Raw genomic sequence first — 137,398 nt, 5'->3', positions numbered from 1 at the left:
TATCAGTGACTGTCTTTGTTGGACGTTTTGACATGCGTATGATGCAGGTAGCATTCTTTATTTCCTTATCTGCTGTTTATCATTATGCCCTTATAATTTACGGCTTGAGGTGCTTAAAATACAGTACATAGTATTATATGAAACACAATTGTTTTTCATCATCCATCTAAGCTAAATTTAGAAGTGTTTGGATCTGCTAGTGCTTGGGTCCTTTTAAGGAACTTTTCATCGGTGACCCCAAATCTTCTGTCAAACTTCAATTATCTTAAAAGAAATGTTTTCCATCTTGTTTCCAGTGACCTTGTATTTAGAATCTTACAAACATCAGGAACAAGATTCCATATCTAGAAAGGCCAACGGTGGATGAGTGTTCTTTCAAATCAACCAGTAGATGGATTTCAAATAGATTTTCATATATTTTACAGGGCAAAAGATTTGTGTACCTTGTGTTTGCTTGTCTCCAGATTTAGAGTTAAAGTTTACCTATGTTTTATTCTGTGAAGAGGTGGCCGAATCACACCTCAGATATTCTTGGGGTTAAGTTTATGTATGGTGACTATTTATGTGAAAAGACCTTTGTCTCTCCAATTGATGACCATTTGTCCTCATATTTGTATGAAGTCTTATGTTGTATTCATCCTTAGCTTGCTCAATAGAATATTATTTTGAGCAAGTCTTGCTATTCATCAATAGGCAGCAATGAGCAAGGTTGATGATGGAGATGGACAAGGTGATCTTTTATATGATCATTTTACTGAAAAGGATGATTTTTGGTTTGACTTTGTGGCTGATACTGGTGATGGTGGGAACTCATCTTATGCCATTGCTCGGCTGCTTGCTCAGCCTTCCATTCGTCTCAAGGAAGGTGATTCTGTGCTTAACCTACTACGTGGAGACTTGCTACTTATTGGAGGTGATCTTGCGTAAGTTCACGTTTTTGTTTTCTTTTCGGTGGCATTGGTCATATGATTTAATTTGTTATCACTGTTGAACTTCCTGGCCACAAGTCATAAAATACATAGCTATAGAGAAGAATTCAGGCAGTGAGTAACCTGCGTCTCCATCAGTTTATAAATAAGGATGGACATGTAATGGCTGTGGGTGAATAATGTGGACTCTGATAATGGCTATCGGGTTTTTTCATTCTCTATGTACTACTCTGAGTCTTCACTCTTCAGTCTTTGAATGTTTGTCCTGGACTGTTTATATGAAAGGTTCATAACTAAAAGGTGATACAATACTTATGTTGGGTCATATAAATATTATATCACCTTTTATAAATTCCAGGAAAATGTTTGTTATGCTTAGCTGCTTTTATATTTATTTTCTTGCAATAACTTCCCTTTCTTCTGTTATAGGTATCCTAATCCATCAGCATTCACATATGAAAGGCGTCTTTTTGTTCCTTTTGAGTATGCTCTCCAACCCCCTTCATGGTATAAACCAGAGCAGATAGCTGTAAACAAGCCTGAGGTACCTAATGGGGCTGCATTAAAGCAGTACAATGGACCTCAGTGTTTTGTTATTCCTGGAAACCATGGTTAGTTTCAGCTCTCAGCTCCAGCCCTACTAAATTGTATATTTGTCTTCAAGTAGTTTATGTAATAAATTATATTTCCCTTTTATGTAGTTGCTGCTATTATTTATTGAACGTTGTGTATTTTTGCTCGTAATATCTTACTCTACCTTGTGAAAAATACTAAAATTTTGTTCATATCGTTAAGCTATTAATGTGCACTAACATTCCTTTGCTGCTTCACAGATTGGTTCGATGGACTTCAAACCTTTATGAGGTATATATGTCATAAAAGTTGGTTAGGTGGGTGGTTCATGCCTCAGAAGAAGAGTTATTTTGCTTTGCAACTTCCTAAAGGATGGTGGATTTTTGGGCTTGATTTAGCACTCCATGGTGATATTGATGTTTATCAATTCAAATTCTTTTCAGAACTGGTGAAGGAAAAGGTATATTCTTAATTTAGATTTATTGGTAGAATACTTGGTAAAAGCACTCGTGTGCAAAGTTTGGCTTTCAGAACTGGAGTTTTATATTGTGATCTGCTGTCTACTTGTATAAGATGATTGAAGTGTCAAAAATTTTATTTTATTGAAATGATTAAAAATGTCAGCATTTTCAACACTTGATTCAGTTGGTTATCTGGTAATCTGGTTATTAAGTATTGATGTAAAATAAAAGAGAACGAGTATGAATTGACTTGTTATCACATTTACCATCAAGAAAGAGTTCCTAATGGGGCTTATCAAACTTTGTTTTGGCGTTATTTTCACTGATTTCATATTGAATTAATCGTTCTTTCTATGATCATCACATCTAGTCTCTTTATTCTAGTTTACCTTGTTGCTTTTGAATCCCTGATCAATGTTATGGTTAAACCTGTGATTAGCAGATTTTTACATGCGTCTCCTCTATATTTATGTGACTGACCTCTAATCTGCTTTACGCCTCATTTTTGGTATTGCCAATTGATTGAGCTTAAACCTCATGTGACCACGTTTAACCAAGGTTCAAGAGGATGACTCCGTGGTCATCATAACACATGAACCTAATTGGATTCTTGATTGGTATTGGAATGCCGTTTCTGGAAGGAATGTTTCACACCTGATTCGTGACTTTCTAAGAGGAAGATGTAAACTTCGAATGGCTGGGGATTTGCATCATTATATGCGTCATTCTCATGTAAAAGCAGATGGGCCAGTTCTTGTTCATCATCTCCTCATAAACGGTTGTGGAGGAGCATTTCTGCACCCCACCCATGTGTTCATTCATGGAGTTTCCTATGAATGCAAGGCAGCATATCCATCCTTTGAAGATTCAAGCAGGGTATGTGGATAATAGTTGCTTATTTCGAAATTCATTGTGGATCTTCTTTTTGACACATAATAGTACGTGTTTATGATTTTGATGCAGATTGCACTAGGAAATATCCTTAAATTTCGAAAGAAGAACTGGCAATTTGATTTTATTGGTGGCATTATATATTTTGTGCTGGTGTTTTCAATGTTTCCGCAAGTGAGTTTCTCCAATCTGTTATTTCCAGATTTGTTCTACTTTCTTTCCAAATTTTAATTGCACCTGTTAAGCCATTTCTGTCTTTCTCTGAGTTTCACATATTACTTATTTGACAAGGTGAGTTAAGTAACGTGTGACTATTCTGTTGTACTTGTTTTCTAGTGTAAGCTGAATCACATCCTGCAAGATGATTCATTCTCTGATCAATTGAGGAGTTTCTTTGGCACAGCATGGAATGGATTTATATACATGTTGGAGCATTCTTACGTGTCGCTAGCAGGAGCCATACTACTGCTAATCACAGCATACTCTTTTGTTCCATCCAAGCTGTCACGGAAGAAACGAACAGTAGTTGGACTTCTTCATGTTTCTGCTCACCTCACAGCGGCAATGATTCTCATGCTGCTTCTGGAACTAGGTATCGAGACATGTATCCAGCATAAACTACTGGCGACTTCAGGTTAGCTTTCAGGTTCTCTTGTTGGATGACTTGCATTGGTGGAACCTTGCATACTGCCTAAATCTTATGATAACATATTGATGTATATATCCCCAAAATATGCCAAATGCTCAGTAACTTGGCTTGGTGTGTGTGTGTGTGTGAAAATTTTTGTGTAAACCAGGTTATCACACTTTATATCAGTGGTATAGATCAGTGGAAAGTGAGCACTTTCCAGATCCTACTGGTCTTCGTGCTCGAATTGAACAATGGACATTTGGACTTTATCCAGCATGCATCAAGTATTTAATGTCGGCATTTGATATTCCCGAGGTAAAAATGTTCTGTCTACCAGAAGTTTCATCCTTCCTGTCATTCTGGGCAATTTTAATTAAAGGAGAATATTTGGTTAGGTCATGGCTGTTACGAGGAACAATATTTGCAAGAATGGAATGGAATCTCTCTCTCGGGGGGGTGCAGTGATATATTATGCATCCGTCTTCCTTTATTTTTGGGTCTTTTCAACTCCTGTTGTTTCCCTTGTGTTTGGAAGCTACCTATACATTTGCATCAACTGGCTTCACATACACTTTGACGAGGCCTTCTCGTCTCTTCGAATAGCTAATTACAAGGCATTCACACGATTTCACATTAAATCTGATGGTGATCTTGAAGTTTTCACTCTGGCTGTCGATAAGGTAAGAATCATTATTCACCAAATTACTGATTAGCGTAAGCCATAAGGTGAGATATTGAGTTGCTTCCTTTGGGTGAGAGATACCGAGCGGCAATGGAGTGTTCTACATTTTGAGATGAAACTCCATTATTTTGAAAATGTGCAATAATATGAAGAAAAAAAGCTTGGTCTGCACTCTTTACTTGATATTTTCTTAATGTTTTACTCCATTTTTCAAAGATTTGGTTGTTCATAGGAAAAAATGACAATGTAGCCAACCTCATCTATTTGGACAAGGCTTGTTATTTCGGCCCGAGGAAGCAAAAAAGTAAATGGAAAATCATGGGTAAAATAACATTTGATACAATTAGCTGGGTTCCAGAACTAACCGGAACTTATCAGAATCATCAGTGCTCAGCAGAAATCAATGTTTCGTTATAATTTTTTAATGTTCGGTTGGATTTGAGTTGCTGAGTTATCCTGGGTCTATATCGCAGCACTAACGCATTAGGCATGCAGGTCCCGAAGGAGTGGAAGCTTGACCCTGACTGGGAGGGAGAGCAGAAAAATCCTCAACAGATGAGCCATTTGAGAAGGTTTCCCAGCAAGTGGAGGGCGGCTATAGCCCACCAAGATCCAATACATACTGTTAAAATTGTCGACCGTTTTGTTATTGAACGAACAGATAAGACTGATGCCACATCGGCCAACAGGCCAGTTCAATGATTTCTCGTACCTGTAACATTATTTAGGAAGTAATTAAGGGGGAAAAAATAGTTACTGCAACGTGACATAAGCTAAAGACCCTAGTGCAAGAAAGTGTTTGAAGGGAAAGACTACCAACCTTCAATCATCAGGAATATTTGTCTTCATAAACCGTTGGAGGATAGAGATCATCGAAATTTTACTAGCATGATTCTTCAAATCACAAGCAGGGATGCAGCAACATGGACGCCCCCTCAACATGATTTCCTTAGGATTGATGTGGACGCTTCCGTCACCAATCTTCAACATGGTGCATGCGGTGGAATTCGGAACTAGGAAGGTTTATGGGTAGTACTAGGTTTCAAACAGAGCCTAGGCTGTGTTTCTCCTACTGAAGCCGAACTACTTGCCATTCTCACGGGGATCCAAACGTGTAAGATGAAAAATATCTGGTCTTTAGAGATGGTAATCACGGGCACCCTCTTGGGAATATTATCCAAGAAATTTTACTAGCTATAGCTGAGATCTGGACCTTTGAACTTCTTCACTCGCATAGAGAAGTATTAATATGTGCTGATCTTCTGGTCAAGAATGCTCGCAACGCGGACAGGACGCCCATGTATTTTGATTGTTATTCCTGTTTGTGCGGCCCAATATGCACGTGACATGAGCTAAGACTTCTGTTAGTCCTTTAATTGTATCAACCTTTGCTTGTCTCTACCAATTCCCAAAAAAAAAAAAAGACCCTAGTGCCATTTTGTTGGTAACTCGGCTGCCTCCATAAAAGCAAATTTAATTTCGACCGCTGTAGAATGATTAAACCGGATGGCTGAGGTTGCGCAGTCTATCGGGCGGGATAGGATCGATTTTTAAAATTGTTTAAACCCTAAAAAAAAAAAAGACATTTGTGAAATGGGCTGGATTTAGGCTTTTATTCGGGCTTGACCTGAGTCTTGTTCAAGGTGTGTCGTGGATTACGTCTAATCTTGACTCAACCTTAATTAACATTTAATCCCAATTGATAGTATGGAGGTAGATTCGAGATGTTATAGGCCACTGTGTTGGGCACTGAACCCAGTGAAGAATGCAACACCGTGAATCTTCACTTCTTTGATTTGTGCTCGATGGCCGAAAAAAAGATTTGCCCTTGTTAAATGCACTTGAGCCTCGCACAAGCATATTATTGTTTGTTTTATTTTACTGTCAATTGTTTTCAATAAAAAATAAGCCCACGAATGGTTAAAATAAGGCAAATTTTGAAGCCATCAATCTTAATCATGAGGGGATGCGATTCTAACCACCTCTTCATGATTGAGGGTAACAAATTAGAATTGACAGGTTAGCATTTTGCATAGATATAGGAAAGATTTAGGTACAGTTGACTTAGATCCTCTCACTTGGTGGAAGATATTTTTTGCATTCTTGATCACCATCCACTAGGTCTCCCTGAGGTAGATTTTAATAAAGGATTTTGATTCTCGTATATTTTGGTAGGGTGCTCCTTTTATGAAATAAAACCATTTACTAAAAAAAGGGCAGAACTATTCATGGTTTTTTGTCTTATTCTCTTGATTAATTTTGAAATAGCAATGAGTGTTTCTTTAAAACAACCGCACAACCAAAAATGTCATATGTGTAGAAGATGAGAGGGATCATCCCTACGGAATATGACTTATAATAGGAAGCAATGGATGGACAAAGTTTTACACATATTGGGAGAAATCTAAGAAATGAAAATAATAGATCAACTTGAAAACTGAGATACTGGATAAATAATTAGTCTTATAACTAGTGGCAAAGTATTGCCTATTTATAAAGTACATCAAATGATGAATCACAATGGTCTAGGTTTTTTTTTTTTAAGATAAAATTTGCTCTATTAGTGTGACTAGAGAAAACTCTGGTAAGACGTTTCTTCCAATTTTTTTTTACTTGGTTCCAATTTTCAATTTGTTTAGATAATCGAGTAACATGTATCTTCACCCAATAGCTTTGTAGATCCCTATATGAAACTCCCCAAAATTCGTGAACATCCTTTAGTTTTTGTGGCAGAAAATGGGAAGCTTGGCATTAACAAGTGACATATATAGTAAAATTTAAGCTGTGAATTTGGTAACACGTCTCATATAGTATAGTTGTGGCCAAACTCTTCATAGTAGAGAACAATGTGACGTGTGCTCTTAAAGTATTCAATGGCTTTTGCAACTATTTTCTTTGTTTCAGCTCTAGTATCAGTAGAGAGATATTGATTCAAGATTTGTACTTGACAAGAATTTTAGCCTACACTCACACTTATCCATGTTAAGGGCCATCGAATAATAGATTCACATGACAGATATTATATACATACACATTACATCCAGCCCTAAATATAAGAATTAGTTTCTAGTATAAATTACACTACAAACGAGCTCTTACATTTAGGACCAGAGACAGTGCATATATATATATATATATATAAAGAGACCTCCTTTTGGGAGTGCACATGAGATTTATGGGTTCCATTCAGTGGCTTTGTGTCTTTGTCGTAAATATTGGCTAGCATAGACACCATTCTTGGCAGCAAATTCCTTCTAAACAGAAATATCAAGGAAACTCTTCTTGTGTTGAAGTATTCCTCTATCTCTTCGTGATAGTCCATCAAACCCTGCAATACATTTTAAAGCCTCATAAGAATATGTACAGAATACAAATTCATATTTAGCAACGCAAAACTAAAGAATGAATTGGCATGCACCTGATTAAGCATCCACTTGAAGCCAGCAGCAGCAGAGCACTCGTTCTTGGAAGCACTGGTGAACCAATCAAGATTATACACTTTATCCATTGTGTTCAAAATGGAAGTGATGCTTTGCCTTCCTTTGCCTGTTGAGAACACTTCTCCATTGGAGCTCATATTAATGTGACCATTTAGCAATGTCTCAAACCATCCGCTCCCAGATCTTTGCATCGAAATAATGGTGAAGAACCGAACGGGATTGCAAGCACACTCCTCTCTGCGCATTCATCATTAATAATGCCGAAATCTGAATTAAGTAAACTGACGCCATATTGATTCTCTCTGAGAATATACCTGCTAAATAATGTGTCGGGTTGCGGATAATGCAAGCATGGGACTTCCGATGCTCGGATTCCAGAAGGGCTACATGAGTGTTTAGCCTCTTCGATTTCAAGTAAGATGCTATTTGTACCAATAGTTATCTGCCCCACACAAATGTAGCAAATGTATCCTGCACAAAATGAAGTGATCACTAGAATTACTAACCTTAACGTTAATGGATATTTCTTCATCGATTTTACGTCCCCTCAATCCTGTCATTACACAGAGTTATGAGGTGTGTCATATATATAAGACAAGAAAGAACTAAGGTTACGTTTGGTAGGAAGTACTAAAAATGAGGGATTGGAATTGATATTACAATTGAAAAAATCTATTAGGAGAGTATTTAGTATAAGAAATTGTTTGATATATGGGATTAATCAAAGCCATATATGTGGGATTGGGGAATACCATAGGGGAAGTGGTATTCCCCAATCCCACCTTTATGGGTTTGCTTAATCCCATATAACAAATAATTACTCATACTAAGTACTATTTTAATAATTTTTTTCAGTTGCAATTATAATTTCAGTCCCTCATTTTCAATGCTTCATACCAAACGAGACCTAAGAGTTAAGGAATCTGATCTAGCACAATGCAGAGTGAGCTTGACAATGATAGCTGAGAAACTATGTGAAAACAGAGATTACCGGACCATATATTGGTTTCCATTTACGATATTCATAAAATGAGTAGGGATCCAAGGCAAAGGAAAAATTGTGTTGAAGGGTATTTGTTTTCTTTTAGCATTGAGAAATATATGGCGAAGGAAAAGGTCAGAGTTTTGGCTTCCTCTTGAAAAATTCACATGGGTTCTGTATGCAGCACTAGAAATGTATTTATTCATCAGAGGATTATGAAACATCAATTGCAATGAGCACTGACATTTTTCCATTTATTTTTTTTAATTTTCTCACTTGATTAATTAAGTAACTAAGGAAATCCAAACGCTATTCGGCAAACTCGTGTCTCGAGAACCCTAGAATACGTTAGCCAATATGCTCAAACAATTTCTCCCTTGGAAATGTGCTCACTTCAACTGGTCACTCCAACTATTTCGAGCTGCATTCCCTGCTTAAGTAGCTTCTATAGTACGGCAGACAAGTGCAACGATGAAGTCATCGAGTCCGTTTAGGAACCATTTGGATTTTGGACATTTAGGCTCTGTTTGGTTGGAGGGTTGTTGGGAGAAGGGGAGGAGAGGAGGGAGGAGGGGATGAGATAAGTGTGTTTGGTTGAAAAAAATAAAAAGGAGGGGAGGAAAGAAATTTGTCTTTTAGTGCTCTCTTCCTTTCTTTCTACTCCCATCCAAATTTGGGGTTTTTTGAAGGAGAGAGAAATATTATATCTAATATTGACTAAATTACTCATACTAGCTTTTTAATATTTCAAACTTACCCCTCTTATTAGAAACCCTTTTCTCTCTTCAGCCAGTATTATTATACTATAAGGGAGGTTACCGACTTACCGTTGTATGATTGTTTTCTATTAATTCCAAGTTCCAACTTGTGTTGATATAATAGTGTAGCATGGCTTATATTTTGCATAAATAGAAAACGAATAGGAAAAAAAAAACACTCAAATTGAGAATAATTTTAATCAATTTTTGAGAGTGGAACTAATAAAAATATAATGTATTGAGCAATTGAATTATTTTTCATATACACCAATTGATATACATATCACAACGTGTGTGTGTTATAATTATATATTATGGCGTGTGTGTATTATAATCTCAGATGGGCGGTAAACATGCATATATATTAATACATACATATCATAACGTGTGTATATTATAATTATATAATATATATCATATATATTAATACACATGCGTGTGTATTATAATTATAAAATTAATGAAATAGAATACTAAGCTTTTTATCATATTTCCTAATTTTTTTCAGTTTTATCATAATTTTTTTGATCACATGTAAGTGAGGTAATTGGTTTTTTTGAAATTGATAAATTAAGAAATAATAATTTTGATATAAATATTGTAATAAAAGAATAAAGTAGTCTAAATATATAGATAAGGACATATTTGTCAATTTATAATTACTTCCCCTCCCTTCCTCTTATGAACCAAACAAGAAATCTCCCCTCCCCTCCAACCAAACAAAACCCATGACCTCCTTTCCCCTCTTTTTCTCTTCTTTTAATTAATCTCCCTTCTCCTTCCTTACACTGAACCAAACAAAGCCTTAATGTTAGCCTCTTTGCCTCTCCCATTTCTTTCATAACTTACCAAGGCCACTTTCAGACATTAGCTTGTGAGAAGGGCCTTTCATGAGTGCATGGATTTTTTTTTTCATTTAAAAATAATTATTGAACCCGATTTTCTATGTTGACTTCGATTTTTTTTTAATGACTGATTTTGCACCCGCTTATTCACTTGAAGACATAATTGTATTTATCTACTAAACAAAGAGTACCAGCAACTTGATTTAATGTAACCCTCAAATAGGGTGTTAAATCCCTTTCGTAGTTTTTTCAAGTCATTTATTTATATTTGTCCGGTAACATTTGCTCCGAACGAGTTCTGAACTAGAATTTTGGTTTGCAACAAATCTGAAACATCTTGCCGAGGCTACGAATTCAAAATAACTTCATAGATAAAATCAACTCGGCAGATAGTGAAAATCAAATGGGTTAGCGCATAAATAGATGCGGAGAAGTGAGAACGCATGAGATATGAATATGCATATTCTTCGCCAGAGAGGGAAAAAAAAAGAAAAAGAATACACATATTCGCGTAACACTTGTTTCCTGTTATGTACAAATGACGCTAATCAGTATTTACAACCCCCGAGAGGCAAACTCACCGTTCACCTGCAACGATGGAAGAAAGATGGGGTAAGGAACGGAAAATGACGAGTTAGGCAAAGTCATACATACATTATTGTCTCAATCCAGCAGAATGGCCTCAACTATAAGCCGTTAATTTCCGTATGAACTCTAATGTCTCCCTATAAGAAGGGTCTGAGCGGCTCAATGGTTTGCAAGAATTTATATGATCAGTAGACTCCAATACCTGTTTCAAAAATTCAAGATAGACGAAGGAAAGAAACCATTTAACAACCATACCAAAACAGTAATTGAGACAAATTGAGACATTTATGGCAGCTAAATAACACAAATTCATGAAAATATAGGCGACGCAAAAGAAAATCCAGTTGCAGAATAACTTGCTTCAGTCATGGAACACATATCAACTTTGCCCACACCATTTTGGAAGTTTTCTAATCCTTTATGTCATTCTTTTTTTTTTTTGGCCCTTTATTACATAAGAAGGGGTTTGAACTTTGGTCACTATCCACATTCCACTAACACATAAATTACCCCCAGGTGGTCATTCTTTATGCCACTCTTATCCTATAGCTTTAACATCTTACAGCAATTACATCACAAGTGTTAAGGACCAAATTTAATATTATTTTCTCTGTGCCACAGATAGACAGCTAAGCAACCATGGACAACCCCCTTGGAAACCAATTTGCAAGGGGGAAAAACCAGGCCACTTGTCCCACAAGAATTACTTGTGCCTATTCAATGTGGGACTCCATCATAGGGCTGCCCCTGAAGAGCACAAACTCTCACGGTGACTATCAGGTTGTGTCCCTTGCAGGCAGTCCTTTAGATAGAGGTTCATCCATCTTTTATACCAATTGATAGAGATATAAATAACATTTGGAACCCACCGCTAAAAATCAACTTGTAAAGGACAAGAATCATGTCATTTAAGTACTACACTAATTACTAGTGGCTATTCGTCTAAATGACTCTCTCAATCTTTCAAGCAGGTTAAGATGAAAAAATACACAAAATTAACTAAACTATCAATGTCATACAAATAAGGTTTATAAACTCAAGCCTCACTACCGTGAGGGAATGCCATTAATTCATGCATTCTATTTAGACATAGTATTTATTTATTTATTCCCATTTTTTCTTTATATTGTCAACTGTAAAGTGAGAATATACTCACTACAAGTTCGCCAAATCCAGGATATGCAGATTCTATTGATACAATTTCCATTCTTAAGGCCCAACCACCATAACCTTCAACTATTGGAGTTACTGTGGTCTGCAAAACAATAATCACTGACTAAATAATCACAGATAAATGGCGAAGACATTGATTGAACATAACAGCTGATCACCTCACAAAAGCTGAGAACATCAAGCATCCCCTTTTTATGAAGGTAACGAATATAATCATTTAGCTCTATTAATTTTGAAGATCCACTTCTCAGCTCCCCTATCTATGAAGCATTATGAAACAATCCGTAAAACAGTATTCCATATACAGCAATTAATTAGATGAAAAAAAGAAATCAAATAGCTAAATTCATCATTTTTAGTACAATGAGAGCTATACTAACCGTTGGAGCAGGGCGAAGCACAAGGCCCATCCTCCAAGGCATATCTGCAAGTTTGCTACCAAAATGTGGGCAGCTATAAAAGACCTAAATCCAAAATAATAATAATAATAATAATAATAATAATAATAATAATAATGAACCACACTGAGATCTTCTAAAAAAATTGAGAACAAAACATTTTATAATTCAGAAGTTAAAACATACTATCCCTATAGTATTTTTTACAAGGTTATCAAAACCTTCTTCCTTCGCTTTATAAAGAATCTGCTTCACAACCAGGCCCCCCATACTGCAAATAATGGAAAACCATTGATTATTAAACCATGAAGCATGCAGGCAAAAAACAGATGGCTAGGCCTAGGTGCTTAAAACCATCAGTAAAATCATTGGATAACAATTTGTATAAAAAAAAAATAGTTAGAATAATTTTTTTTTCCACAAGGAACCTAAGGCGGAAGTCTATAACGTATATTAGCAAGAGCTATAAGCAACAGTATAAACCCAAATAGCATTAAACAGTCTTGATGATAAACAGTTCTCCTTGGATGAATATCGCATAAAATATGCAAGCGCGCAATATTAATTCTAGTTCCAGCAACCATGCTAACCTGTGAGTCACGAAAACAATAGGCCGATTCCCAATTCCTGCGGCAAGAAGCTTCTCCAACAGCATAGAGCTTACTTCCTGCAAATTTTGGTAAACAGATGCGTGAACTTAGATGCGAACTCTATAATGAGCCCCATCTATTGCACGGAGTCTACTGTGAGCTGCATGGTTCAATGTTTATGAATAGTGCGGCTTCCTATAAATTTTATTAAATATATTGATAGCAATCAAAGCAGCAAGAAAAGTGAAGGTTTAAGAGCAGCCGATGCAGGGTAAATACAGGAAGCCAGCCTACCATATATGTACTGTATGTGATAGTAAGGTTTGGTTTTGACTTTGAGAGATAGGCAGTTGAGACAATGCACAGAAGGGTTTGGCCAAAGTGAATATTCCAAGAGGCAAAGGCTTTTATGGGTAAAACTGAAAAAAGGATGAGCATTTCAAGGACTGTGAAAGGCAGCACAACTGTGATTATTCAATAACAAATAACCACAATTTTTGCCAGAAAAAAAGAATTAATACGACACAGCTTTCAGCTTCAGCTTCCAAAGAGTCTACAATTTATCCAACTAGCCTATGGCTGTGGCATCAAAGGCATACGGTGCCAAAAGATGACAGAATTAGGATCAAGCATTAACTATAGTTTTTGGTAACAAAGGCAAGCATGTAATGAACTCAACAAGTCCTCACAATAAGATTTCATTTTAAGCAACAGGTTATGTAAGTAGTAACACTGACTGCATCACTTCCTACAATCTCAAGTTATTATTTAATTAACATCATACACAGACAAAGAGACCATTGCTGTGATTGCAAGTCGGAAACTTTTTACAGTGCCTATCAAGGCTAATAGAAACTGAAAACCCTAAGATGAGATTGTACATAGCCAAATATAGATATATGCATGACGAAGAAAATCTAACCTGAAGTGGGAGGCTAGCTCCAGACCACTGTGTGAGATTAGTCTGCATAGATAATTTATTCGAATGTCAAGCAGTAATGGTGATCCTACCACAAGAAATTCTCTACAAAAACTAAGAGAGTAATAGGGAATTAACATCTAAGATATAAGGAAAAAATTTGATGCTTTTACTAAAGCAAACCTTGTACTTTAGGGTAAACATGCGAGCTCGAGGAAAATCATTGGAAAGCCATTCACCAGGCCAGAAGGTTCCAAGCTTTCCTGCCTCCTGATCAATCTTCTCCACCAAGGTAGACTGTGTTGAGGATTTGTCCTCAGCTATGCGCCAACTTTTGAAAGGCCCACCACGAAGGCCATGGACAAAAATAACATCTATTGAAGGCAACTTTGTAGCTGCGCTGCTTTTGGATGAATTAGTAGGATTAGTGAAGCTACCATCATTTGGTTGTTTGGTTCCATCCTCATTATCAGAAGTAGCCACAGATATCTCCTTTGAGACTGTGTATTCTTGATCTATTTCTCTGGGGCATTCCCAGACAGAAAGATGAGGATTTATTAAGAATATCATGTCACCAAAACGGGGGCAAGAGTTCTTATTAGTTAGTAAACCAGTGTCAGATGAGGTTCTACTTCCAGTTTTCTCATCATGCTGGTAATTGCAAAATACATTTAGGAGTGCTGCCCTGGCATAACTTTGCATCTTGAGGTCCTGACAACCAGGAAGCCTACGATTAGCACAATCATCAAGCCATTTACACCAAATTCCATCAGCTATTATGATCTTCTGGACTTTGGGAAGGTTTGAGAGGATGGTCAACAGCCGAGCTGCATGCCTGCGGATACGAGCTGTAGGTGGAACCCGAACACTAGATGAGTCATTTATATCTGATATAGATGGTTCATCAGTATTATTTAAATTCCGCTCATGCCCCTCATGAGCTCTAGATGCATTATATGCTTCATTAGCAGCTAGCTTCTCATAATCATCGCTTAATAAAAAGCGCCTTAGCAAACACAAAATACCCAAATCAACAATCATGTCTTGATGTTGAAAGTCTTCAGCACACACCTCAGTTAAAGCTTTAATTCCTTTTAGGGTCGCCAAGGCAGAATTTGCAGCATCTAATTTTGGCAGACTATCTTTATTTAATTTTTTAAATAGTCCCAAGAATGGATCCAAAGAAAGAAAATCTGCCAGTGGGAATGTTTCCAAAGAATCAGAAGCAGCTGGTTCCATTTGTTTAGCCACTAGATTAACAACGGCACTAGCTAACTGATTTGCTACTTGTGCAGCAGAAGCAGCATTTGAGTTATAGATCAAAGTCTGCAAAATTTGGTTACCTCCAACTTGTCAACATAGGAAGAAAGGGTATTTAATCGCTGACTAGAAGTTTCAGCAATAAAACCAGATAACTATATGAACTGAGAACAGTAATTTTGAGCTCTTCACTAACAAGATGAAAGAGGAAGAAAAAGATGGTGCGTACCTTGACATTATCACTTTTCGGACTAGTGCCTTTATTATGTGATTTCTTGATAGAACTTTGGACTTCAGTTAGCAACAATGCTAACCATCCTTGAGAAACTGGTACAGTCAATGGTCCATAATCTTCAAGGATCCCAGAGAGAATCTTTATAGCTGAAGATCGCATTGCATCAGAAGAAAATTTTCCAAAAACCCATGGAAGAAGAATTCCTGACCACTTTTGACCCTCTTGAAGGGAAAAATGCAGTTCTTCTGTGCAGAGAAGTTCTAATGCCTTTGCTATTGCTTCTTGCACCTTTGTGTGCTTTGTTGTCTGCTTGGCAATTCCTCTCAGTGTGTTAAGACCTTTTTCCATCACTATATTCCTGGCCCCACGACTCCTCTCAACAGATAACAGAAAGGCAGACAAAGAAACCTGAGCCAGTGAAATGTCTTCATGCTCACATGCCTCGGATATAGTAGAAAGAAGCCTGGAACTCAAATCAGAAACAAAATCATTCAAAGGCATTTTGCGATCCTCCAATAGTGATTGTGCCACCAAACTTGCATGCCATCTCACAGATCTCTCAGGGACCATTAAAGCGGACATGATAGCATATCCATCTTTATCCAGTTCTTGAATATGAGATCTATTTGCCTGTGATGCCATTGCCCAATTTGCCAATGCCCACGTGGCAAAAGGAACAGCAACATGTTCCCATTGCAAATCATCCCAGAGACCAGGGACAACGGAAGAGGGCATTTTTGCATGTCCAAGAAAATCATCATTCTTATTTTGTAACACAAGAGTTTCAGGAGCATGATTCTTTACTGGCTCTGGCTGACTATAATCAGAGCTATCCAGCTCTGTTAGCCAGCTGGTTCTTGAAAGCCCTAAAACTGTAGTACCTTCGTGTATTTTTATTCCAACAACTCTCCTCCCTATTCCGCCATCTTCATCACCTTCACTTCCGCTTGGCTCATCCAAGTGCAAACAACCTTCCTCAACTACCTGTAAGGCAGCTAGAATATCTCTGGTATCGGCATTTCCTGGCAAAGGAGGCTTAAAAGATATCTCTTCTACATTGTCACAACTGGAAGTAACGATATCCATAATGGCAGTCACAAGCATGCTCCTCCCTTTTAAAGAATCAGACATATCAAAAGAACTCCGCCTTGAAAGCTGCTGCCACATAAAATTGCATCATGTCGCCAACATTAAAACCAGAATAGAAAGTATCAACGATATGCCGTTTGCATTAATCTAATAAATCTACAGTAGCCAGAGCATAAATAATGTAATACAATGAACAAGGGTTGCGCGTCTAAGAAAAACTAATATCCTTACCCTCAGCGAGGGACATTACAATAAGTACATGACAGTTACAAGACCATATCCTAGCGCCCTGTGCAATGCGCATAACAACTCAATAAGCTCAAAACACTTCGTGCTAAAATTAACGGATTGCTCACTTAGCCAATGCCGGTAATAAACCACGTCTTTAATCTGAATGATTGACACGTAGATTTCAATCCAAAAATATAACGAAGATAGAGAAGTACCTTCTTCAATCGCCGAGGATGACAAGAAAAAATAAACTTTAAAAGATTTGGAATGGCGTGAGGCCGCCCAAGTACAATAGCAGATACATTGGGATCGGCAATCAAGTAAGCAAGCGCTCTCGCCGATTCTGCCTGAGTGCCACCGCCATCCTTGGCAACGGCCACCGATTCCAGCAACCAGTCCACCACGGCGCCGCCACCAGCTCCGACGATCGCAGCCCTGCGACTAGAATTTGCGGCGGCAATGTCAGCAAGCAATGCGGCGACACGAATCTCGAAACCAGAACGAACCTCATGATTGGCGGAAGACAACACTGAGGTCAATGACTGCCAGAGGACGGAAGCAGCCACGCTCGTGCGTTTGATGTGACGGAAAATCTGGTTGAAAGAGTCACTGGACTTGTGCACGGCGCGTTCCACACCAGCAAGGAGAGGACTGGAGGGTTTATCGTCGGATTTCCGTTGATTATGGTAATCAGAAGAAAGATAGGCGATGGAGGCAAGTAAAGAGGAAACCAAAGTAGTAGAAATAGCAATCACGGAACCGCGGGAGAATGATGAAGTTGGAGGAGGAGAGAGAGCGGCAGGGACATGGTCGCGTGAAACTGGCGGGGAGACAATTGGGAGATTTGCAGCATTGTCAGATGGTTTGCTGGATCTTTTGGAAAAAGAAGACGACGAAGCAGAAATGTGGCGATGATGATGATGAAAGCTAAGATAGCATCGGATTCTAAAATCGAAACGGTGCATTATTCCGCCTTAGCAAATTATTATTGTAATTAACCCGCATTTCCTTGTGCTCATGTTACTAGTCATCTGAAGGACAGAGATAATGTAAAAATCGAAAAGATGATGAAAACAAGAGGGAGTGGGAGGAAGGGACCAGATAATGTTTCAGAACTAACGGGCGACGATGGCGGGAGCGGCTGTGGCCATGCTGAGGATCTATCTATATAAGGAGTCTTGCCGCGAGAATATGCTAAGAACATTACTCTCTTTCACAGCAGTTTCATGCACAAGACTTGCCGTTAGGCTCACGCGGAGTTTTTTTTTTTTCCCTTGGGGGCACAGAAGGCTCACACAGCAATTTTTTTTTTTAATTACCCATCCAGTATATAGGAGTTTTGTTCCGACTATCTATCTAAGGGATGGAAGGGCAGAGGCCTTTGGTGTCCCCTCCAGTCAAGAATTAGGACCTCACAATCAATAGTCAGTATGCTTTTATCTCATGCCTTTCTTCATTCATGCTTCGATATTCTGGTGTCCTAGGCATAGAGAAACCACACCAATCCATCCCGGATTGCTAATCCGTTGTACGAATTTTTCGTACCGAGGGTTCGAATCCCTCTCTTTCCGTTTCCTGCATCACGCACCTGGTTGTGGTGGGTGAATATCTCAACGGAGATTTTTGCATAAATTGAGGCTCGAATTTGAGACCTCACTTCAACGGTACGAAGCCGCTTATCTTGGACCAAACCCCGTTGGTCACACAGCATTTTTAATCACCAAATAAAAATAATGGCTGCTTATAATGGGCTTCTTCTTGGGCCTGAGTGGATTGAATTGATCTATAAGTCAAGCTCCCGTGTCGGCAAGCGACGAATTCAATGGGCTAATATTAGTGTGCAGTCTAAGCACGCGCTCAATATTCAATTCAAAATGAGGCCCAAATAACCTGTGATCCATGACCCCTTCAATTCACCCGCGTTCCAACAAGCATGACCACTTGCTTTCGGAGTTATCACCTGGCGATGCTTCCACGATTTAAAGCAATCCCCACTTTTGGATGTATCAAACTGAATCAAATTAAATTCAGTTTATTAGATTCGGTTTTGCAATTTTTTGGTTCAGTTTGGTTTTGAACTTGAAAAAATCAAACTAGGCTGATCGAGAAATGGCTTGGTTAGTAGATTTTAACCTGTACTTGAATTATTTGAAGCTCGGCTGTGCTAAATGTGTCGGCAAGTTTGGTCGGCGCAAGAGGGTTTAGGCCTGCTCCATGCCTTTTTTGTTTTTGCTTGGGAGTCTTAATTTGACCCCAACAGCGAGTGCACTGTTGGTCACCAAAAAAAGGAGGTGTATTATTAAGTTGGGAAATTTCTCCACTGACCTGTTTTTATGAGTTCCTCTTCCCACTTCGATACGATGGAAGAGCCTTCCTACTAAAGTAAAAATAAACTTATCAAGGAGAAAATGGTCCAATGTTCGGCTTCCAAGACCAAACGGGCAAAAAAAATGATCTCCCATGCATCCTCACTTCCACTTTCATTATGCTAAGCGGCCCTTGGAAGTTTTGTGGGTAAAAATGGGAGGGGGGAAACAGATATGGTTAAAAACTATAACCTTCAGTAATTCAGGCTCTTAATATCGCTGCCGCATTTCTTGGTTGTGATACTGACATTTGATTGACGGACGCTATTCGTCTAGAAACAGTTCCATAACTAATAATACAAATTTTAAGCATTTTTTTTGCCCGCTGATCTACTCATTTTATTCTGACTTATTCAAAGAGATTTTTTTTTCTTTTTTTGCCGATTTTTCCAGAGACAAGAACAAGTGATTAATTATTTAATATGTACTCCAGGTGCATAATTGTCTTACCGACCCACTTTATAAAACAGTGAGTTTATTTCGGGGTTCTTCACAGTTAATCACGTTACCTACCTCTTCCATCCCAGTATGTTAAACGAGCTGATAGATACACACAACAAGTTGACTGTAGTTAAATCAAACATTGTCATGATTCTGACATCCCAACATGCATAAATAACATTTAGCATATTATAATTATCTTCAAGGCCACGTGAATCGTGAGTTCAATTAAAATAAATTTGGAGTTTGCACACTTCAACGTTTCGCATACGATCGAAGATGTAAACTCGTCGAAGCCGGTGGGGACTTGCGTGTTACACATAATTACTTCATATGATATTTTAGTATATTATACATTGTTCCTAACCTGTCAGTAGCATTATTTCTTCTGGTGAAAGATCAACAGCATAATCTTCATAACAATTGCTCGAATTTAATTAGACCTCAAGTGCGTGCCATTATCAAGTGAGGATGAATTATAATCCAAACAAATTCTTTCTTTTTGCTAATTACTGGGCACTCAACCGCCTCTCTATTTTTAAGATTTTTTTTTCCTATTTATTCAACTGTTACTTGACTGTTAAATTATGTTTTGAATTAATTGAAATACTTCTTTAACAAAAATATTGTTCGAGAACCGCAGAATGTAATGTTATGTAACGTTTTCCGTCGAAGATTATATCCAAAAGGCCCTAAATTATTTTCCAGCAATCACGGATGATTGAAGCAGACACTGCCGATCCTTGTTCTCGGGCGCTTCCCTGAGAATCAGGTTTTCAATATTCTTTTAGTTTTGTTCTCTCTCTCCACCCAAGTCGAATGTAGTCTTGGTCTTTTTCTAAGAGACCTTAGGCCTAAATAAATTGGGAGAAATTCAATGATTAAACACGAACACGAAATACAAAAAAATGGCAGTATTTAATTGGGCAACTGCATCTTAAGTTTACAAAACTAAGAATATATGTTTTCCTGGAGGGATAAATTAGTTAAATGTGCGCAGTTTATGTTAAGACTACTGTGATTTTCAGCCAACAAATATTATATTTGTGATCTTTAAGAAATGAGTATTCTAATGTATATGGTTAATATGTTGGACTAAAATATATATTTTTAAAATAGAAGCTAATGGAGTCAGAGTATTTTAATCTAGAAAAAAATCCAAATTTTTTTCGTATAGCAATACAAAGTAGAAACAACAAAAAAAACAAGGAAAATCAGCAATTTAATTTGATGTTTAGTGGTCATTATTTTAATTCAATGTGATAATGCATTTGAAAAGCTATCAACGTGTTAAAGCTGGTAATAAAGGAAAAAAAATTTATTCAACGTGTTAAAGCTGGTAATAAAAAAATTGTTGTGCTATGTTTTCTCCACTCTTACCCGCTGTTGACTAATGAATTGGCTTATAATCATTTGCATGGAAGACAAAAATGGACGGTAGAAAATGCGAGGCATGCAGAAAGAGTTAAACACAGTATCGATCGCCGCCTCGTGGAGATAATCTATCTATTTTCAATTCAAAATTTCATGAGCACGAAAAAGAAAAAAATCAACAAGGTAGTAATTAAACGAAACACGAAAGTGTGCGTTGTGCATAGTTTTCCTACTGGAGGCTTATAAATAGTGGTAGGAGCTGGTCGATCAAAGCCATAGAAACTCTGCTTTCTCCTTACATCAGAGCGTTTTTAAGTGGTCACTTAGTTCTTTTTTCCTGTCCCCTTCGTAGCCTCTCGAGCTTGATGGAAGCTACCAACGCCGACGTGCCTCCAGGCACCGGAAACTTAGTCACCGTGCTTAGCATTGATGGCGGTGGCATTAGGGGAATTATTCCCGGAATTATTCTGGCTTTCCTTGAATCAGAGCTCCAGGCATGTCCCATATTACTCAAATTTGTACTGAATTCACACCATGGCTTTCAATTTCTGTACATGCACAAACTACACGAGTTCATTCTATCATGTATAAATTAAAATAAGACGCGGATATATATATATTGTGTTGATGCAGAAGCTGGACGGTGAGGATGCGAGATTGGCGGATTATTTTGATGTAATAGCAGGAACCAGCACTGGCGGCTTATTGACTGCAATGGTGACTGCCCCCAACGAAAAGAATCGACCATTATATGCCGCCAAAGAGATCAAGGACTTCTACCTTGAGCATGGCCCAAAAATCTTCCCGCAGCAAACGTCAGTATTAATTACTATGTTTAATTTGAGTATTGATAATTTGTGACTGCATTCAGCGACGTAATATCCTGGCTAGTTCATATATGATGACAATAATTAATGCTACCGTCAAATTTCCAGTCACTTGCTCTCCGATGTGGTGAAGCTCGGCAAAATCCTGTCTGGACCAAAGTATGACGGCAAGTATCTACACGGCCTTCTTAGGGAGAAACTGAAAGCCACAAAATTGCACCAGACCCTGACAAATGTGGTCATCCCCACATTTGACATAAAGATCGTTCAACCCACCATCTTTTCCAGCTTCAAGGTTCGACCTTTTATCTCTCTTGGGCCCCACGCATACGTTGTAATATCCATATATATATATATATGCACACACACACACATATTTCTGCAATTCTTAAAGTAATTGTTTGTCTTGTATTTGTGGAATAATAGCTGAAGAGAAGGCCAGAATTAGATGCCTTGATGTCAGACATATGCATCGGGACATCTGCGGCGCCCACTTATCTTCCAGCTCACTATTTTGAGACCAAGGACGATAAAGACAAAGTGCTCAGGGAGTTTAACCTTATTGACGGGGGCGTTGCTGCAAATAACCCTGTAGGTGGTACTTAAAATATTGTTTTCAAACTCGAAGATAATGGACGTTAGGGGATTAAAAACAGTGAAAAATTAACATATAAGCTCGATCTTGATGGATAACTAAATAAGTCTTTGAGCTAATTAAGGATTGCTTGCAGACTCTCGTAGCGATGGCAGAAGTGACAAACAGAATAAGCGCAGAGGAGAGGAAAGAGTTTGGGGTAGCAGCGATGCAGTATGACAGGTTTCTGGTAATATCGTTAGGAACAGGGAATCACAAACAGGAATATCGATACTCTGCTGAAGCGGCAGCTGACTGGGGCATCCTCAGCTGGCTGTCCAGCAACGGATCCAACCCCTTGATCGACTGTTTTGGCCAAGCTAGTGCTGACATGGTTGACTTCCACCTTGGCTCTCTTTTCCGAGCTCTCTACTCCGAGAAAAACTATCTCCGCATCCAGGTTCTTAAATAATGATATGAATTGATAACATAATATTGACAAATAACTGTTTGGCCAAAAAAAAATTATTGACAAATAACTGATGATTGCTCACTAAGCTAGCTCTTTATTTTTTTGTGTCAAACGAAACTTACAGGATGACACTTTAACCGGCGACTTGTCTTCGGTAGATGTGACCACCGACGAGAATTTGAAAGGTCTCGTCAAAGTTGGTGAAGATTTATTGAACAAACGAGTTTCTAGGGTTAACTTGCAAACGGGAGATTTCGAGGTTGCTGGCCATGAGACTAATGCCGAGGCCCTCAAAAGGTAACGACGTAACGTATATACAATGCCCAAAAAAAAAATTATACATTTATCTTCATTTCACATTTAATGGCTATTATTCTAGAAAACTAATACTACATATCTTTCATTATTAATTAATGTAAGGTAAGTTTTATTATTTATAATCAATAAAAAAATACTTTTATCATAAAACATATATTTTAAACTATTAAAGATGTGAAATGGACAACTAATCATATCCGATTGAACTTGTTGTAGGTTTGCGAAACAACTATCTGAAGAGAGGTGGCTCCGCAAGTCAAGAGCGGAGGGACAAGCCTAGAGATCCAAGAAGCTATCAGCAGCGGATTCGTTTCTATCTGTGTCTTGTGATGCTTGTGTTAAATAAATGCCTGTGTGGCACCAATTCCCTCAACGATGCAGCAGGCGTAAAATGTTTCCAAGTTAAAATAAATTCAGCTGATCGTGAGATCGCTGTGTATCATTAGAAGATTTGTATTGTGCCCATTGACATTATTTTTTTCCCAACCAAGTTGACAACTTGACATTGGTAATTACTCCCTCACTTAGGTTATATTACCTTCGATCTTTAATATAAGAACTAATTAACTAATTTGAGTAAATTAAAAAAATTAATTAAATTAATTATTTGTAATAAATAGGTGTTTTTCCTATAAAATATCCTTATTAATCAAATATCATTTGATAAAATATTTAATATGTGCAATTAATACAAGAACTACCATGGATTTAGGATAAATATACGAAACAAAATAAATTGGAGTATTATATTTAGGATCAAATTGAAAGTCAAACAAGATCTCATATTAAAGATCGGTGGTAGTATATTTCAGGATTATATTAGTTTTTGAGTTAGGTATTTTTGGTTAAATTAGTCTACCTTTTCCTGAAATGCCCTTAGTTTTCTTTAAATAAACACTACTGCCTCCTAATTTCATATTCTTCAAATCTGAAATAAACAAGGGGCGAAACGGTAACTAAAAATTGGAATGCATTCAAACTTAGAAAACACAACTGGAGGGAATGCAAAGTTGTTTTTATGATGTAGATCAGATGTTGTTTCAAGTTACTCCATCTGTTTCAATCTGTAAGACGATTTTTAAGCAAATTGCAAATATCGAGTAACTTCATTCAATAGAGTTAGAAGTCTTAATGTTTTTTTTTCCCAAAAAAAAGAAAGTATAAATTTTCAAATAATAATGCCCTTCATTTCACATTAACCTCTAATTAACTCACTTAATTAATAATAAAGGGTGTTTTTGGAACGAGGTCCCTAATTACTTTCTCCAAAACATATTATGTTACGGAATATGAGACCAATAAAAAAACTGTTTTATAAATCGAAATGGAGAGAGTAACTGCCAGTGTCTTCGTCATGATGTAATGAATCCTGAGAAACAATCAGGCTCACGTATGCTGGATCCCAATCAAAAACTGACTACGACTAATTCCCTGAAGCTAGACTGATTCTCTTTCTTTACAGCAAGTGAAGTGAGTCATAGGTATGGGTCACGAACGAGATAAGACTAGTTCTCCTTCTTTTTCGCTTTTAGGGCTATTTGCGTGGCTGTAGCAGCATCGGTTAATAGGCCTTTCTTTTACGAGTATGTGTCTGCGCCTTTAGTAGGGCTTAGTGTTGGTGGTTATTTGTTGTATTACTGAGTGTGGGCTTATACGTCTTAGTATCCTTTGCCCTGCTAGCCCTTCTGTATGGGCATTGTAATAAAATTACTAATTTTTTTATTACATGTTTAAAAATTATACAAAAAGATAAATTAAATATCAAGAATGATGGGATGAGATAAGAAATTTTTTTTTTTAACAAGATTCGTGAAGTCTAATCTTTGAAATGAAATATGTACATATATATTTGGTAAGCTCTGAATATTTTTATTACATGATGGTGACTTAATTATAGTGAATATAATTGTAAGATCATTTAATCAAGCTTTGACGTTAACAATGAACCAAAACAGGAAAAACAAAATGGCGTAACTTATTTCCAAGACACACGTAAACCAAAATAAAACTAAAACAAACAAAACAGCTATATATAAATCCTTTTTTATGACTTGCGGGTAGCTCCAGCGCTTCTCTGTGGATCACTCTATATTAAAACCGCCAGGCAGAGACTTAAACTAATTTACTGAACTACACCTAATCAGTTAATTAATCTAGCCCTGAGTGAAAGAGTTGATTGCCTTTCGAAGGAAGGCTCTTCAAATGAAAAAAAAAAAAGCCAATTTAAATTTAGTCAAATGTAATTGCCTCCATTATTTTAGACATTGAAACATTTCAATTAATGACATCAACTTCATCTAGACGTGCGTTATTAGTTTTGATTAAAGTTTTGTTATATTTATTGTGGGTTCTTATCCCAAAGATCATTGACTCAAATATTCAATGTGAGAATGTGTCAAAGTATTTGTTTACCTGTGGGTTCTTATCTGCGCTCCTCTTTTTATATGCGCATGTGGTTTTGAAGCAGGCGCGCATGGGAGAGTTTATTTTCTAATAATAATGTATTTAAGGGCTCAATAATATAATCCTTGCATTAATTAATTGATTGCTCATATAGTCCAAAAAAACAACTAGTGAATAACTCCAAGTTGCGAACATAAATTTCATGGCACCATTATATAAAGTGTGCAAGCATTATATATGCATATGATAATCACAACAGAACGTGGAGGTAAGGAACATGGTTATATATAAAAACAACTGTAATGTTTACGGTTTTTCCTGACTTCAATAAAACATGTAGACATAATATTTCATTAATAAATATAATGAAAGAAGCTCATGCATGAATGAGTAGAATGTAACTCACAACTTCACACTTAAAGAAGTTTCAAGCGAAGAATGAGGAACTGTTCTTTAAAAAGGCAAAATGACATGCGATGAATTTTTATGTATAATTCACTTAAACTTTCTTTCGTTTATTGGAGAAAAATAAGGAAAGGATGATGACAAGTTTAGGGGCTGGGAGCAGCAACCTGGCCGAAAATTGCATCGTGATTATTATTAGTTATATCATCCTATCAACGTCAATATCAAAGAAAGTCATGATTCGTGAAGAGTATTAAAAAAAAAAAAGATTATTAGTTCCTGTCAAGAAAACATAGAAAAAACAAGAAGATTATTAAGGGAAAAAAAGAGTGTACCCCCGTTTTTTTTAATGTTAATAGAATTATCCGTTGGCAAAAAGAAAAAAAAGAATATTAATAGAATTGGCTTTGTTCGTGCCGAAAAAAGGTCATCAGAGGTAGAGGGGCGGAGCCTAATGGAAGGCACGCATTGTCTTCGCTTGAAATCAGATCTCATCGTCTTTCCTCCTTTGAATATATGGTCTCGTCAGTGCTTTTGGACCACTCACACTTTCGCCTAAAAGCTTTCTGCTTTGAACCTTTCCCATTCGTCTCCATTTCGGTACGCTCATGCACAAGTTGGCCTGTAAAGTTTTGGTGGCATTGATCAAAATCCTCTATCTCAGATGTAGAATTTATTTTTTATGGTGAGAAAATGCAAAATTTATTTTCAATGGAAGGTCATTTAATTGATAAGAATTTCCTGTTATTATAAGGACTTTGTTGATAGGTATTAGATGATAACTATAAATAAAGACTGAATATATTGAAAGGAACTTTTGTTTTTGAGCTTTTGTATGTAAGTTCGAGTTTTCATATCTTAGCAACCTTCAGGGAATCAGCCAACTACCCGAAGAAAAAAATTGCATTTTCTCTGGGAATTACAGAAGGTTAAGCACGTTCAATATAATTACAGAAGCAACTTAATTTATAACATCACCCCTCTCCCTAGCTACTACTTCATAACATGAGTAGTTTAATCATTGCAAATGCATATATGGACCGATACGTTAATAATCCCTCAAATAATCTCAGCTATCGTCCAAAATTGACGAGCTGGATTAATTTAGCTGGCAGATTCATCGATATTCTGGCTTTGTATTGCTCAATGTGCAAATGGCTGGCAGTGGCCGATGCAAGTCTTCTCGTGATATTGCCAGTATGATAATTGGGATTTATTCGGCTAGTACTTGACAGATGATGTCATGTGATTACCTAACTACACACCCACCTAATTGCAAACTAACCGAGGATGGCAGAAGCCAGAAATTAGTCACAGGTCCAATCTCAAATTAAACCACCTCCGTCTCACCATTTTTCTTTTACTCATTTATGGTAAAGTAGTATCCAGCATCTACCACTCTAATATTACCTCTTGTCCTTAATATAAGACCTCATTTAATTTTTATTTTGGTACTAAGTATAAAACCTCAATCTACTTTGTCTCTCATATATATATTTTCAAGATAATCTTTCTAATAATGGTAGTTCTAGTTAATAAACTTGATTAGTAAGGACATTTTAAAAAAGACAATACCTATTTATTACAAATAACTAACTTAACTTATTTTCTTAATCTATTCATATTAGTCAACTAGCTCTTATATTTAGGACCGGAGGTAGTATTATTTATGATGCATATGGCATTTTGATGTTATTCTTGTGATACATCTAGCACCCCCTGATATTATTATCCAATTACATTTAACACTATAATCTTACTTATAATTTAGGGTGTTGGATACACTATAAATAAAATTAAGATAGTTAAAGCATCAAAAACAAAATATCATGGTGTTATATACATCATAAATAAGATTACGTTACTTTTTTTGTTGGAGAATAAGATTATGTTGCTAAATGTAATTAATAGATAATATCATGATGTCAAATATTATTTTACCATTCATTTATTATTCATCAAGATTCATCTCAATGGAGGGGATGAGGGAAAAGTCAAAGCATTCCAATAAAGTTGCGCACATACTACCTCTATTCCTTAATATAAGAATTAAATTGACATTTAATTTGATATTAAATATAGATCTCAATCTATTTTGTCTCTTATATTTATCTATTTTTTCTCAATGGAGTTCTCATAATAGTTGTATATATTAAATTTTTCATCAAATAATAATTTTAGCTAATACACATGATTAATAAATGTATTTTACAAAAAAAAAATCTATTTATTATAAATAACTAGCTTAATTAATTTTTTTTAATATAATACTTGCCTCGCGTAACCAGTTCATCAAAGCATGGCAGTACCTGCTGTTCATAATGTAAGACAACGGTTTCGATGAATCACACAGTATTTTGACGAAAGTGGATAAAATTAGTTAATAATCGTTTTTAAAAAATAAATTATCAAAACATTATAAATTTATACTTAAGCTATTAACCTTTGTCACAATACTCTATCCATTTTCAAACAATGGTTACTTTAGAGTTAAGAACTTAATTAGCGTCGTAGACTATAAGAAAACTAATCATAGATCTAAATCTAAATTTAAAAAATGCAATAATATTTTACAAAAACATCCCTAATTATTATGTTTTATGTTTTACCTTCGGTCTTAATGTTACTTTCTTTATCCCTCTCTTTCATTATGGAGAGATAAAATTATCAGGTGAATAATTCATGATTAATTTAAAATGATTATCACTTGGAGCCAAAATCTAAAAAGGAGTCTCCTATTGAAATCTAATTAAAATACTAAAATTCAAAACTAGGCCTTCATTTTGAGCAAACTCATAATCAGGCCAAGAGGACAAAGTAAAAATTTATGAATGTTGTTAAAAGTTTAAAATGTCCCTCTATAATTAAAATATGAGCTGTTGTTTTTTTTTCTCCCTTAAAATTTTTTTTCCTGAAATATGAAATAATAAATGATAATATCATCCTCAATCCACATTAATAATTACTCCAGCATCCTAAAAAGTATGTAAAAAGTTTGACGGGTCAAATAGTCCTTATATCCCTCTTTCAACAGTTTTTCACTCTTAAAATATACGTATTTAGCCAAAAAAAATTGTATGTGTCTATATATTATTAAGCATATGGAGGATGGATCAATATTAAAACTGAGCGGAAATTAAACCAACCCAATTAAATCTAACAGTGATCCTATATTGTTATATTGATGAAGGTGCTGGAGTAATTATTAATATGAATTGAGGATTGTTTTGTGATTTCCTGTCATCTATTAAAAATTTAATAATTTTTAAATTTTAAGAAAATCTGATAAAAAAATTCTGGAAAAAGAATTTGTGAGGAAGAAAATATAAAGATAACAACTCACATTATAACCTGAGGGATATTCTCGACATTTAACAACACTTATAATTCCAATGGCGAAATCGTGAATCTACCTCCTCTCACCATACATGCATATATTCAAGCAATTGTTAAATAAGATACTCTTTCAGTTTTTGATATAGGACCTAATTCTTGAGTTGGTTTTGGTCCTAAATATAAAACTCATTTCTCATATTTATCAATTTTCTCTAAATTACCCCTATGGATACTCCCTCAACCATAATTAAGTAGAAGAAGGAGAGGGGTATTAAGAAAGATGATTATGATATTTTAAGAAAAGTGTGTCACTTTTCTTATAATTAATTAATTTATCTAACTTTTTTAATCCAATCAAATTAGTTAAATGAGTCTTATATTAAGAATTGGAGGAGTATTATTTTATGCGTAATAATTATTACGTATCATGATTAAAAAAGCCTTTTATGAAATAGAATAACTTAAAAAGTAATGAAAATACAGGGAGTGTGTTTTAATTTCCTATTAAGATTTTTAATGACACCGTTTCACTAAATATTTAAATATTATGTACTGGGTTTTTATTTTGTCCTGTCAGTTTTTAAACAAGATATTTTAATGATGTAGATATATTTAATTATGAACATAAAATATAAACATCTCTATGGATGACTATTTTAATTTTCCATGCCATCGTTTTACGTACGGAGTACAAATTTTTCAAAAGTCTGGGAAGTAATAAAAACATGTTGAAAATGCGAGGCATGTAGAACTAGTTAAACACAGGATCGATCGCCGCCGGCCTCGCGGAGATAATCTATTTTCAATTCAAAATTTCATCAGCACGAGAAAAAAAAAAAATCAACGAGGTAATAATTGAACGAAATACGAAAGTGTGCGTTGTGCATAGTTTTCCGACCGGAGGCTTATAAATAGTGGTAGGAGCTGGTCGATCAAAGCCATAGAAACTGTTCTTTCTCCTTACTCTAGAGCGTTTTAAGTGGTCACTTAGTTCTTAGTTCTTTTTTCCTGTCCCCTTCGTAGCCTTGATGGAAGCCAACAACGCCGACGTGTCTCCAAGCACCGGAAACTTAGTCACCGTGCTTAGCATTGATGGCGGTGGCATTAGGGGAATTATTCCCGGAATTATTCTGGCTTTCCTTGAATCAGAGCTCCAGGCATGTCCCATATTACTCAAATTTGTACTGAATTCACATCATGGCTTTCAATTTCTGTACATGCACAAACTCCACTAGTTCATTCTATCATGTATAAATTAAAATAAGACGCGGATATATATATATTGTGTTGATGCAGAAGCTGGACGGTGAGGATGCGAGATTGGCGGATTATTTTGATGTAATAGCAGGAACTAGCACCGGCGGCTTATTGACTGCAATGGTGACTGCCCCCAACGAAAAGAATCGACCCTTATATGCCGCCAAAGAGATCAAGGACTTCTACCTTGAGCATGGCCCAAAAATCTTCCCCCAGCAATCGTCAGTATTAATTACTATACGTACTTTAATTTGAGTGTCGCTAATTTGTTACTGCATTCAACGACGTAATATTCCGGCTAGTTCATATATCATAACAATAATTAATGCTACTGGCAAATTTCCAGTCACTTCCTCTCCGATGTGGTGAAGCTCGGCAAAACCCTGTCTGGACCAAAGTATGACGGCAAGTATCTACATGGCCTTCTTAGGGAGAAACTGAAAGCCACAAAATTGCACCAGACCCTGACAAATGTGGTCATCCCCACATTTGACATAAAGCTCGTTCAACCCACCATCTTTTCCACCTTCAAGGTTCGACCTTTCATCTCTCTTGGGCCCCACGCATACGTTGTAATATCCATGTGTATATATATATATATGCACACACACATATATTTCTTCAATTCTTAAGGTAATTGTTTGTCTTGTATTTGCGGAATAATAGCTGAAGAGAAGGCCAGAATTAGATGCCTTGATGTCAGACATATGCATCGGGACATCCGCGGCGCCCACTTATCTTCCAGCTCACTATTTTGAGACCAAGGACGACAAAGACAAAGTGCTCAGGGAGTTTAACCTTATTGACGGGGGCGTTGCTGCAAATAACCCGGTAGGTGGTAGTTAAAATATTGTTTTTAAACTCGAAGATGATGGACGTTAAGAGATTAAACATAGTGAAAAATTAACATATAAGCTCGATCTTGATGGGTAACTAAATAATTCGTTGAACTGGATTATTACTTGGTTTAACTTAATGAGCTAACCAAGGATTGCTTGCAGACTCTGGTAGCGATGGCAGAAGTGACAAACAGAATAAGGGCAGAGGAAAGGACAGAGTTTGGGGTAGCAGCGATGCAGTATGACAGGTTTCTGGTAATATCGTTAGGAACAGGGAATCACAAACAGGAATATCGATACTCTGCTGAAGCGGCAGCTGACTGGGGCATCCTCAGCTGGCTGTCCAGCAACGGATCCAACCCCTTGATCGACTGTTTTGGCCAAGCTAGTGCTGACATGGTTGACTTCCACCTTGGCTCTCTTTTCCAAGCTCTCTACTCCGAGAAAAACTATCTCCGCATCCAGGTTCTTAATTAAATAATTATAGTAGTGTTAATTGATAACATAATATGGATTAATAACTGAAGGCTCACTAGCTCTTTATTTTTGTGTCGATCGAAACTTCCAGGATGACACTTTAACTGGCGACTTGTCTTCGGTGGATGTGACCACCGACGAGAATTTGAAGGGTCTCGTCAAAGTTGGTGAAGATTTATTGAACAAACCACTTTCTAGGGTGAACTTGCAAACAGGAGATTTCGAGGTTGCTAGCCATGAGACGAATGCCGAGGTCCTCAGAAGGTAACGTATATACAATACCCAAAAATATTTATAAATTTATCTTCATTTCACAATAAATGGCTATTATTCTAGAAAACTAATTCTACATATCTTTCATTATTAATGTGAGGTAAGTTTTGTTATTTATAATCAATAACAAATATTTTTATCATAAAACTTATATTTTAAAGTATTAAAGATGTGAAATGGGCAGCTAATCATATACGATTGAATTTGTTGTAGGTTTGCGAAACAACTATCTGAAGAGAGGTGGCTTCGCAAATCAGGAGCGGAAGGACAAGCTTAGAGATCCAAGAAACTACCTTCCTGTGATGTTTGTGTTAAATAAATGTATGTGTGGCACTAATTTCTTTAATGATGCAGTAGGTGTAAAATGTTTCCAAGTTAAAATAAATTCAGCTGATCGTGAGATCACTATGGATGATTAAAACATTTGCATTGTACCCGTTGACATTGTTATTATTATTATTATTTTACCAAGTTGACAAGTTGACAATGTTAGTTACTCCCCTCCCTTATATATTTTCAAGATTCGTTTTTGTTAGTTAGGTATTTTTGGTAAAATTAATCTAATTTTCTAAAATGCCTCAGTTTTCTTTAAGTAAATACCACTAGCTCCTAAATTCATATTTTTCAAATCTAAACAAGAGGGAAACAGTAAATTAAAGTTGGAATGCATTCTTGAAACATAGAAAACACAACTGGAGGGAATGCAAAGTTGTTTTTATGATGTAGATGCTGTTTCAATTTGTTAGACGATTTTTAAGCAAATTGTAAATATCGAGTAACCTCGTTCAATACAGTTAGAAATCTTAATATTTTTTTTTAAAAAAAAGAAGTATAAATTTTCAAAAATAATGCCCTTCGTTTAACATTAACCTCCAATTAACTCATCACTCAATTAATACTAAAGGGTGTTTTTGGAACGAGGTCGATCCCTAATTACTTTCTCCGGAACATATTATATATGTTGTTGCGGAATATGAGACCAATAAAAAAAACTGTTTTATAAATCCAAATGGAGAGAGTACCAGCCAGTGTCTCCGTCATGATGTAATGAATTTTGAGAAACAATCAGGCTCACGTATGCCGGATCCCAATCAAAAGCCGATTATAATAAAATTACTAATTTTTTATTACATATTTAAAAATTATACTAAAAGATAGATTAAATATCAAGAATGGTGGGATGAGATAGGAGAAAAAACTTTAACAAGATTCGTGAAGTCTAATCTTTGAAATGAAATGTATATATATATATATATATTTGGTAAGCTCTGAATATTTTTATTACACACGTAATCAAGGTTTGACGTTGACAATGAACCAAGGCGGGAAAAACAAAATAGCTGTAACTTATTGTCAAGACACAAGTAAACCAAAATAAAACTAAAACAAACAAAACAGCTATATATAAACATATATATATATATATATATATATCTCCTTTTTCATGACTTGCGGGTAGCACTCCGCGCCTCTCTACGGATCACTCTATATTAAAGCCACCAGGCGGAGACTTAAACTAATTTACTGAATTACACTTAATCAGTTAATTAATCTAGCCCTGAGTAAAAGGGTTAATTGCGTTTCGAAGGAAGGCTCTTCAAATCAAAAAACGCCAATTTAAATTTAGTCAAAATGTAACGGCCTCCATTAGTTTAGACATTGAAACATTTCAATTAATGACATCAACTTCATCTAGACGTGCGTTATTAGTTTTGATTAAAGTTTTGTTATATTTATTGTGGGTTCTTATCCCAAAGATCATTGACTCAAATATTCAATGTGAGAATGTGACAAAGTATTTGTTTATTTGTGGGTTCTTATCCGCACTCGCCTTTTTATGTGCGCATGTGGTTTGGATGCAGGCGCGCATGGAAGGGTTTATTTTCCAATAATAATGTATTTAAGCGCTTAAAGCCTCAATTATATAATCCTTGTACTCCTCCGGTCCTTAATATAGGACCCAATTTTTGAATTGATTTTGGTCCTAAATATAAGACCCATTTATCATATTTATTAATTTTTTCTAAATTACCTTTATAAATACTCCTTTAACCATAATCAAGTAGAAGAGTGAGAGGGGTATTAAAAAAAATGATTATGATTTTTTAAAAATACGTTACTTTTCTTATAATTAACTAACTTACCTAACTTTTTTAACCTAATCAAATTAGTTAAATGGGTCTTATATTAAGGACCGGATGAGTATTAATTATTTGATTGCTCATATAGTCCAAAAAAACAACTACTGAACAACTCCAAGTTGCGAACATAAATTTCATGGCACCATTATATAGAGTATACAACCATTATATAATAATCACGCCAGAACGTGGAGGTAAGGAACATGGTTATATATAAAAACAACTGTGATGTTTACGGTTTTTCCTGATTTCAATGAAACATGTAGAAGTGATATTTCATTAATAAATATAATGAAAGAAGCTCATGCATGAATGAGTAGAATGTAACTCCCAACTTCACACTTAACGAAGTTTCAAGCGAAGAATAAGAAACTGTTCTTTCAAAAGGCAAAATGACAAGCGATGAATTTTTATATATAATTCACTTAAACTTTCTTTCGTTTATTGGAGAAAAATAAGGAAAGGATGATGACAAGTTTAGGGGCTGGGGGCAGCAACCTGGCCGAAAATTGCATCGTGATTATTATTAGTTATATCATCCCATCAACGTCAATATCAAAGAAAGTCATGATTCGTGAAGAGTATAAAAAAAAGATTATTAGTTCCTGTCAAGAAAACATAGAAAAAATAAGAAGATTATTAAGGGAAAAAAAGTGTACCCCCCCTTTTTTGAATATTAATAGAATTGTCCGTTGGCAAAAAAAAGAAAAGAATATTAATAGAATTGGCTTTGTTCGTGCCGAAAAAAGGTCATCGGAAGCAAAGGAGCGGAGCCTAATGGAAGGCACGCATTGTCTTCGCTTGAAATCAGATCTCATCGTCTTTCCTCCTTTGAATATATGGTCTCGTCAGTGCTTTTGGACCACACATCCTTTCGCCTAAAAGCTTTCTGCTTTGAACCTTTCCCATTCGTCTCCATTTCGGTACGCTTATGCTCATGTTGGCCTGCAGCGTTTTGGCGGAATTGATCAAAATCCTCTATCTCAGATGTAGAATTTATTTTTTATGGTAAGAAAATGTAAAATTTATTTTCAATGGAAGGTCATTTAATTGATAAGAATTTCCTATTATTAAAAGGACTTTGTTGATAGGTATTAGATGATAACTATAAATACTTTTCGAGCCCTAAAATTTACTTCCTTGATGATCTCGTTTGGGCTATGATGATACTAAGACTGAATATATTGAAAGGGACTTTTGTTTTTGAGCTTTTGTATGTAAGTTGGAGTTTTCATATCTTAGCAACCTTCAGGGAATCAGCCAACTACCCGAAGGAAAAAAAATGCATTCTCTCTGAGAATTACAGAAGGTTAAGCACGTTCAATGTAATTATAGAAGCAAGTTAACTTATGGCATCATCCCTCTCCCTAGCTAGCTACTACTTCATAACATGAGTAGTTTAATCATTGCAAATGCATATATGGACCGATACGTTAATAATCCCTCAAATAATCTCAGCTATCGTCCAAAATTGACGAGCTGGATTAATTTGGCAGGCAGATTCATCGATATTCTGGCTTTGTATTGCTCAATGTGCAAATGGCTGGCAGTGGCCGATGCAAGTCTTCTCGTGATATTGCCAGTATGATAATTGGGATTTATTCGGATAGTACTTGACAGATGATGTCATGTGATTACCTAACTACACACCCACCTACTCGCAAACTAACCGAGGATGGCAGAAGCCAGAAATTAAATTAGTCACAGGTCCAATCTCAAATTAAACCACCTACAGTAATATCCAGTGTCTACCACTCTAATATTATTTATGATGCATATGGCATTTTGGTGTTATTTTTGTGATACATCTAGCACCTCTAATATTATTGTCCAATTGCATTTAACACTATATTTTTTTTATAGTTTAAGATGTCGGATGTACTATAAATAAAATTAAGATACTTAAAGCATCAAAAACAAAATATCATGGTGTTAGATGTATCATAAATAAGATTATGTTACTCTTTTTGCCGGAAAATAAGGTTATGTTACTAAATGTAATTGATAGATAATATCATGATGTTGAATATTATTTTACCATTCATTTATTATTTATCAAGATCGATCTCTCACCTATTTCCCTTTTTCAACTTTTGCAGAGCGACGGGGCGTAGAGATGAAAATATTGGCAAATCGGGAGTCAAAATTGGCGTTTATTGCTCAATGATGCCCAAATTTTAGCCGCCGTTAAAATATTTATACATATATATATATATATATATGTATATATATTAAGATCAGTTCCACAATTCCATGAACTTGAGCAAGCACATGACTCCAATCAGGAGGCCGATTTTTGTCGGAACGCCGGCCCATTAATTATAATAATGATAGCCACGTGAAACCAGAATATATGTTAAATATGTATTGTTAATGATAATAAAGCAAGCGCAATGTTAATTAACGTACACGAGCAGAGTTCATATAAAGCGAAGGCGAAGCTTTTGATGGTTCATGCATACATCTTGCTTTACGCTCATGTCCCCAAAAAATAGAGGGGGGGATAGAAGGGGGGCGAGGGAAAAATCAAAGCATTCCAATAAAGTTGCCCACAATATACTACATCTATTTCTTAATAAAAGAATTAGATTGACATTTCATTTGATACTAAATATAAGATCTCAATCTATTTTGTCTTTTATATTTATCTATTTTTTTCTTAATGTAGTCCTTGTAGCAGTTGTACATGTTAAAGTTTTATCAAATAATAATTTTAACTAATACACATGATTAATGAGGATATTTTAAAAAAAATACTTATTTATTATAAATAACTAACTTAACTAATTTTTTTAATATAATACTTGCCTCGCGTAACCAGTTCATCAAAGCATGGCAGTACCTGCTGTTCATAATGTAAGACCACGGTTTCGGTGAATCACACAGTAGTTTAATGAAAGTGGTTAATTAGTTAATAATCGTTTTAAAAAAATAAATTATCAAAACATTATAAATTTATACTTAAGCTATTAACCTTTGTCAGAATACATTAATACTCTATCCATTTTCAAACAATGGTAACTTTAGAGTTAAGAACCTAATTAGCGTCGTAAACTGTAAGAAAACTAATAATAGATCTAAATCTAAATTTAACAAAATGCAATAATATTTTACAAAACATCCCTAATTATTATGTTTTACCTTCGGTCTTAATGTTACTTTCTTATCCCTCTCTTTCATTATCGAGAGATAAAATTAGCAGGTGAATAATTCATGATTAATTTAAAATTTAAGATGATTATCACTTGGAAACAAAATCTAAAACCCCGAAGTGGTTGTTGCTTAAAATAGGAGTATTAATTCCTCCTTGCACCTAATAAATTGATTTTTTTTTTAAAAAAAAGAAATCCGTTATGATGATGCTTTACGATGAATTGAAGGTTATTAATTTCATGAAGAGCTAAGCTTTATCGAAAATTGTTGTACATTTTCAAAATTACTCTCAATGAATTTAAATTCATATTAATTTTCCCCTTTATCACTTGCTCAATCATAACTTTTTTTGATCATTTAACGACAGGCAAAGTTGAAAAAAGATTCAATGTTCTATAAATTTTATAATTGACTTATATTTTGCATATTTAAAATTTTCTAGAACTAAAGTTACGTACATACTCCATACACACACACACATATATAAAGAGGAGGAGTGATTCTCAAGTCATCATCACTCCATTCCCAGGAAACATGGCCTAATTAAAAACAAAGAATTCCAAGATGGATCGCATTGTCATTGATTATTATATCGCTCTCTCGGACTTTTCTCTCTTTCGACTATTTGGCATTATTAATTAATGGCAACTTAGTGCATCAAGCGAATAACAACTAATAAAAAAGACGGAGGGGCAGCCATCAACATTGTAATAAATAAATATAACTGGGATTATGATGACCAATAAATATATATATATCTATATACTACTATATGCTTCGCCGCCTCCACTAAATTTTAACATTAGTTTCTCGATTTTGACCGAGAGCGTATATTAGGAAGTCCGATCAATCACGGAGTATAAATAAATCGACGAACTTTGAAAGCCTAAATGCATAATAACCATAGCATAACACAATATTAACGAGAAAGTTAATATTATTCCTCATTTTTGCATAAAATATATATATGCTGCTTTAAACTAATTCATCCACTCACTATATACCATTACGATGCAAAAAATAATCCAGTCATGCTCCAATTTTATATCTCGAGTAATTAATTACTTCCATTAGGTGCCAACAAAATTAAATTAGCTAGACGTTATACTATGTTAGAAATAGCCAAACCAACACCCTTTTGATATCCACCCAAAAAAAAAGGAATAAAGACAAAAGGAAAGGAGGGAAAATAAATAAATAAATAAATTAGAGCGGTTTGAGCCAAACCAGTAACAAGAGGAACATCGTTACCCATGCAGCATGTTTTAACTTTTGCGTTTTAACATGCCAGAAGTGAGGAGGAGTTAGTCAACGCGAGCTCTGGCGCGTGGGGATTATCCGAGGATGAGAGTTATTGTTTGTGGGGCAAACTAAAACCAGATCATTAGAGAAAGCTTGCTGCCATCTCTAAGCACAAATCAAATCTTTGACGCAGCCATATAGACATCAACTGGTCTCCAGTTAAAGGGCGAAGACTGAAAATATTAAAGGCCAAAAAAACAAGAAATTAAAGACTATTCAGTACCTGTGACTTTGTGGATATGCATCTCAATTCTCATAGACTGGACTGCGTAATTTGACACATTCCATACGCTTACCGTTTCGATTCTGCCCACCACCTGACCGAAAGGTATATCCCTGACCATTCCTCCTCTTAAATTGAACCCTACACGACTAATTCGCACCTCCTTCACGTATGCATGCCACTGTATATAAATAGGACGTTGAGCTCAGGAAATCAAACAGACAAGAACCTAAATCTTCCTGAGATTTGTCTTGAGTAGAAACAAACTTAAATACCTGCCTTACCATCTGCCTGCTCCCACATTTTCTTCAGCATTCATTTTAGTACAAACTCGCACTTGCTTTCCATTTTCCACCTGGCTGATCCGATCCACCGTAACCAAAATATGGAGAGAACAAAGTCATCCCTTCTTCAAATTCAACCCCCAACCTATGGAAATCTAGTCACCATTCTCAGCATCGATGGAGGCGGTATTAGGGGCATCATCCCTGCCGCCATTCTCGAATTCCTGGAATCTCAACTCCAGGTATGAATCTACATATATTCGTAGATGGAGATACACTTGGAATGAATATCTTACAATGCTGTGGTGTCTCTCTTGCATGCATATGTGGTCTTCAAACATGAATACCATATTTTGTCGTAGCACAAACGTCCAATTTCTGTGTCCATATAAAAAAAAAAATTTACCTTAATGTCACTGCATGCACACATACTGGTTGATAGCAAAGATATGAATTTTCTACACAGTAATTAATGCTATATTGGATCCGAAAGTTGGTGAATAAATGAAGCCTATCACTTATAGCAATGTGGACATTCTTGCAGGAGCTGGACGGTGAAGAAGCAAGGCTCGCAGACTACTTTGATGTGATTGCAGGAACCAGCACGGGGGGTCTCGTAACCGCCATGCTCACCGCTCCAAATGGAAGGAAGCGACCACTCTTTGCTGCCAAGGATATCAAGCCCTTTTACCTGGAGCACAGTCCAAATATATTCCCACAGAAGTATGCGTATAGAAACTCTAACGTCTCCTTTTGTTTGACTTGTTGGTCTGGTTCTTACGATTAAATGTATGTATAGATTCTCATTCGGAGCGATAGGAAAATTGTTCAGATCAATGGCTGGTCCCAAGTACGATGGCGAATACCTTCATCAAGTAGTGAGACAGAAGTTGGGAGAGACTCGGTTGCACGAGACACTCACCAACGTTGTCATCCCCACCTTTGACATAAAGGCGATGCAGCCAGTCATATTCTCATCTTATCAGATCAAGAAGTCCCCTTTTTTGGACGCTCGACTCTCTGACATATGCATCAGCACCTCTGCTGCGCCTACTTATCTTCCAGGCCACCACTTCAAGAACCAAGATTCTGAAGGCAACGTCCGCGAATTCAATCTTATTGATGGCGGTGTTTCTGCAAATAATCCCGTATGTTTTATTAATTAATTTATCTTCACGGAACGTGAAATTAACTTTTACCCCGTTAATTCATTTTTAATCGTATGGTTATTATATGCATATACATGATTAGATTTCATTTTCCCGTGATGATCCAGACTTTAGTTGCCTTGAACCAAGTGACGAAGCAGGTCATTAATGAAGATCCTGATTTCTTTCCCATCAAGCCCATGGATTATGGTCGCTTCCTCATAATCTCAATAGGCACAGGCACAGCAAAGAATGAGCAAAAGTTCAATGCAAAAATGGCTGCCAAATGGGGATTGTTGGACTGGTTAACTAAAGGCGGCTCTACCCCTTTGATCGACGTGTTTACACAATCCAGTGCTGATCTCGTCGATTTCCATTTAGCTACCGTCACTCAAGCCCTTCATTCACAGGATAATTACCTAAGGATACAGGTGTGTGTGTGTGTGTCTATATATAAATTTTATATACATATATTCTCCCCTATATGTAAATATATGCCTAACAATGCGTGGGTAAAAACAAAATTTGAAAATGTGTATTGTTCGGCATATACATACATACATACATATTTGTATATGAATATTAATTTGTCTCTTGTTGGCGGGGGTAATTGCAGGATGATACGTTGGCTAGTACAGTTTCGTCGGTTGATATTTCCACCGAAGAGAATTTAGAAAAACTGAGCCAAACAGGTGACGATCTATTGAAGAAACCGGTTTCTAGGGTCAACTTAGAGACTGGTCTGTTTGAACCCGTCGAAAATGGAGGGACCAATGAGGATGCTCTCAAAAAGTACGATATATATCGATCTTAATTTTAGATTCTTGATATACCCGTTTAGAATTCATTTCAGGACAAAAAATTACGTTCGCTCAAATAAGTTAGGTTCTGTATTAATTACCGGGATGTCTTTCGCAGGTTTGCAAAAATTCTTTCTCAAGAAAGGAGGCTGCGAGAAATGAGATCCCCACATGCCAACACCAAGACATCAGGGCCCGATAGTCTGTTTATCTAGGAATAATAAGATTATTTCCCATTGTTCTGTAATAAAATTAGTCTATTTCAGTTCTTCTTTGTTTCTTTTACCTAACCATAAATTGTGATCCTGAAAAAAAAAAAAAGGGTGCAAGTCTTTAGTTCCCCCGAACTTTATGTACTTTCGTGTACTTTAGGGATTGCCATTCAATAAAAGCATATAGAAGTATGCTTAAAGATTTCAATGATTGTTGTGAAAAATGAATTTGATAATCAAATTCTAGATTTTATTATGATTGTCATGGTATTATTTACATATACATTTTCACCATAATAATTTATACTTTACCAATAAATATTCTTACCATATATTGTTTAAATAAATTTTAAGAAAATTTAAATATGTTTACCTCTCTAAAATCTACAAATCCATTTAAATTTGGATGAGATGCGTATGCTTCTCCATAAACAAAAGTAGTGTAGTGGAGTCAATTTCATTTGACATGATTTAAAAGTTCGTTTCAATAAACATTACATTCAAGCAACGTGTTGTAAAACTAAATTTTAATAAAATACACAAATACTGTATTACGATTTACGGAAAGAAACTTTTGCCCCGTTAATTCAAGGACTCCATCATTGTACATCTGTTGCTTATGCAATTATGTTCTCTCAAAAACATCATTTTTTTAGTCAATGAAAATTAACTCAAAGTCTAGTAATATAATGAGTGCATATAATTAATTCTAAAACTATTAACTTGTTATGGGGAGAATCCTAAAAAAATATATTTGAATTTCAAAATTTTAAATTAATTTTGTTCACTACACTTTAATAACAATTGACAGCATTTAAAAACAAAATAACAACATATTTTTATAGTCATTTTTCATTTGAAATTTTAAAATTTTAGAAGTAATTTTTTGAGATTTTTTTCATTATTATTTCTAAAATGATTTATTTTTAAACAACTTTGTCTCCCGAACCCAAGGTCATGGCGCTACCTTGAATTAACGCCCATATGAATTTTTGTTATCAATACACGTCGACAGATAGGTTCAAGATCTCGATTGGCAATTATTTGATTGAAAATTAAATTATCTTTGCATAACTACTATCTCCGGTCTTTAATATAAGAATTAATTAACTAATTTAAGTAGATTAAAACAATTAGTTAAATTAGTTAATTGTAATAAATATGTATTATCTTTCTTAAAATAACTTAACTAATCAATTATATTGGCTAGAACTATCATTATTATAAAGACCATATAAAAAAAAAGATAAATGTATAAGACAAAACGGATTGGAATGCTAAATTTAGAACCAAAATAAAAAACAAACAGGTTTTTACATTAAGGAACGAAGATAGTAAATCATTAAAAGAAAAAGAAAGTAAAAAAAATAGTTGAGTGAAAATTGAATATAAAATTAGCATCAGTTTCTCTTATTGAAAGAAAGGATCGACATGGTTATTGAAATAGTAAGAGATGAAATTAGTTTGCTTGTCACGGTAAAAATACAAGCACCAAAACCACAAGTGAGATACGGGTCCCATGTGAGCCCATTTTGTTTTTGCATACAGTGCAACGAAATTAAACAAACTATACTACCTTTAATTTTTAATATAAAACTAATTAATTAATTTAAGTAAATTAAATAAAATTAAGTTAATTGGTTGTAATAAATCAGTTTTATTTTTTTAAAAAATAACCTCACTAATCCTATGTATTAACTATAACTACCATTTTACAAATTTTTAATATGTACAATTATTATAATAAATGTTTTTAAAAAAATAGAGAAAATAAATTTGAATCTTATATTTAAAATCAAATTAAATGTTAATCTAACTTCTCTATTAAAGGCCCAAAATAATATATTATTGCAGGCCTAATTACGAGTTATGATGGCGTATAGCTTACTGACAACATATCCCCAGCATATTCAGTTAATACGTAAGCGAAGGGGAAGGCAGCAATTTTTGATGGCGACAGTACTCTCGTTCGTCTTGGAAATTCCCACCGTTTTAAAACGACCGGTTATTTCGTTGGATAGTAGTGCCTCGTATTCTCAACATAAAAAATTGAATAATTAATTTATAAATATTTTAAAAATTAGTTAAATTAATTAATTATAATAAATATATATTAATTTTTTAAAACCCTTTCTCTAATAATGTGTATTAAAATTATCTCCTAATAAAAACTCATACAATTAATGAAAATATTTTTAAAAAATTATAAATTTAGAAGATAAATTAAACTGAAGTCTTATATTTATAACCAAACTCAATACCAAATAAGCTATTCTAGTAACCACCGGAGATAGGATTATTATTGTTTTTTTGGTAATGATTACTGTTTGTTGTTACATGCGTCACTTATAATTAACAAGTTACATTATCTTATATGCACGCATCTATAGGAGTTAGGTGGACGACTGCGAATGGAGAAGTCGCTTTCAGCGGAGAAGGAATTTGAGCCTACGAGATGCACTTGCACTGGTAATTCCTCTGGTTCATATTATAAAAAATCTTTTAGAATTCTTTTATCTATTTTATAAGACGTTTTATATAGTCTCAATAAGTATCAAATATTTATTTTTCATAAATGTCCATATTTAATAAGAATATCGAGAGAGAATTAAAAATTAATATGATGTTAGAATTTAGTATGATTAATAAGAGCAATAAAAATTACTTAAATTTTATGATAAATTTAATGTTTTTAACTAATTCAATTGATATGTATAAATGATTTAGAAACATCTTATATTATGAATGAGAGGACGTACGTGACATCCACAGCCTAACAAATCACTGAAATTCCATCTTATAATACGTTAATCCTTACCTTTGCTTCTTGCCAGTTTATTCATGCCATCATGTGATTGAATTTAATTGGTTAAGTATGGAACAAGTTAATACAAGTGATTTTGGTCCCCCAGACGAAAAAAAACAAGTGATGACCTACATGCATGTCACCAGACGTGTACGTCCAAATAAAGACGTCCCATATATACCAAGAAATTAAATTAGTTTGTTGCCAAGTCTATTTCCAGTTCCAGATTTTAAAGTATAATTAGATTATTTATTTTCAATAACCACCATAATAAATGGAGGGCATTACACGAAAGTAATTAAAATTTTAAATAGTATGATATTAATCAAGTGGAGACAGGTAAACGGGGAATGGAAATCTTACGTAGTAATATGTGTGTGTGTGTTATTTTCGCGTTGATATATGTTGTTTTCTTCCTACGAAGACAGGTAATGGGGATGGAGATCCTACAGGAAAGCAAAAAAAAAAAATGTTAATATTTTTATGAAAAATGATGTTTAAGCATATACATCATTTTAAAAATTAAATTGTCTGTATTCATTGAAATTATTATTTGTATTTTAATTTATAAAATTATCATTTTTACGTTACTATCCGTGATTTTGAAATTGCAAATTTAAAATATTATTAGAATATTTCATACATCAAGCTACAATTATTTTAAAAAAGACAAGGGACAAGTTAACAAAATACTTTTCTGATCTTATTTATAAGGTAGAAAAAGAAGAAAATTTTTAGTCCTATTTATAGGACAGAGTAAAAATTTATCATATAAATGTATAATTTTATCTTTAATTTATTATTGTATTTACTTTATCCCATGAAATATATTGTATACTAAATAAGAATAAAGTAAAAAAAATTATTAAATTTTGAATAAACATGCACGCTCTCTCTGATTTACGGTAGCTTTTCATTCTTTCGTCTTTTGTGGTCCGTATATATAAATAATAAATGCAAGCTCGTTTGAGTGGGCGTTGGCAGAAAAACTTGTCGAGTGGGGCAGTCGTAATTGTCATATCGGGCTTATTAATTATTCCCAGCGACCCACCCGCTCGCCGCCACCCGCTCAGAGAACAAAATATATGACCACCCAGGATGTCCCATTAATAGCGGATTGATATATTAATGAATTACAAGCACGTGGGGTGTGTGCGTATATTATATCGGGGGAGAAAACACACGCACGCACGCACACAAATATAGTAATGTGCATGAATGTATACGTTGCTTTACATTTTTGAACAGGTAATTACGAGTGTCTTGCTCAACAGGTAATTACGAGTATCTTGTTCAGCAGGTAATATGTCATGGGACGTTAGAATAATAGGCAAGCATTAAACCAGTGGAAGTGCATGCATCCCAAACGAACAAATTAAGATGAGACCACAAATTGAAGGGTTTATAGAAGACTTGTCAACGCAATCACGCGTGGGTAACATTCTGGGACGAGTTCACGTATGCTTAACTAGAACCCGGTCTGGTCTTCAGAGAAGACTAATCGATGGCCATCCTCAATCACTGATCTGGTCTCATAGATGAAGCGACTGTTCATAATAGTCGTTCATCGGGTCTCCAGGAAACGGGGATGGATCTGACTTGGGATATTAAGACAAACAATGTTAGGCGGAGAATATTCAACGATGTGGATGAGTGTCTCATGATTATATTCTCATGGACTCAGCAACAAATTGGACTCATTCCGTACTTTTACCATTCCGATTCTCATCATCATCGGCATTTCCGTGAACATTCCTCTTCCTGACTCCAATATCACATATCCCACTATAAATAGCACGTTGAGCACAGCAATTTATCAAACAACCAAAATCTGAAATCTTGCCATATATAACTCCTTTCTCGGCACTCGCCTTGCGCCCTTGCCCAAAAGTTTACTATCTATCTGCTATAACTTCAATTCCATATTTTCTTTAGCATTCCTTAATTTCCATATAAACACGCACCTAGAGATCCGTTAAACTATGGAGAGAACAAAGTCATCCCTTCTTCAAATTCAAGCCCCAACCTATGGAAACCTAATCACCATTCTCAGCATCGATGGAGGTGGTATTAGGGGCATCATTCCCGCCACCATTCTCGAATTCCTCGAATCTCAACTCCAGGTATAAATCTACAGATTCTACACGAGCACACACACTAGGAACGCACAAGTTTTCTGTGGCGTCTCCTGCATCGGTCTTTAATTAATTAGAAGGAATATATATCATATACTATTCGGAGTACAGCAGCTTTTGTATTTGTGACATAAATTTAATTTTATTTGGACGGCCATGCAGGAACTGGATGGTGAAGAAGCAAGGCTCGCGGACTACTTTGACGTGATTGCAGGAACCAGCACGGGAGGTCTCGTAACCGCCATGCTTACTGCTCCCGACGAAGAGAAGCGACCACTCTTTGCTGCCAAGGATATCAAGCCCTTTTACCTGGAGCACTGTCCAAGCATATTCCCACAAAAGTATATATGAAACTATGATTTTTCTTTTCATTAGTTCAAATTAATGAAACTTAAACCGAAGAGATCCGATCCTGATTTCTAACCTGTACTTACGAATGAATTTGCAGATTCTCATTTGGAGCGATAGGAAAGTTGTTCAGATCAATGGCTGGTCCCAAGTACGATGGCGAATACCTTCATCAAGTAGTGAGACAGAAGTTGGGAGAGACTCGGTTGCACGAGACACTCACCAACGTTGTCATCCCCACCTTTGACATAAAGGCGATGCAGCCACTCATATTCTCATCTTATCAGATCAAGAAATCCACTTGTTTGGATGCTCGACTCTCTGACATATGCATCAGCACCTCCGCTGCACCTACCTATCTTCCTGGCTACCACTTCAAGAACCAAGATGCCCAAGGCAACGTCCGTGAATTCAACCTGATTGATGGCGGTGTTTCTGCAAATAATCCCGTATGTTGTATAAGCTGATCTTCACGCACAACGTGAAACTGTTCTTCTCCCACTAATATAAATTATTGATTTTAATGTGATATACATTTATATTAGATGAGTCCGTAATTAATTTTTGATTCTTTAATGATGCAGACTTTAGTCGCCTTGAACCAAGTCACGCAGCAGGTCATCAATGAAAATCCTGACTTCTTCTCCATCAGGCCCATGGACTATGGTCGCTTCCTTATAATCTCAATAGGCACGGGCACGGCAAAGAATGAGCAAAAATTCAATGCAAACATGGCTGCCAAGTGGGGAATATTGGATTGGTTAACCCACGGTGGTTCTACTCCTTTGATTGACGTGTTTTCCCAATCCAGTGCTGATCTCGTCGATTTCCATTTAGCAACAGTTACCCAAGCCCTTCACTCACAGGATCACTACCTTCGGATACAGGTATATATAACTCCCTTCTATATATTACTATATGTAAATATTGCCTATCTATGCATTAATTAATGGGAGGACAAGATTTAAGATCTATATTTACATGCTCCGAGACAAAAAATTTAATTAGTCCTTGCTGGTGGCGGCAAAATGCAGGATGACACATTGATTGGTACAGTTTCTTCGGTTGATGTTTCTACGAAAGAGAATCTGGAAAAATTGTGCCAAACTGGCGGAGAGCTGTTGAAGAAACCAGTTTCCAGAGTCAATTTAGAGACGGGTCTGTGCGAACCCGTCGAAAATGGAGGGACCAATGAGGATGCCCTTAAAAGGTATAATATAATATATCTTAGATCTATCCTTCTAGAATCTATTATATTGCAAGGTACTCAAATAATTGAATTTACTTAGATTAAATGATTGAAAATCTTTGTGAATTGTTTGGATATCTTTTGCAGATTTGCCAAAATACTTTCCCAAGAAAGAAGATTGCGGGAAATGAAATCTCCACATACCAACAAGGCAGCAGCAACAAGGCCTAATAGCTTGTCCATATAGTTTCGGCACGGGCTTTAGTCACCGCCAGATTATTTGACATGTTACTTCTCATTTTGTTCTGTAATATACTTAGTCAACTTGATTCATTCTTTATTTGATTTCGCTGTCAATTGTAATTCTGTTGAAGAAGGTACAAGAATGTATTTCTCCTTCATCTTGTTGGACTTATATATACGTGCTTAACTGATTGCCTCTCAATAAAAGCATAAATTATGATATATGTTTAAAGCGTTTAACTCCTTTTCCATGAAACTTATTTATAAACATTTGAATGAACTGGGTACGTTCCCTTGAAATGGATTCGACAATCCCGTGAAAAATTTTTGAGACTTCAACTAAGGGAAAGTTTTATCTTTCTCAAATTCATTTAGGTAATAAAAATAAAGTAATAAAGTAATATTGTACTGGCCTATTTAGAATAATATACTAGAAGACCATCAGTAAACCTCGGGGCAAGAAATAAAATTAGCATTCAATTATAATTGGGTAGCATGTAACTTCACATATATCAACTCAAGGGGAAACTTATGTCTCACGAGGCAAGAAATAAAAATACAGTGGCTGCTTTTTGGAAGTCACATGAAGTCCCGAAGGATTCACAAGTCCGCGGCCGCGCGTATGTCCGTTTGCCCCTCTCAATCTTGAGGACAGTTCCCGTGGTAGCGAGGAGCGTGAGTTGGACAAGAATGAAAGCGCGTGAAGTTGGCAGCTCAGAACCAGAATGCTTTTTAACTTTATCGAAGAAGTTGAGTCAACTAGAAAAATTATGGGAAGCATAGCGTGAATCTTTAGCCGCTGACTCCGTCTTCCTTAGCTTCGTATCATTTCCAGTAGTCCAGCTTGCACAGGGGTCGCTCTCCATAAATATCACCTTGGTCTCATCAAGAATTATAAACATCATAACCAGAAACCGGAGCTTTCTTCCCACTTTTCCTTGCCGTTATTCTTCATTTATTCACTTTGATATAGTGATCTGTAGCATTGCATTTCAATGGAAAGAGCAAAGTCATCCGTTGAACAAATCCAGCCCCCAACTTATGGGGACTTGGTAACCATCCTGAGCATCGATGGTGGTGGCATTAGGGGTATAATCCCGGCCACTATTCTTGCTTTCCTCGAATCCAAACTCCAGGTACGTACATCCAAGCACCGCTTTTAGTTCTCCACAGAAGCATGAAACCTCTCACATGCCTATGTGACTTTTTTTGCATCACTTTAAAGGATTTGAATCTTTGCTAGTTTTTTTCTGTACTTACTATAAAAATTTGCTTAACTTTCATTTTGATCCTAAATATAAAACTCTGATCTATTTTGTCTCTCATATTTATTTATTTATTTTAAGTTAGTCCTTATAATAATAGTAGTTCTGACCAATACACGTTTGATTAGAGAAGATATTTTAAACATCTATTTATTACAAATAACTAATTAAATTAATTTTTTAATCTATTCAAATTAGTGAACTAATTTTTATATTAAGAATAAAAGGTAGTTCCACACAATCTTTCAAACTCTCATATATTCACCTGAGGTCGATATTGACCTCCGTACAGGAGCTGGATGGGGAGGATGCAAGACTTGCAGACTATTTCGATGTCATCGCAGGAACAAGCACCGGCGGTCTTGTAACGGCCATGTTAACCGCTCCAAATGAAAACAATCGCCCAGTTTTTGCTGCTAAAGATATCAAACCGTTTTATCTGGAGCATTGCCCAAAAATTTTCCCTCAGCATAGGTATGGATAACTACTACATCAAGTGGTCAATATAAAATTTAATTTACTAATTTGAAGATGTTAAAGAGGTTATTAAATTACTTGATAATAGCATATGTTACATAATCTCTCTAAAATACTTATGTAGATTATTAGGTTGTATATCAATTTATAAATGAGGTAAATTAGTTTTAAAAAAAACAATAAATATAAATAGTTTAAGATAATTGAATAATTTTTTTTATTTTTCTAAATTAGTTAACTCATCTTATATTATTATTGATATGCTTCTGTTTAAAGTATTTTTGGCTCATATAATAACCGTGAAATCGATTAAAATTCGAATTGATGATTTGGGCAGAGGGCTGCGTGCGACGGTGGTAGCAAAAGTAATCAGATCATTGGGAGGACCCAAATACGATGGAAAATATCTTCACTGGATCATTGGAGAGAAGCTGGGAGAAACTCTTTTGCGCCAGACGCTCACCCACGTTGTCATCCCCACCTTCGATGTCAAGAACTTGCAGCCAACCATTTTTTCGTCTTATCAGGTCTGTCCGTCCGTCCGTCTGTCTTTATCCCCAAAGTTGGTGAGACCAAGAGGCTTTTTTCCTTCGACGTGCCTGTAGGGGTAATTTAATAATTTCAAAGGTCATGGTCCCCTACTAGCTGCGACGACCTTGACTTGGGCAGTTGAAAATTTTCTAAAGCCATAATGGTTGTTATTACTAGAATTGAAAAAATAGGTCGAGCTTAGTCCGTTTAGACCCGAAAATTATGAAAACTGGATTTAAAGTTTTTTTCCCTCAAATAAAAGATAGGTCATACAAGATTAACCTTGTAGGGTTGAGGACCAGTCTGTTTAGGTCTTTTTATAAATTTTTTTATGTAATTATAATATTATTAATTTTTTATATTATTAATGATATTTCAAATATTTAGTTATTATTATCATTTTAAATTTAAATTTCATGAAATGGTCTGATTTATTTAGTTTTAGACAATAATTTGTCCAATTAAATTTTTAAAGAATGGGTTACTTTGCACTTTAATAATCATTTGATTTATATTATATGTGTTGATATTTTTAAACTACATATATTTGATAAGAGAGTGTTTTTATACTTATATAACTTGTGATTCTATAATTTGAATTAGAAATTTATGAGTTTTAACAACAATATTTCTCAAACTAAAGTAAAATATAACTAGACTATAAAATTTAAAAGTGAAATTTTTATAAACAAGGAAAATTTGATATTTCTGTTACGAAATAAAAACATACTTATTAAGAAGAGTAATTGATTATAGTGATGATGAAGTTTCAAAATATTAATGATAGTGTTTGTTTATTGTATATTTGCACTATAGATGAAACTTTTGGATGTTGTAATCTTGTTAATGAATGTTTTAGGTTTTCTTGGATGTTGATGGATATTTATATATGATAATATTTTGTATTTGTGACTTAATTTTATTCATATTTATGTCTTTTATTAATAATTTCATTAGTTTATTTTTATTTTTTGATAAAAAATATGAGAAGTATGAAAAATAGTATTTTTTTTCTTAAACGGGCTGAAAGTTTTAAGCTCGTTAGCTTAAAGACCGGGCTTAGAAAATTGTGATATTTTTGAAATCTCGGTCCTGTAAGACCAGTCCTTTTAAGCTCGTTAGTCTTTCAGAGCTAGCCCGGACCTCTGGTGATTGCTACGAGCCATGCATCCCTGTTCACCCGCAAATTCTAGCTGGATCGAGATATTTATTTGATCAACACCACCTGGGATTCTCGGGCTTGTCTGGTTCGAAATCTTCAAAAGTCATAGGGGAAAACTTCAATTTACATGAAAACTAGAATATCTGAAAAATTAATAATCAAGTGCTGCTAACAAGATTTCAAATAATGGATACAGATTAACAGGTGTCCTTGCTTGAACGCAAGACTCGCTGACATATGCATCGGCACATCGGCGGCACCTACGTACCTTCCTGCCCACCACTTCAAGAACCAAGACTCCACTGGCGAAGAACTTGAATTCAACCTCATTGATGGTGGTGTAACTGCAAATAATCCCGTACGACGCATTAATCAATATCCCTCAAACTGATTCTTATTCAGTTTTGTTTGTGTGTGGATTATTTATTATTTATATGGGGACTAATTGGGCAATGGCTTGCTTCTTTTGGGCCCAGACACTGGTGGCTATCAACCAAATAACGAAACAGATAATGGAGGATAATCCTGACTTCTGCACAATAAAGCCTTTGGAATTTAGGCGCTTCCTAATAATCTCACTAGGGACGGGCACGCCCAAGAATGAGAAAAAATTCACTGCACAACTAGCAGCCAAATGGGGCCTACTGGGTTGGCTATCCCATGGAGGCTCTGCCCCTTTGGTGGATGTGTTCACTCAGTCAAGTGCTGATATGGTTGATTTCCATGTAGCTACTGTCACTCAAGCGCTCCAATGTGAAGATCGTTACCTCCGAATACAGGTCATTTAAATTCTAATTTTAGCAAAAAATAGATACTAACTTCAGTACTTAACATAAGATTCAGTTTGTAGTTTAAATTAGATCTTATATATTAAGGATGGGATGGATTTAGTACTATACAGCAAAATTAACAAGAATAAATTGATAATAAAATCAGACTATCCAATTAAATTCTTTGAACGCAACCATATATGCAGGATGATACACTGACGGGTACGGAGTCTTCGGTTGATATTGCCACAAAAGAGAACTTGCAGAAGCTGCAACAAATTGGGGAAAGGCTGTTGAAGAAACCTGTCTCTAGGGTGAACTTAGAAACTGGTGAGTCTGAGCCAGCAGGGAACGGGGAGACCAATGAGGAAGCTCTTGTTAGGTAAGGCAAATTACTAATAGTAACTTGTGCGAGCGGGTCAATTAAGGGCTTCATATATATATATTGCAACTCATCAGACTTCACTAAGTTGTGGTTTTGATGAATCCCTCAGGTTTGCGAAGTCACTTTCCCATGAGAGGAGACTCCGAGGAATGAGATCTCCGCATACCAACGAGGCCTAGCTCAGCGCCGCCATCGCATAGTTTGATACTGTTCCCATCTAGCAGTTTGTGTTCAGATTCTAATTAATCTATGATTGATAAGTAAAATTAGGGAATTTCATGGCTTTGTTTTTCTCCTGAATTATTTAATTATTAGCTCAAGTGAAAAACTCCTTAATTATTATATGAGGCGGAATGTATTTCTTATACCCTCGGAACCTAAGTTAATTAGTAGCTCAAATAATTAATTACTCTTAACATTTCTTTTTCTTTTATGCAAAGATTAAATAAATAAAAAATTTTGACGACGAACGGATGATAAAAAAATGTTCCATCATCTCCTAGCTCAAAGAGGAAACAATTATTTTTTTTAAAAATTTTTGAGCAAGAAACAATTCTTTAACTAAAAGAGTTTATATTTCACAGCAAATTAATCAGGATAAAATAACGACGAATAAGCGATAAAAATACCCTCCGCTAAAATTTTCTACAAATCTAACTTGGCAATAGACATCTTCTCATAATTAAGTATGCATAGTTAAATTATGGCGGAAATTGATACGGGCTTTCACATCTTTTTTCTCTTGAGCTGTGGAGAATTAACAAAGAGTTACATTTTCTCGCTACTGACCAGTCTCTCTCTCTCTTTTTTTTTTAAAAAAAAAATTATAAGGTCACGGTCAAAACTCAAAACCATGCAAGTAAAAAGCTAAGATTAAATCATCTATGGAGGGATAATTAGGGATCCTAAAATTCGGGTTTTATCGATGTGCTTGGTGACCGTACCAGTCTGCACATTTATTAGTCTTCCGAGAAATACGGTTAAAGATAATGATCCCATTGGTCTTCGTGGTGGATATGTATTGTCTCGTTCATTAATAAACGTGTAACTATCCGGGCGGAAGACGATTCTCTCGCTGCATTCTCCTGTACTTTCTTCTTGTTTTCTTGTCGTGTCGAAACACCGAGACAATTTGCACAAACAAATATCATGGTTGATATATCCACCTTATTCCTTCTTGGTGAATTTAATTAGTATCAACTGCTTTTCTTCCTTCCCTTGTAGTGAAAGCTTTACTTCATAGAGGCTGGGCAGTGCGGCTTCAATGTTGTCTCTTACTCGAGTTTTTAAATTACGCAGGGCCTTGATAGGGACTCATCACATCACTGTAATAAAATATGGACCGTTCAAAATATGATTTCATATTTAAAATTATATTTTTTAATAATGATTTTTTTAAGAAGTGTCAATTATAAGATTAATTATATTTATTTTAAATTTTATATCAATTAAAATAAAAATTATTTAAAATATAAAACTATTAAATGGTCTAAATTGAGATGAGCACTCTCTATCTATGCTCATCTTTACGATGAGCATAAAATATGCTCCCCTTACACTTTTATTGTATAAACAGGTTACCGTACTCTGCATCTATTTTTCTGCTGTATATGCAACTTGTCAAGGTCTTGCTTAATTGGTTGCAAAAGCCAGGTTAAAAAAAAAAACAGAGAAGTTTAATTGGTTACAGAACAGAATGAAGTTATACTGGAAGAAATAAAAGTTGTAACGTCACTTCTTTTATTTATTCGTAATTATTATTCAACCAACTATCCTACGTTATTTTTCATTCTGTACACATAATTAATGGACAACAACTGTCATCCAAAAACTAAATTATTCACGTTTTTATAATCTTTACAATTGTATTAGTGCGTATAACTAAACGCGGGTTTGAATGTTCAACGCAACAAATTAGTGGATGGCGGACGCCAAGCGGACAGAAGTGTCTTTCAAGATATAAATGCAGTGTGGGATATCCCATGTTCATACCTGTGTTCTCGGTGACAAGGCGTGCGCGCAATTGGCATGATTTGCATGGTTTCGCATTTCGTTGTTTTAATCTTCAAACCTGCTGCAATTAATTCTAACTTGTTAAGACCACACAACCGCTATAATTCCATGGACAGCCAATGAATAAGACATCCTTAATTTGGAACCAGGTCAGACTTCTGTACAAAAGCAATCAGAACTGATACACACACACACCACACACACAGACATACACATAGGAGCATATCCAATTAAATACTATAAGATTCCGGATTCCTTCAGCTTTGCCTTCAAAGTTCATTATATCGTCTGCAATATCATATTTGAAGCACGATGGAATTAGGAAAGAACAGACTAATCACCGTGCTTAGCATCGACGGAGGCGGCGTAAGGGGAATCATTCCGGGTGTTATACTTGCTTACCTTGAATCCCAGCTTCAGGTAGCTTCTTAGCTTCCACCACAATGCTCCGCCTCGGCATATCATTCCCCGCATCTGCACAATAGGTTGTGTGAGTGAAAAGTTGGAGGAGTAGAAAACGTGCATGTCAATTTTTCATTAATTATTTCACATAATTGAGCTCACTACACAACTGTGACCTTAGCACATGTCAAGAGTCTCGAGAAAACATTTGATTGCTTCATACTTAGATTGCCACCACTCTAATTCTTTCACCTATCAATTGGCTTTTGCAAGTATATATCACTGCATGGTTGTTTCATTGTTTATCTATGTACGGTGCAGAAATTGGATGGCGGAGATGCAAGACTGGCACACTATTTTGATGTGATTGCAGGAACAAGCACAGGCGGCTTGATGACTGCCATGTTAACTGCACCAGATGAAAAGAAAAGACCTTTATTTGCAGCCAGAGATATCAAGAAGTTTTACCTTGACAATTGCCCGAAAATCTTCCCACAGAACGGGTAAACCTCAATATAAGACACAGATTCACCATTAATTAAGCGCGCGCTCCCTTTTGCCTTTCCAAATATGTTCATGAATCTGATCATCAAGCAATATAACATTTATATATGTGTGTGTGTGGGGCAAACAGATGTAAATTATTGCGTGCCCTGTGCGGACCAAAGTACGACGGCAAGTATTTACATCGCCTAGTTGAGGAAAAACTAGGTGACAAGAAACTGGACCAGACACTGACAAATGTTGTGATCCCAACCTTTGACATCAAGAACCTTCAGCCAACCATCTTTTCTAGTTTTCAGGTTAGCATCTTCGTCACCTGATTGGGCAGCATGTGCTCCCTGCCCTGCATACGTTTTCCTTCTTCTTTTTATACCTTTTCTATCTGAAAATGAAGCCGATATCTAAATTCAAGAATGATCTCGCCTGCTTAAACCCAGGTGAAGCAAAAACCAAGCTTAAACGCCATGCTCTCGGATATATGCATTGCAACTTCAGCGGCTCCGACCTATCTCCCGGCTCATTATTTCCAAACAAAGGACGTCAACGGCAAAGTGATGAGAGAGTTTAATCTCATTGACGGAGGGGTTGCGGCAAATAATCCGGTACGCATGGCAAAACTCAATTTCGATATAAATGTACCGTCGAGCGATCTCACTGGAAAATGGAAATCAGCGTAATTATTACTATCCATGGTGGGTAATTGCAGGCACTGGTTGCCATTGGCGAAGTGACCAAGGAAATCATAGAAGGTAGCCCTGACTTCGTTCCGATAAAACCTTTGGAATATGACCGATTCTTGGTGATATCTTTAGGAACCGGGAACCCAAAAACTCCCAAGTACAGTGCGCATGAAGCAGCTAAGTGGGGCATCTTGGGATGGTTGGCCAGCAATGGTTCTACCCCTCTGGTTGACGTCTTCAATCAGGCTGGTGCCGATATGGTGCACTTGCATCTCTCCATTGTTTTCGAAGCCCTCTCCTCCCAGGAAACTTACCTCCGAATTCAGGTCCTCTTGTGTATGCAATTTCCTATTCGTGAACCGATCAGTTATTCTCTCGTACGTAGACAGTGAATTGACCACTTGAACGGTCTGCTGTGTGATTGCAGGATGATACGTTGCATGGAAAAACATCTTCTCTCGATGGAGCTTCACGAAAAAATCTAAATGACCTAGTTGAAATTGGCGAGAAATTGTTGAAAAAACCTGTTTCTCGGGTTAACTTGGATACCGGTACTTATCAACCTTGCAGCCATGAGACCAACGCGGAGGCTCTGGAAAGGTGCGCTTGGAAAAATTGTACAAATTTGTTGAATTGTACTTGTCACGGCCTTGCTAATCATCTGTTAATGCTCTGCTGTAGGTTTGCAAAATTACTGTCCCAGCAGAAGAAGCGCAGGGGCGGAGATAATGTTACTGATAAGGCCTAGCGTCCATTACGCAAATTGATTAGTACTTTTGTCAGTTGGAGTCGAGATCCATGCGTGGAGGGGCACATGCACTAGCAGTCAACCAGTCAACCAGTCAACCTTACTTTATTTTATCTCCTACACTTTTGTTTTCAAGCCCAAAAATCTTGAATAACTGTTCTGTGTATCCGATAAATAGTTTCCGGTAAAAGATTTGTTTCCCATCAAATAAATTTTTAATTTTTCCGCCAAGAAATAAATTTTCTAGGGAAATTTTAATGGTGAGAGAGGGATATATAATATTAATGGTAACAATAAATAGATCAGATCAGGCACAAGTCTCAATATAAATTACAATGTTTATTTTTTGGCCAACAGATTACAATATTGATATTTTATATGCCTTGTGAATAATAGTTTTTCTCAGAACAAAAGAAGCCATGAACCGGGAGACGTGGCAGATTATTTATCTTTTTTCTAATCTAATCATATCTATGGCTAAAAGAGAAATTCTCAATTCATATTATTCCTCCTATTATTTATAAGCTTCAAATGTAGAGAAAAGGTGTGGTTCATTTTATAAGCTTTAATTTAAAAGTTGTATAAATATTTAATGCATTTTTTAAATTTTGTCTTTAATTATTTATTCTTTTTCCTTCATCATACTCTTTTATCACATTTTTCCATATGTTCTCTTTTATCATTTACTATAAGATTATATTTGAAAACAAAATTATATTTCTAACCTTTTTATTATTTTTAACTAATTTTAAATAAAAAAGTGTCAAAAAATATCTGATGTGACAGTGGACCGCGACACGTGGCATCCGAACTAACGAAGTGGGCTTGCTGGCATGCTATGGCTCCACAATCCCGTCTTGGATTCCTGGATGTGTGTGTTGGGGAGCCCTTCCCGTGAGGGAGCCTGATGAGGGTGTGGCTAAAATTTAAGAAATAATAATAATAATGATACGAAGGATTCATGAGCACATCTTCGTTCATGGGCCGAAAAGTTGGCATATCTTCCCCGAACAAAAACTAAGGATCCATTAGTTTTACTTTCTGGGCAAACGGTTTCCTCTACAGAGAAAGCCCGAATAACCAAATGGGCCGCCTTTTCCATTTTGTCATCTAGCTATCTTCGTCCAATTGAATTAAAAAAAAAAAATCTGGCCATCTATACTTGACCGTCTTGACGTTTTGCTGTGATTCTCTTCCAGCGGAGCCCCCGGGGGGGGGGGGTTGAACCGGAAAGGATTCTCTCCTTTATAAGCACTTTGAGCTGAGAAATGTCTCGATTGTAAAATCACTTCCAGAAAACTAATCTCAACGCCGAAGTTAATTTTGACTCTGGCCAGTTTCTTTTTTCAATGCCAGTCAAGTTAGGGGTCCAAGTTTTTTGTTTGGTTAATATATGTTACCGATTTGAAACCCTAGAGTGGGAGCATATATGATCGGTTACTTTTATTTAATTTCTGTTCATACGATCCCTTGAATCGATCTGCGACAGTTTCACTTTTGTTACCTTCTTTGGCTGCGATGAAAATTACAGGAAGAGCTGGTGTTCCCGTGGAAGTGATGGGCTTGATGCTGGGAGAGTCTGGATGAGTACGCTGTCCGCGTCGTAGATGTTTTTGCGATGCCACAGAGTGGAACCGGTGTTAGTGTTGAAGCTGTGGATCATGTTTTTCCTACTAACATGCTCGATATGCTGAAGCAGACCGGAAGGTATTTTTGTTTTCCTTTGATTTCTTGAAACTTTTATGTTAATTTATGAGCCTTTGAATTTGTTGTTGCGACAATTTTGCACTTCATTTTTGTTTAGGGAAGTTTTGGCATAGACCATATCAATTACTGGCTACCTGCCCTGAATTATTTTTAAGCATTTCTTCTGTTTCAATCTCCCTTCATAATTTTTCGCTCATCCTTACCCTTAACATTGAAGAATTAGGCTTGAACTTCTAGCCAACAACACAGAAAGATATTTGCTACATAAAATTGTTGAATCTTGCCCTTTATTTCAAAACCCATCAATTAAAGTGGCAACATTTATGAGTGAACATTCTCTTTTTCCTCCTGTTCTATACATGTATCGTACTAGATGCAAGTCTAGTCACACCAATTAATTAAACTAGCACTTTGTTGTAGACCATAGATGGTTGTGGGGTGGTATTATTTCCATCCTGGATCTGGTTGTTGGCTTTCTGGAGTGGGCATAAATACACAACGGGTTATGACTTATTTTTCCATACATGTATTATATGGACGACTCTTATGTAATGGAATGAATTGTTGTATTTGAATTTTAAAGCAACTTAACGTATATAATTTTGATGGACAAATAAGGCTATACTTGTGAATAAGCTACAAGAACGAAACATAAATATAATTTCTGGGGACAATTGACATATTTAGCAAACTAGGATATGAAAACTCTCAGTATAGCTTTGCTGTTTTCAGAAACTCATGCACAATCTGTTTCCATGCTTTATCTAATACAGAGTTTTGAGGCTTTAAATCAACGTGTTGTGGATGTGGTGGTTGATCCTGTTCAGTGTGTTAAAGGCAAGATAGTGATTGATGCTTTTAGGCTTATCAATCCACAAACTATGGTGATGCGTCCGGAACCATGGCAAGCAACATCTAACCTCAGTCATCCTAATAAGCCATCCACACAAGTGAGTTATATGCAAAAACTCTTCAATAGCAATTCGCTTGTTAATCTTTGACTCTCTAGTGACTTATTATTTCCATTTCGAGGCTTTGCTCCATGGCTTGAACCGACATTATTATTCCACAGTAATCAATTACAGGAAAAATGGGCTTGAAGATAGGAGGTTGCTAATTCTTTATAATAAGAAATGGACTGATGGTTGGACGCTCAGGCGTTCTGGTTCACATTCTAAAACTAATGAACAGACCATCCGGGTAAGTTGATATTTATTTGAAATTGGTTGTAGAGATAAACGTGTGCTTTTCTTTCTGATTCATTTTGCTCTTCTCCCTGCTCCGACCCTTTTCCCTGTTTCTTTTACTTTTTCTCATTTTGATTGTGAGCGCATGCTTGAGAACTACACTAAGGCAAATATAGGCTTGATCACTCTACGCATATCGTAGATTTTTTTTTTTCATTCATTGGAATCTTTTAATATTAGTTGAGAGCTGGGTATAATTTTTTGTTATTCCCAGTTATTTTTCTACCCATGGTTGCTAATTATCCTTTTTGATGTTTTTGTGTAATGCAGGAGATGGTGAATTTAGCCATCAAGTACAACAAGGCAGTGCAAGAAGAGGATGAACTTTCGCCGGAAAAGCTTGCAAATTGCAATTGCTGATGTGAGCAGGCAAGATGACAAGAAGCACCTTAAGGAGCACGTTTCCAATTTGATGTCTTCTAACATTGTTCAAACTTTGGGAATGATGCTAGATACCGTTGTATTTTAGAGTTAGCGCTATACAATGACCTTGCTGATCATGTTCAGCAGTCGTTTATTCGTTTCACAGGTCCTTTCAAGTTTCAATTTTCTGCTAAGAGATATTACGTTTTTCCCCCCCTTTTTTTTTTTTTTCCTTCCTGAGTATGTTGATCATTCTTTTCTTTTTGGCCTGAACTTTTTTTCCAAGAGATTGGATTTCTCGGTAAGTTATCTTGAGGGCGCACGCACCACAAATATGTACAGAAACACGTGACTTGCAGTCTTGCAGAATCTCATCATCCGGCACTACTCTGTTCATTTTTGTGGATCAACAGTTCAAACTTTAAACTAAAACACCACGAAAGTTTACTTGCGAACAAACTTATACAAACTCGGTTGAAAAGTTAAATTTCAAAACTGCAACTCTGGCATAGAACTTGTAGCACGGCTGGAAAACGAAGGATGATAGTGCATGGAACATGGCCTAAAAGAACATAACAAGGAAGGTTACGGACCAACAATTGGAAGGACGTAAAGTAAAGACAGGCTGTGTGATCTGACGATAAAAGCCAGAAGACGAAATTTGGAATTAACCGGTGAACTCGGGGTGACCTTTATTATATTTAGGGACCTTAAGACGGGGGTCCTCGCAGAGAGTTGGCTTCGGGTGAGGAGCTTCATTGTTCATTAATGAATGAAGCAAGGCGTTTAATTAAGCTCTTGGCCTTGTCGCTATTAGGGTTGAAGATATGGAACACGTGATCCTCCCCTTTAGTCTCATAGAGCTCCGCCCTTCCCTTCCATCCGCTGTTCAACAATTTTTTATAATAAAGCTTCCCTCTTTCCATCAGTATGTCTCTCTCCGCCACTGTGACCAGCACCCTACTGCAACCCAACCTCTCCAAAGCCGGAGCTTCCTCCACAAACGGGTTAATCAGCGGATCATCATTCCCTTTCTCCGATGGACACACAAAATCCCACCACTTGTTCACCATTTCCCTCCTTGTTGTATCGGTAATCTCCACTCCAATCGGCTCCTTCCCCCAGAAATAAGGATTCACCATAACGAGACCAGAAACCTTGAAATACTCTGTAGGAACAGAGTCCGAGGCATGCAACCTTAAGGCCAGGAAGTGCGTAATATTGGCGCCCGCGCTATCACCTCCCAATAACACCCTGTCAAAATCAACGTTGTTCTTGAGCCAGCTTTCGTGGTCTTCACGGTCTTCTGTGGCGTGAGACGCTACCCACCGAAGCGCATCCCAGGAGTCTTCATATGCCGCTGGAAGAGGATGCTCTGGCGCCAATCTATAGTTGACAGACACAGCAACAAGGTTAGCCTCCGCCACGAGGTTGTTGAGGGAGTTATGGTAAAAGGGATCGGAGGTCGAAGAAATGCAAAAGGCGCCGCCATGATAGTAGAGCAGTAAAGGAAGCTTCTGAGGAGTTTTGGCGACGGAGTTGGGACGATAAAGCCTGGCTGTCAAGCCGGTTTCGGGTATGATGAGGATGTCTTTGGATATAACATTGGTGACAGGATCCAAGCCCGGAGGGGCAACTTGGGTGCCGGCTAATCTCTCGACGCTCCCGTCCTTGCGTACTCGAAGGTAAGGAGGAACCTCGATCGACATTTCTGGGTTGCCTGAATCCATTCGGGAGACGGGAGTGTGGAGTCTGGACGAGAGAGACAAAAACAGAAAGCCGAAGCCGGGAGCGGCGATAGGAAAGCACTTTATGTCTTAGATTTCCCACTCTTCAAAAGACGTCAGTGGCTTTATGGATGGCTAGGATTTGGTTGCGCCTTCTTGCCGTGCCTGTGAGCTGTGCCGATTATGACTAGCAATAGTTCTTTTTCCCCCTTTCCTTATTGAGGGGACGAGCGGTATTTTATTTTGCAGTTGCTATCTTGAGCGTTGATTTACCAATAACTTAATTAAAAATATGACATAACTTGAGGTCTGAGGTCGTCATTGGTGAGCTATTTATTAAATTCAGGTCAAAATAGAAAAAACTATCAATTACATCGTTGTTCCCAAAAAAAGAACTATCGCTTACTTCTGCAAATTTAATAAAATATCGAGAAAAAGGGTAAATTTGATTACTTTATTTAGACAATAGCGGAAATTTAGAAAATGGGGAATTTCCAGGCTATATTCCGTGAATTATTCAAGGGGAACAATTTTTAGTAGCTGCGGTTCTAATCTGAAGCAGGCAGTTTAGAAGCACGGCTTTTTTGTTCTTTAATACAGTATGTTTTATTATTTCTGTGACAACGTTGTTAGTGTTAGTAAAAAAATGGAACGTGGGGGGAACAAAAGAATTTTATATGTCCTTGTATCAACAAAATGCAGCTGAAAATAACAGAAAGCGTTGATTGAGCAGACAGACGACTGAGATATCAAGTTGGAAAACAACAAATAAGAACCGTGCGTGGAAGCAAAGTGAAATGCATTGCGCTTGAATGATTATGCACGAACCGTATTAAAAATTATTCAAATGATCAAGCAGGGCAGCCAGATTTGGTTAATTATTTGTTTAATCAATGGAAATAGTTGTTTAACGGATGGAAATCACAGCGCCCCTGCCGCGTGCCTTTCCTCTGATCCAAGGTAGGCCCACAGGAAAAGCAGTGCCTTTGAACTTTGAGCTGGACAACGACACAAGTACCCATTGGCGGAGAAGGTGGTCTGACTAATAATCCATGTTATACGCTTATTTTCCGCAGCGACCGACAAGAGGGTAAAGAAGTATGAATGAAATTATTGCCAGATTTTCTTTTCTTGGTGCAAGAAATTGTTGCAAGTTAAAGTAAAGGAGGCATATCTCTGTTGAAGAAGTCGGCCAGGCCTTGGATCAAATCTTGGGCCTTGTTGCTGCCCAGATCTTCCAAATGGAAACAGTGGTCCTCCTCTTGAGTCTCATGGATCTCCACCACCCCAAGCCAACCGCTCTGACTCAATGCGTTATAGTAGAGCCACCCCCTCTCCTTCAGTATGTCCTTCTCCGCCACGCGCACTAACACCCTTCCACAACCCAACCACGCCAAGCTGGGGGATTCTTCCGCCACCGGATTAAGCCGCGGGTCGTCCTGGTCCGGCGTGGATGGGCAAACATATGGCCATAATCGATCCACCGACGCCTTTCTCTCCGGATCCATCGCCTCCGACCCGGTGGGATGCGAACCCCAGAAGAATGGGTGGACTAATGCCGCGCCCAGAATCTCGAGGTCGAGCTCGTTGTCGGGATTTCCCGCTGCCATTGCGAGATTATGAACTATGTTAGCGCCAACGCTGTCCCCAGCCAGGAAAACTCTCCTGAAATCTGCGTGCTCATTTAACCAAGGCTCGGGTCCAGGACTCTTTCGATGGGATGCGACCCAGTGAAGCGCAGCCCAGGAATCTTCGTAAGCGGCGGGGATGGGGTGCTCTGGGGCCAGGCTGTAGTCGATGGAAACGGCGACGATGTTGGCATTGGCGACTAGAGTGGAAACGTAGTTGTGGTGGAGGGAATTGAAAGGGGAGGAGACAAGGAAACCGCCGCCGTGGAAGTAGAGCAAGAGAGGGAGCTTGCGGTTGCGGGGAGTGTGTTGGGGGAGGAATAGACGGGCAGAGATGTTGGATTGAGGGAGGAGGGTGACGTCCTTGGAGGAGACGACAGTGTTTGAGGAGGGGGGAACAAAATCGGTGCCTCGGAACCTCTCAACAAGGAGGGATCCGGTGAATTGGGAAACAACGTCGGGATGAGGAGAAGCGGAAGAGCTAGAGTCCATGGCGAGAGAAAGAGGGTCCAGAGATGAGGTTGGAGAGTTGGAGTAATGTCAGGAGGGATTGTCGTCCTCTAGCTACTTCGTGAGGCCGTGGAGTGGATAATGTTAGCGTGCAAGACGATGATGATCGAGCGGATGAGCAAGAGTGAAAGTAAAACCGACTCATCATGTGCTGCTATGCTATATTCACTCGTAATGTGGCGATCTTTTCGTATCATGAAATCGTTTTTCTGCGGCTACGAAGATAATCAGCTCTCTTTGCAGCTAGCACTCAGCAAGAGCCACCGTATTGTACCGGGCAAAAAAAATTTAAAAAAAAAAAAACAGAAAGAAAGAAAAGGAAGAGCCACTGTCAAAGAAACAAGAAATTAAAGGCCATATAGGCCCACAGACCCTCTGAGACATTCCATGCGAATTGTTTGGATGTGTCGGGCCCGGCCCATATCCCTCGCTCTGCTCCGACCCTTTATGCTGCATCCTAGTCTTTATTAATATTTTGACCACTGCACGTGCATTGTTCTTAATAAATAATTACCTTCGCACTTGGGTGCCTCGCGTTTCTGTTCCAGAAACAAACCATGCACTTTGTTTAATGTAAATTTTATAGTGATAATATGATATTTTGGGAAAAAAAAAGAGCCATAACATAGTAGCTTCATGGAATACACTAGGGGGTATAAATGTGTAGACCCTTGAGGATGCGAAAATGAGATCCGTGATTTGGTCCCAAAAAAAAAAGGATAATGAGATCCGTGAAGGTGCAACGCCACGCAGTGCAGAAGCAATAAAATGGGTTGGAGGGCAAAACATCGTTCAATAAAAATGTGATCCAAAGAAACAATACATAAGATCACATTTTGGGCCCCGGACTTAAGTTTGACTAGCCCGAAAGGCTGATCCAACCCAAGCTCACTTGCCCCTTGCCGGGGCTATTTATTTATTATTTTATATTTAGTATAATTTTTAATTTAATTGGTTACTTTTTTTTTATATATATAATTTAATGGGTTACTTTTTTAACACTACTTCTTCTGAAATTTAAATGTTATACCGCACTTATTATTTGAGTTTTCTTTTAAGATGTTTCATAGTTTTTAATACAAAATAATTATTGGAATTTTTTAAAGGCATTATTTTAAAAAAAAATCGCAAAAAAGACCTCTAAAACAGAAAAATTACATACACAGACTGGTTTATAATAATTGTTATCAAAATTTATACTATTATTATCAAAATCTATATTAATATTATCATAGGTTTATTTACAATTTTTTTATTTCGGTAGTTTTTTTTTGGCCAGTTTTACTCATTTAAAAATGTTACCAAAATAATTAGGGAACTTCCATGTTGCAGAGAAACTCGGAAAAGTAAACGGGACGCTGCTCGGTTTACTGTTCACAATCAGCCCTCGCACTTCCATCGGATTGCGAAGTGGAAAGAAAGATGGGGAAAGGGGCGGCTCTTAGATCACTTTTCCGATCACTGGCTTCCAGATCTTATCGTTTATCTGCCAACAATAACCATATTCTACGCACCAGCCATACTCACTCCCGCGACTATTTGGCTGCTCGTACCCTTTTTAACCTATCTCCCTCTCATGTATCTTCTTCTGCCGATCGTCTCCCTACAGGTACTCTCTTCATCGTTCAGTATTTTTATTTCTATGCACTTCTTTTCGTTGTTTTTTTTTTTAATATTCTACAGCTCTTGCAGAAATGTTGTTTTGGAATAGACTCAAGTCCACTCGTAGGACGGTATTCCTCTTTCTAAAAAGAAGTTATTGAAGATGAAATTTGTCCACAAAATTACATTTTTCATCGCAGGAGGGATTCGATCAGCCATATATATATTCCCTTTTAATCAATTGGATTTCTTATGAGGAAAAATGATTCTGGCTTCCTTCACACTGCGTGATGATATCTGATTGGTTACTTAATATCCTAACGTGGTGCTTACAAATGAATAACATCTTAAAATTCACATTTTATATATATATATATATATATATATATATATATCTTTTTTAGAATAACATTTATGATTTCCTCACACAGTCATGTCATGCAATTATACTTCGCACCATGAGTAGGATGGCTTCTTGTTTCTATGACCTTGTCATATAATTCCAGAATTGAAGCTTTTCATATAAGACTGTATGGATCTAGATTGCTTTTGAAGAAGGAGGAGAGAGAGAGTAAACGATCATTCCAATTTCTTACGGTCGGAAAGAAGTTTGCATTCTTCCTTTTTCTAATGAAGTAGGAATTCTGTTTTGACTTTCTAGGTTTTTAATCTGATTATGCTATTATCCAAAGCAACTTGTCGGCAGTTTCTTTCTGCGACTTCTTCAGGGAATTGTCCCTAATAGGCTGTCGGCCCTAAAAATTATAACTAGTAGGTTTTGCAGCGGGAAACTTTACCCATTCTTCCAGCTAATGAGCTTGCTTTTGCGGTTGTGCTGAACAAAGTACATTATCATCTGTGTTATTGGTAATGTGAGGGTGGACATTGAACCAGCTGTTTTAAAGAAGTATGTTAGGGAGTGAAATCATAGCTATAAAACCTGGCATCTGCATGCATGTGACTTGCAGATTTATTGGTAAACTCAGAGGTGGCTATTATACGCTGAATTAGATATCTGTGAAAACATCTGCAGAAAGCAGGTCTCCTCTCTCAACAGGCTTGGGAAGTGTACGATTTTATAGTGAGCATGTAACCCACTTGCCTGAAATTCAAGACCCTAAGCTACAAAATGCTTTCAAGGATTTGATGGCAGCAAATTGGGATGAGCTCCCCCATGCTGTCATTTATGATGTGAAGACGGCATTAACTGGAAATACTGATGACAAAGCTGGCAAGGAAATAGTTGAAAATGTCTTCCGTGCTGCAGAAGCCATTGAAGAGTTTAGTGGGATACTAGTGACCCTAAAAATGGAAATTGACGACAGCATTGGGTTAAGCGGCGAGGTATGTAAATGTTCATTTTCCTGCAACGTTACACATAATTGCATTAACTTTCCCTTCTCCCATGGTGATAGTCTGAAATTTTAATGATCATTTTAGGATGCAAAGCCCGCACCTGATCATATAAAGAATGCGCTTAAAACTGTTTTTGATCGTTACAACACTTATTTGAGTTCGTTTGGGCCGGATGAAAACTATCTACGGAAGAAGGTGGAGATGGAACTGGGCACAAAGATGATCCACTTGAAAATGAGGTGCGGCGGCCTTGGTTCTGAGTGGGGAAAGGTATCTTCATTTCTTGCCCTCTGAATGTACACTATTGCACTTGTGATGATATTTCCAAGTTAGTGGGCACTGGGCACTACTACAAGATTGATAGTTTTTCATTTTTTTCCCCCCTTGAAATATGTTTAGGCAGTTTAGCTGAGTCTTATCATCATCACTTTGGTCCCTCTTCATTTATTTTTGAATAGATATATGTAATCAGTCTTCTGTATTATGAACGACTACAGATTCCAATTATCCGTCTAATACAGGCTTTTCATTTGCAGGTTTCTGTTCTTGGAACTTCTGGACTTGCAGGTTCATATGTTGAACAGAGAGCATAGAAACAGCCCATGTAATTGTCTGTTTAAAGTTATGCTTTTGCATATCTGCAGACGGTGCGATTTGTTTTCTCCTAAACTTTGTTGTTGAGCTTCTTATGGCATGTACACAAGGGCGCATTGGTTTTGCAAGAATAAAGCAACATGTCTTCGCAATGTTTTTGCAGTAATCCTTCACCAATGTCTTATTTCAGTTTGATTTGTTGTTTTCGCAAGGTAACAATATGAATGCCTCGATAATAATTAGAGGAGACTATGGCTTGCGTTGGTGGTGACTCATGGTCTCAACTGGCCATGAACACGTGTTGAAAGTTACAGTTTCGACAATCTTCGCCTCCGGTAATTTTGATCTATAATGGGATATCAGAAAGGGGGAATTTATGTTAAACTGAATTCCAAAAGGGAATTTATATAAAATCACAAAACTTGGTATATCCACGCTTCTGTTGACCTTGGAAGCCACCTTTGGTGGTCATATGCTAGCTAACTAAAATCGCCAAGCTAACTGGCCTTCAAGGTGACACAAAATCGGTAAAAGGCTGAAGATATGTTGACAAATGCATAAAAGTCTGATTCAGGATCCATGTGTTTTGCCGAGGGCCCTGATCATGTACTAAAGTAGATCGATTTGTTCATTTTTCAAAGTGGACGGGGCTGCGCTTATTAATCTGACAGATAACAGTTAATAGATGCGTGTCATCAAAGGAATACTTCCATTTTCACTAATTTGTTGCACCTAATAATATTAAAAGAAAGTTTTATTGTATTATTATAAAACTAACAATGTTATATGGTAGTGAGTATTAGACTTTATGACAGTTTGCATAAACATAAAGTGAAGGTAGTTGAGATAAGAATGTCAAGATGGATATATAGTCATACAAAAAAAGATAAAATTCGTAATGAATATATACAAAAAAAATTTGGAATGGCTGCTGTCAATAAGAAAAAGGTTAAAAACCATTTAAGATGGTTTGGTCACGTGTAAAGAAAATCTTTGAATCTGCTAATGGGAATGGTTGATCGAATGGTATGGAATTCTCTAAAAAATACAGGTGAAGGTTAAAGAGAATGCTAAAATCTATTAATTAACAACATATCTAAATATTTGGTCTTGAATGAAGTTTAATGGCGTTAACAACCCATATAGTAAAATAAAACTTTGTTGTTGCTTCGGCTATCCTGTGCATCGTCTTGAAATTGACTCCTATGCATTTTGTGTTCAAAATTGCCCTCATGGAAGAGTCCCGATAGCTTATACGCCACAAAATCGTCCAGAATCTGTCTGTGTCAAGAATTTATACGTCTCATATCCACCCTTTTATTTTGTTTGTATTTTCTTTTCTCTAGCATCCTTTATTTGCATTTAGCAAGATCCTCTCTAATAGTCTAATTTACTCCGTCATGTCTTATTAGTATAGGGCAAGATTTAATATAGTAAGCCCACCTACTCGTAACAAATTAGATTTTCCTTCCTCATGAAATTGGATTAACTCCCTATCAGTGGTGCATAATTTCTTCCTATAAGCGACATGGTCAAAACTATAACTGTTTAATTTTTATTTTCAGCGCAAATAAACTATAATTAATGATATGAAAAGATGAAGAATGAGATAAACCGATTATCCGCTTTAGCGTGAGATTATACTCTTTGTTGAATTCTAAACCCGTTGGCTGACTCAAAAATAAAGGTATTTTGCTTCCCCCTAAGTCAGCGGGAACCTCTGACTTATATGCTCCTACTTCCTTCGCATTAAATGTCAAGCAGTTAAGCAAATGCATATCTCACAATATATTCTTTATTATATTGGACGGTGGGAGGGAGGTGACACAGTCATAAAACATAATCATCCTGCAACAACCTTGAACTGATTGAAGCACTCAGATCATTTATTCAAGTTTGGGTGGAAACTTGTGGGGTTCTCTACCCAGTATTCGTCATGATAGGACAGCTTGAAACGGCATCTTCATTAGAGCCATCAGAGACAGGGCCCTTCGAGAGAGGTCCAAGCAGCTCGGCAGGATCGTAAAAGAACTCCACCTTCATTACTTTCTCATCCTCGTCCAACTGTAACCACAAAGAGATATTACTAAAACAGAAGAAACATGGTCACTTTGTTTTCTAGCTTGGGTAAAGCTGATTACCGTGAAAATGCCTATTCCAAATAATTCAATCTTTTCTCCAGTTGGGGCATGGCCTTTGAAAGGACCCTCCATGTAACCCCAGTGCCTGAACTTGAAAACAACCACTGGTGGGCCACAGTACACGTGGACAATCTCCAGAGCAAACCCTCGGGGGAAAGTAGTTGTAAAAGCCTTGTGAGATGACTCTGCTGTTTCTTCATCTGGATTGTATAACTTGAATTTGTCTGGCAGGGAGGTTTGCAGTAGCGGGTTATACCCTCCACCAAGCTTGATTAAATCTTCAAAAGTTATAGGCTTCCTTCCTGTGAATGGTCATCAGTCGAAAATAAGCTTGCTTCACAACATATTGAACTTAAATCCTCGAGTTTGCAGTTATAGAATCCTGCTGATTCGTTATTTATGCGATGTTACCGTTCAGGCTGAAAGTATATTTGTCTGGGTCCATTGATCTGTACTGGCGGGGATCTGCCTTGTGGAAAAGTTCCATTTCCCAATTCTTTAGGAGAGTCTGCACCTTCTCCTCCAACGACCCCGGAGGCCATACCTTGTAGAAAAAGCATAATACATAAGATTGATATCAACAGATTCGCTATTCCCAGCTGGTATATTTGCTCTAACCACTAGACACACACGAGGGGGGAGGGGGGGGAGAGAGACACCTTGGTTCTGCCTTCTTCGAAGAGCTTGTTGACAACATCATAATTAGGAGGGGCACCAAATCTCCAATCGATGTTCTTCTCTGCATCTCCGTGTAAGAAAGTGCGATAACTGTCCTCCATAACTTCACGCTAGAGTGAGTTGCGCGCGGCTTGAAGTTTGGGTTTTATAATATCCTCTGAGAAACTTTTTCAACGCAGGAATGCAAAATGAATTTGCCCTACCGATTCCATATTCAAAAATTTAAAAGTAAACAATAATATTTTGAATTGAAAACCGGGGCATGAGAATTCTGAAAGGAAAAGGTTTTAGTTTAGGTGGTTCTCTGACTTGGTCACATAAATGACAAAACAAGAACTTATTTTATCATGTAGGGTGAGAATCCTTATAGTCACAAATAACAAGATTTTATCCGTGCGAGTGTGTATAGTCTGCACAAAATCTTACTATCCACAAATTGCGCGGACTTATTCTGGATATTTAATTAATGACAACAGAAGATAGTAAAGAATATAGAACAGAAATAAATCACTGATATCATGGATGCAATAGCAGCAGGTTATACATTGACATAATGGGCCAAGAGATTAGGAGTTTGCAAGAAAACAGAACCGAAAGAGAACGTGATGGGCGAGGAGATCATCATCTATTAAGAAGATAATGACATGATGGACGAAGAGATTAGGACATTCCAAGAAAACGGAACCGAAAGAGAACAGCTTACTCAAGGGGAAAGAAACAACCAGGATTCGAGAACCAGCCAAGATTAGGACATCATTGAGAAGATTCATTGTATGCTCGATTTTCTTGATTCCAAATTTTATAGTGGGTCCACAATTTTTGTATTCATTTATATCCACATATGTCTGATCTACTTTAAGAGTAGTGATTTTTCTCTTCAATTTTGTTTCATATTTGATCACAGTATGAAGTTCCAAATTTGAAATATGAGTCATCACTACAAAGTTTGAACGGATAGTTTAAAAGTGAAGGACAGTCAAAGTTTTGAAAAAACGAGTTGCCTAGGGATTTTTTTTTTTGGGGTCACATCTAAATCATATAAAATTATAAATCATATCAAGGACTATACGAGGACAGACTGGTGAGCATTCATGAAAGGTGCATAAGAATTTTTAAAACAAAAAAAGGCGTTATCACTTCATTCATGAAATTGCCACAAGATGAATTTGTCCGGCCAAGTCCTGATTCAAAAATTAAGAAAAAAATAACAATACATTGAATTCAAAACTGAGGAAGGAAAAATCTTGAGGGAAAAGTTTTAGTTTAGATAGTTCTTTGACTTTGTCAATTACTCTCCGGTCCTAAATATAAAACATTTATACTAGTCAGTATAAGGGTTTTATATTTAGAATCAAAAGTAAACAGCAATATATGTGCGGATTTAATCTCGTACGATAAGAATCCAAATAATGACAAATAGCAAGATAGCTTGCGCTGAGAGGAGACGTGTGGTAGAGTTTTGCAGAGAGCAAGTTGGCAAGAAATTTCTAGGTTTTATATTTTTGTAATAGATCTGTCTTGTAGGCTTATGCTTTCTTGTTTTAGACTGTGTCTTTCTCGCCGTTTAATACTATCTCTGTTTTTTAATATAAGAGTTAGTTTGACTTTTAATTTGGTATTAAATACAAATCTCAATTTATTTTGTTTTTTATGTTGATCCAAAGTAATCATTATAGTAATTACATAGGTTAAATATTTAATCAAATAACACTTGCTTGGCAAAAGTATTTTAGGTAAAATAACACATATTTATTACAAATAACTAATTTAATTAATTTTTTAATTTATTTAAATTAGTTAACTATTCTTATATTAAATATATGAGGTAGTATTAAATTCATTCTTTTTATCAAAAACAAAAAAAGTTGGCTAGAAACTTGACATCTTTGCAGAAAACACGATGTCTCTGGTGCTCTCTCATCGTAGAGCATTGGCCTACTCTCGGAAGGCTTCTTTTGTTGATCGGCTGAAAAACAATGGACGACAAGGTTTTTTTTTTTTGTTACGAGAGAGGGCAAAGCCCGGCTAAGTTAAACTAAGTAGGAGGGGAAATGAATCCCATGGACTCTTTCTGCACAATTATCTGTAAATGAGGAGGACACGAATCCATAGTAGAAGATCTGGAAAGACCCTCTTTTGCTAAGGCATCAACAATCTGGTTCTGCTGTCTTGAAATAGCCTGTAACTTTAATTCCCAAGGACAACACATGAAGTTTTGGATCTGGAAAAAGAGGAGGCTGGCCCTTCCGTAGCGTTGACTATCCTGAAGCATGCGAAGAAGGTTCTTGGCATCTGATTCAAGAATTACTCTTCTCGATCCAAGTTCCCAAGCTAGCTTCAAGCCTCTATAAATTGCCCATTCTTCCGCTTCAAAGGGTTCACAGACTCCAATGTAATGAGTAAAACCAGCGATCCAATTACCATTATGGTCTCGGATTATTCCACCACAGCCAGCCTTACTGTTTGATTTACTCATAGCTCCACCTACATTCAGCTTAACCCAACCCACATTAGGCCTCGTCCAAACTATATATTGGTTAACATTGCTATTACTCTAACGGGGATTAATTGGGTAGGTTTTCTAGACCCACCAATGGAAATTTGGATGGGCCATATTCCCGTGCAGATGGTCTATGTAGTAGAAACATGTCAAATGCCCAGCCCACATCATACTTATCGGATCTGTATCGCAAGACCCAATCAACATTGGACGAGAAAATAGTGTTAAAATAGGTCATTTTATATGATCTCAAAATTAATTAATTAATTGAAAATCAGTGTGAAAATCGTTTTTTTCTTTGAAATCCAATTTTTAAGGAGTCGTCGATGGTGAATAAAATGGAAAGGAAAATTGACTGGATAGGTTTTCAATTTAAGAATACTTTATTTATAGACAGTTTTGACTGTGCCATCTGAAAGCCTTTTTATTTCAGGAGGAGTAAAAATATAGACATCTCGATATAATAATAGAGAATTAGAAAAATACTGCATGTTTTTTATATTCACCAAACGTCTGCTATGTGTGTTCTCTTATTCGTCAATTCTTTGTTTTTTTTAAAATTATAGTGTGTGGGCTAGTAGTTTATCTTGAGATTGGCTGGGGAGGAAAACCAATGAGGGATGCAGGAAGTTCTGTCGTAGGAACAAAATCACTGGAATTTCTTAGCTCTAGAAATACACGGCAAGTCGTGGTTTTTATATTATTGTCTTCACGTCATGACGAGTTGACACGTGTGTTGAAATATTCGAAATTTGGAATTCCTAAAATAAAGCCTTCGCACCGTCGAAGAAACGAGGTGGAAAGGAATCACCCCACACTCAACTGGGCCAAAGTCAATCGCCGTCTTTCGTTTTATAGCTCCCTAGCAATGCCGTTGAATAGGTGGAAGAAAATGGGTAGCTTGACAGAGGATCAGCTCCTTCAAATGGTTAGAGATTTCATTGAATCTGATTCCGAAGCAGCCTTTACTTCCGAGGCCCTCTCTGAAATTCACAAACCCGTATGCATCACCTCGCAGTTGCAGGTTTCTTTATCTTAATATCATTTCCTTGTTCCTTCAATTCTTTTCCATGCTTAGTTAAATGTCCCCACGCCTCACCGATATTTCTTTTTACAGGAAATACTATGGGAGGTCACAGATATTGAAGTAGAGATTCTTGAAAAGATTCCGAAGTATGCAAAAGATGAAGAATGTGATGGTGCTTCTCACTTGAAGAAGCTGGTTGTGATAAAACTCAGAATGGATGGCTATGAAGCTTCTCTTTGCCAAACGTCCTGGTTGCCCACTATCAATCGTCCTAAAGGTTTCCTCTGAGCTCTTCTTTGAGATGATATGATGCTTTTCTAAATTCCTCGCCTGACTCTATATATATATATATATATATATATATATATATCCGATAATTTGATAATTATTTTGGGTTTTCATCTAGCTTTTAAGTTCACAAGTGATTACGAATTCATAGACGTGATGATGGTGATGGGCAACACTATTGAAGGCAAAGCAGCAAGGCTGATAGTGGATATGGACTTCAGGTCACAGTTTTTGCTGGCAAAACCAACGAGAGCATACGAAGACCTCACTGACATGCCTCCTTCGATTTTTGTTGGTACTGAAGAAAGATGGAGCAACATAACCTCTTTGCTTTGTTCAGCTGCTAAGAAATCGTTGAGAGAGAAAGGCCTTCACGTTCCTCCATGGAGAAAAGCCGCTTACATGAAATCCAAGTGGCTTTCCAAAGACTGCAAGAAGATCTCCTTCACACCCGATTTAAAGCTGGGAATGGAGGGCGAGTTAAAAAGTGAAAATTAGCTCTTATATATATAAGTCTTCAGATAAACATTCGCTACTCCAAATTTTGAGTCGTTTTTGGCCTTGTGAGACAGTACCAAGGGATCCACTTCCAGTAATTAAAGCACGCCATATTTTGAAATCTGAACTTTCTAGTAGTTATGTTCGGTCAGCTTCTTTCTCAGTCATTTCCCGGACGTTTTTGTGATATCTGTATGACTGTATTATTGTGAAGAACTCTCTCTCCAGGTGCCCAGTCTTGTCCTTTGCATTTTCCCGTGTGATAGGGCTTAAATTTCCACAGTACTGGAGGCCTGAGTTGACGTGGATGGTAGATGGATAAGAAGAGGGTCAAAATCTTTTGGACGTGACTATATCATTAATCATCAATTCACTATCAGCTATTCCTGTTCGTATCTCGGCACCTGGAATGTGAAAAAGTTCAGTATGCTTTTCCGTTAGTTTGGGAGTCCGAATGACCCAAGTGTGTGTGTGGGGTGTGGAAGCATATTAAAAGGATGTCATCAAAGGCAGTGAATGATCCAACGAAAAGCCTTCATTACACAACGTGCTAATGGAATCGGATCGAAAAGAATAGATGTGAGTGGATAGAGACACTGCAAAAGTAATAACGACGGATGGTGAGGGCGCTAGCCGAGGTAGATGCAGGCGCGGTCTGATCTCGGAGGAGCTGAATATTGATCATTCTGTATATTCAGAACCATATTTCTAATTAGCTTAGCCAGGCGTAAGTACGTGGAGGTTATTATTTCTAAGTGTTTGGAAGGATTTATTTGTGTGGGCGATTTTTTGTGTGGCAAAACTAGTTGTGTTCAGAGCTAAACAAACAACTCTCAAAATGCCCAACCTGACGCCTTCACAGTAAGCTCGTGTGCCGAACCTGCTGTAATGCATGCCCTTCTTATTCACTAAGTTACAGGCTGTGGGAATATTTTTAGCATACCCAATTAAAAATAATTTTAATGTACACGAAAAAAAAAAATTTAAAAAGTGATTCTCCTACCATCGCTTTTTTAAGAGATTATTTGTCAGAAGATTTAAAGATTTGCCTGAATGTCGGCGTTGGAGACTCCCGTCGGAGAAAATGCTGTGATCTCTGAGATGGCTCATTTGGAAATCCATGTTTACGAGAAGTAATTATGGATGCTTTCAACTCGAGTGTGATGTAAGTTTGTGCCCCTGGTTATCGATCCCAAAGCTTTACGCATTAAATGTATGGTCTTGTTTCACTCGTGTAAGGGTGTACCCTTTTTAAGATCTCCAGAATGGGGAGAAGGTTGTGGTACTGATGCTTCCGGCGTAGCATTTGGGTGGTTAGAAAATTGAGAGGTTCATATATATATATATAACTTCATTCAGAGATGAAAATAGCGATTATTCATTTACGGATGTTGGATTCTCTTCTCGAACTTTTTTTTTTTTAAAAAAAAATTTAAATGCTTTCATTTCTTTTTCTTAGACAGATTCCACATGCCATATATAATTAAATATGCTCAGGGTTGAGGCCGTGGCTTGGATCCAAAAGTTCGCCACCCTCACACGTAAGGGATCATGTGCATTCTTATTTTTATAATTGGTCCATTATTCCTTTAACCCTGCCTTATATTCTATATAATCATATCATCGAACAACCAAATCCACCATGTGAGATGTGACCCAGAAGCAATTACTAGTTAAAATTATTAAATACTCATGTAATACCACCTTCAGTGTTTAATAAATTTGATTTTCAATTTGATCCTAAATATAATATTCCAATCCATTTTGTTTCTTATAGTTATTCATTTTTCTAAAGTAGTTTTTATAGGAGTTGTATATGTTAAAAATTTCATCAAATAATAGTTATAACTAATATACATAATTTAAAAAGATATTATGGAAAAGACAACATATAATTATTACAAATAACTTAATAAACTTTATTAATCTATACAAATTAGTCAACTAGTTGTTATATTAACGGTAAAAGGATGTATTATGTTTTTCCAAATTCTTATTGCTATATTAAAAAGCGATGCAGCAATTAAGGCAAGAGGAGAAAATAGAAGGCGATGAATTGTAATCTGTGGCGCATAAAATTAAGCCGAGAGGACACAACGCGGGGGCTTTGCGGTTAGCATATTAATTGTATTATTAATTTGGCCCCCGCAAACATGGCCAGCTAACCCATCTTCCGTATTTCCCATCCTAACCCAACGAATCTTCTTCATAATTGTTTTAACAGATTAGGTAGGCAGCCCAGAGCGAGCTCTATCAGCAAAATTAAGCGTCTATTATTGCATAACTGATCATGATAATTACGTGACCCGTTATCATAGTTCAATTATCATTCATAAGTCCCTTTGACTCGTAACTACTGATGTTGATGTACACATCTCGCGAAACAAGAGCATATTCCCGATATTTAAGAAAAAAGAAAACATGCTCTTAACAGTTAACACATTGTTTTATAATTTTGTCAGTACGGCAACAATGAATAATTCAAAATTTTGGCCAAAAAAAATTCAAAAACCGGAACAAAAATTAAATTCACTCGCAAGGTTGCGAGATGCGATTTTTCCTCAACAAGCATTTATGAAAAAAGGTACTGACCAATTCCGTCACAAAATGTGTTTTAAATAGTTGAATTAAAAATAAAACTCTGGACTACGTTTGCTTAAAAAATATCGAGGAAAAGCGTGCTATGATTGGCGTATATTTTGACAATTGGCTTTGCATTTCTTTACGCTAATCTTATTATTCTTTTCTCAGTTAAGATTTGGTAGAGGGAGTAAATTTTCTCTATCTTTCGAATATAGAAAAGCGTAATTTATCGGGAGAACAATGCATCCAGCCATTATTATTAATACTCCTCCGCTTTTTAATATAAGATCCATTTAATTAAATTGATTAGATTAAGAAAGTTAAATAAGTTAGTTTATTATAAGAAAAGTGATATATTTTTCCTAAAACACCGTAATTATTTTTTTTTAATACCCTTTCTCCCTCTTCTACTTGATTATGATTGAGGGAGTATTCATATGGGTAACTTAGAGAAAATTGATAAATATAATAAATAGATCTTATATTTAAAATCAAAACTAATTCAAGAACTAATTCCTATATTAAGGATTAGAGGAGTATTATATCTTAATAAATCTTAATAAATTATGCAGCGACAGGCGGCTGAGGCGAACAAAATGTAATAAGCTCCTCTGACCGTTTTCTCGATTCTTACCGACTCCGTCTTTTGCGGTGGTCTCTGCTCTCGGCGACCACCATTCTTGTTGATCGCAGCTTAGGGTTCTTTTCTTCTCTAGTTCAGCAACCGTATCAAGTTGATTTTTCAAGTTCATTTTGCTGCCTTCCGAAGATACTTTGACTTCTTCTGAATCGCAAGTCACTGTGTGGATCACCGGTGTTGAACGCACTTATCGATATTCTCTACTGGTCTTTATCTAATTACAGTGCAACGTGTAGTGCTTACTTCTTGTTAATTTTACGTCGGTTTTAATTTTGCATTCCGTTTATTGTCTCGTAGATCAAATTCAGATGTCACCTCACCACTGCTTCGGCTGAGACAGAGATGAGAGTATCCTCCCCAAACATCGTAGAGCCTCGGCACCGGCCGTCGGCCTCAACTAAGTTAGTCACACTTATCTTTCTCCACTGCACAGACCTTTTTCATTCCGCTCCCCCCCCCTCCCTCGCTGCATTTAATTTCTGAGGTCTTATGTCGTCCTGTATAACAAAGTTAAGGCAAGAAAACAGCCGTGATCTGTGTTTCGGTTCACGGGTCTATGGTTCAGGTGCTACATTAATAATATTTCAGATATCTGGCTGGCCTTTGATACGGGATGTCTTTGTATGGGAGTCAGTTCTCAAAATATTTTGTCTTAGCTCCCCTATGTTTTAGCGTAAGTTCTTCTGGGACGAAATTTTAGGTCATCATCTATTACAAGAACCGGGTTTTATGTTTGGAAGCTTGGAAAAAGAGGGAAGGAGATGCTTAATTCACCAAAACACGGAAATCGGGAAATATTAGAAGTTTAACATTTCAATATAGCCCTTACCTTGCATTTGAATTAATTAATTTGGGTTGAACGATAAATTACAAGTTGGGAGGAGGGGAAATTGTTCTCCTCTCCTGTTCCTCTCTTTCAAGTTTAAAACTTTGAAGTAGGGGAACTATTTCCTCTCCATTAACCCCCTTCAATTTATAACGTAGAAACACGTCGTAATGGGTTCTGACATGGGTCTCCTGTTGCTGACTTTGACATTCTTTTGAGGACTAGAGTTCTTTCGCACTAACGCACACACTTCTGTTGAATCATTTGCTGTTGACTTTGAGGATAAATCTGTACTTCAATGTAAAAGAATTATTTTCCCGCAGCCACTGCGCACTAACATGACTCAGTTTGGCACAAGTGAGCACTAGAGTTATTGTTTACTTGCCTCATTCCTTTTTATGTTTTATAATTGTCGTTGGAAGTTAGAATTAACTTTGTATGTGGCTGAGTGCTTATCATTTTAATTACTTAGTTATTATTAGTGTGTCAAGCACACTATCATAAAAGAAAAGATTTAGAGTGAAAATGTATACCACTTGTCAACCGGCTCAACTATCTGGTAAGAGCCACCTGCTCTGTTTTTTTCCTTCTTGATATCATGATACTATGCTTTATGTTAGAAAGATAGAGGTCATATATGTTGATTATTGAAATTTATAGAGGGCTGGAAGACTGATTATGAGTAGGCGCAGGCAGGGATTTATAATGCTTTGACAATCTGTTCCATATTCCATATTCAATTTGTTCGTGAATTGCCCCCTGGAAACAAATATGCTCATAATCTTAGTTGTATGAGTTGATAATGACATGAGATTGGACCATTGTCTCGATGCTCTATTTTCTTTCTTCTGTTTAACTTTTGCTGTTCCCCTTATTGCTTCCCAGGATATCCTTCTCTCTCTTTCTCTTATGCATGCACAGAAACATTGATTATTCTTAATTGGTGCAGTGAGGATGCTAACAAGAGAAGATCTCAAAGAAGTAAATACTTAAAAGATGTTGAGAAGGCGTTACATGCGCCATTTCAGGATAGGAGTATAAATTGCAAGCCCACCTGGAAGGTGGTTATGGTGGTTATTTTATTGGGAACTTTGGTCACAATTTTCCATCCTCCAGCAATTTATAACACTGGTCCTCTATCAAACTCCATGGCAAGGTATGAGTACATATTTTTCCCAACAGTGCTTTAACATTTCACGGAGTTGTCATATATTAAGCTCCAGTTGTTTCCTGCTACCATATCTCTTTCTTGCTGATTCTGGACTTTTCTGGATTGGAGGAGTGTGCTCATCTCCTTCTCGTTTGAGACTTTAATATCCAGTTATTGCATCTATATATGGATCATTAATTTATAATGATTCGTCTACTCTGCCTGAGTATTTAAGTTGAAGACTCTAAGTCTTCTTTTTTCCCCTTTATCCTCTTCAGATTTTACAATGACAATCGATGCCTTTCAATCAGGAAAAATTATTTGTGTATGTTCGCATGCTTCTTTTGTTATGTTATTGAGGAAAATTTTGCTACTGCAGGCCAACTTTTGTTGACAAATGGAAAAGAGAGTTTGATACTACGGATCAGCGTTATGCTTCTCTTCTAAATGTTGAGTGGGGCGAAATATCAAAAGTTCTTGCAAAATTGACAGATATAAACACATATCAGGGAGTTGGTTTGTTAAACTTTAATGAAAGTGAGATTGACCAATGGAAACAGCTAATGCCAGACGCTGAGCACGTAGTTCTACGTCTGAACTATGCTTCAAGTAACATAACATGGGAAGTCCTGTACCCTGAATGGATAGATGAAGAAGAAGAATTTGAAGTTCCTGTTTGTCCTGCACTGCCAAAAATTCAAGTCCCTGGAAAACCAAGGCTTGATCTCGTTGCTGTCAAGCTTCCCTGCAACAAGTCAGGGAGATGGTCAAGAGATGTGGCTCGTCTGCACCTGCAGCTTGAGGCAGCAAGGCTTGCGGCCTCTTCCAAAGGGCATCATCCAGTGCGTGTGCTTTTTGTCACTGACTGCTTCCCTACCCCAAATCTCTTCACATGCAAAGAACTCATTCAACATGAAGGTAATGCATGGCTTTATGAACCTAGGCTGCATACGCTGAGGGCTAAGCTACAGCTGCCAGCTGGATCATGCGAGCTATCAGTTCCTCTTACTGCTAAAGGTCCGTTTTAAATTAGTTTCTTGTGCTTCTGTACTTTGCTTTTGTGTTCTTGCTCCCTCTCCCACCTCTGCCTAAGATTGCATCTTGATTTTTGAGCTTGGAATTATACTATATCATTTTCTGCAAGTGAATAAAAATGAAAATCAGGAGCATGATAAATGCATATTTGGAGCTAGGGGATATAACTGTCACGTTCGAAGGACCAGTATAACTCAAATGCTTTTCCAAGGTCAAGTTATACTTGCTGAACAAATTTGATCCTTAATGTCAGAGAAAGCAATGGATTTCTGTTTATTGAATCTGATTACCTGTTGTATATCCATCTTTGATCTTTAATTTCATGCAGTATGTTAATGAAGTAAAATCTTGATGTGCCATTTAGAACATAAGACGACCAGGATAGCTTTTGAAAGTGCATTGTTCTGTTGAATTTTTATTTTTACAGGTTTTTTTTTTGGATATTTTGATGGGACCCTAACAGCATATTTTTAAATTCTGATAGAAAACTTTTACTCGGAAAGGGCACACCGAGAAGCTTATGCAACCATCCTGCATTCTGCACATCTTTATGTTTGTGGAGCCATTGTTGCTGCTCAGAGTATTCGCATGGCTGGTTCAACAAGAGATCTTGTGATTTTAGTAGATGAGTCAATTAGCGACTATCATAGGGGGGGCCTGGCGGCTGCTGGATGGAAGATTCATACTATCAAGAGAATCAGGAACCCAAAAGCTGAGCCAGAGGCATACAATGAGTGGAATTATAGCAAATTCCGCCTTTGGCAGCTAACAGAATATGACAAAATTATTTTCATCGATGCTGATATGCTTATACTGAGGAATATCGATTTCCTCTTTGAGATGCCTGAGATATCAGCCATAGGAAATAATGCCACCCTTTTCAACTCAGGAGTGATGGTAATTGAACCGTCACATTGTACATTTCAATTGCTGATGGATCACATCAATGAGATTGTCTCCTACAATGGTGGGGACCAGGGGTATCTGAATGAAATATTCACATGGTGGCATCGGATTCCAAAACACATGAACTTTCTGAAGCACTTCTGGGAAGGTGATGAGGAGGAGAAAAAAATTATGAAAACTCGTCTCTTTGGAGCTGATCCTCCAATTCTTTATGTCCTCCATTATTTGGGTAATAAACCCTGGCTTTGCTTCCGAGATTATGACTGCAACTGGAATGTGGACATTCTGCAGGAGTTTGCCAGTGATGTGGCTCATGCGACATGGTGGAAGGTGCATGATGCCATGCCAGAGAAATTACAGAAGTTCTGTTTGCTTAGGTCCAAGCAGAAGGCACAATTAGAGTGGGATCGTAGACAGGCAGAAAAAGGGAACTATACTGATGGTCACTGGAAAATTAAGATAAAAGACAAGCGTTTAAAAAAATGCTTTGAGGATTTCTGCTTCTGGGAGAGCATGTTATGGCACTGGGGCGAAAAGAATTGGACAGATAACTCTACAGCTACAAATTCACCACCTGCCATCACTACCAAGCCTCTCTCTTCCGTATAAATAAATTATTTTTCATGCTTTCATAGTTATCGTAACTTTTGCATAATTGCTACTTGCAAAATTTGCCCTCATGCGCTGCTCTGTAACTAGGTCAAAATTTTCCATTAATTGCATTTACTCACCAGAGTTTTCTCCGTTCTTTTAAACTTAGTTACATCATTCTTATGGGTATTTCTTAATTCTTAATTCTTTATTGTGCGGGCTATGTGGCATCGAACTATAATTTATTGTTTGTTTCCTCAGTGTAATTTATACCATTTTAAGATTTGGATTGGCACTTGCGGGCAGAATAGTTCCCAGTTTTATTGACATGATCATATCAAACATATTTTACATCCCTCCTTGCACGTGCTGGTAATTATCTCTTTCTTTATTTGCAAGCAAAGAGGCCCGATGTCCTGACGTATACTAATGGGATATTGCGTTGAAGTTATTGCCCCAAATAAAAAGGCCTCGAACTTGGAATTTAGGACTACGGTTATATTATGATCTGGAAGCATAGCGTGTTTATTTGCAAATATATAACATGAGATTACCAATAGGATTAGATCTAATAAAAAGAATTAGTTCTTTATAATGTGACCAATCAAAGTTTAATCCTTATTGAGAGAGTTGCTTTTACTTAGTGAAAGGATTATCTCTAATATGAAAATATATGTGCTTAGCCAAAAAAAATATATATATCACTGGAGATTAAGACCAGACATGTTTTGTCGCATGAAAATTGATTTCCTTTTTGACCATACGTGAAATCTGATTTTAAGCTGCATTATTTTTTATCTATCATGAATAGTATATTTTATTTATTATGAATGGTATAATTTGCGATACCAATGATCTATTTAATTTGCACATTAGAATAAACTCAATGCATCGGTGTGGGTGTGCTCTTTTTTGAGCCATGAGCGCCGCGCTCTTCCAATCTTAATACTTTGTGATTTTTAACATGAGAGGTAATTAGGAATTAGATTAATCTTAAATATAAAATCTTATTTTAATTTTTATATTTATTTTTTCAATATAATTTACCTTAATTATATAATTTGATATACAAGCCAGGATTATACAGGGATATTTCGAAGAAAATTATGTTATATTTTTTTATAATTAACTAATTTCTTACTCAAAATAATAAAATAACTCCTGTATATAACAGATTAACCATTGACAAATGACATTTTCGTTGCCGCCTTGCGGGGAAGCATGTACATAACAGATTAACCGTGGGAGTTATAAATTTAATTTGCTATAAATTTAGAAGGTGACGCTTTTTTATTTTGATGAAACAGTCAATATTTTATGATCTATTTAAATTAAAAGATGTAATTATATATCAATTTTTGGCTGCGAAAGGACGTACTATTACAGCTTTTGATTGTGGGAGAGAATATAATTTTTCAAAATAAAAACTAGTGTATGTTTCAAATATATGTCATGACAAACGAGTAATTAACCCAAAATAAATAATACACCCAATCCTTAACACAAGAAATAAATAAATGATTTTTAAATATTAAAAAATTATTTAAATTAATTATCTATAATAAATATATATTGACTTTCCTAAATTATTATCCTACTTACTGTTTTTCCCCAGGAAAAAAACACTTACGGTATGATGTAAACAGGCCCATATAAGGGCATGGGCCAGAAGCAAATTCCGCACAGATCTGGGGCCCAAACAGTGGTCAATCAATCATTGATGTCCTTTAAGATCTGGCACATTTGGGTGCACATTTTGTTATTCCAGTTTAAAAAAAAAAGAAACAGAACTTTAGATGAGTTAGATTCTAAGGGTTAACTAGAGTCAAGACATGTTTACAGAGGTACTTACAGATTACCCATCAACAAGATCTTCATATCAGTAACGAGATTCGAACTTATAATCTTGTGAGCTATGAACCGACTATTTACCAATTAGATCTATTCCTGTTGGTATTTTGTTATTACAGGTTGTGTGTGTCTTCAATAACTGGTCAGGCTTGGGTTTCTATGTTTTCAGGGAACAATGAATGTTTCGTGCTTTTGTTAACCTAGGCTTGATTGAGGTTTTGACTGTTCCAGTCTCGAGGCAGTTATTAAGTCGGACTTCGCGTATGTGTTATCTTCAATAATTTCATTTTCATACCAAAGAATAAAGAATTGTTGACTAAAGTATTTTTGGAATTTTAGAGGAGAATCTTAGATTTTTCTTTAAAATTTCCAGAGCGGTCATCACTAATCAAGGTGGTGACACCTCTGACTGCTGTCTCATATTCAAGGGTTGAAGGAAATCAAATCAACAAAACCTAATTTTTGATTTCTTGTGATGAGTATAATTGGATCCTTCTTGTAAGCCATGGGCTGACACAATAACAGCAAATCTTGGTGGCTCCTTCTTCTCCATCGTCCATCCATCTGCCGAATTCGTCCCAAATGATGTCCGCACACGGACCGCGTTTCGTATTTAATAAACCTCGGAGACAGCACTCGAAACCTCTTTCAATCTTACTACTACTACTACGTTGGCACGCATGAAGAACGCATTCGGAAAATAAAACGCAGCCCGCTATATTTACCTGTATTTGTTCTTCGTCTAAATTTCACAAATCTCCCATGCTCTCCCCATTCCATCAACCCAGAAACAGAGTATATGAAGAATCTTCCATCCGTCAATTAAATAACAGCAATGGCTAATAGTATTAGATTATGATGACTGTGTCCGTGAAAGTTTTCAACGAGATCGTTGAGCGAAAGTCGAATCCTTTGCCCACTTCATTATGACTATAGGCCGCAGGTCCCCTTGAAGCGCACGATGAAATTATGGGCAACTTGCGGCACGCGTGATCGCAAGATTCTCCAGTGCTTCGCTGCTTTGCCCCTCTTTTTCGGCTTCTATTTAAAAACCAAACCATTTGGGTCCTGTGGGCTCCGCAGGGTTAGAAACCGAAAGCGAAAGGTCCCCAACGGTTGAATGTTTCCTTTGACTCATCTTTCAAGACCAAACCCCATCCCCTCCAACCCATCCGTTTAGAAACACCGGTTTGTTTTCTCTTCTCAGCCATCACCAACACTGATTGGATGGTATCAGTCGCTGACAATACGGAATCATGAAACGGCTCTGTGGACTGATTCCTCAAGTGTCCAAGCACTAACCAAACTGCCTTTTGACTTTTCAATAATTGTCTGACCACCTTCGCAACGTGACGTGGGTCTTGCTTCGCTGTGCCATCTGCATCCTTACCCCCCATACATATTATATGTTTAATTAATATCGTCATTTTGCCCAAGTTACCGGCTCCTCTAGGCCACAGTGAAGCCAGTCACCTGTCTGAATCCAGCACCAGCGTGCAACTTTCTGGCGTCTCCCTTCTCGGTATATTGCTATCATTGATATTTTGAGGCATATTCTATGTACTTCAGATCTTGAGGTAGGAATATACCTTTTTGTCAAAGAAGCCCGGGATTCACGTGGCCTGCGTAACAGAATCTGTTTATAAAAGATGAGATATCATAATCTAATTCAATTTTATTTATTTATTTTAAATAAAAGCTTCCTTTTCTGTAGGCAGGAGCGGCGCTGGATTTACTGGTATATTAAGCCGAGCATAGTGAGGGGATATGGATAAGGGGCGGGTTTTGTTGTGCCGAGGTATTGGAATTCTCGAAATGGGTAGGTGTTGGTTGGTTGGGATTTTGATTGTTTTGGCCAATGCGTGGTCCTTGGTCCAAGGCTACCCCTCAGAAGATCTGGTGGTGACTCTTCCTGGCCAACCCAAGGTTGAGTTTAGGCAGTATGCTGGGTACGTTGATGTGGATGTTAACCATGGAAGGAGTTTGTTCTACTACTTTGTGGAGGCAGATAAGCACGCCGACCAGAAGCCCCTTACTCTCTGGCTCAATGGAGGTTCGTAAGCCCCTTCCTCTCCAACTCAGCCTCAATGTCTTGTTTAGAGTTTACCTTTTTCAACTTTTTGTCCTTTTGAGGCGTACGATAGTTTCTTCCATGTTTATTTGTCTCTCAATCGAGTTGATGCCCTTTTTTTTTGTCCTCTTGTCCCTATCAATTATCGATAGAAAATCCTGTTTGCTCGCTCCCCGGTGACTGTTGTCCCGTTTTATACAGATCCTGTGGATCAAGGATTTTGAAATGACCTTTGTTTGCGGTCTATTATTTCACTTCTGTACTGCATCTGCTCATGGAAAAAGAACTATTTTTTGAAGTCTCATAACGGCTGCATCAAATCCATCTTTAGAGATTCTTTCATCTGGAGATTATGAAAAACAACCGCTGGATGGATGGGGGGTTTCCTTGCTTTCTTCTGGCGAATTACATGCACATCCGTTCATTTGTCTCGCCTACTACTAGAATTTCGAAATCCGGAGTCTCCAATACCGCGCAAGAGTGAAGTTTTAAGGATGCGTATTTGGCTCACTTGCCTGCATTTTGCGATTTCCTTGTTTCAGGTCCGGGATGTTCTTCCATCGGAGGAGGTGCCTTCACTGAATTGGGCCCCTTCTATCCTCATGGTGATGGCCGTAGGCTCCGAAGAAATAGAATGTCTTGGAATAGAGGTACGCTACTTGACAAAACCACCTTCACATGAATTTGCCTCTGATCTCCGTATGTTTGGCTTCAAATTGATTCCCATCATGCTGTTTTTCACAGCATCTAACCTCTTGTTTGTGGAGTCCCCTGCTGGAGTTGGATGGTCATACTCAAATACGACTTCAGATTATAACTGCGGAGATGCTTCCGCCGGTAACCATTATGCTTATTTTCGTTTCTTCTAACGTCGTGTCTATCCTTCTCTTTTTACAGACTAAACGCTATTGTATTTGCTTCTGAGTCGCTGATTTTTAATATAATTTATTCAGAATTTTGGGACCCAAAATATAGGCCTATTAGAATCTGTTTTTGTTTGAATTCTTTTGTCTGAGAATTTACTTCATGCTTGGATTCCCCTGCAGCCAATGATATGTACTTATTCATGTTGAAATGGTACGAGAAATTCCCTACATTCAGAACAAGGGCGCTGTTCCTTACTGGAGAAAGCTATGCAGGTTCAACTTAAATTCCTCGGCCTGCTGAGTTCCAATTCTTTTCGATTATTTAAACGTGTGGAATTTCAAATGCAAATCTCGTGTTTCGAAATATTTCAAACTGTTTTAAAGTTTAGAATATCCAGTAGCCTTCTTTATCATTTTCAAATGCTTCAAGAGACGTGTTCATCCGTGATGCAAATTCTTGTTCCATTGGTCTCTTAGATGGCCCTGTCCCCATAATAATGTTTTCCCCTGCTTCTGTAATTTTGTTTGTTGTTCAGGACATTACATACCGCAGTTGGCTAATGCTCTGCTGAACCATAACGAAGCCTCGAGCGACTTCAAATTCAATATTAAAGGAGTTGCTGTAAGATCCAACGTTCCTCTTCCTTTGCTAATTTATATTTCTTTCTTTTGAAACGGTCCTTGCCGTTTAGTTGAACTCTGAAAATTCGTATGATATGTTCTCCCCTTGGCTTTCCTTGCCTAGATCGGAAACCCACTGCTGAAACTTGATCGGGACATTCCATCAACCTATGAATTCTTCTGGTCGCACGGGATGATTTCTGATGAAATAGGCCTTGCCATCACGAATGAGTGCGATTTTGATGATTATGCGTTTGCAAGCCCTCACAATGTGTCCCACTCATGCAACCGTGCCATATCAGAGGCAAATCGCGTAGTTGGGGAATATATCAACAACTATGATGTGATTCTGGATGTCTGCTACCCATCCATTGTTGAGCAAGAACTGAGATTAAAAAAGATGGTAACTCTGGTTCTGTTTTTCTATTCTGCAACGCTGCTTTCCAGCGCATTCATGTGCCCTGGTCTTTTATGCAGGCCACCAAGATGAGTTTGGGCATAGATGTCTGTATGAGTCTTGAAAGACGTTTTTACCTCAATCTTCCTGAGGTTCAGAAGGCTCTGCATGCTAATCGTACCAATCTGCCATATTCCTGGTCTATGTGTAGCGCGTAAGTATTGTGTAATGCCTACTTCCACGTAACTTGCTGAAAATAGTCTGTACTGATAATTTCACTGCGTCTCAATTGACAGCATTTTAAATTATAGCGACACCGATGGGAACATCAATATCCTTCCGATTCTCAAGAGGATCGTTGAGAATAAAATCCCAGTTTGGGTCTTCAGGTAAATAAGACAGACACACACACACACGCACGCACAAGCAGCCCCTTCATAGGCGCAAAGGCCATTGCTCATTATCTGATATGCATTATGTGTAAGTAATGATTGGAATATGAATTGGCGACAGTGGAGACCAAGATTCTGTGGTGCCATTATTGGGTTCTCGAACGCTGATTCGTGAGCTAGCCCATGATCTGAAGTTTGAGGTGACGGTGCCATATGGAGCATGGTTCCACAAAGGGCAGGTACTTTGGAGTATTTAGTTGTGTAGTGTAAAGTGCAGAGATAAGTAGTTGCCTGTTGCTTGAACTAATGAGGATTGGTGGGTTATGGGTATGTAGGTTGGGGGTTGGGCAACGGAGTATGGAAACTTGTTGACTTTTGCGACGGTGAGAGGGGCTGCCCACATGGTGCCCTATGCACAGCCTTCAAGATCTCTCCATCTCTTCAGTTCATTTGTGCGTGGCCGCCGATTGCCCAACGCCACCCGTCCTTCCATTGATGGATAGCCGCAGTTACTTCCCAAACCAAAGGGCCGATGCAAAATGTTCTCCTGTGCCCTTCTCGCCATTGAATCCTAACAAAATTGCATCTTTTATATTCTTTATTTTCAAAATTTAGATAGAGATTCTGCAAAGTAGATATTTTTATTCCCTTTTATTAATTATTTTCAATTTCAATTGATGGCGTTGTCTTTCCAGTTTGCGTCAACTGAATTAAAAATTGGTGAGACTTAATAGTTTTTTTGATCATATATTTAATTAATTATTTTTTCATTCCCCGAAAGCATTAACGTCTATAGTGAAACTTGCAAGCAACATCGTTGTCGTCATATTCCAGAATCTGCAATACTAGCGTAGTCTGATTGGGTGGATGCTTGGCCCTGTTAGGTCATTCAAAAGGTTAAAAGACTTTTCCTTTGTCCTCTTCGTATACTTAATATAAAACTTGATTATTGAGTTTGTTTTGGTTCTAAATATAAAATTCACTTTTTATATTTATCAATTCTCTCTAAATTACTTCTATGAATACTTCCTCAACTATAATCAAGTAGAGGAGGGAGAGAAGATATTAACAATGATGATTATGGTGTTTTAAAAAAAACATGTTATATTTTTTATAATTAACTAACTTATTTAATTTCTTTAATCTAATCAAATTAGTTAAATAAATCTTATACTCCCTCCGTTCCTTATTATAAGAGACAAATAACCGAAGTACGTTGATCAAAAAAACAGTTAAAATTAGTTAAGAACAATTAATGTGTAAAAAGTATAAATTTTTTCCCAAAACTACCCTCATTAATAAGGAAAGAGAGCATGAGAGAGAACAATTAAATTATTAAAAGAAAGAGAAGTGGGAGGGAGAGAGAGTGTGAGTTGGAGATAATAAATATGGGTAAAATAGTAAACCAACACAAAAAAGTAGAGACAACTTGTAAGTGTCTCTTATATATAGGAACATAGCATAAGTATCAAATGTCTCTTATAATAAGGAACGGAGGGAGTATTAAAGAGCAGAAGAGTATTTATTTAATTAGGATGGGTTCTTGCATAAAACTTGTAATAATATCTACCATGGATGAAAAGTACCGTAACAGTCTTTGTATTATAATTCTTTCGGTTTTAAGTATAAAAGTTAATTATAAAAATTAGTTGAGAATTTTGTTTTGACTATAAACGCAACATTTTAATTCATTTTGTTTTTAAAATTGATATTGTTTTCTAAACTGATTCTAGTAATCATATACATTAAAGAGAGTTTTGATTAGTGGGTTAAATTCATAAAATAATTAAAAGGATATCTTTAGAGAACAATTAAAACACTTTTTTAATAAATAACTTCTTAAATATATTTTTAGTCTTTATAAATTAATTATCTAACTTTTATATTTAAGATTACGGAGTAATAAGAACGGTTTACATTTTTTTCCCCACTATTAAAACCCCGCCCATCATTGTGTTTGCCCCTTCCAAAATTAAAGCATGGAAGAAAATGAAAGAATTTTGTGAGCAGAGCAGAGTTTTAAATTATAAAAAGAGAGTACTACTACAAGACAATGGTGGCGAGGGGAATCTTCGATGATTCCTAGGTTTGCAACACATTAAGAGCGTGTTTGGCTCAGTATTTGGAGGAGGACAAGTTTTTTTTTTTTTAAAGCAGAGGGAAAATTTGTGGTGTTTGAAATGGTGATAAAGTAATTTGATTTTTATATTAAAAGCTACAATAAACTATAAATAAAAATTAACTACTTATGATTTATAGCTTATGACTTGTGACTTTTGAAACATGTAGAGAGAAAAGGTAAAGAAATTTAATACTTTCTTTGATTTTTATTATAAACCTTAAATAATTAATTTGTTGATAACAAAAAATTAGTTAAAATTAGTTGAAAGTGATAAATAAATTAGAAATATACTTTGTTTTCAAATATGTCTTTATAATACTCTTCTATTCTTATTTATAAGACACTTCCAATATATTTCACACATACCAAGAAAAATCTTAAAATGTACTAACTCTCTAAATATAACAATTTATACTTTTATCCACGTTTAATATATACACCTTTTGAAAAAGATAACTAACTACACTATAATAAATGAAGGACAAAATAGTACATTCACATTAAAAATTTAATGAAGTGACTTACAAATAGGACAAAAAAACTTCTCTCTCTACCCTATAAATAGGACTAGAGGAGTAAATGATAAAAAAAAAGAAAAGAAAATATATGAGATCAACAAGAGCCCATAAATGATTTAAAATTACTACTTCCGGTCCTTAATATAGATCTTGTTTGACTTTTATTTTGATCTTAAATATAAGAGTCTAATCTATTTTGTCTCTCATATTTGTGTATTTTTTTAAGGTAGTCCTTCTAATAATATTAGTTTTAACCAATATATTTGATTAGCAAGGATATTTTAGGAAAGACAATACTTGTTTATTATAAATAACTAACTTAACTTATTTTCTTAATCTTCTCAAATTAGTTAACTAGCTTTTATAATTAATTAGAACCGAAGATAGTATTATATTATGTAAATTGATAAAAAAAATTTCATTATTTAACAAAAGTCTTACACATTTTGGTAATTTTACAAATAAAAATTACTTATTCAGTCATGATCCAAACAACTTATTTTCATGAGCTAACTTTTATAAAATCCAATCCAAACAAAATTCACATCACCCAATTTAATTTTTATCCAATCTAATTTTTTTAAAAGTCAAAACAATAAATTACTTTTTTAATTGTTAATTCAAACGCATGGAAAATGACAATTGACTTATTTTTTGGGCCAACGTATTAATGACAGTTGAAGATCTCTAATTATTGAAATGTCGTTGCTGGCAAAAAACAGTTATTGAAATATCATTGGAGAACATAATGTTTATATATAGTTAAAAGCAAATTACTTTATCAGTTGATTGGCAAAAAAAAAAAAATTACTTTGTCAATTGTGAATTGTTGAACAGTCTCGTTAATTTATGCATTTTTATTTTGAATTTTAAAAAGTTTACTTGTAATTTTATAGATTGCATTTGTAGTTTAAGGAGAGTCTGAATAGATAAATAGTCTCTCATGAATATATATATATATATATATATATATATTGTTACTTGTGCATTTAACGATAACTAATTATGAATGAATGAATAAATAATCTAGTGTGAAGATATGCATCATCATTTGCATTCTTATAAATAGTTTAGATTATAAAGTAATGATTCAGCGGCTCGCTCCTGTTTTTTAACATCCATACAGGTGGACTTTTCATAAATTCACAAGTAATATTTGTAAAATTCACAACTTACTATTTTTAAATTTTATTATTGACAATGCTTAAATCCATAAATTATCTATTCCTTCACAATTTAGTTTTCATTGGTTAACATAGGAATGATTATGGTGACCTTCTCACCTTCCATCGATCAGTTTCTTCATTTGAGAACAAGGGCAATTTTATAGGGTGATTTGCTTTTTAAGTGCAAATAAAAACGATTATGCTCTTATAATGTTTCAATAATGAGAATTTTTCAACTATCATTGATATTTTTGAGGAGGCTTGCAATTGTTTTTTTATATTTATTTATGTATTTAAGATTCATTTAATCTGATTAATGATAGTTTTTGTGAGTTTGAAGCCAAAGAAAGATTCATTTAATATACTCCTCCGGTCCTTATTATAAGATCCAATTTGACTTTTTATTTGGTCCTTATTATAAGATCCAATTTGACTTTTTATTTGGTCCTAATTATAAGACCCAATCCATTTTGTCTCTTATATTTATGCATTTTTTTCCAAGATAATCCTTCTAATAATGATAGTTTTAGCCAATATACTTAATTAGCAAGGATATTTTAGGAATGACAACACTTATTTATTATAAATAACCAACTTAACTTACTTCCTTAATCTCTTCAAATAAATCAATTGGGTCTTATAATTAGGACCGGAGGAGTACTAACTTAAGACAAAGGAGGAGAGAGTTAAAAAAAAAAAAACATAGAAAATGTGGCAGCCAATAAAACATTTAAAGGCGCTCATAGAACCAGTTTAAAATCCACAGGAATCCCAACTCTGTCCTCCAATTCTACACAAAACCACTGCACCCCTTGTTTTGTCCGAATCCACCTATTCTTCTACTCCCACTTGTAAGATTTTTTTTCCCTCATCCACATTTACAAAAATACCCTTCATTCAAAACATTGTTCAACCCAAACAAATCCGCAAATATGATGAATTAATTACTGAGATATTCGCATTCTTCAAAGTTTTAGCCAACTAACTACTAAGTTTAAGAAATGGCAATCACGAAATTATTTCTGAAACGAAGGCCCATTGAATCTCCATCTCATATAAATTCTCTCCTCAACTCAGAGTGACGTTCCACAAGGAGCACGCGCCACAGGCCAGACGCACAAATCAGATACCCACCATGCAGAGTTGCCGCTACCTCATCACCCAAGCATGGGCCCCGGCGAGCCTAAAGCGGACAAACCGCCACCCCCGTTTACCATCTCATACAGTCCGGCTCCGGTCACCACCGCCGATCTCCGCCGTGGCCGCTCCAGTAAAAAATCGAAAGGCTCATTCAATGCCGCCGGAGAAGGCGGAAGTTTTCAAGTCACTGGAACGCTGGGCTTCGGAGGGGCTTCTGCCGCTGCTAAAGCCGGTGGAGCAGAGCTGGCAGCCACAGAACTTCTTGCCCGACTCATCGTTGCCGTTCGATGAATTCAAGGATCAAGTGAAGGCGCTGCGAGATCGGACGGCCGAGCTTCCGGACGAGTACTTCGTGGTGCTGGTGGGTGATATGATCACGGAGGATGCACTGCCTACATATCAGAGCATGATAAACAACCTGGATGCGGTCGGGGACGAGACCGGAGCGAGCCCGGATCCGTGGGCTGTTTGGACCCGTTCTTGGACTGCGGAGGAGAATCGGCATGGGGATTTGCTAAGAACCTATCTATATCTATCCGGCCGGGTCGATATGCTCATGGTCGAAAAAACCGTGCAATACTTGATTGGAGCCGGAATGGTGAGAACCCCCGTTTCTTCTCTTTTGCTTTTGGTGTTCCAATGAATAATTAATAATTGATCATAAGCCTTTTACTGGAATTTTAAACTGATTTATTTATTACTGAGACGGGAAAAAAAAAAAAGAAACATCCTTTTTTTTTGGTCAGGAGAAACATCTTGAAATGGCATAACCAGCCTGTGTTAATTTTATATAATACTCTTCTAATCTTAAATGTAACACTCACTTTATAGTTAAGGATGAGAGGAGTACAAAAGCTGGTTTTTCTATATTCGTTCATCTTGCGGACCTACTGTAACGTTATGTGGGGGCATTACTGCATTGCATTACTATGACATTGATGTGATTTTGTTTTAAAATAGATTGATTGAGAGAGAATAATAAATAAATGGTGAAAAATGGCAGGATCCGGGGACAGAAAACAACCCATATCTGGGATTCGTGTACACTTCGTTTCAAGAGCGAGCCACATTTGTATCGCACGGCAACACGGCTCGCTTAGCGAAGGAGGGGGGAGACCCGGTGCTGGCGCGCATATGCGGCACCATCGCAGCAGACGAGAAACGCCACGAGAATGCGTACGCGAGAATAGTCGAGAAGCTGCTGGAAGTGGACCCCACGGGAGCAATGCTGGCGATCGCAGACATGATGCACAAGAAGATAACCATGCCGGCCCATCTGATGTACGACGGGGAGGACCCACGCCTGTTCGAGCATTTCTCCGCAGTGGCGCAGCGGATGGGGGTGTACACAGCGAACGACTACGCGGACATATTGGAGTTTTTGATCGAACGATGGAGGTTGGAGAAGCTGGAAGGGCTAACGGGCGAGGGGAGGCGAGCCCGGGATTTCGTGTGCGGACTAGCACCGAGGATTAGGAAGTTGCAGGAGCGAGCCGACGAGCGAGCGCGCAAGATGGGGCCCCATGGCGTGAAATTCAGCTGGATCTTCAACAAAGAGGTGGCCTTGACCATGTGACAGCCAGATGTAGCTGGTCATTGCCACCAAGGAAAATGTGATTTGTGTGCCATAGAGAGAATGTCCTCCTCCTCTTTTTTTTTTTTTCCGACGGGATGAATGCGAAATAGTTGACACTTTTGGTGCCTTCCCTGTTGCTCTCGTTCATCGGTGTACGTATAGTGTCAGTGACAGTAGTGAGCAGGATCTAGCTAGTCTTTGCATATAGTGGCAAAAGCCGAATGCCTGGTCAATCAATAAAGACCTCAGTATGCCTATTATGTGAGTAGGCCATAATCACAGCGTTAGCATTCATGTTGTACTGTGTGACTTGTGATCTCCTCTGACCACAAAATTCGCTGCGCCATTGAATAGATCTAAAGGCTCCCAGGTCACAATAATAACGACGATGACGACGATGATATAAAGCCCCAGATCACGGTGCATCTTAATTTAGGATATCATTTAAAAACACTTGTAAACATATGTTATATAAGTTAAGATAATTATTCTCACATGTTCATTTATATTTATTAATTATAATTAAAAAATTATTTACAAACTATTCAAAAAGACTTCTCATTGACCCCAGTGGTTGAAGAAAGGAAAGCCAAATAGACGTTCACACGCTTGAATAACACGGCAACGCAGCTAACGGGGATCCCACGGAAGCAATGCAAGCCAACGGCCAGACGGCAGCACTTATTAAGCGTTCTTCATCCCACGGTGCATATGACTGGCCAGCATCCGTGGATGATGATTACGAAGCCACGAGAGCCAGCCCCCATGCAGTAAGGTCGCCAGCCTCCCCAAACTAACTTATCAACCCTCGGCTGCTTTTCGGACGAAAAAACAACTTGGTTTGATGAGATTGGTACGACCACGAGGATGTAATTACTTGTAACAATTGGCTTAGAGTTTACAATAAATTATGTTAATCAATAATGTAACTCGATTCTTTACGCAGGATTGAGGTTTTTAACCTGCCGGTTCACTATGACAAAAATCACATTGCAGAGCTAACTCGGATGTCTTAAAAATCTTCATGTTATTAAGACCCGGTGATATTCAAACTTAACCTAATAATATCCTTTCTAAAAAATAAATTTAGTATTTCATAATATATATTCATAATAATTTCAGTATACTTTACGATCTCTTCCAATTTGCTTATTTTTTCTAAAAAACATAGACTAAATTATCCTCATCTTGACTTTGAAGACGGTTGTTCCAACAGAGTGAGGAGGGGTTAACTGAAGAGCTTCAATGTATCTTCATGTACTCCAACTAGGATTTGGAAAGTACTCACTCTGACATGGGTGTGATTTATATCGTGTCTAGGAACTACTCGGTTAAATTAAATGGATATAAAATAAAACTAGACCCATTATTCACTACCGATGATAATATAAATGATCTATTGATAAAATAACAACTATAATCCGATGAGACATTCAAGTTTTGGAAAACTTTCCACCCTCCAGTATTATTATATCGTTTGACATACGCAGTAGGACAATCTAGGAAATGACACTCTTGACAAAGAATTAAACAAGCTGATGGTGGCATTTCAAGTTTGAACAAAAGAAATATGACGACTAGGAGTGGACTGTGGCGTGGGTACAGGTCACCAAAAGTTCAATCCGAGAGACAAAAATCAGTCAACTCCCCCCATTCATACTGCACATAACAGCATTCCCACAATCCCACAAGCGGATCACATGTTCAGTTTTATTCTCATTCTTGCATACGGATGATGCACCTGATTGACTGCCCTTTCAGCATATAATCAAATGCCTTGTTGATCTCTGAGAATGTCACTGTATGCGTTATGAACTTCTCCAGTTCCAGCTCCTGCCATAACAATATCATATCATATCATTTTACCCACAAAACTAATCTTGCCCTCTCAGAGGATGAAGATCCCACAGTTTATATTTAAACTCACCCCTTTCATGTACTTCTCCACAACATTAGGAAGATCAGTGCGGGGCTTATAGTTACCATAGAAAGTGCCCTTCAGAGTCCTCTCATTCAACAGATTCATTGGATGAGTTTTGAATGCATCGTCTTTGCTTGGAACACCCACAAGCACCGCCACGCCCCAGCCCTGAGAAGAAACATTTCAAGGCGCAAAAGTTAATCAAAAGCTGAATAAAATGTCGAGAGATCAACCATGGGGATTCTGAGTAAGTACATCGTGAACACATTCGAATGCTGAGATCATGGCTTGTATGCTTCCAGTACATTCAATGGCACGGTCAACTCCTCCGCTGGTCATTTCAGCAATTACCTGTTTCGCCATTAAATTTACTGCCTCAATCCTTCAATCCGACATAACCAAAAGTAGGAAAGACAGTAAACTTCATATCAAATTGTCTTTAAACTAACCTCTTGAACAGGCTTGCTGTGTTCTTTTGGGTTGACGAAGTCAGTGACCCCAAATTTTTTGGCTGCCAACATTAAGCGATACAGAGGCTACCATCAATAAGTGAATAGCAATGGCGATTTTTCGTAAACATCTAAAATGGAAAAATTCTACCTTCCTCAAATCGGCTGTTAACTAAATCCACCCCTATAATTTTTGATGCGCCAGAAATCCGTGCTCCTTCACAAGCCTAAAACTCAAAATACAAACAAGAGCAGGAATCATCATACCCTCCATTATTTGCTGAAGAATTACAATAAAACTAGAATAATTGGGAAAACAGCATACAGCAAGGCCAACAGCTCCCAGTCCAAAGACTGCAACAGTAGAGCCAGGCTTTGGTTTTGCAACGTTAATGGTAGCGCCAAGACCTACAGGCATAAATAAGAAATGACGTTGAAAAACAGAACCACCTAGCTAGTTTGCTGGTATTTACAAAATCATGGGATCTTTTAAACCTGTGCATATTCCGCAACTGAGAACACAAACTTTGTCAAGTGGAGCAGCAGGGTTGATCTTTGCAACACATCCAGCATGAACAACGGTGTACTCACTAAATGTGGAGGTTCCGACAAAGTGGTATATGGGCTGTCCATTTTTGGAGAACCTGGTCTTGCCATCGTTGAGCATGACACCCCTGTCGGTGTTAATCCTAAGAAGGTCGCACATGTTGCTCTCCTCTGACTTACAATGAGGACATTCCCCACATTCTCCTGTAAATACAGGGAGGGCATGGTCTCCCGGTTTCAGATGAGTCACACCCTCGCCAACGCTCTCCACGACTCTGTATCACATGACCATAGTTTAATTATAAGCAATCTATGACGGAAGGAGCCTACCAAATTATTTAACTGTTCTTTCTTTTCCCTCCTTTCCTGTTTCTCTAACTTGAAAGAATCTAAAGAACTGGTTACTCTTAAAATGGCATTTAGGACAAAAGGACTTGATAGAAAGCAATCTATGTCAGAAGCTCAGAATTCAAAATCAAACCAGTAGATCATACTAAGGTAAGTGAGCAGTTAAAAACCGAAAGGAAAACAATGTGAACCAGATTATACAAAAGGAAGTCTCGATCTTGGGACAACAATTACTAAAGAAACGTACCCTCCAGCTTCATGACCGAATATACGAGGAAACAATGGAGTCTGGCCCTGAAATGAGGGGGGGGGGGGGGACAAAGCAACTTCACATTAGGTTTAGAAAATGAATGAATGTGAATGGTTCTGGGCCACAGAATCGAACGACTGAAAATAGATTTCCTTGATTTCTAATACCATTCAAGAGTTGGAAGGGGGGGGGGACAAAGCAACTTCACATTAGGTTTAGAAAATGAATGAATGTGAATGGTTCTGGGCCACAGAATCGAACGACTGAAAATAGATTTCCTTGATTTCTAATACCATTCAAGAGTTGGAAGACCAAAAAGGGGATGAAATGCGGCAAATTGAAAAGGAAATATCACTGCCTAGGTCCACTAACCTAAAATATCACTAATGTTCGGTGGATCAAAGTTCCTAATATTCTAAACAGGGATGAATTTAGTTTTATAAATAAATCATTTATGGAATAGTGTTAGAAATACAAGTTAAGAATGAATTATGATAAATCACTAAAAAATTCCTCATTTTTACATAACAACGGCGACAAAGTTAAGTTTTAGAACAATATAACCTCAGGTCACCACAATCTTACATTAATTGAACAAATGCATGAGAAAATAAGAACTTAGTAATGCTACAAGTTATTATAGTACAATAGCTAAAAAGGCTTAAGTCTTCCGGAAAAACCATAGAAGAAAATGCAAGTGAAATAAATATTACCTTGGCCTCCCAGAAGTAAACATCAGTGTGGCAAAGAGAGGTAAAAAGGATCTTCAGACGCACTTCACCAGCCTGTGGCGGTGCTACCTCTACTTCCTCCATGGAAAGCGGCTTGCCAGCCTCCCATGCCACCGCAGCTACATTTTACGAATATTACATCAATTGGCAACACAACCCCATAATTTGCAAAAACAACACCGGAAAACCCAAAATCCAGAAGATGTAAAACAAATACATTCTCCGAGGCATGCATTCAGATAATTTGTTCGAATAATAGTCGACAGCCAAAACTACACGGATTCAAAAGGGTCCAATAAAAAAAATCATTTCAAATAACCATTAAAGGAAAAGGCAACCCCGATGAAGGTTGGCGAACATTCCATATTCGGGAAACATCCGAAATATAAGAAAAACTGAGCCCCACAATCGGCAATTCAAAGGTATAAGCGAAGGCGGTGAAGCCACTAGAGTGATCAAAGTTGCAGGCAATCGATATATAAGAGATTAAAGAATTCAACCCAGCCCCCATAATACAAGAGAAATGACGAGAAAGGAGGGTCTAGTAACAGACTGTGGGGGCGGAAGATCAATGGAGTGGGGAATAAAAGGATGGTGGGGATGGGCATACCTCTGCACTTGATGGCCTGACCAGCAGTGCTCGACATAGCTACAAAGGACGAAGAGAAATGAAATGATCGACGAGTGAGAGAACAGAGGAGTGAGAAAGAACAGGTTGGGGAAGAGAAAAGCAGGGAAGGGGGATATTTATAGGGAAGGAGGAGTGAAGAAAACCAACAAAGAAGGGGGTGGAAAGGACGAGAATACCAGTGGGTACGCTACAGGGTTGGGAATGGCGAATGGGAGAGAGAAGAATACCGAGTACCGTGGTGGGGTTGAAATCCGGGGGGCCGCCACGCAATTCTCCGGTTTTGTCGACTCTGACCCCACCATTTTGCCTAATATGCCATCCTCTCGGGTAACGACCAGGTTCTCTGTAGAATCACCCTCACTTTTCTCCCGCTTTTTTTAAAAGGAAAAGGAAAAAAAGGGGGGGGGGGAGATTACAGAAGCTTTATTTTAATTAACTTCAATTAGATGTATCAGAGCTCTTGACAAACAGGTCCACCCAGCAATTTTGATGCTATCCCAAATTCGAATAAGAGAAGAGACAATCTGACGTCGTGTCTGACTCTCCTGGTCATTCTTATTATCAACCAATAAAAACAGAATATTAAAAAAATATTTTAATAAAAGATCAAATATGCATATGCGGCGAATAGTAACTATTTTTAATTATAAGTAACAGAGTGCATAAATGCGTGACCATCTGACAAGTTTTCTTAGAAAAAATAGTTGAAAAGGAGGCAAAGGAAGGACCACGTGTCAAGAAGACAGCGACAATTACGTCGGTGCTTGGTGCGTCGATGTGCCCTTGAATGGTGAATCCCCGTCCGAAACTGCCGAATCTGGTTGTCGGATGCCCATAGGGAATGAAGCATGCTCACAGTTTCTTTCTTTAAAGCCCTAATCAGCTCACAGTTTCTTTCTTTAAAGCCCTAAAACCAAATCAATTCACATGCTCTTCGAAGATCCAAATGAGAATTTTTCCACGTACCGGTCATCATATAAATCTCAACTCTCTCCGTACTTATAAAGAAAATCTGGAATTGTCTAAAGATTATGAATATCAATATCAACATCAATTAATATACTACCTCCCATCCTTAATATAAAAACTAGTTGACTAATTTGAGTAGATAAAAAAATTAGTTATGTTAGTTATTTGTAATAAATAATTGTTGTTTTTCCTAAAATATCTTTATTAATCAAATATATTGGTTAGAACTATCATTATTACAAAAACTATCTTGAAATAATGGGATAAATACGAAAAATAGAATGGATTGGAATCTTATATTTAGGATTAAAATAAAAGTCAATTAAATTCTTATATTAGGAACGGGAGGTAGTATGTGGTAAAAATGAGATGATAAATCATGGTAAATGGATACTTATTTGAATAGCATTCTTTTGAACTTCCTTTCACAATGCTTTTCTTTCCTTTTCTTTCTCCCCAAACAAAAGTTAAGGTTGTAAAACTAGCCTGTAGTTCGGACATCTTCCAAAACATACGTGAAAGTGAGTCGGTCAAAATTTGATAAACAAAAAAAAAAAAACTTGTTAGAATCTAGGGGTGTTCACGGACGGATCGGGACGGGACAGGCCGTTCCGGTCCGTCCCGATGAACAGTAACGGGACAGATTTCTGTCCCGTGTCCCAGCCGTCCGGTTGTCCCGGTCCCGATCGGGACGGACGGATCCGGGACGGGACCGGGACGTCCCGAAATGATTTTTTTTTAATTTTTTTAATTTTTTTAAATTTTTTTAAATTTTTTTTAAAAAAATCTAATTTTTTTAATTATATTGTTTTGAGCTTAAATCTTATAAAAACATCTTTTTATTGTTTGGGTACTCTTAAACAAAAGCTCAAATATTACATATAATAGTCATTAAAAACTCTAAACAAAAGCTTTTAAACAATAAAAACTTGCTAAAAATTCTAATAATCAATAATCTCAAATCATTAACAAATATAAAAATTCTAAATAAATATATCCATAGTTCCATACAATAGTCTCAAGTCTTAAAAAAATATGAAAAAATGATATTATATAAAAAATTAAAAAAATTAAAAAAATTTTAAAAAATTTTAAAAAAAAGAACCGGGACGGGACCGGGACGGGACGACCCCGTCCCGTGTCCCGTCCCGTCCCGGTCCCTTTTTTGTCCCGTCCCGGTTGTCCTGTCCCGAAAAATTTCGGGACGGATCCGTCCGTCCCAATAAGACCGGGATCGGAACGGGCCGACCGGGACGGGCCGGCTTTGAACACCCCTATTAGAATCTGTCAAAATCATTTTTTAAACATTCAATAAACCAAAATTAATGTCATGTTGCGCTTTTATTTTGCTTTCTTAGGAATGCTTGAATTTGCTTTTTATTAGTAATTTTATAGTATTCAATATAAATATATTATAGCAATTATATCTCGTGTTACCTGAAAGTACTTTTTAAAGCACTCTTAGAATATTCCAAACACCTATATGTGCCTAATGATTAATAGGCTTTATTAGTCATGCGAGTCTGTACTCTATACTACCTCAATTCCTTATTATAATAGTTTGTTTGATTTTTAATTTGGTTTTAAATATAAAGTCCTAGATTCACCTTTGTCTTTCATATTTATTTTTTTTAAAGTAATCTTTGTAGTAATTATACATGTTAAATGTTTCATCAAATGGTAATTATATTCTAGCTAGTATGCATAATTAGCAAGAATATTTTAGGAAAGATAACACATATTTATAACAATAATTAATTAACTTAACTAATTTTCTTAATTTCCTCAAATTAGTCAACTAGGTCTTGCATTAAGAACCAGAGATAGTATTAGTTTAGCCAGACAATTAATAGACAATTTGAAAGTATTTCATTATTAATATAAAATTATAATATTTAAAAATGTACGAAAATATACTAAAATTAAGATGTACGTGACTGGCCTAACAAATACTACATGACATATTTTAGCATATATAACCATGCATAAACAAATATTATCTACATTATTTTTCACATATACTCTTTTGGAAATACTACTTTCAGTCTTTAATATAAAAGTTAGTTGATCAATTTGAGTATATTAAAAAAATTAATTAAGTTAGTTTTTTGTAATAAATATGCATTGTCTTTCTTAAAATATCTTTACTAATCAAGTTTATTGGTTAGAATTACTATTATTATAAGGACTATCATTAAAAAAATGAATAAATATAAGAAAAATAGTAGATTGATGCCTTATGTTTAGGACACAAATAAAAATTAAATGAGTTATTATATTAAGAACTGGAGGTAGTATTATTTTAGTTAGACCAGCTCAACTCCATTTCAATGAGCCAGTACCCTTGGCTGATACAGTGCTTAATCTGGCTTTGGCAACTTAAAAAGGGGTTAAACCACAAAGCTATCAAAGAAATTTTTATTGGGAGCACCAGGCACCTGAAAGTTTTATTGAAAATTGATTTATCCTGAAAGTTCAAAATGTAGCAATATTACTCTTTACCATTAAAAAAACCAACACAGACCGTTAAAATAGTGACATTAACCGGTAATATTTTTAACAGAAGAGGATAATATTATTATAATTTTAAACTTCTAAAGCAAATTTGTCCCCAAAAAATTTCAAGACAAATTTAGATCTTGGCCCCCCCCCCCAAAAAAAAAGAGGCTTGCAGCGAAAAATATGTGGCGAGACCAGACATATAAAAGAAAGAATGGTGGACGCGACACTCGTGGTGAAAAAGAGGGGGGAAAAAAAAAAGACGTGTGTGGGGCTTGTAATAAATTTTATTTATTCCGACGCGCATGTAATTGTTTCAAAATTCATTAGGTAATTCGACGAGACGGTGGCGGGGTGAAAATTGAACTGCTAAGTCGCAATTAGAAAGCATCCTATTTTTTACTTTAAAAACAACTCGAAGATGTATTTTTAACCATGAATCAACGAAATTAAAAGTTACTTCGAAGAGAAAAAATTAAAATAAGTTTTTAATGACTTGTTACTTTTTATTCTTCAAAATTGAACAAGAGGCGTAAGAATTAGATCATGCTTTAATGATAATTAGGTAATTCAATCAAATCACTTTTATCACGTTACGTAATTGTTTTAAGAATGACCACTTTTCCAAAAATTGTTCTGAAAATTACTCTACGTAATTGTTTTAAGAATATAAAAAATAAATAATATTCCCATATTTATTCCTCTCACGGACAAAAATAAAAAGAGATCGGGTAAAACAAACACGCAAGTACGACTAAGGAGTGTTTAGATTATCCAAGAATTGTTTTTAGAAAGCATTCTTTTTATAAATTGAGACAAATTTTTCACATATTTATTTTACATACTGTAAAAATATTTTTAAAACTATAATTTTATTTCTACCTAAATATCTTTTAAAAGTTGGCGGGCTCAGAATGGGATGATGGATCGAATGGGAATGTGCCGGATCAGAATTAGAAGGTTGTGGTCCGAAGACAAACCTTTGGGCTCTGTGGCGGATATATTTTTGCCCTATTCCCTGTGCCAACTGCCATGTCATACGTGGATGTGTATAAAATACTATTTCCAATCTAAAATATAAAAACTAGTTGACTAATTTGAGAAGATTAAGAAAATAAATTAGTTAGTTAGTTGTAATAAATAGATGTTGTCTTTCCTAAAATATCTTTACTAATCAAATGTGTTAGCTAAATCTACAATTATTAGAAAGATTACCTAGAGAAAAAATGTATAAATATGAGAGACAAAGTAAATTGAAATCTTATTTAAGATTAAAATAAAAATCAAATGATATCTTATATTAAGGACAAGAGGTAGTATAAAATTTATAATAACTCTACTGTTTATTATTCGCAAACATAAATAGAGAGTTCATATATTTAATGGACCTTCCCAATTGGATGAGAACCCCCACCTGTAAAAAGTAAAACCCATTACTCTCCATACAATGCGTAGAGAAATTTGTACGGTTTTATCCACAGTTAAAGTTGTTTGAAAAACACAGGGAAAGTACACACACATATGTATAAAGATGATGATATTGAGACAATTAACATAAATCTCTGCACCAATACGCCCCTTAGCCAGTTGAATTTTCGTTTGGTAATCTGTTGAAACCTAATTAAGTTTTAGATGTATACAAACACTCATTCAAGTCTCCGATCCCGTCAGTAGTGAAATGGACTCGTCTGAATCACACACAATCAATTACAATATTCGTATCGGATATGATTTGCAGAACACTATTTTGACTGGGACTGCCATTAATTTTCTCTTATTTTTACCAGCGGAGTGCCATTAATTTAGACTGTGGGTTCTCTTCGAATAAAATAGTCCTTAACTTATCCTTGTATGCATATATGGAAAGAAGCCAGGTACGTACAGAAGTTTGGTTTTTGATTGGGCCAGTCATGGATGGTTATTTGTTGTGTTATGAATTTTGGTGAAAACATGTGGATTGCAGTGGGAAGAGCAAAATGTAGAAACCTGCGAGCAGAAAGCAGGTGTGGTTCTATAATAATGAATAATGATGATACATCTTTCCCTTTCGGCTGCCACTAGGATATGTATTGCCCCCTTGAAAATGCAGGAAAACTTAAGCTGCGGCATGCGTGCGTCATCTTGTCACATCCTCAAAGCCCTTTTAGGCCTTTTCAAGCCTACTGTTTCACCCAGCTGAGGTCAACCTTCTCCGCCGGTGGTTACTACCATAATGGAAACCCTCCATTTCTGTCTTCTTAAACCCCGAAATCATGGCCCATAATTAACTAGTGACTGTCGGTGTCGCCAGACACAATTATAGAGCGACCTGTAAAGCCTTTTGGGTATTACTTTCCACAGCTCCCAGCTAGCTACTCTCCTAGGCTTATTATGCTTTTCTGCTCCTTTATTCCCTGTCCATCCACCCAAACACGATAAATGCACGCTAGTTATGTCTTTTCTTCCAGCTCTAGTTTGTGTCCTTTCCAGAATCAGAGGCCGAGAACGATGTAGTATAACAGCGTTACGGGCAAGGAAACTAGCATGCCAAAGATGACCCTGCAGATCAATTATGATTTGCGAATTAATACAGTTGCAAGCACACAATATAATTAGGCTTTGCGACTTAAATTGGAAATCGACCAGCAGTACCATGGCCCTATATAGTTTTATAATGATGAACGTAAAAGAGCTTGCACGCTGTCATGAGAAAACCCTAGTAAGTTTTGAGCAGTGGGAACTTTTACATCCCGATGATAGATGTACAAGTAAGTGAATGCAGGACATTGATCACAAGAAATTCATCAACAAAAGGGAAATGGGCTTTCATGCTTTTTCGAGTTCATAATTGAGTGTTTCCGAATTATTTGCGTTCTATTTGTCAATGATAATGACATGCGCGCTTCACACAGATTCGGTATCCCAGAGCCGATTCACAATCATTTCACATTCCATGGAAGGATACCAAGAGTTTGAGAAAACTGGGAGTCTCTCTCATAATAAACTTGCGCCCCACCCCAGCTGCATATGCATACATGCATCCAAAATTCCAAATCCATATCATCATCGACAATTCTCCCTTAGTGAGAGTATGATTTAGGAAAATAAGAGTCATGTGTCAGTGACACAGGTGTGTATATATATGTATAAACTCACCCAGTGCTCAAGATATCAGGGTGGAGCCCATATTCTCTAGCAAACACAAATGGCACGATGCCTTGAGGCAGAGCAGCCTGAGGAGAAAGTGAAGGCAAGGTAAATAAGAGATTAGGAGGAAAGAGGATGGCATCTAGTGATCAGGAAAATCAAGGATGACCTGCACAATAGCAGTATGGAGTTTGGGTCCTGTCAATCCGACCGCAATGGAAGCGGCAGACATTACCAGCGGCCCTGCGATGAAGCGGATTGCCATTGCCATGGCTGCTCTTTTTGAGCCGCACGCTATCACCCTCGGCTGAAGCGCCATGAACAGCCCTGCAAAACCCATCCACAAAATCACATCTTCACCCGTCCCTCTCTACATGGATGTATTTATGATTCATGATCGTTTTGGTAATCAAGTTACCTAGGCTGAACATGGCCATCCCGAGGCCCGCATCCGAAATTATTTTGATGGAGGATTTGACCAGACTTGGCATGTCCACGTTCCATCTGTAATTTATATAACCAAAAATGTAGTCATTTAATTAAATAAGAGAGGCATATTTAGCATGCACGCATGCTTGCCTTTTGTTTTATATATTTATTTCTATTAGGTCTCACATACTTGAAGGAGATGAGAGACCAAAGAAGGCCCAGCGCACTAGAATATGTATTAGGGTTTCGGGAGAGTTTCCTCCCAACCACCACCATTATAAGTCTCATCATCACCACCGCCCCTGGCATTGCCTGGGCTTCTTTGGCCCCACCCGCTTCTTCCGCCGTCGGCATTTTGCTGCAGTCCCTGAAACTTATCTCCTTCTCTGAAATATACATATCATGTCAATACTAGTGTATAATTAAAACAAAGCTGTGAAATCTTCTGCCATATTGCTGTTCGTAAATAAATTAATGAATTGAGGAAGATTTGGGCGCTTTATGAGTAGAATGAAATTCTGGTTTCTTATGATTCGATGCTATAATGGCATGGAAATTCTACGCCATTCACCCCGCCTTTAGTGGAATAAAATCCTTTACCTCCATCATATCACACGTGCTCCTTCCCAATCATGACTACCATCCATTGTGCTCCTGACTCACCCAAAGTGCCAAATTAGCTTTCGCAACCAAAACTAAATTATTCTACCCCCATATATTGCTGACCATCACTTTATAAAATTTCTCCATTTTTTCCATTTCAATGTCATTGTTTCGACTTTAGACACGCGAGGGTGGGAGGGACCACCTGTTCGTCCACTGCCTAGTGCTTTGTAACTCTACTATAGAGGATATTCAACCAAGTCCCGCAGTACACCTTAAAAAATCCATGTGGATTCAATTTTTGACATGTTTCGGATCGATCTATTGGATTTAGACGAGACGGCCAACAAGACCGGTATTGTTCTTCCCATTACCAGATAACGACTACGTATAACGCTTATAGACAACTTTACGTGTACAAGAACTGCCCATACCTGAAGCCGATCCAGTAATGTCTTTGCATCCTTGTCTATCTCCGTCCTGATGCTTTCCTGGCGGCGACTCGCACACCACCCTCGCCCCTGGAAATGCCATCGGTGACTGCCGGCACATCCTCCCACTGGAAATCGGGGACCTTGCCCATACCGGCGTGCTCATCGTCGTTGCGGCCTCCAATTCGTTAAAATTTGACCGCCGTGGCGTCGGCTGGAGGGAGTACGCATCCGACGACGCGTACCCGGACAACTGAGGGCTGGCGGACAGGTACCCGAATCCCAGATCGCCATGGCCAAACACGATATCATGACCAACTCCAGCCGCCGTTGCCTCAGAAGCAGCTCCGTGAAACTCATGCAGCTGAAGTGGCGTGTTGATGGAGAAGATATCGGCATTGGACAGGTTGGAGGGTCTGGGCGTGAGGCCTATGGACGAAGACAATACGGAGTCAGGGGCTGACGATGTGGACCGTCGAATCCTCACACGGATACGCCCATGGTTGTCGGTTTCGGAATCCGTTCGAAGGGGCACGTCGCGCCCATCGAGGGATATGACGTCACCGTCGATCTCGAATTGGGTTATAGAAGCAGCAGTAGGGCCAGGAAAGTGGGTGTGGATCAAATGGGTTGCAGCTCTGTATTCAAACAGAAACAGCAGGAGAGTGTACCTGAAAGGCATTCCACAGTATTTTAATACAGCGCATGTATGGAACTTGGACCGCTTTGCTATTATTTGTGTGACTGTTGCACTAACAGATGATGAGCTATGTGGTCTATACTTTAAACAAAATAAAGAGAATAAAAAACGTACCATATGATGCACTGAAGCACGACAAGCTGAACCATGAGGGACTGGGTGAAGGGACCGTACATGGCTTGGAGCAAAGGGATGCCCATGACGAGAGTGTTGGGCAAAGTGGCCAGGGAGAAGAGGGTGATGAGCCAATCCAAGGTGCCGGAGGAGAAGAAGATGGCCCAGAGAGAGAGGAAGAGGAGGACGAGGAGCTTGGAGATGGTGTCGGCAATAATGAATTTGGAGTCCATTTGGTAGGGGTTGTTGTCGGAGATGAAATGGAAGGAGAGGACGGGGACGGCGAAGACAGCGACGAAGCGATTGATGCCAGAACATTGGTCGGGGGTGAATATCTTGCACCATTTAACAGAAGCATAGGCCAAGAGCATTGCCGAGTATAGAGGAACCATTGCGCACATGACGTGGTAGAAATCATCTGCTGTTATCATCCTTTCGGCTTCGCTGGAGAAGGACGACGACGACGATGTGACTTCAGCTGTGAGTGAGGAAAGTGAACGAAATATAAAGAGCTTGCTGGCGTGAGCTTAGCTGTGAGGGGTTAAAGAATACTGCTAGGTTTCTTTTAGGAAAGCTAAAAGGGTGAAAAAGTAATGTGTAGTAATCGAAAAGTTAGATACGAAAATAAATTTCAACTTATGCAAAAGGGCATCACTATGAATAGGAGTAAAATTCTCCTTTCCATCATAAAAAACACACGCTCTCGTATTTTATCTTCTTCTTCGTTTGTATCTAAATAGAATTTTTAAAATCTGTTTTCACTCTGCCAATAAATTTTATTTCTTTTATCCTTTTTAAATTTTTTGTTGTATTATTGATCGATTATCAGAGCACAAGAAAGCGAGTTATGTGTTACGAAATGAAGACGTGACGTAATAAGGTGAGGAAATCTTTATTTTCCTTGGCCTTGTGTCACGAAATGGAGAGGCCCCTCGCCCGTTTGAAAGTTGGAACTTTCGGAATTATTTCACAATTTTGGTGAACTGATACAAAAACTGTACTGAACTTTTAAAAATATTTAACATCCAATCTCTCTCTCTCTCTCTCACAAGCACAGAGTCTCATATATAGTTTGACCGCGCTGCTGCGCTGGTTATACAGTTTTAACAATCGAGACTATATATACTCACGATGGACAACAAGTGCAGGGCAAAATCTGTAAGGGTTGCAGTCTGCAGTTTCTCAGTCATTGTAGCAGGAGAAAAGGGTTAATATATTGTTGCCCTCAGAGTGTCATCAGTTTCCAAGGATGATTATATTGCTTCGAATGTAGAGATATAATGCATGAAGGAGATTCAACTCCTTTAGTTGATTTGCATGTACCTTTTGAAGATTTAAGCGAAGCCAGACAAGTAGATTAGGAGTGTAATGATACCACCAAAGCAGACATAAAATTGATCCGATCGAGTGGAGAACTATTTTAGTTGTTTTGGTGTGATGTATAAACTGGGGAGAGCAGAGCCTGAAAGAGCGGGCATGGGGGGTGTCTGGGGAGACGGGGGCAAAACTTGTCGCATATTGGAGGGTACGGACAAAGCTAGTGATAGTGAAACGACATGGCGTGGTTGGGAGAGAGACTTAACGCACGCCTCGTCCCCATCCATCAGTGCAATGCCCTCTGCATTCACTTGCTTCGCATCTCCCCGTACTCCTCCGTCTTCTTCTTCACTTCCTCTATGTCCTCACACTCCTCTTAATGCTGTGATTTGCCTCAGTACTTCCAGTCAAGTCCTTTTCTGGTCGGGTCAAACTTTACCCAGTTCTCAAGATACCTTTTTTTTTTTTTTTGAGCTCCTTCTCCTGGTGCTGCGCGATCTATTCCTTTCTCGTGTTTGTATGTTAAGAAGTTCAAGCACGCAAATTATTTCAAAGTAACTCTTCATTTACGTACGTGTTCGGTTTTCTCTCATGGATCGGGTTGTCAGAATGATACTGTTTCGGTTTTAGTGTGTTGAAGACGCTCGCACTTCAGTGTCCGTGTCTTAAGCCCAGTACCATATTTCCAGCTGCACGGGGCACACAATTGGCATTTCTGTGACGGAAAAAAACAAGATTGAGCTTGGCATTATGTCTTTTGCGAGTGGCATGAATATATAGTTAATTTCAATGAGGTCTCTTTAGATTAATTTGATGATTTTAAGAGATTTTTTCATATTTAATTCTTTTGATCGAAATCTTATTGCAGTTTTCCCCAAAAGGCGAAAGTTAGCCCCAGAAAGGAGGTTTTTAATGAAAAATAAATTTTCTGAAAACTAAACTGAGCCTGAGTAGGCTGACGGGCACCTCCCGAGAGACTGCATTTTAATTCATAATTTTACTCACATGCTCCTACACTTTTTGAGGTGTACTTGCAAATTAAACCACTCCTGCTGCATTCACACCTAGCGCATTGTTCAGAATATAATAACAAATTAGGAAGAAAAATAAAAAAGGCGCTTGTGGGTGTGATGTTCAGAATCATTAGAACTGCAGAAGAAATTAAAGAGTGACGGCTGTACCAGCCAGAGCAGTTATCTTAATGCTGATAACCTTGAAGCCCAGTAAAATATGGGGGGGGGGGGGAATTTGTGAGCCGGAGGCCATGGGTTCGATCAATGCTTCCGATTGAAAAAAAAAAAAAAAAAAGAAACTCAAACCTCTTACTTGTCATGTTATTTAAAATTACCATTTCGTGAGAATTACTTAATATGCACAATCACCATATAAATTATTTGGAGTTAAAATTAACAAATATTAGTCGCAAAATAAATTATGAGTCTTATATTTAAAATTAAATTAAATATATAACTAGTCCTTTGTCAAAGATTGAAGTTCGTATGATGGTAGCACCGGTTAGGACACCAGTATCTTTCGCTCCGAAATTATATTTCTCATTGGGCACCACAAAATCATTGAATTTCTCTCTTCTTACAGGCCTTTAAAATAGAGTTAAGTCTTTATAGTTTCAACCAATTTTGAATCAAATCTCCATAGTTTTTTTTTATCAGATCCTTATGCTTTCACCTGTTTTTTGTTAAGTTCTTACACTTATTTTTCTTTTTATTAAGTCCTTATAATTTCACTAAATTTTTAATAAGGTCCATGTAGTTTTAATTTTTATTTATTAATTAAATATAAATTAATTAAATAGATTAATACCGAAATATAAAATATTAATAATTACATTAAATTAATAATTTATAAATAAAATAAGTAATATAAATAACTGATTCAAGAAATTTTTTTGGAACAATTAATTTTTTTTAAAAAATTATTATAATAATTCATTATTTTTAGAATATTATTGTTTATAACTAATATTAAATAATATATACTATTTTATGTTTATAGAATAGTACTATTAGAATTAATAAAATAAAGAATAAAAAATTCAAAGACTTAATTAAAAATAAGGTAAACTTATAAGGATTTCATAAAAAGAAAAATAAATACAAGCACCTAATTAAAAACAGTGAAAATAAAGGACTTGATTAAAAAAAATTATAAAGACTTGATTCAAAATTGATTGAAATTATAAGGGTTTGCAGATTAATTAATCTTTTAAAATACATATATGATTTCTCCAGCCGAACGAGCCTCTGAACTTTCTTTGGGGCTGAGAACTTGATGCGGGCTTTTCTGTTCTGTACCAAAGTCAGGCTTCAAGAATCTGTATGTTCAAGAGGCTATTTTGGGCTTTCACGTGTTTCATTTATGAAATGTCACAAATTATGAAATATGAATTTTTCAGAGAGGCATTCAATACCTCACATTTTCATTCCTGGCGCAAAGTTTCTTTAGGAGCTTTCCCCGAAGCTTCCCTAGGGACAAAAACTAGTCTGGGCCTTTTTTCAGAGACTTTCTTAGGGATAAGCTAGTCTATCTACGTGCTTTGTTTTTTTCCCCCCAGCGTGTTGCTAGATCTCTGTACTAAAGCAATACTGTCCACGAGTGGAATATTGATCATAATAATGACTTTGTGGGTGTTGCTTTCCCACTATCAGTTTTGATACAAGCTCAATGCCTTGTATTATTCCCCCCAAAAAACAATATTGATCATGTGCTAATATTTTGTGACTCTTGAATTTTAATTCATATTATGCATAAATAAGTTTCTCTATTATGTTTATCATTGTTATGTTTATTGGTAACTGATGCCATGCTTTGCTTGGAAGGAAGGGGAGCAAAATATATCCCCTCTCGTCCTTTACATGGGACAGAAAACTATGCAAAATTAAATAATTTGCCTTTACATTGCTATATTTATATTTTCGTATACTCGTGATCTATTCTAAAGTATATAGAAAATTAAACTACTTATACATAGTAACAGGAAACAATGTAACATAGTTCACACTTCTGCAGAAAAGCAGGCCTTCACGTCCTAGCTTGAATCTTCATGGCAAGAAGCACATGATGTCAAAGGTGCTAATTTAAATAAGCCTTATTGTTTGTTCTCTTCAGCTGTCTGATCATTGATGCGAGGATTCCTAGCTGAGCTTCTTGGCTTGGGCCTATGACAGCAGAGGAGTAAGGTGGAATCGGCTGATCATCAAGCTGCCATATGTAATTCAGAACTTCACCCTAAACGCGCTCCCCTGTATTCTTTCATCTAGTGATCAGAAAAGCTCAGATACTGTTCATCATTTAATGACCCGAGCAACAAAAGTAATATATAAAACTCTAATGGCTCTGGCACAGGGCGCTTCGGCAGAAAAGCAAGAACGTTTTTCTTTTCTCCCAGTCCCAGATGCCCATAACCCGTGTTTTTTTTTTAAAAATAAAAACTATTCCTTGCTCCACTCGCCAACATTCTAGTTTATTGTCCTTTTCACCCTATCATCAGGTAGGTAGCGGAAGCAAGGCCAGCATCGTATTCCAACCCTGCCTGCTAGAACGAAAACCCCAGATTCTCCCTGCGAAATCAACCACGAACAACAGTTGCCCAGCCCCCAATATCCACTTAGCAGGTAAAATATCTCTCATCCTAAACATATCCTTATTCTTCCTTGTTTTAGCTTTTAAGTTCTCGCTACCCTAAAGCAACATTCTGATTCTTTATCTATTTACGTTTAATATATATTTAGCGATGAATTTCTTCCTATAATGCGGGTCTGGAATCGACAATCACTAGATAATGGGGGAACAGTAACTGAGTTGAAATTCAGCTGATGTGATGATGAAGAGCACGTCGCCATGATGGCACCGATCATGGAATCCATGACGAGATGTCATTAATATTCTGCCGTTTGATTATTCCGAACTTCTGTCTCGATCGAGGCAGTAGTAGTCCTTTTGTAGTTTGCAACCTTTTGAAGCACACATTGCCTTCGAAACAGTATCCGCAGGAACATAGGCATTGAATTCCAGAAACGTTAAGAGGGCATCAACATATTCAAGTGAAGCAAGTCAAAAGTCCTCTGTTCCCAATATAGCGTGCATAGGTCTCTGTTTGGCAGAATATTGCTTTATGTGGTAATTACTCTGCGTAGGCTTAAGACTCTGAGCTGGAAGCCTAGGAATAATGTCAAAAGCTTAATAATAGGTAGCGCGCACACACACACATATCAAGATAAGGGATTGACAGAGTTGTTATCTTGTGTGAGTCATAGACTACCAGGAGGGGGAAAAAAACATAGATCACTGAACTTGCTTCGACTAGCAGCTCATTCGAAAAATCGAAAGGGACCAGACCCATATGGGTCAGAACGATACATGTATGGAACTAATAATGATGCTTCTCTGATAATTACCTGCAGATATGAAGCACCTGTGATCGGTTGTATCGAGATGAAGTACTTGACCATTTAATAAGGTAAAAAGACAAAAGAGAGTGAAACCAGTGGGAAGAACGACTGTGATTCAGATTCTACCTTCAAATTAGTGGGTGTAATATACAGATACCTACATGGTCTCGTATAAATAAGACGTGTTGGAAAGAAGCGTGTTGATGCTAAAAGCTCGCTTTCACGTGAAGGTGGTGATAAAAAGGAAGGCAAAGCATCTTGTTGCTGGGGAAGGTTGGCGATTTTGTTTTGTTTCATTAGTGCCCAATTTGAGTAATCCACAAGCAGCGTCCTGTCGGGGCCAAATCACGTCGTGAATCGTAATGTGTTTCTTGATCGATTTGATAGATTCTTTTTTTATATATTGAACCCAAAAGGAGGCCATACGTGCCTCCTAATCCAAACTCGAATGATTTAAGCTCATCGATCTGCAGTATACTTGCAGTTGTTGAAACAGTACTAAAAATGGATGCCAATTATAAGGGCCACTTTTGTGTTTACACGCATGAGAAGGGATAGCGACTTAAAGGGTGGGCAATTCTTTACCTCACCGCTTTTATTTTAACGCCAAAGGAATCTTGATGATAGATGTGATCCATACCCACTTCAAGCGCTGTGCATCCGCCCATATAATGTCAATTATTAAGGGCCTAATCCCTTTGTAAATTCTAATTAACCAATGCTTGCTTACTTCAATAATCATCCATTATTAAGTCACTACTCATATTCGTGCGGAATTTTCCGTGAGAGACAGTACACAGCTACAAGCATTGAATTTATACGCAGTTGTCCTTCTCACACCGAATAAGTCATCCTCACAAAATGAAATGTCTGCAGCCCCATCGAGGAAAATAATTAAAGACGAATTAACATTGTGGGAAAAGAAACCTTTGTTTTGTAAAAGAAAATATAATTGCGATATCACGGGGTTAAATAAAATTGATGACACAGCATATATGTTGGTGACACCGTCCAAACACAGTGGTTCACTACAGTCAGAATGATGTCTCTCTCTACACTCACACAATCATGCTGTATCACTGTATTTATTTTTATAAATTCGGTGCCAAAAATATGGTTCAATTTCCTAGTGAAATCTGAAGTATACAAACGAGATATTATAATGAGGAGTATTAATTATAATGGAATCCAAGAAATTCAGAATCTTGCAAATGACATGTCATCACTCGATTGCCAGGTCAGAATTTGGTTTATGTTTATATAACGGTCAATATCCGGGTGTGAAAAGATACATAGGAGGATATAATGGCCAGTTCGTTAGTCCTAATCCCGCCTGCTTTAAATTGTAACGTCTATATTCATTCATAATACTCGTCCGGTCCTAATATATGATCTAATTCTTGAGTTAGTTTTGGTCTTAAATATAAGACCTATTTTTCATATTTATCAATATTCTCTAAATTACCCCTATAGATACTTCCTCAACCATAATCAAATAGAAGAGGGAGGGGTATTAAAAAAGATGATTATGGTGTTTTAGGAAAAATGCGTCACTTTTCTTATAATTAACTAATTTACCTAACTTCCTTAATATAATCAAATTAGTTAAATGGGTCTTATATTAAGGACCGGAGGAGTATATAAAGATTGATTCTGATGGATCTTTTAAGAGAAAAATAATCTTTTTAATTTAACAGTTTTTACTCAACTATAATTAATAAGCTGAGGTTTGGAAGGACTAAGTTTTTTGAAAAGGATGGGGAACAATAAATGAAATAGTTAAATTTAATAAATTAAGCTCATCGAGTTTAAAGATTGGGGGAAAAAAATCGTTGCAACTAGTGAATGGGTTCAGTTTAGCTCGCTTGGTGAACAAATAACAATTCTCAGTGGTCCTGACTCTGAGCATGGAAAGCACCTGCTTTGATGCAAGGCATTGCATTGGCTCAGTCCAGTCGGGGGAGGCTGATGGACTCGGAAGTCGGAAACGGCTCCCACCACAAGAAGCTGGTCAGTCCTCTTTCCGGTGAGAGCGACCATACGGTCTCTAGGCGTACGTACATGACGTGGTCCCCGTCTATCAAACCAGACCCCACTTGCCATGTAATAATCCAAAACAAAACTATAATTGCCGCAAATGGTGGCCCTTTGATTCATCTAACGCTTCTCATACGTCCCCTTTAGTGGCGCGTGCCTTTACCGCTGTTTCGTTTGTGTGAGCTCTAGTCTAGCAGTGTTCAAAATGCAACTGTAGGTGAGAGGATTTATTTTCTTCCCTTTTTAATTACTGCAAAGTTTCATTTATACATCCCATCATGAACACGCAAAGGCAAAAGTCATGCACATAGCAAAAGTCACACTGAACGAAGACAGATAAATTTTTATTCTAAAATAAACACATATGCTTTTCACAATAAAATGTTAAATTATATTGTGTATACACACACCTAATATCCCTGAAGTTTGGGTTCTATGCAAATAACGTCGGCAATCTTTGACAAAATTACAAGGAAGCCCTCCTAGTCTATGCAAACAGCTCTTCTGTTGATTACTTGTATACTATCATACTAAATTAATCTAATATGATACAGAATTTATTTACATAATTTAAAATATGGAGGATTATTATTACTTGCCCACAACTCAAAATCTAGAAATAGTGAAATAAAATGGAATTATGAAGAGTTGGAAAGGCAGGTGTTGAGGGCTTCTTCGTGGCCGATCACTAGCCTTAGTTATTATTTTCTATTGTATAATAAAAAATACTAGTAATGCTATTTGAATTTATATGTAATATATGACAAGTTGGCCGTTACTGGACCATTAGAATGCAGGCAGAGACAAGATGCTGCTGCAGCCGGAGATGATCAGAAGTGGGGCCTCATCCTCATACTTCAATCAACATTGCACTTGTGTAAAATAAGTTTTGTTTTGATTTACATCAATGAGATGATGGTAATAATAATAAATAATGACTACAACACGAGATTTGGAATCTTTTTTTATATAAAAAATATCATATTACATAATAAATGATTACATTGATTTTTATTTGAGATGCTTAATTAGCTTCATTCAATTAATTTTAGATGATACAAAATGCAGGCAAAAAGGTTTTATTCGTCCAAAAGGAGAAATTATCTGCAATAGATATTTCTTTCTGCGGACGAATGAGTGTGCAATTAAAAAAAAAAAACAAATGCTGCTCAGAAACATGGGGACCTACCCAAGCCCTTTACCCACCGTCCGCGCGGGAAACGGTTCTGACTATTAAATTGCACGGATAAGATCGAGCACTAGTCTACTGGAATTTACATGCAATGTATCTATCTTGTGATCATTTCTTTTCCTATATATACAACCTCCCACTCTAATCTCCCATCTCATTCCATCCTGTTGCTATTTCTAAACAAACAAGCATCCTTTCTTCACTCTGATATCTTCTTTCTCCAGGCTCAACAACACGAGTCCAAGATCATGAATATTGCGCATTTCTTGTTCGGCATATTCGGTGGGTTTTTCGTCGCTCTCTCTTCTCTCTGATTCTCGGTTCTCTCACTTCTCGTTGTTTCTTGTTTGATTTTGGTCCAGGCAATGCTTCTGCTCTTTTCCTCTTCTTGGCTCCAGTGTATGCATCCCATCACTCTCCTTCTCCTTCTTAGCTTCCTCCTCCTCTCTTCTTTCTTTAATTCTTTCATTATGCCTGCGTCTTAACACGATTATATTGGCCATGTTTAAACCGGCCCTCTTCTTTCTGTGTATGTGTGTAAAAATAACCGCCATTTGCGGGTCAAATTTGTGAGAAATTTCGGGTTCGCAGGATCACATTCAGGAGAATCGTGAAGAGCAAATCCACGGAGAAGTTCTCTGGAATTCCTTACGTCATGACTTTGTTGAACAACCTCCTTTCTGCTTGGTAACCTTCTTGCTCCTTCCTTAATTTCTTTCTTTCTCCCTTCTCTCCACTTAAATCACGTGCACTCTCTTTAACCTTTGAGATGCTATTGTCGTCATTTCGCCTCCGTACCCGGAAATTGAATTAACAAAGTGATATCAATTTCTCGATATTGGCCAACAAAACAACATCCTTATCTTTTTCTCGACGCGGTGCATGATTTCTATATTTTTATCAAATTAGATGAGAAGCGGGGGAAAAGAAAGAAATAAAGAAAGAATTTAAATGGGATGACTCTATCTATAAAATATGAGCTGAAGTTTCAATTACGAAGTTCTTTAATCCCTTCTGACGGACGCTCACGAAATCTCAGGTATGGCCTGCCGTTTGTGTCGCCTCACAACATACTGGTCACAACCATCAACGGCACCGGGGCCGTGATCGAAAGCATATACGTTTTGATCTTCGTCATATTCGCGCCCAAGAAAGAGAAGGCTAAGATTCTCGGGCTGTTCGCGCTGGTGCTCACGGTCTTCTCTGCCGTGGTGTTCATCTCCCTCTTCGCCCTCCACGGCGGCCCCAGAAAGGTGTTCTGCGGCTTAGCCGCCGCCATATTTTCCATCATCATGTATGGATCGCCCCTCTCCATCATGGTAAGCTTTATTTATTTTCTATTTTGTTAATTTCCGGATGATGCAATCAAATGGAACCCCATGTGACGGCTGCTCAGGGGCATTGAATGCAGAGGCTGGTGATCAGAACAAAGAGCGTGGAGTTCATGCCTTTCTTCTTGTCGTTGTTCGTGTTCCTGTGCGGTACTTCCTGGTTCATCTTTGGACTGCTGGGCCGCGATCCATTTGTGGCAGTAAGTACAAGAGGCTGTGCAGTTATTTATAGTGGCTAAGAGACAAAGCAACTTTCACAGGCGATAGGGATAGAGATGGAGAGGGATTTATATATATAATTAATTTGTTGTTTGCAGGTACCGAACGGTGTGGGTTCGGCGCTGGGGGCCACGCAGCTCATACTGTACACGATCTACCGTGACAGCAAAAGCGGCTCCAAGAAGGAAACCACAGCGGCTGAAGTTGATGAGCATGAATCTATGGAGATGGGCGCCGCAAAGCCCCCTCCCACAACTCAAGAAGCAATTACTACTCAACAGTAACCATGGAGCTCAACAAGGACACCTGTCCATCTGGGACGCGTGTTGCCTCGTATTAAGCAGCACTAGTTTCATTCTAAATGCGCTGAAGTTGTAGTCTACTCAACTGCCATAAGGCTGAATTCTCGTTTACTTCTTAATTCCTCTCCGTGGTGGAAGCGCCATCACAGACATGTTTCCTCTCAAAGTGTGATACGATCCATAATTACAATAATAGTCTAGTGAAATTCTGGAAGAAGGTATGAGACAAAGGTGTAATCTGCTAATATTTCCATAATTTTGGACTGACAGTCAGGGGGGGTTCATGATGAGCAGTGGGGACAAAATGTTTAGTCAGTTTACATCGCATCGCACGTTATATATGGCCGTGGATTGTTTAGCTTGGATAGGAAGTACAGCATAGCCGAGTTGGGAAACACAACGAAATTAAAAGACAGAATATCAATTAAACCCACTTTTCTGGTCCACAATATTAATGCCCTTTCACCAACGCCGATGATTCCATCAATTTACTGTTTACACCATCTTTGTTTCGGTGGAGCGGAAAAAGTCATGGACATGATGCAGGAGCGAACCAGAATTTTTTTTAAAAAAATTATTATAAAGTAAATCCATTTCTGCCTATTCCTATTCCTTTCTTCATTTCACTTTCCAGTATACTCCTTTGACAGTCTTTCCATTATGTCAAACAGTTCGTTAATCAAAGTAGTATTTGAACTGTGGTTGAAACGGGAAAGGCTGATGTCTTGAGTCAATGGATCACTTTCCAAAGATACGTTTTTTGTGTGTATTACATAGAGTACGAGATTAGCTAACTATATGTAAATATTTCAAAGATTTTCCACTCCATTCTCTGTGTAAGTCACACTTCGTGTTTACAAAAAGACACCGAGGCAAGAGCATTGGTCCATGCGCTTTTGTTTTTGGGAGTCATGCAGGCCTTGGTTGTTTGTTCTGTTATTTGGGTCATTGTCAATAGACATGAGATTAATTAATAGGCCATGGGCTTCTTATTATTGTTTTTGATCCATTGGTTTATGCGTTTTGGATTCAACATTCCAGTGACACGGACATGGCAAATCTAATCAACTCCACGTACAGCTCATGCAAAGTAGGCCGGTCCAAAATCTGGTCTGGTGGCTGTATTGAAAGGAATATCAGGGTATCATTTGGTTATGAAATGCGCATAATTGAGTCCGTGATTATAATCTACTTGTGCTTTTGTACGATCAAGCTCAACCTTCTTTCTTCCCTGGTGTCGGTGCTCCTTGTCCTTCTAAATTTACGAGTTTACATCGTTTAGAGTCATCGAAGAAAGGAGAAATTCTATTGAGCTGTAAATCCCGCATGAACATTCTGGAGTCCTTGCGCCAAAACTAGTGCTGCCTAGCTCATGCCTCTACACTTCTTGGCAGTTGACGAATTAAAAGTTTGATGATTTTATAAGAGGCGATGCAGGGCACTTCATGTTTGGGGCGGGTGAGCCATTTGAAGGGCAGCCTGAGCAAGGAACTTCTCTCCGCGCTGTGGATCTGCTCCTCAGCCTGCGCGCCTGCTTGATTGTGACTGGACTCATCTGTTCCTGTGAAACCACCAAAACCCATCGCACGCATCACATAAACAATATTCCCATCATCATCCATATATGGAGCTCAACGTAACAATATTATTAATTACGCCTACGCACGTACTGTGGAGGGGTGGCTGGGTTTTTCCCGGTTATTATTGATGTATACTCTTGCAGCTGCGGCCTGCATGTATGAATAATTAAGGAAGCGACAAATATATATATATATATAGAGAGAGAGAGAGAGAGCGAAAAAATTAAAGCTAGTGTATGAAGCAAGATGAATAATTATGATGATGATATAAGAGACGAACGTAACTCTCAATGAGCGGAGGCTGTGGAGGGTGATTGGTGTGGCGGCGGACGGCATGGAATGTGGTCGGCTGTGAAACCTTGCGGGCCGCCTGCTCAGCGCCATGAGATGATGAGATGCTGCTGATGAAGACGAGAAACGCACGCAGGAGGAGGAAGGCAGGCGAGGTAGTAAAGCTTCCGTACGCGTATATAATGAGGCACATTGCTGGCACGGATCTTTCGTGGGTCCCATCAATCTGGCTTCTCTATTCCCCACATCTCTCCCATTCACGCTTTCCATGCACTTCTATACCCCTCCTCATCTCTCCGCTCATCCTTACCGCCCCATCCCGTCCCGTGTTTCTCCCTCATTATATGAGCCTCCGCAGTTTCTCCGTCCCCTTTTTCTTCTTAACCAATTTTACGCCGTTTCTGCTTTGTATTGCATTAATTCATTCTCTACTGCACATCTTAAATTATTTTCATTACAATGTCCATGATTCACAGTAAGACAATATTTATTTATTACAGATAATAAATTTAACTAATTTTTTAATTAATATTCATAAATTAATTATCTAGCTATTGTATTAAGTATTATAGGTAGTACTATCGCTCAAAGTCAAATTTCAATAGCCGATATAAATCCGCTGACTCATTCCCATTTTATTTTTTTAACCGAAAACAACCAAAAAAAAAAAAGGAACAACCGAATTACCTCAATCAAATACAATTGATCATGTTTTTTCATGTCACATTGTCACCTATACAATTTATTACTTTCCGTTTTTTGAACCTTACTGATGTAATGTTCTTGTCCTTTAATTTGTTGCCCTGCACTATTATCATCATTTTGTAGATTAAAATAGAGCCAAGCCCGACATATCATTAATCACTTGTAGCGGGAACTTTATAAATTTTATATGACATATTGATATATTAATGTTATATAGATTTTTCATATGTTAAGAAGATTTGAACCTTCTATCTTTGGTTATCCCTCTTCATTTAATTTGCTCCTCAGATTAGTCTCAGGCAAACGTTTCTTTAGTCTTTAAATTCGTAGCAAGGTAATTGAGGGGGAGGCTAAATCAGAAACAAAAACTGCTGCCCCAAATTTAGAAAACCCAATAAATCAATCGATCATTACGAGAAATTCATAAAGAAGATCACGGAAAGTAGAGACGCAACATATTTAATTGATTGCCTCCCATCGATATGTGGGATGTTACCATACATTTTTTTTTTCGCCAGATACATATTCAGCAAAGTATGTTTTTCATTGTATATACTCTAAATCATGATAACAGTAGGTTGGAATACCCGCTAAAAGAAATTACCCACATTTACCCTGAACAGCTTCCAATAAAAAGATATGTGTACTTAATTAAAAAAAAAAAGTCTTTGTAAAGGAAAAAAGCTTGATAATATACATATATATACATGCACACACCCCAAAGATAAAAAACTAGTTTCGGTGCTCATCAGATCTGGAACGTCCATATTTCATTTGGATAATTCGGATTTGATTTCTTTTTTATTTTTATTTATTCCAAACAATTATTTTAATATGTATATAATTTAAAATAGAGATAATTTTGAATTATCATTCTTTCAAAAAATAGTTTTTTTATTTAAAAATAATTAATTAAAAATTTTAAATCTAAACCATTAAAATTCAATATAAACGATTCAGATCTGATAAATTTAAAGTGCTTATTAAGATGATGTGTGATGAAAGTGGTTTCCAAAGATAATGTTAAAGTTACTGACTGCTTCATAATTTTTGGAAAATAACTTACAAATAAAAATATGAAATGTCAAAAAAAAAAAAGGGTTTATAAACGAGAACTAGCCGGTAGTATAACTCAAATAATCACAACTCACAAGTCAACATTCTTGAGTTTTGACCCCTGCTAGACCATAAGAGTGTCATTCTCGGAAATGATAATTTATAATTAATGTATTGCCAGTGTTTGGAAAATGCTTTCAGAGTAGCTGCTGCTGTGCCGAGAAACACCCTATCAATTAAATGCATTTATATACAGTGCTGGGGGAAGTCAAAATAAGAGGGGGTAAACGTTATTTAATCATATTTCCAATGAATTAATCGAACGAGCGAGGAAGAGATTCGTAAATGAGCAAAATTGACGCAGTCATCATATATGTAAGTATTAAAAACAAAGGCGGGTTCAACAAGAACATTCAACGGTTGCAGGACCTGATGATGACGACCCACTGTTTCATACATATAAATAAGGGGCAAAAAACCTGTTTGATGAAAAAATAAAAATAAAAACCACGCGACTCGGCGAGTCCAGGAGCAAGCTTATTTGTAACCCCTCACGTTCATGCTACCTACTGACTTCATCCAACCCAATTCTAAGCTTCATCACCGTCAGACGCCACAACTTCCTCTTTTGCCTGCTTCGATATTGTCACTGGGACCAGACCCTGCAACCAACCGGCATTATCTGATCTGATCAAGAAATCAAGAGTCAAAATCTAAGATTTGTCAAATATCCGAGGTTCCTTTCTGGTGATCATGGTTCTGATGATATGTGATGCGAGACTGTGTGTGTGTGTGTGTGTGAATGTGTCATCTACAATAATGGCGGAAGCACCAGATCTGGCAGCGGAGAAGGAGGGAGGGTTTAGTACAAAGAAGAAGAAAAAGACGAGGATTACCGCCAGGAATATTTTGAGGGCTTCCTCTTTGGAGTGAGTATTTATGATTTGGACAGCGGCGTCCTGCGAGAAGTAGAGAGAGAGAGAGAGAAGTGAAGGAGAAGCAAAGCGGAAGGAAAAGAAAAGAAGGAATGGGAGGAGAAATCAAACCCTGGCAAGCTTCATTTCATGCTCAAGCAGGGTCTTGGGTTCGGAATCAATGGAAGGCTTCCTTTCGAGAGAGGGGTGCGGGGAGGAAGGAGCGTCCATGATGACGAAGAAGAAGAGTTGGTTGAAGCTTAATTCATGGCGGAGTGAATGGCTCCTGAGAGATTAAATAGAGGGAGGTAGGGAGGGATCTACTTGTAAAAGAGAGAGAGCGAAACAAGGAAAAAGGGAGCATCTTTGACTGCCATTATGAACACTGAAGAGGGAACAGCTGTGCTTTCAACTCAACAGTGAACGTGGCAGCCATGGCCGATAAGAAGCAGAAGCGCTCATACAAATGGCATTCCAACAGATGAATACGCTCTTCTTACTTTCCCCCTTCTCTTCTCTTCTCCTCATCCCTCCCACCCTCTTCCCCCTTATTCTTAGTGTGGGTCCCATTTCATCAGTTTCGCATACATAGTATGCCTTGTCAGGGTCTGTATATTTTACATGTTTGTTTAGAAAGAAGAGACTACCTGGCACATGAAAATTAAAAAAAATAAAAAAAAAGGAGAGGTTTTGATGGTTCTTTCAATTTATTTCATACAACATAAAAAAGATACTTATATTTTTTTTATTTTTTAATTTGATATCTATGTATTTTTTTCTCTTAAGCAAATCTTTAATTTTGTTCTATTAACATCATTAACCCTTATATAGAGGCTAAATATGCTAATAGAATAAAATTACAAGAGCTAATATTGCTAAAAAATAAAATTAAATAATTTAATTAAGAGAAAAAAATACATAGCCACCAAACCAAAAATTGAGAGAAAATATAGGTAATTCCAATATAATTTTCCCAACTTAAAAAAGAAAAGGATGACTCTCTAAAAGGTTTGGACGTGCTCTCAACAGAGCTCAATTTTATAGTAAACAGCCCCCATGACCATGAGAGGCATTTGCCGTTGTTCAGGTTATTACTTATTTGACTTCTGCTTGTGCTGCATGAGCCCAAGCGACGGGAGCACTGGAGATTCTTATATACTCCCACAACACTCTATCATTCGCGCCCTATCCAACAAGCAAATTCCTAATCACATACATCGAGGTCCACATCTTTCACATTTGTCATGAGATGTATCCCCTGTTTCCTTTTTCCTTCATTCTCAGTTCTCTCTCTTTCATTCACGAATGCTCCCCCCCCCCCCCCCCAAACAAAAAAAAGAAAAAAGCCCCCAAAATAAACACACTATTGAATTTTGATGTTTTCCCTCTCTAATTCTTATCTTATTTTTTCCCCCTTAATCTCATTTTTATCTTGTAAATTTTAAAATTTGTACTTAATTAAACAATGCCACTAAAGCCAGAGCATACTTGCGAGGCTGCAGCCCTGCCGCATCTTTCCAGGTTATATACTTCTGCCATCAATTTATTTCTCAGAGTCCCAATATGTTTTCTTAACTTAAACCTCAACACACTCATGCACTGTGTTGATGAGGTTTTGGCACCAAACAGCCAGCAGCATGCTAATGAAACAGATATAGATACCATCCGAAGGGATAAAACCATTCTCGTTACGAGCCCCAGAGGCCACCGATTGCATTCGATTCTGTAATTTCAAGATAAAACCGTTTTCGTTACGAGCCCCAGAGGCCACGGTATTGCATTCGATTCTGTAAGCTTCACCGCGGTATCAAGAAGTACAGTGAAAGAAAACCTACCCCCACCCAGCCCGGGGCGGTAACCCCCCGGGGGGGGTGTTGCGCCTCTACTATTCAGGCAACTGATGTATTATGTTGCGAAACCATGAAAGAAACTACGGCTCTCAGCATATTTTAATGCATTTGTCGGGCCTTAGTATAGACAAAAGACAACTCGTGATGTATTGGATTTTTTCAAAGGAAGAAAAGAATGAAAGAAAAAGAAAAACTGCGTATTGTGGTGTGATGAAGTGTCATATCAACAGAGAACACTCAAAAAGAATAATCCTTCAAATCAGATTTAGAGTCACCCAGATCCATGTCTGCCATGCAGTCTTCCTCACTAAGGGGAGGAAGTTGCCTAGTCTTGCGCTTCATATTGTGCTTGTGCCACTCGCTCTTATGGTGTTCCCTATACAGCATAGGATTTTCAAAAGAAGCATTACATGTGTTGCACTTGTTTTGCTTCTGTTGCCCCTCACTCGGTCCGCCCTTGGCAGATATTGTCTGCTTCTCAAGTTTTTCATTCAGTTCAAGCACAGGCTCGCGAGTATCTTTAGGCAACGGAGCAGGCAGATCCTCGTGATCATTGTATTGTTCCACTTGGGTGTCACCATCCACATAAAGAGAGTGTGCAAGAACTTCGAATCTTCCATGCACGTTGTTCATAACGAAGTCATGGCACTCCTTATATAGGCTAGGTTCCAATTCGAATACCTGCAACTCAATCAAAGATACAGAGAAATTCATACCCAGTCAGTAACCATTCAGAGATATTCATCCATACAATCCACCCAAGCACACCGTTAGCTAAGACCTTATATTTCCACAATCAATGCCAAACAATGCTTAGCATTTAGCAACAGAAAAAGATACAAATGTTTTTCGGCCATCAATAAATTAGAGTGAGTAAAATAGATGCACTGATTGAATGAGGAAATTCTTAGATCATAGCATCCTGTGCAACAACTACATCAAGAAATCTGTATGTTCATATTCTCCCTTAGCTCACACATTAAAGAAGGCTGTATGGAACAGCAGTCACATGCCAGATTTCAACAAAATAAGCTTTGACTTACTCCCTATTCATGTTGTTTCTAAATTTTACAGGTGAAAGGAGGTTAGTGCATATCTTCAATCACACTTCTATTTACAAATTTAAAGTTTCAACCGCTAAGCATGATGGCACCTTGAAATTTAACAAGCACAAACGTAAGAGTCAGCGAGAAGAAAAACCATTGCAGTTGAAACGCAAAATGGATTCAAATGAAGAACTACTTCCACGCAAAAAACTAGGGGAATTCAATCTCACAATGGACAACTGATTAGCAGATGCTTCTTTGGAAATGATGCTGGCCTTCCAAGCATTCAGCTTATCTAGCAGTGTACGCACTTCCTCCTCTGGAGCAGCAACTCGTATTCTTAGTGGACACCGTTTAATTGGAAAGTGCTTTTGAAGCTCTTGAATAACTTCCAGCGCCTTCATAATTATTTTTAAGAGTTACACTTTATTTAAAACAAACAAAATAAAATGATTTAAATGTAAATGAATAGAACTCAAATCTAGTCAACAGATTAGATTGTTAATTAGGATGGGAAGTAAACTGTTCTTTCATAGAATAATCATTATTTGCGACGAGATCAACTTAGAATGTGCTCACACTTCACATTATGATAGAACGGCTTGACAATTGATGTCCATCATATGCCTTTAAAAATGTCTAAGAAAAAATAAAACGTAAATTGACCTGCTTCTTTGAACTGCTGTTTGGATCGACAGCAAAATGTATTTCGCGCATTAGTCTTTCAATCATATTGATTGTGTAAGGACGTTGAGTTTCAGGATTGTATGTCTTCTGCATAACAATGGTTGCGATATCCCTGAACTGATTTGAAAGAATAGATTCCCTCTCTTTCCCAGCAACCTGAAGCTCTCCTTTCTTTAAAATCTGTAAAATGAAGAGGGAAAAATTACATAACAACCAGAGGAAACCTAAATGTATATTCAAATAGACTTTTACAAACCTCTAAACATATCCTTGACTGATCATCAGTCCCAAAGGCAGCAACCAAATCCTTTGACTTTGCTAGAACTCCTTTAGAAACATTTGAATAGACGGTATGCGACTGCAATACTTCATCCAGATCTTTCTCCCTGTTCCAAAGTCAATTCAGTTGAATGATGTCAAAAACACAAATTACATCAACTAAATTTATGAAAATGCATCACAACTTTTCACATTCAGTAGTAAAACACTGTTGCCAAATTAACAGCATTAATATGATCAACCGTAAACACAAGCATGCTTGGTTATGCAGGAAACATAAAGAAGCGACATGGATGGACTGAAATATTCCAGATGAAAGGGCTCACAATGAATAGAGCGATTGAATTGAAACAGAAAATATCATCAAATGACAGTTACTGTAACTAAATAATGCATTCCTTGACGCTGCCACAGAAAAATGACAAGTAAATACCCTCAGACATGATCATAAACAGATTTCAAATACTGACTCAATTAGTCCATCCTAGGAGCTTCTTACGCTCATCATCGGCCAGAAAGACAGTGGAGAGCATAAAGATTTAAAGTGTAATTTAAGCAGAAAAACGCCCTGATTATTGTCCCCAAAAGATATGAGCCAATAAGTCAAAAAACCCCTTGCAAGTTCTCAAGATTGTTGTTCTTTTTTACTTCCTGAGGACAAGACGGAGCATAAGTCGGAACCATAGAATCTTGCTAGTTCCATTCCAAGGCTAGGGTTTAGGAAGAGAAGAGTAGGGGAAGCTCACACGCCAGAACGCCAGGAAAGGACCGTGTTTGGATAGCAGGCGATCTCGAAGCGATTTCCATGCTTCCTCAGACGCACCACCGCCACGTTCGTCAACCTCTTCTGCCCTATCGGCTGCACCAGCGTCCTCGACATCTCTGTCCTTCTCCTTCCACGGCCTTCTTTCCGATTTCACAGAAACTTTTCGTTTCGATTTTAATTTTAAGTCCGCTTCCCTTCTCGTACTCTCTCGATCTGTGGTTTTTTTTTTTTTGGGGTACTCCTCCCGATCTTCTTTGCATTGTTATTTCTGGATTCTCCTTAGGGCTTCAAGCATATGCCATTGTTTGGGCTCAAGCCCATTACTTACACTATTTACACTATTCTTTTTTCTCATTTTCTAAGAAATAATAAGTGAAAATGATCCAATGATGCTCTGACTTATGAAAATAGTAATCTTTGATGCGAAGCTCAGCTGAGAAGGGCTTCGCACTCTCTTAACCCGAATGACAGCTCTAAGTTACTCTCCGTTTCTAAATATAAGACTCTTATACACACTATATAAGATCTTATATTTAAGACAGAAGAAGTACTACTATAAGCATGGAAATAAATTTCTACATTTTTTAGGATTGATTAAGCCACGCCACGCATTCGTCAAAGCTAAAGACGGCACGGCAAGCAGGTAGTTGGAAGTTGGAATTTCCATTTCCAGGACCAGTGGAATTAGAACAAAATACGAGATAATTTGACCGTTTTCACCCTGATCCTCAACGCGGCCCCTTTCCCAGCAGCAGTTTTTGTTACAGCAGAAATTTCTCGCTAGTTTGCGTTAACGATTGTTTTTTCAGTCGTGCTTTATAAATATGTGAGAACAAATGCAAGCAAGCCCTTATAATTAATCTTTGGACCGAACATATGTTAATCTGGATAAGGCGACACATCACACGAATGAACATGGACCAGATTAATTTTAATTAGTCTAACAATTTAAATTTTTTCATGTTTTAAATAATTTTTTCATTGAGAAAATTTTATAAATTCTCAAATCGAAATTTTGACAACAACAGACTTACAAGTAACAATGCATTTTTTAAGAATTTTTTATTTGAAATTTAGTAATTTCAGGCTTTTTTTTTTTGGGTTCTCCTTTTTTTAATTTTAACACATACAGTGTATAATTAAAAATAAAGATAAACTTATATTTAGTATTTAAAAAAAATTACCGTTGAAAAAATTACAAATTAAAAATTGTAAAACTAAATTGTTCAGATTAAATTTTCAATAGTTCAGATATTTTCTATAACCATGAGTAGAACACCATTTAACCACTAAGTACTTTTGGGGGGGGGGGGGAATTTCAACCGTTATGGGGCATTAGTAAAACAGCAACAAAAAGATGTTTAACTTCGAGAGTGTTTGGATGAGTGTAAAGTGCTTTTCAAAAACACTTTTTTACAAATCGAGACAAACTCTTTTTTATATTTACTTGTATATCGTAAAAATACTTTTAAAATCATGGTTTTATTTTTATCTAAACATTCCCTAAGCCTACGCTATCCCTATGAATTTTTGGCTGAAATGAAAGTAGTACTCGGAAACGCTAATTATGCCAACCATAGAAGCCAAGAATAACAGTTTTATGTTGTCAGATGAGTCCTCACGAGGAAGTCAAGCGTTCATGTGTAACATAAATTTCCATATTAGCTTTAAGATTTAACGTCAGCGACTCAAATATACACCTACACAAATCATTAACATTCAGAGTAAACAAGCAAATACTACATTCTCGCCACCAGAGTCTCCGAGCTGAAGAATGAACTGGTCACCTCCATGCTGAAGCAACAATCAGGTTCTTGTCTTCCCATCCAAAATGAAGTGCGCCCATCACATCCTTCATCTTGTACCTGTCACAGTACTGCTTAATGAGTTTTTTGATTGCGTCAGTCACATTGGCACTCATTGGCGACGTAGTGAAGCCGGCCATCTTCATCCTTGCCCTCCATTTTCCAGCAACTTCATAACGTTCAACCCTATCCTCACCTTCGCATGCAACAATATTTACAATGTCTCTTGCCAGGCATTGCCTTTCAACATTCATCCTATCCTGACTATCTCTAGGAAGAGTTGCGTCCAGCGACTCGAACACAGCAGAATAGTAATTGTAGGCTTCAACAAATCGTGGGAAAAATGCAAGCGTATTGGTGTTCATATCTTGTTCAACAACGGTAACAAGTTTTGGATTCAAGCTCTTAACCATGCGTAGAAGTTGGTCTCGTTCATTTACCGTTGAAACACTCTCATCTAGCATGTGATGAAGCTGGAATGCAAAATTCACCACAAGTGCTTCCCCAGGACGAATATCAAGCATCGATGGAGTGACAAGGGAAGACCTTGATGCCACAGCTCGAAATTCAAACGGCAATCCAAGTATTTCTGCCAACTTTTCAAGTCTTTGTCCAATGATTTTTAGGCCCCCAACAGATCGCTGGACGGACTCGGGATCATCAACCCCAGTCAATCTCACATGTGGCGGCTTACCTGGCCTTGAAGCAAGTGCTTGTATCAGAGTTATGTATTGATTTCCTTGATTGATGTCAAAGTCTATTATATGAACCTTCTTTTCATCTTGAACTGCCTCTGTAATTGCACCGTTGGCAGCAATAAATCCAAATTTAAAACATGGGCACACCTCAAACAGTATTTGCATAGCTGCCAGTCGGTCTGACGAAGGAGGTTCCTTGCACTTCAGTGCCTTATAAATACTGCTGCCCGATTCAGCTATTCGAGCTGCAAGTCCTTCCACCATATAAGCTGCAGTCCTCTGGGGAGGATCTCCCTGAATTGATACCATCTGCCGGAGTTGATTTATCATAGACGAGGCTCCCTCTACATTTCCTTCTGAAATTGCACCAGCACACTCTAACAGCAATTGCTTTGGGGTCCGGGGAGAGATACTGCTAATGGTACTATGGTTAGAATCTGAGGATGAAGACTCTTTTGGTGAGCCGTGGTGCAACATATTCTGAATGGGTTCACCCCACTCAGCATCAATATCCATGCTCTGAAAAGTCCCGAGTATGAACTCGTCCTCATAATCATCATTGTTATCACCAAGCAGTGTCCTCTCTAATTCTTGGAGCTTCAATTTCATTTGATCATCAAAGTCAAGTGGATCTGGGCTTCCATTTTCCAAGACATCTGATCCAAAGTTGGACTGACGGGCATCATTGTGTCTCATGGAAGCGAAAGAAATATCAAATGGGTTGTTGGTAACCACAGAGATTCCTGAAGTAGCTCTAACCAGATAGGAAGAGCCATCAGGCAGTGAGTTTCCAGAGATGCTGGAAGTGGGAGTGTCTATCAGTTCTTCAGTTGGTGAATCGTGAAAGTACTTCTCATAACTCTCACTGGAGTAAGAATCTGTTATGTACATGCTTTTGTGTTTATCATGACCAAAAATTTGGGAGGGAAAGCCGGGCCCAATATCACTTCCCTTGATTGAGTAGAGCTTGGCATTTCTATAAGGTGTAGCAGGCAGCTCTGCAGATCTAACTAACGACATGGTTCACCTCTTGCTCAATCAGCTCATATAGAATTTCAGCCTGTATTCGGGATATTATATAAATCAGCCAATAAAATGCTATTAAATTCTGAAAGCCTTTAAAAGTATTGAGATTTATCTACCTTTTTTCACCTTAGCAAAAAAGCAAGCCAGGCCAAACCACTCACAAACGGAATCTTGTTGAACCTTACAAGAAAGCCTGCATTCAGATGGCAGAGACAAAAATAGAAAAGAGGGGAAAAAAATTTAGGAGACGTTTTATTCAAAACTGAAAGATGTCCGCAAGGGACACTACCAGATACGGTGAGTTTATTTATTTCAGCGATAGGTAAACGCCACTTCGTAGATCAACTTACAATTTACAAATATTACAGTTGAAAGTGTTACAGCACAGGTAAACTATAATGCTTCAAAAGTATTACAGTTTGTCATGCGTCAACTGAAAAAAGTTTTCATGAAAAACGATGGGCAAGTTCTATTCAATTCTTCAAAATATGACAGAAAGTAGTTATTAATTTCAGATAAATAGGAACTGAAAAAAAATTTTTGCAGTAGTTTCAAGGAAAAGAGGCTAGTACAATTCTTATTTTCCAGCTAAGAGGCTCCACTATCACCGGCAGACCAACAGAAAATACTGAAGACCTTTGTGTTTCACAGTTTGCACCCTTTTCCCAAAGTAGCCACTACTTACAGATGCATCATTGAAAGGAAATATAACAAATTGCTCCGGAAGAAAAAATTCTCAGTTGAATCTACGAATCGTCGGTCATTCAACTTAAATTTGAGCATGAGCTAATTGTCTGAAGGTTCTCGAACCATGGGTTCTCCAGCTAAAAAATGAGGAATCTATGATCTGACAAACCGTTTGCTCCTCTCGTAAAATATATATCAGGCAAAGGCAAAGGCTACGCTAACATGAAATTCCTACTCAGAAAAGCGAATTGGGGGAAGTTAAGGATTGGGGCTCAAGCAAGAACAGGGGCTCTGACATAGATTTCCTAGAATAAAGTGACCCTGAACAAGATACTCTAGACTTTGGATAAGATCTATTGCTTTGTTTGCCCGTAGTAGGGATAATCGACGAGCTAAAATCCACTATGATGAATTTGTAACAAGTAATCCATGCCAAAAAAAACCTTTCTTGTTGGAAATTCCAACCCAAAGGGAACAGCAGATGCAAACAACACACACACACGAAGTGCAGAAACAGAAAATGTCAAAAAAATCCCTTTGGAATGAACACTTCCTTAGAACAATGAATTCTAACAAACACCGAGAAGGAAGGAGGAGAAATCAAAGTACCATTTCTCCGCTCTTCCTTTTGTCTCTATAATCACTAGAATGATCGGCGTCTTTGGATGAATGACAATCAACTACTAAGAAGTAGGAATATCCAAATATCTATAACAGAACTTGGGCCATAAAAAAAAGGTTTAAAATGAATTTAGTTCTTGAACAAATGCTCAGCAAGACAGCTATACCTGACGAGATCAGAAAGGAAGAAGACGAGAGACCATATCAATCGTCATATTCTGTGATTGAGGGAAACGAGAAATGAAGATGGAGTTCAGGATCGTCTCCGAAGGAAGAAGAAAGCTTAGGTTTTTGACCAAGAGGCAGAGAGGCTATGACCAACCCAAAAGATAAGACTCGTTCTCTCTCTGTGACTCCTTATATATTTAAAAATTGTTTCGATTGTGTGAAACCAGGCAGGCTCGGAAGCAAGAATTTAGAGGATGATCCAAAATTGACAGAGGATCGGGAATGAGAATTGATACAGGAGCTAATAAATACATAAACATTTGAGCTTGAGAAGAACAACAAAAGATTAGTTAAGGGGGACTAAAAAATTCAATGATAGAATATGAACAGATTGATATTCCGATGACCATCTGTTAAAAAGCAATGATGACAAAAGTTCCAACTTCTGGAATGCGATGAGGGGTAAGAAAGTGGGGGAAACTCGCCAAAGACTGGCTAACCAGAATTAAAAGAAACTTCTCAACAATCACCGCAATCAATAGTTATCATTTCTCTGCGCACGCATTTAGCTTGCTTTCTCCTATTTCTTTTCTTGTTTGATTGTCTGTCCTTACCAACTCGTTTGACTTAACGAGACATCATCGCATTACCGCATACGCGTCGAGTGTATTGGTGGAGTCACTCCACGCATCCATCTTCTTATTTGTCTATTATACTTGCATTACATCCTAGTTTTGCGCAAAATCCTCAGTTGTCAATGCAAATTATATGTAACTAGCGAAGTGCCATAATACTCCTCCGGTTCTTATTATAAGACCCAATTTGACTTTTTATTTGGTCCTAATTATAAGACCCAATCCATTTTCTCTCTTATATTTATGCATTTTTTTCCAAGATAATCCTTCTAATAATGATAGTTTTAGCTAATATACTTAATTAGCAAGGATATTTTAGAAATAACAATACTTATTTATTATAAATAACCAACTTAACTTACTTCCTTAATCTCCTCAAATAAGTCAATTGGGTCTTATAATTAGGACCGGAGGAGTATTAGTCTATAAAACTATATCGTGGCATTTCAGTGTTGGAATGGCGAATTATGAACGTCTTTTGTCGGCTAAAAAAAATTAATATAATCATTAATTCTTTAAGTTTCTTCTCATTTTAATTTTAGTCTCTTAAGTTTCAAATTTTTTAATTCCTCAAAGATAAAATGACCCAATTTTTTATTGAATTATAAATAATAATATTTTAGATAAAAAAACTTGAGGAACTTAAATTTATAGTTTAAAACTTGAAAGACTAAAAACAAAAACAAATTTAAGAAACAAAAATTATATTAACAAGAAAAATGAAAATGTCATCAAAAAAACTGGAGCATGCGTCGTTTCTACTCATGTTAGATCCTGCAATTTTAAATCATGTAATATTTAAATAATACTACCTATAATCTTTAATATAAGAACTTGTTTGACTTTTAATGTGATTCTAAATATAAGACTTCAATCTATTTTGTCTTTCATATTTATTTATTTTTTTCAAAGTAATCCTTGTAATACTTACACATGTTAAAAGTTTTATCAAATGATAATTCTAGCTAATATATATAATTAGTAAGAATATTTTTAAAAAGACAGTCCTATTTATAATAAATAACTAATTAAATTAATTTTTTTAATATTTTCAAAGGGAGCGGTAGTACTAGCTTAGACCGGTAATCGTAACACAGCAGAAATCAAATAACAGCGGAATGCAGGATGAAAAGGGACGTCAAATTGTACAGCAAATGCTGACGTATGATTCGCATCATGCGGGTGAATGAAGGGAAGGCCGTGGGGGAGGAATAGTGCGCCTTCTAATAAATTTGAAAAAGATTAAAATAAATAAACAAAAGGGAAAAGGAAAGAGGGTAAACTTTAGGACAAAGTCAGAGTTGGATATCATGGTTCAGACCTTACATGGCACGCCAATATTGGTAGACAATTGGGGGGGGCGCATTTTCTTCGGCCGAGTTTGAAAATCAAAACAGAGCCTTCAGTAGGGGGTTGAAATGACACGCATGCCCCTCCCTCCATCATTCTCCCTGCGAAAACGACCACACTCACTTTTATTCAACAGAGGTGAAAACTACGCGCTCTCCTACTAGCCACCGCATATACACAGAGAAAACAGTAACTTTAAAAAAATAAATAAATAAAAATAACGCAGTGGAGGTGGCCAGGTGTGTCCAATAACGAGGCAATTGGCAGTGTGAAATGAATCTAAAATGTCATTGCGTACGTGCTGGAAACTGGAGGGCTGATCCAAGAGGTTAAAATCCACACAACTCCTCATTTTCTCTCACAATGATCATCCTTCATCTCCTTATCCAAAACGCTTCAGGTCCATCCGCTCTGGAATTTGGCACCATCAAACTGATGTTGACACCCTTCAAACCTTCCACTCATTGTAAAATCTCCCCCTGGTTTGTTTTTAATGATCACGTTGCATTTAACTACACATATATATATGCCTGCCTCCTTTATCGTCTCGTCCATTTTGGTTTGCTCACCCTTGTTTAGTAATTGCACAGGTCGCCTAATTAACCTCCAGTTTTAAATATAAGACTTTGTTTCTAATCCATAAACAGAGTTTTATAATTAGGACTAAAAGCAGTAGAATTAAAATGATCGACGAAGGACATTTATGCCAATAGCTTACAAGTCACGTGGGTGAACTGTTTACAGCTCGAGGCCTTCATGTCAACTATCCAAGAAGGCAGCAGGGGAAGAGGCGCCGTATGCGGGTAGATGACAGGGAAATTCCAAGGAGACGGAAAAATGGTCTCCGTGAATCAGTTTCATATGGCTCTCTCTGTATGAACTATTGAGATTATTGGGTTCATGAGAAAGATCGGCACTGTATAACGATTGTGTGTTTGATTAATTAACAGGAGAGAATAATTATAATATACTATAATGTGCATTCTGGTGGGGGAGGGTGGGTGGCGGAGTTTGGTGCGGGAGGTGTGTATAATATAATATTTGATGAATCCATGGATAAATTATAAGGGGAGACACGGTTTTGGGCAAAGTAAACATACCCAGAGTCATTAAAAACAAATCAGTGGTCAAAATGTGGAAGTGTGGATTGTACCCGACAATGCAGAAAATGAATCGCATGAAAGTCGCAAACCTTGAGCAGGCTGCAGGCGCCCGTTTCAGTGAAAATCAAACTATAATTTTTATAATAAACAAAATAAATACGTGAAACAATTTGTTTTAACTTGCGAAACAATATTTTCTAAAAGTATTTTTAAAATATTCCAAACCAGGTGCCCAACTTGTTAACATTATGGCCTGGTCAGGTATCCTACTATACACTCCCCCCCTTTTCCTTTTATTCAGA

The 137,398-nt window shown here is 37.2% G+C and overlaps 21 protein-coding genes and 1 pseudogene across 28 annotated transcripts in view; 13 read left to right on the top strand and 9 right to left on the bottom strand.

The window, feature by feature from the left end:
- Positions 1-5,572, top strand: part of LOC114716766 (uncharacterized) — an 8,687-nt gene extending 3,115 nt beyond the window's left edge. For both annotated transcript variants that reach the window (XM_028901823.1, XM_028901824.1), the window contains exons 7-16: positions 1-47; positions 694-923; positions 1,359-1,540; positions 1,763-1,962; positions 2,522-2,839; positions 2,927-3,028; positions 3,191-3,488; positions 3,652-3,800; positions 3,881-4,165; positions 4,663-5,572. The exon at positions 1-47 is cut by the window's left edge and continues 41 nt beyond it. In XM_028901823.1, coding sequence (XP_028757656.1) covers positions 1-47; positions 694-923; positions 1,359-1,540; positions 1,763-1,962; positions 2,522-2,839; positions 2,927-3,028; positions 3,191-3,488; positions 3,652-3,800; positions 3,881-4,165; positions 4,663-4,869 — 2,018 coding nt within the window. In that variant the 3' untranslated portion in view covers positions 4,870-5,572. The remainder of the gene's footprint in view (positions 48-693; positions 924-1,358; positions 1,541-1,762; positions 1,963-2,521; positions 2,840-2,926; positions 3,029-3,190; positions 3,489-3,651; positions 3,801-3,880; positions 4,166-4,662) is intronic.
- A 1,398-nt stretch (positions 5,573-6,970) lies between these two features.
- On the bottom strand, positions 6,971-10,239 carry LOC114716733 (uncharacterized). The gene is given in 6 exon segments (XM_028901778.1): positions 6,971-7,071; positions 7,074-7,128; positions 7,316-7,495; positions 7,586-7,844; positions 7,922-8,078; positions 10,197-10,239. Coding segments are annotated over 6 exon segments (795 nt in total).
- A 605-nt stretch (positions 10,240-10,844) lies between these two features.
- LOC114716764 (uncharacterized) lies at positions 10,845-17,824 on the bottom strand. Of its 4 annotated transcripts, none has more exons than XM_028901820.1 (10): positions 16,891-17,821; positions 15,350-16,513; positions 14,044-15,186; positions 13,864-13,905; positions 12,942-13,018; positions 12,538-12,622; positions 12,334-12,417; positions 12,112-12,213; positions 11,937-12,035; positions 10,845-10,982 (listed from the first exon to the last, which is right to left on the bottom strand). In XM_028901820.1, the coding sequence occupies exons 1-10, from the start codon at positions 17,638-17,640 to the stop codon at positions 10,875-10,877; spliced, it is 3,654 nt and encodes a 1,217-aa protein (XP_028757653.1). In that variant the 5' UTR covers positions 17,641-17,821; the 3' UTR covers positions 10,845-10,874. The 4 variants fall into 4 exon arrangements, 3 of the variants coding, with proteins under 3 accessions (XP_028757653.1, XP_028757654.1, XP_028757655.1); XM_028901821.1 differs by having other exon boundaries at positions 15,350-16,510; XM_028901822.1 differs by lacking the exon at positions 11,937-12,035 and having other exon boundaries at positions 16,891-17,823.
- Positions 17,825-21,145: 3,321 nt separating this feature from the next.
- Positions 21,146-23,559, top strand: LOC114716768 (patatin-like protein 2). The gene is made up of 7 exons (XM_028901825.1): positions 21,146-21,350; positions 21,490-21,671; positions 21,792-21,978; positions 22,110-22,274; positions 22,415-22,717; positions 22,854-23,026; positions 23,264-23,559. The coding sequence occupies exons 1-7, from the start codon at positions 21,222-21,224 to the stop codon at positions 23,325-23,327; spliced, it is 1,203 nt and encodes a 400-aa protein (XP_028757658.1). The 5' UTR covers positions 21,146-21,221; the 3' UTR covers positions 23,328-23,559.
- A 6,613-nt stretch (positions 23,560-30,172) lies between these two features.
- Positions 30,173-32,513, top strand: LOC114716783 (patatin-like protein 2). The gene is made up of 7 exons (XM_028901842.1): positions 30,173-30,348; positions 30,488-30,669; positions 30,795-30,981; positions 31,115-31,279; positions 31,450-31,752; positions 31,856-32,028; positions 32,251-32,513. Exons 1-7 carry the CDS (start codon positions 30,220-30,222, stop codon positions 32,312-32,314), a joined length of 1,203 nt encoding a protein of 400 aa, XP_028757675.1. The 5' UTR covers positions 30,173-30,219; the 3' UTR covers positions 32,315-32,513.
- A 6,728-nt stretch (positions 32,514-39,241) lies between these two features.
- Positions 39,242-41,303, top strand: LOC114716732 (patatin-like protein 2). The gene is made up of 6 exons (XM_028901777.1): positions 39,242-39,382; positions 39,685-39,863; positions 39,940-40,288; positions 40,417-40,719; positions 40,905-41,080; positions 41,207-41,303. Exons 1-6 carry the CDS (start codon positions 39,242-39,244, stop codon positions 41,301-41,303), a joined length of 1,245 nt encoding a protein of 414 aa, XP_028757610.1.
- A 4,785-nt stretch (positions 41,304-46,088) lies between these two features.
- Positions 46,089-48,243, top strand: LOC114716792 (patatin-like protein 2). Its single transcript, XM_028901852.1, has 6 exons — positions 46,089-46,229; positions 46,404-46,582; positions 46,690-47,038; positions 47,174-47,476; positions 47,624-47,799; positions 47,926-48,243. Exons 1-6 carry the CDS (start codon positions 46,089-46,091, stop codon positions 48,023-48,025), a joined length of 1,248 nt encoding a protein of 415 aa, XP_028757685.1. The 3' UTR covers positions 48,026-48,243.
- Positions 48,244-49,016: 773 nt separating this feature from the next.
- Positions 49,017-57,024, top strand: LOC114716731 (uncharacterized). The gene is made up of 15 exons (XM_028901776.1): positions 49,017-49,157; positions 49,579-49,760; positions 50,101-50,290; positions 51,653-51,814; positions 51,933-52,235; positions 52,433-52,608; positions 52,721-52,784; positions 54,188-54,236; positions 54,947-55,044; positions 55,348-55,529; positions 55,661-55,829; positions 55,968-56,132; positions 56,237-56,536; positions 56,638-56,810; positions 56,892-57,024. The coding sequence occupies exons 1-15, from the start codon at positions 49,017-49,019 to the stop codon at positions 56,956-56,958; spliced, it is 2,421 nt and encodes an 806-aa protein (XP_028757609.1). The 3' UTR covers positions 56,959-57,024.
- A 1,611-nt stretch (positions 57,025-58,635) lies between these two features.
- LOC114716729 (26S proteasome non-ATPase regulatory subunit 14 homolog) lies at positions 58,636-60,491 on the top strand (annotated as a pseudogene).
- Positions 60,492-60,695: 204 nt separating this feature from the next.
- LOC114716781 (probable carboxylesterase 2) lies at positions 60,696-62,167 on the bottom strand. Its single transcript, XM_028901840.1, has one exon. The coding sequence runs from the start codon at positions 62,003-62,005 to the stop codon at positions 61,031-61,033; it is 975 nt and encodes a 324-aa protein (XP_028757673.1). The 5' UTR covers positions 62,006-62,167; the 3' UTR covers positions 60,696-61,030.
- Positions 62,168-63,051: 884 nt separating this feature from the next.
- LOC114716795 (probable carboxylesterase 2) lies at positions 63,052-64,557 on the bottom strand. The gene has a single exon (XM_028901858.1). It carries the CDS (start codon positions 64,120-64,122, stop codon positions 63,157-63,159), a length of 966 nt encoding a protein of 321 aa, XP_028757691.1. The 5' UTR covers positions 64,123-64,557; the 3' UTR covers positions 63,052-63,156.
- A 916-nt stretch (positions 64,558-65,473) lies between these two features.
- LOC114716719 (succinate dehydrogenase subunit 5, mitochondrial-like) lies at positions 65,474-67,881 on the top strand. Its single transcript, XM_028901766.1, has 4 exons — positions 65,474-65,749; positions 66,776-67,086; positions 67,183-67,368; positions 67,635-67,881. Exons 1-4 carry the CDS (start codon positions 65,563-65,565, stop codon positions 67,689-67,691), a joined length of 741 nt encoding a protein of 246 aa, XP_028757599.1. The 5' UTR covers positions 65,474-65,562; the 3' UTR covers positions 67,692-67,881.
- Positions 67,882-69,465: 1,584 nt separating this feature from the next.
- Positions 69,466-70,832, bottom strand: LOC114716785 (pathogen-related protein-like). The gene is made up of 4 exons (XM_028901844.1): positions 70,493-70,832; positions 70,245-70,377; positions 69,834-70,135; positions 69,466-69,756 (listed from the first exon to the last, which is right to left on the bottom strand). The coding sequence occupies exons 1-4, from the start codon at positions 70,610-70,612 to the stop codon at positions 69,613-69,615; spliced, it is 699 nt and encodes a 232-aa protein (XP_028757677.1). The 5' UTR covers positions 70,613-70,832; the 3' UTR covers positions 69,466-69,612.
- A 3,071-nt stretch (positions 70,833-73,903) lies between these two features.
- LOC114716728 (uncharacterized) lies at positions 73,904-74,824 on the top strand. The gene is made up of 3 exons (XM_028901775.1): positions 73,904-74,035; positions 74,129-74,315; positions 74,460-74,824. Exons 1-3 carry the CDS (start codon positions 73,904-73,906, stop codon positions 74,822-74,824), a joined length of 684 nt encoding a protein of 227 aa, XP_028757608.1.
- Positions 74,825-77,994: 3,170 nt separating this feature from the next.
- LOC114716803 (putative UDP-glucuronate:xylan alpha-glucuronosyltransferase 3) lies at positions 77,995-82,838 on the top strand. Of its 3 annotated transcripts, none has more exons than XM_028901866.1 (5): positions 77,995-78,198; positions 78,345-78,448; positions 79,823-80,029; positions 80,403-81,040; positions 81,543-82,838. In XM_028901866.1, the coding sequence occupies exons 2-5, from the start codon at positions 78,390-78,392 to the stop codon at positions 82,571-82,573; spliced, it is 1,935 nt and encodes a 644-aa protein (XP_028757699.1). In that variant the 5' UTR covers positions 77,995-78,198; positions 78,345-78,389; the 3' UTR covers positions 82,574-82,838. The 3 variants fall into 3 exon arrangements, with proteins under 3 accessions (XP_028757699.1, XP_028757700.1, XP_028757698.1); XM_028901867.1 differs by having other exon boundaries at positions 77,995-78,202; XM_028901865.1 differs by having other exon boundaries at positions 77,995-78,253.
- Positions 82,839-85,847: 3,009 nt separating this feature from the next.
- LOC114716721 (serine carboxypeptidase-like 42) lies at positions 85,848-89,533 on the top strand. Of its 2 annotated transcripts, none has more exons than XM_028901768.1 (11): positions 85,848-85,928; positions 86,121-86,459; positions 87,020-87,127; positions 87,222-87,314; positions 87,524-87,616; positions 87,880-87,965; positions 88,089-88,367; positions 88,442-88,575; positions 88,658-88,750; positions 88,875-88,992; positions 89,089-89,533. In XM_028901768.1, exons 2-11 carry the CDS (start codon positions 86,174-86,176, stop codon positions 89,254-89,256), a joined length of 1,458 nt encoding a protein of 485 aa, XP_028757601.1. In that variant the 5' UTR covers positions 85,848-85,928; positions 86,121-86,173; the 3' UTR covers positions 89,257-89,533. The 2 variants fall into 2 exon arrangements, with proteins under 2 accessions (XP_028757601.1, XP_028757600.1); XM_028901767.1 differs by having other exon boundaries at positions 85,856-85,983.
- A 4,117-nt stretch (positions 89,534-93,650) lies between these two features.
- LOC114716745 (stearoyl-[acyl-carrier-protein] 9-desaturase 6, chloroplastic) lies at positions 93,651-95,574 on the top strand. Its single transcript, XM_028901793.1, has 2 exons — positions 93,651-94,297; positions 94,703-95,574. Exons 1-2 carry the CDS (start codon positions 93,695-93,697, stop codon positions 95,273-95,275), a joined length of 1,176 nt encoding a protein of 391 aa, XP_028757626.1. The 5' UTR covers positions 93,651-93,694; the 3' UTR covers positions 95,276-95,574.
- A 1,143-nt stretch (positions 95,575-96,717) lies between these two features.
- On the bottom strand, positions 96,718-100,253 carry LOC114716746 (alcohol dehydrogenase 1). Its single transcript, XM_028901794.1, has 10 exons — positions 100,131-100,253; positions 99,503-99,639; positions 98,787-98,833; positions 98,141-98,466; positions 97,971-98,053; positions 97,797-97,872; positions 97,646-97,707; positions 97,452-97,547; positions 97,203-97,364; positions 96,718-97,108 (listed from the first exon to the last, which is right to left on the bottom strand). Exons 1-10 carry the CDS (start codon positions 100,165-100,167, stop codon positions 96,992-96,994), a joined length of 1,143 nt encoding a protein of 380 aa, XP_028757627.1. The 5' UTR covers positions 100,168-100,253; the 3' UTR covers positions 96,718-96,991.
- Positions 100,254-105,576: 5,323 nt separating this feature from the next.
- Positions 105,577-109,555, bottom strand: LOC114716744 (auxin efflux carrier component 6-like). Its single transcript, XM_028901792.1, has 7 exons — positions 109,023-109,555; positions 108,212-108,879; positions 107,365-107,560; positions 107,164-107,249; positions 106,915-107,072; positions 106,755-106,831; positions 105,577-106,157 (listed from the first exon to the last, which is right to left on the bottom strand). Exons 1-7 carry the CDS (start codon positions 109,451-109,453, stop codon positions 106,091-106,093), a joined length of 1,683 nt encoding a protein of 560 aa, XP_028757625.1. The 5' UTR covers positions 109,454-109,555; the 3' UTR covers positions 105,577-106,090.
- An 8,579-nt stretch (positions 109,556-118,134) lies between these two features.
- On the top strand, positions 118,135-120,116 carry LOC114716774 (bidirectional sugar transporter SWEET1-like). Its single transcript, XM_028901832.1, has 6 exons — positions 118,135-118,259; positions 118,340-118,376; positions 118,569-118,664; positions 119,017-119,296; positions 119,389-119,508; positions 119,626-120,116. Exons 1-6 carry the CDS (start codon positions 118,226-118,228, stop codon positions 119,809-119,811), a joined length of 753 nt encoding a protein of 250 aa, XP_028757665.1. The 5' UTR covers positions 118,135-118,225; the 3' UTR covers positions 119,812-120,116.
- Positions 120,117-126,320: 6,204 nt separating this feature from the next.
- Positions 126,321-129,195, bottom strand: LOC114716802 (ribosome maturation protein SBDS). The gene is made up of 5 exons (XM_028901864.1): positions 128,984-129,195; positions 128,215-128,344; positions 127,938-128,138; positions 127,502-127,669; positions 126,321-126,906 (listed from the first exon to the last, which is right to left on the bottom strand). Exons 1-5 carry the CDS (start codon positions 129,115-129,117, stop codon positions 126,463-126,465), a joined length of 1,077 nt encoding a protein of 358 aa, XP_028757697.1. The 5' UTR covers positions 129,118-129,195; the 3' UTR covers positions 126,321-126,462.
- A 1,385-nt stretch (positions 129,196-130,580) lies between these two features.
- Positions 130,581-134,241, bottom strand: LOC114716763 (scarecrow-like protein 1). Its single transcript, XM_028901819.1, has 3 exons — positions 133,829-134,241; positions 132,649-132,725; positions 130,581-132,566 (listed from the first exon to the last, which is right to left on the bottom strand). Exon 3 carries the CDS (start codon positions 132,524-132,526, stop codon positions 130,787-130,789), a length of 1,740 nt encoding a protein of 579 aa, XP_028757652.1. The 5' UTR covers positions 132,527-132,566; positions 132,649-132,725; positions 133,829-134,241; the 3' UTR covers positions 130,581-130,786.
- Between the last annotated feature and the right edge of the window lie 3,157 nt (positions 134,242-137,398).

Source organism: Neltuma alba, unplaced genomic scaffold, assembly GCF_004799145.2.
Source record: "Neltuma alba isolate B1F8T4 unplaced genomic scaffold, ASM479914v2 tig00011687_pilon, whole genome shotgun sequence".
In the NCBI taxonomy this organism is placed as follows: Eukaryota; Viridiplantae; Streptophyta; class Magnoliopsida; order Fabales; family Fabaceae; genus Neltuma; species Neltuma alba.
This window is presented reverse-complemented; position numbering and strand designations above follow the sequence as displayed.

What these genes read in the sequence shown, in the direction of transcription:
- LOC114716764 (XM_028901820.1), bottom strand. Translation starts at nt 17,640, where the DNA reads ATGCACCGTTTCGATTTTAGAATCCGATGCTATCTTAGCTTTCATCAT. An exon ending in GAGCTAGCCTCCCACTTCAG is followed by an intron (nt 13,019 to 13,863) that starts GTTAGATTTTCT and finishes CAAAATTTGCAG; the next exon opens with GAAGTAAGCTCTATGCTGTT. An exon ending in TGCTTCGCCCTGCTCCAACG is followed by an intron (nt 12,214 to 12,333) that starts GTTAGTATAGCT and finishes AATGCTTCATAG; the next exon opens with ATAGGGGAGCTGAGAAGTGG.
- LOC114716768 (XM_028901825.1), top strand. Translation starts at nt 21,222, where the DNA reads ATGGAAGCTACCAACGCCGACGTGCCTCCAGGCACCGGAAACTTAGTC. An exon ending in GCGTTGCTGCAAATAACCCT is followed by an intron (nt 22,275 to 22,414) that starts GTAGGTGGTACT and finishes GATTGCTTGCAG; the next exon opens with ACTCTCGTAGCGATGGCAGA. An exon ending in AAAACTATCTCCGCATCCAG is followed by an intron (nt 22,718 to 22,853) that starts GTTCTTAAATAA and finishes CGAAACTTACAG; the next exon opens with GATGACACTTTAACCGGCGA.
- LOC114716783 (XM_028901842.1), top strand. Translation starts at nt 30,220, where the DNA reads ATGGAAGCCAACAACGCCGACGTGTCTCCAAGCACCGGAAACTTAGTC. An exon ending in AAAACTATCTCCGCATCCAG is followed by an intron (nt 31,753 to 31,855) that starts GTTCTTAATTAA and finishes CGAAACTTCCAG; the next exon opens with GATGACACTTTAACTGGCGA. An exon ending in AATGCCGAGGTCCTCAGAAG is followed by an intron (nt 32,029 to 32,250) that starts GTAACGTATATA and finishes AATTTGTTGTAG; the next exon opens with GTTTGCGAAACAACTATCTG.
- LOC114716732 (XM_028901777.1), top strand. Translation starts at nt 39,242, where the DNA reads ATGGAGAGAACAAAGTCATCCCTTCTTCAAATTCAACCCCCAACCTAT. An exon ending in TCCTGGAATCTCAACTCCAG is followed by an intron (nt 39,383 to 39,684) that starts GTATGAATCTAC and finishes ACATTCTTGCAG; the next exon opens with GAGCTGGACGGTGAAGAAGC. An exon ending in CCAAATATATTCCCACAGAA is followed by an intron (nt 39,864 to 39,939) that starts GTATGCGTATAG and finishes ATGTATGTATAG; the next exon opens with ATTCTCATTCGGAGCGATAG.
- LOC114716792 (XM_028901852.1), top strand. Translation starts at nt 46,089, where the DNA reads ATGGAGAGAACAAAGTCATCCCTTCTTCAAATTCAAGCCCCAACCTAT. An exon ending in CCAAGCATATTCCCACAAAA is followed by an intron (nt 46,583 to 46,689) that starts GTATATATGAAA and finishes ATGAATTTGCAG; the next exon opens with ATTCTCATTTGGAGCGATAG. An exon ending in ATCACTACCTTCGGATACAG is followed by an intron (nt 47,477 to 47,623) that starts GTATATATAACT and finishes GGCAAAATGCAG; the next exon opens with GATGACACATTGATTGGTAC.
- LOC114716731 (XM_028901776.1), top strand. Translation starts at nt 49,017, where the DNA reads ATGGAAAGAGCAAAGTCATCCGTTGAACAAATCCAGCCCCCAACTTAT. An exon ending in ACCTTGAATCCCAGCTTCAG is followed by an intron (nt 55,045 to 55,347) that starts GTAGCTTCTTAG and finishes TGTACGGTGCAG; the next exon opens with AAATTGGATGGCGGAGATGC. An exon ending in AAAATCTTCCCACAGAACGG is followed by an intron (nt 55,530 to 55,660) that starts GTAAACCTCAAT and finishes TGGGGCAAACAG; the next exon opens with ATGTAAATTATTGCGTGCCC.
- LOC114716781 (XM_028901840.1), bottom strand. Translation starts at nt 62,005, where the DNA reads ATGGATTCAGGCAACCCAGAAATGTCGATCGAGGTTCCTCCTTACCTT.
- LOC114716795 (XM_028901858.1), bottom strand. Translation starts at nt 64,122, where the DNA reads ATGGACTCTAGCTCTTCCGCTTCTCCTCATCCCGACGTTGTTTCCCAA.
- LOC114716719 (XM_028901766.1), top strand. Translation starts at nt 65,563, where the DNA reads ATGGGGAAAGGGGCGGCTCTTAGATCACTTTTCCGATCACTGGCTTCC. An exon ending in GCATTGGGTTAAGCGGCGAG is followed by an intron (nt 67,087 to 67,182) that starts GTATGTAAATGT and finishes TGATCATTTTAG; the next exon opens with GATGCAAAGCCCGCACCTGA. An exon ending in TTGGTTCTGAGTGGGGAAAG is followed by an intron (nt 67,369 to 67,634) that starts GTATCTTCATTT and finishes TTTCATTTGCAG; the next exon opens with GTTTCTGTTCTTGGAACTTC.
- LOC114716785 (XM_028901844.1), bottom strand. Translation starts at nt 70,612, where the DNA reads ATGGAGGACAGTTATCGCACTTTCTTACACGGAGATGCAGAGAAGAAC. An exon ending in ATATACTTTCAGCCTGAACG is followed by an intron (nt 70,136 to 70,244) that starts GTAACATCGCAT and finishes GACCATTCACAG; the next exon opens with GAAGGAAGCCTATAACTTTT. An exon ending in TTGGAATAGGCATTTTCACG is followed by an intron (nt 69,757 to 69,833) that starts GTAATCAGCTTT and finishes TTGTGGTTACAG; the next exon opens with TTGGACGAGGATGAGAAAGT.
- LOC114716728 (XM_028901775.1), top strand. Translation starts at nt 73,904, where the DNA reads ATGGGTAGCTTGACAGAGGATCAGCTCCTTCAAATGGTTAGAGATTTC. An exon ending in GCATCACCTCGCAGTTGCAG is followed by an intron (nt 74,036 to 74,128) that starts GTTTCTTTATCT and finishes TTCTTTTTACAG; the next exon opens with GAAATACTATGGGAGGTCAC. An exon ending in CACTATCAATCGTCCTAAAG is followed by an intron (nt 74,316 to 74,459) that starts GTTTCCTCTGAG and finishes TTAAGTTCACAA; the next exon opens with GTGATTACGAATTCATAGAC.
- LOC114716803 (XM_028901866.1), top strand. Translation starts at nt 78,390, where the DNA reads ATGAGAGTATCCTCCCCAAACATCGTAGAGCCTCGGCACCGGCCGTCG. An exon ending in CGGCCGTCGGCCTCAACTAA is followed by an intron (nt 78,449 to 79,822) that starts GTTAGTCACACT and finishes TAATTGGTGCAG; the next exon opens with TGAGGATGCTAACAAGAGAA. An exon ending in CTATCAAACTCCATGGCAAG is followed by an intron (nt 80,030 to 80,402) that starts GTATGAGTACAT and finishes TTGCTACTGCAG; the next exon opens with GCCAACTTTTGTTGACAAAT.
- LOC114716721 (XM_028901768.1), top strand. Translation starts at nt 86,174, where the DNA reads ATGGATAAGGGGCGGGTTTTGTTGTGCCGAGGTATTGGAATTCTCGAA. An exon ending in TACTCTCTGGCTCAATGGAG is followed by an intron (nt 86,460 to 87,019) that starts GTTCGTAAGCCC and finishes TCCTTGTTTCAG; the next exon opens with GTCCGGGATGTTCTTCCATC. An exon ending in TAGAATGTCTTGGAATAGAG is followed by an intron (nt 87,128 to 87,221) that starts GTACGCTACTTG and finishes TGTTTTTCACAG; the next exon opens with CATCTAACCTCTTGTTTGTG.
- LOC114716745 (XM_028901793.1), top strand. Translation starts at nt 93,695, where the DNA reads ATGCAGAGTTGCCGCTACCTCATCACCCAAGCATGGGCCCCGGCGAGC. An exon ending in ACTTGATTGGAGCCGGAATG is followed by an intron (nt 94,298 to 94,702) that starts GTGAGAACCCCC and finishes GAAAAATGGCAG; the next exon opens with GATCCGGGGACAGAAAACAA.
- LOC114716746 (XM_028901794.1), bottom strand. Translation starts at nt 100,167, where the DNA reads ATGTCGAGCACTGCTGGTCAGGCCATCAAGTGCAGAG. An exon ending in TTTACTTCTGGGAGGCCAAG is followed by an intron (nt 98,834 to 99,502) that starts GTAATATTTATT and finishes CCCTCATTTCAG; the next exon opens with GGCCAGACTCCATTGTTTCC. An exon ending in ACAGCAAGCCTGTTCAAGAG is followed by an intron (nt 97,548 to 97,645) that starts GTTAGTTTAAAG and finishes ATGGCGAAACAG; the next exon opens with GTAATTGCTGAAATGACCAG.
- LOC114716744 (XM_028901792.1), bottom strand. Translation starts at nt 109,453, where the DNA reads ATGATAACAGCAGATGATTTCTACCACGTCATGTGCGCAATGGTTCCT. An exon ending in TGGTCTCTCATCTCCTTCAA is followed by an intron (nt 107,250 to 107,364) that starts GTATGTGAGACC and finishes TATAAATTACAG; the next exon opens with ATGGAACGTGGACATGCCAA. An exon ending in GATGGCCATGTTCAGCCTAG is followed by an intron (nt 107,073 to 107,163) that starts GTAACTTGATTA and finishes TGGGTTTTGCAG; the next exon opens with GGCTGTTCATGGCGCTTCAG.
- LOC114716774 (XM_028901832.1), top strand. Translation starts at nt 118,226, where the DNA reads ATGAATATTGCGCATTTCTTGTTCGGCATATTCG. An exon ending in AACAACCTCCTTTCTGCTTG is followed by an intron (nt 118,665 to 119,016) that starts GTAACCTTCTTG and finishes ACGAAATCTCAG; the next exon opens with GTATGGCCTGCCGTTTGTGT. An exon ending in GATCGCCCCTCTCCATCATG is followed by an intron (nt 119,297 to 119,388) that starts GTAAGCTTTATT and finishes CATTGAATGCAG; the next exon opens with AGGCTGGTGATCAGAACAAA.
- LOC114716802 (XM_028901864.1), bottom strand. Translation starts at nt 129,117, where the DNA reads ATGTCGAGGACGCTGGTGCAGCCGATAGGGCAGAAGAGGTTGACGAAC. An exon ending in CTTTCCTGGCGTTCTGGCGT is followed by an intron (nt 128,345 to 128,983) that starts GTGAGCTTCCCC and finishes ACTTTGGAACAG; the next exon opens with GGAGAAAGATCTGGATGAAG. An exon ending in AGTCAAGGATATGTTTAGAG is followed by an intron (nt 128,139 to 128,214) that starts GTTTGTAAAAGT and finishes TTCATTTTACAG; the next exon opens with ATTTTAAAGAAAGGAGAGCT.
- LOC114716763 (XM_028901819.1), bottom strand. Translation starts at nt 132,526, where the DNA reads ATGTCGTTAGTTAGATCTGCAGAGCTGCCTGCTACACCTTATAGAAAT.